Source organism: Mesocricetus auratus, unplaced genomic scaffold (assembly GCF_017639785.1).
Source record: "Mesocricetus auratus isolate SY011 unplaced genomic scaffold, BCM_Maur_2.0 Super-Scaffold_100029, whole genome shotgun sequence".
In the NCBI taxonomy this organism is placed as follows: domain Eukaryota; kingdom Metazoa; phylum Chordata; class Mammalia; order Rodentia; family Cricetidae; genus Mesocricetus; species Mesocricetus auratus.
This window is the reverse complement of record NW_024429210.1, coordinates 9,841,911-9,986,089: the sequence shown is the minus strand read 5'-3', so window position 1 is coordinate 9,986,089 and position 144,179 is coordinate 9,841,911. Positions and strand designations below refer to the sequence as shown.

The 144,179-nt window shown below is 46.1% G+C and overlaps 1 long non-coding RNA gene across 1 annotated transcript; it reads left to right on the top strand.

Annotated features, from left to right (window-relative positions):
• The first annotated feature begins 39,267 nt into the window (after window positions 1-39,267).
• On the top strand, window positions 39,268-115,359 carry LOC121134686. Its single transcript, XR_005871803.1, has 2 exons — window positions 39,268-39,398; window positions 113,277-115,359. It is a non-coding gene; the product is annotated as an uncharacterized LOC121134686 (long non-coding RNA).
• The last annotated feature ends 28,820 nt before the right edge of the window (window positions 115,360-144,179 follow it).

Below are 144,179 nucleotides of genomic sequence, written 5' to 3'. Positions count from 1 at the left end.
CTAATGCACAAACTGAGTTAGTGGAGACCATTCTGTATGGAGAGATACCTTGCTCAGCCTAGACACAGGGGTGTGGGGGTGGAGAGGTGCCTTGGTCCTGCCTAATGAGATGATGGGACAGACTTAGACTTCCTAAGGGAGGCCTTACCCTCTCCGTGGAGCAGACGGGAGGAGGGGAGAGTGGAGGCAGTGGGAGGAGAGGAGGGAGGGGGAACTGGAATTGGAATGCAAAAAATAAATTAATAAAAAAAAAGTGTAAAAAGAAGAAAAAAAACTCACAGGAATTAGGCTTGGGGCTGCAAGCCTGTCATTTAGCTCTTGAAGGCTGAGGTAGGCGGATTGTGGGTTTGAGGCCTGCTCTGGTAACAGCAAGATTCTATCTTTTAAAAAATAAAAAATAAAAAAATAGAAAAAACCGGAAGCATTACAGGTTGTGACATATTTGTACAAGGGAGACTCAGCTTGATTTCAGGTTTAAGATTAATGAGAGATTTTGAAAAATGAATTTTTTTGTCTGGGCCTGGTGATTTCTGGAATCAGAGACCGGGCATGATGCCTTATGCCTATAATCCCAGAGAGAGAAGGAGAGAAGGAGAATGGGACAGGGAGGGGAAGGGGGGAGAGGAGAGAAGAGGATGAGGAGATGGAGAGAGATTCCATTCATTTTTGGGGGGGTGGGTTTCTCTGCATAGCCCTGGCTATCCTGGAACTCTCCGTGTAGACCAGGCTGTTCTCGAACTCACAGAGATCCACCTGCCTCTGCCTCCCAAGCGCTGCAACTAAAGGTGTGTGCCACCATCTCCAGGCAAATCCCAGCACTTTAGAAGCAGAGGCAGGAGGATAGTTGTAAGTTCAGTCTGGTTTGATCTATAATAGTGAGTTCCAGACCAGCCAGGGCTGCACAGCAGAAAGAAACTGTTCCAGTAAGAAAACATTCAAGGCCTGCTTTGTCTACAGAGTAAGTTTAAGGCCAGCCTGGGCAATAAAATGAGAACACACCTCAAAGTAAAATGTCAAGAGGCTCAGGACATAGCTCAGAAGTGGTACTTGCCTGGCACGAATGAGGTGTAGTCCTTGACATTGGAAGAGAAAAAAGGATTCTTGGAATATTTTATTGATTGGGGGGGGTGTCCTTCTGCATATATGCTTCTCTTATTGGTTGATGAATAAAACACTGTTTGGCCAAAAGCTAATAGAGGCAGTAAGACGGGTAGGACTAGGAGATGAGAATTCTGGGAAAGGTAGGCGTAGAGGAACCAAGAAGAGATGCTATGCTGCCCAAGAGGTAGCATGCTAGATTACAGGTAAACCACAGCCTCGTGGCCATACATAGATTTATAGAAATGGGTTAATGATTAGGACAGTGCTAGCCAATAAGAGGCCCTAGCCATCGGCCAACAGTTTCATAATTAATATAAGTCTTTGTGTGCTTATTTGGGGCAGAGTGGCTGTGGGCTGGGTGGGACCAGGCCTCACGGAACAAGAAACCCTCAACAACATATTATTGCTCAGAACAACCACTTCTGCTTGACCCAAGGACTGACTGTGGATGGATTATTTTTTTAGATAAAAATCTTGTTATTTAGACTGTCCTAGAAATCACTGTACTTCTTCCCAGGATGGTCTCAACTTAAATTATCATCCTGCCTCTATCTCCCAAGTGGTAGAATTACAGGCTTGCACCACTCCTGGGAAGAGGCGCTCAGGCTCAGGAGGGCAGGGCCATGCCTATTGGCATCTACTTTATCCCTGGGCTCTAACATGGTGGCTGGCACTTACAAGCAATTCAATAGCACTCCATTGAATGAATTTGGTGTGAGCATATCATATTGATATATAAATGTTGGGAGAAATTTAATATGTAAAATGTGGGGGAGAAATGACCAAAAAGAGACCAGTGATTTATCGTTTGTTTTGTTGTGTGTGTGTGTGTGTGTTTTGTTTGTTTTGTTTTTTTGAGACAGAGTCTCACTATGTAGCACAGGCTGGCCTGGAACTTGTGAAACCCTTTCCTTAGTCACCCAAGTGCTTGGATTAGAGGTGTGCTCTACCCCAGTGGGGATGTCTCTCCATAGCTCCAAAAGTCCTTGTTAGTTTCAAGACTGCATTTGTGTGAGCATGGGGGCCACAAGTGCCACAGCTCTTGTGTGGCGGTCAGAGGTCATTTGCAGGAGTCAGTGATCTCTTTCTACCACGGAAGTCCTAGGGATTGAACTCAGCTCCTCAGGCTTGGCAGCAGGCACCTTTGCCCAATAAGCAGGCTCAGCTCTCACCCCCATAGGGTTGCTTGTGTGAGCATGGGTGGGGCTCACGGGCAACTCACGGGTGGCTGTGTCACTGAAGAGAGTAATAATACTGTCTTCCCTGAGAAAGAAGAGCTACACAACTAACAGTGTGAGAGAGAATACAGTCAGAAGTTTCTAGAGGATGAGTGACCCTTGCACCTACAGAGTCCTCAGTTTGGGTTTTTGTGGAGGCACATATTCATTCCCTTGCTTCCTCTCTCTGTCTCTCTCTCTCTCTCATACTGGAGTATTTCCCTCCATTCTTGGGTTAAACATGCTTACTGAGGAGACTCTACCTAAGAAGGGACAAATGTGAAAATGCACACAATCAGAACAGGGGAACGACAATTTGAGAATTCACTTTCCCTAGACTAAGGAGATACTTCACCAGCCTCTGTTTTGTGTGTTCTGAAATCTGGCACGTTTACATATGAAGCACAGAGAGTCTAGCTAATCGCTAAGTTACTCTAGACAAGGAAAGTGAATTGGAACTAGCATTCAAATAGACAAAAGGTCCCTTCTCCCATGTCCCCAAAATAACAACACAGTAACGAATTTCCTTTTGTATTTGGATGCTGCAAAGCGACTCTTTCTCTTTCGTGTCAGTAAGAAGTGGTGGTTGAAATGTTTATGCCCTTAGTGGGAGTGAGGAAAAGGGTTTGAAATAAAAGTGTTTCATGTGGTAGATCAGAAGCTGGCCAATAAAGTGTTGCAACATTTATAGTGACCAACCCTGTGGTTATTGTTGCAACTGTGTGTAATTATATCTTATTTTAATTTCATTTAGTTTTGAAGAGCTCAGAGATTTTCTTTTGTTGGGGGGGCAGTACAGGGAATGTCACAGATGCTAGAGGGTGGGGAACTGGCCGTAAGGTGGCATTGTTAAGGGGCAGTCACCTGGACAGCTGAGGAAAGGAAGACCCAGTGCAGGAACAAATGCTGTCTGGAAGGTTTTGTTCTGGGATGGGGAATGTGGCTTGGGTGCTAAGTGCCCTCAGCGCGGGTGAGGCCCTGGGTTTAATGCCAGCACCACACTGACTGGGTCATCCTAGCATGGGAAGGAAGAGATAAGAGCATGAGAAAATTAAGGTTATCCTTGAATATGTATGGAGTTCCAGACAACTTGAAACACAGGAGACTCTAAAACACTACAACAACAACAACAACAGGCCAAATCTGAGAAACCCTTGTTATTTCCCTTCTTTTTTTAAAAAATAATTTTGGTTTCCATATTCTTTTTTAAAAATTTTATTTGTTTATTATGTATACAGTTTTCTGCATGCATGCTTGCACACAAGAAGAGGGCACCAGATGTCATTACAGATGGTTGTGAGCCACCATGTGGTTGCTGGGAATTGAACTCAGGTCCTCTGGAAGAGCAGCCAGTGCTCTTAACCTCTGAGCCCCCACTTTCCCTTCTTTTAGCAGTTTTGTTTGCATACTACTTATATACAATAAGAGGCTCTATTGTGATATTTTCACACACGTATTTAGTTTATTTTTTTTCTAGAGGCAGGCCTGGAACTTGCTGTGTAGACCAGGCTGGCCTTGAACTCACAGAGCTCCTCCTGCTTCTGCTTCCCGAGTGTGGTGATTTAAGAGTATGCACCACAGTCAGTTTATATAATGCATTTCAACCATATTCACACCATTCATTACCCTCTTGTGTCCCTTCCCCCGATCCACTTCCTCCTCCCAACTTATCTCCTGTCCACTGCCATGTCTTTTTTTATGCACAGTAATTTTTATAAACCAGAGTATGTAATTCCAGTGAAATCTAGCACAAACACAGAGTGTCCTTTTCTTTGTGCATCGTTTCAAACTCCTTTCCAGTCCACTCTTCTTCATAGAACTGTTGCTCAGTCAAACCTGTTCCTGACCCCAGTTTATTCTCGTCTTTAATGTCAGACTGGGATCGTGTCAAAGTGTGGGTGTTTTGTGTTTGTTTTGCTCTTTTATTGAGGTTTGGACCCAGGGTCCTGTACATACTGGGCAAGTGCTTAGCCTGGAACCTTACCCACCTTTGAGACAAGGCCTCACAGAGTTGCCTAGGCTGGCCTGGATCCTGGGGTCCTCTCACCTCAGCTCCCCACCATTGACCAGTAGCTGGAATCACAGGGTTGCACCACTGGGCTCAGCTTAACACAGTGCTTGACTTTGGAATGAGCTTGGTGAGTGCACAGACAACTTGCCTATCAGTAATTAGGCATGCTTGTAGTCAAATTTCATTACTGGGCAGTACTGGAAATAGGGAAAGCAGGGATAATGTCCCTTGTGCAGACACTATCTACCTTCGCTTTGCTACTTTTGAATTTTGGGGTTGGAACTGGGCTTTGAACATACTATGTCACATGTACTAGGAAAGCGTCAGACCTCTGTGTGATGCCCTCCTGCCCCTTTTCCTTGGGAAGTGGCCTAGGTGGACAGAGAGTTTGTTCTGTAGATCACAGAGGTCTTAAACTTATGATCCCCCTGCCTCAGCCTCTCAAGTAGCTGGGGATTACAGGCCTGTACTATCAGGTCTGGTCCATTCAGTTTTTATGCAGAAATAGAATTTTCACCAGAACATATTGCTACCCAGCTAAACCTCCCAGAGATCAGCCTGCCTGCGGCCAGGAATGGATTCTGACTAACAGGACAGCAGGTGTTGTGAGTGTGCCCTCCAGGGCACGCTTTTAAAGGGTGCAGAATTTATTCTGGACTTCCCCCACCCTGTGCCCTATGACAAGGACAGAGCACGGGTTTGTTAGGTGTGGTGATTTATTAAAGCTTGCCTGGGATTCAGAAAGCAAAGTCAGCCACAAGTCGTAAAAGTCAGGCACACACCTTTAATCCCAGCAGCCAGAAGCTAGGAGGTGGAGTTTCACACCTTTAATCCTAGGACTCAGGATTAAGAGGTAGACGGATCTCTGTGAGTCCAAGGCCACCCAGAAGGGTGATCCAGTCCTAAAGAGAAAACAGCTCACACAAAGATGATCTCAGCCCCTGGGATCACACGCCTTAAATCCCAGCACTAGGAAAGTGTGTAAAACAGGAGCAAGGTCTCAGCATCAGGCATTCATTCTCCAGACACACTGAGGATAGGAAGACATTCAGTCTCAGCATTCTTCAGCTACACTGAGAGGCAGCAGTCTAAGAGTTGGTGAGAGCTTGTGGAGACAGGATCAGCCCATTCAGCCTGAGATAAAGGTAAGCGGCTTGGCTGCTTTGCTTTTTTGATCTTCAAAAGCTTGAACCTCAATATCAATCTCTGGGTCTTTTCTTTTTCGTGCTACAGTTATGAGACATACTAGACTGTGCATAGAAATAGGAAACGGGAAAACACACGTGACACTATAAACCTACTCACCAATGCTCTCAGTTAACCTCTGTTCACTTGTCCCCACACCGCAGCCCATAAAATCCCGCACCTTGTGTTTGGGAGGATGCACACGTAGGTACCTTGTGAAGAAACTCTTGAAAAAAATTGTGTCTTTTCAGTGATGGAAGCTGTGTGCCCTCAGATGGATTAAGAAAATGGGAAAAAGCCTGGGTCTGGGTCTGGGGATGTATGTAGCTTGGTTGGCAGAGTGCTTGCCTAGCATGCACAAAGTCCTGATGTTGATTTCCAGCTGGGTGTGGTGGTGCATGCCTGTAATCCGAGACCTGGGGAGGAAGAAGAAGAGGACCAGAAATTCAGCGTCATCCTCCCCTAGCTATGGGGATGGAGGCCAGCCTGAGATGTATGAGCAAGTAAAGTAACTGCAGGTTAGAGTGTGGCGGAGCATCTGGCATCACTGGATCCAGGCGCTGGCTCATTCTGTTTCTCTTTGTAACTTAATGCGTGTATTATGGAGCTGGCCTCAGGCTCGGGTAAGCATCAGCAGGAAGAGACCGCCAACCCTCTGGCCTTTCCCTGAGGCTCTGAAACCATTTGCTAGATGAAAATTCCCTGTGTGGTCCGGTCTGCCAGAAATTCCCTGAGCCAATGGCCATCCTGTGTTTATTTATTTACTTGTTAGTTTATTTATTAAGACAGAAGTCTGACTTTGTAGACCAGGTTGACTTGGAACTATGGCAATCCTCCTGCCTTAGCATCTCAAATGCTGGGGTTACTGGTGGCTCTGCTTGTTCGTATTTTTAATGAGTGAAGTACTGGATGGTCAAATTTACTTCACACATGCTGTGGGGAGCCAAGGAAGCCTTTAGTGGACATGTAAAGAGTGGATGCAGTCCTGAGTGAGGGTGTACTGAAGACATGGGCACAGTCATGTCAAGACCCCAGAGCCTCAGACCCACGGGAATTTGGCAAAGCCTTCCCTCAGGGTGAGGCTGAGAGTGATGGAAAAACCTCCTTTGGCTTGAATGTTGAAGGTTGACAGTTTTCAAGTGTCTAAAAACAACCCACCAGTATGCACAAGAGCTAGCAACTTCAATTTTTTCTTCATGACTGTCGACACCTACAGACACCTCCTGCCCAGACTAGCTAACTCCTCCTGTGGTGCTGTACGTCACGAGCCTGCTGAGGTTCTGGGTTGTCGAGTTGGCTCCATCAGAGTAGCATGGTCCACCTTTTCTGACCTCAGCTTTTCTGAACATGCTGTTTCTTCATTTCCCCCCGAGGTGCCTAGTCAGAGTTCCGGACCAGGGCTACTCTGGACTCTGAACACACTCCTCAAGTCTCACTGAAGTGTAGGGCACTAGGGTTAACTATGCGTCTTTTTTTCTTCCTCCCACCCCCCTTCTTCTTAAGACTGGATCTTGTGCTGGGTGGAGGCAGCACACGCCTTTAATCCCAGCACTCAGGAGGCAGAGGCAGGTGAATCTCTGAGTCTGAAGTCAGACTGCTCTACATAGTTTCAGGACAGCCAGGGCTACACAGAGAAGCCCTATCAAAACAAACAAATAAACAAAAGGACAGCGTTTTGTTATATAACTGAGGCTGGCCACAAACTCAAGATCTTCCTACCTTAGTCTCCTGAGTACTGGGATTATAACCAACTCTGCCTGTCTGTCTATCAATCATCTATCCTCTCTCTCTCTCTCTCTCTCTCACCCATCTATCATCTATCTTCTATATCTCTCTCTATCTACCATCTATATATTCATCTATCATCTATCTTCTATATCTATCTATCATCTAGCTAGCTTCTCTATCGATCATCTATATCTTTCTATCATCTATCTATCTTTTCTATCTATCTTCTCTGTCGATCATCTATATCTGTCTATCATCTCTTTTCTATCTATCATCTATCTATCTATCTTCTCTATCAGTCATCTATATCTGTCTATCATATATCTATCTTTTCTATCTATCTATCTATCTATCTATCTATCTATCTATCAATCTATCTATCTATCTATCAATCTATTCTATCTATCAATCAATCTATCAATCTATCAATCAATCTATCAATCAATCAATCTATCTATCTATCTATCTATCATCTTCCCACATTCTTGCTAAACATTTTGTCGTGGAGATACATGGCAGCCTATCTCTGTGACTACAGGTGTGAACCACTGAGACCCTCAGTAGTTTTTTTTTTCTTGGGTACTGGAAAGCTCTGTATTTTTAACTTGAAACTATCAGAACAGCTTGGTGCAGGAAGAGCAAGCACTTCCCAGACAGAGCCTTGTCTATACCATCCAAATACTATATTATCTTGAGTTATGATTAATCATCCATTAAGAGCAGACTCAGGGGGAAATTAAGGACCGTTTGTAAAGTATCAGCCAGGGCCTGGTTCGAAAGCATAGGGTGCTTTCTTCAGCATTTTCAGAAGGGGGTATGCTAGAACAGAACCTTGTTTGAAAGTGACATCGCAGCCACTACCTCCTTAGGTTGAGTTTGGGGAGCTTCTGGGTGTGGAGGCAGGCATGGGGGTGAAGGGAGCAAAGTGTGTGTGTGTGTGTGTGTGTGTGTGTGTGTGTGTGTATGTGTGTATGTACGCATGCATGCATGTGCAAAAGTCACTTGCCTGCTGTTTGGTAACTTCAAGGGAAGGAACCCTTTCTCTTGGGCCTATACAATGTCCTGTGATGCTGGAGAATCAGAGTCTTGATGATACATTGGCTCAGCTCTTGTGTGCTTATGTGGGAGGAAGTGGGACCAAGTCAAGGAGCCACAGCTGAGTGGAAGGCGAGGGAGTGAGACTGGGAATGGGAAGGTCTCTGTTCCTAAACACTCCGAAAGCTTCTGCTCTTACACACCAACTTGAGTAACTGGAGCACTCGGGTCTGTGGCTCTCTCTTGGAGCACTCTGGGGTCTGTGGCTCTCTCTTGGAGCACTCTGGGGTCTGTGGCTCTCTCTTGGAGCACTCTGGGGTCTGTGGCTCTCTCTTGGAGCACTCTGGGGTCTGTGGCTCTCTCTTGGAGCACTCTGGGGTCTGTGGCTCTCTCTTGGAGCACTCTGGGGTCTGTGGCTCTCTCTTGGAGCACTCTGGGGTCTGTGGCTCTCTCTTGGAGCACTCTGGGGTCTGTGGCTCTCTCTGGGAGCACTCTGGGGTTTGTGGCTCTCTCTGGGACTTGTGTTCCTTTCCTTTCATCTTCATTTTTTTTAAACATATCCAGTCTGTTCCTATAGAAGCAGTGTCTATGTCTGGCATCAGTTTGAAGATACCTGGAAAGTTCCTTGTAGCCCTATTTGAGTCATTTCCCTGTCTACTAAAATTAAGTACTTATTAATCAAACAGCCAGCTTGATATTCTAAATGTAAAGGATTGGCACCAACACAATGCTGTTCCTGGAGCAGTAGCTGCACCATCCCTGAGAGCTTAGGGCTCACTTCTGTGCATTGGGAAGGATTGTATGGATGCTAAAAACAAGTGTGAATCTCTTCTGAATGGGGGGTGGAGCTCAGTTTGAGGGGCATTGAAAAGAAAGCTGCACAGGCAACTAAGGAATGTTAGGAATGAGAGAAACAGTCCTCCCCAGGGAAGAGTACAGCAGGTGCTCATCCCTGAAAATGTACATACAAGTGATGTTATACAGACTAGACAGGTTATGTTTAGGAATATGTATGTATATATAACAGTTAATGGAAAAGAGGTCATGAATTTGAAAGAAAGCAAGGAGGGTTATATGGGGAGGTTTGGAGGGAGGAAAGGGAACAAGGGGGAATGACTTAATTATATAGTACTCTCAAAATAAAAGGAAACAACAGCTGGGTGGTGGTGGCACATGCCTTTGATCCCAGCATTCGGTAGGCAGAGGCAGATAGATCTCTGTGGGTTCAAGGCCAGCCCGGCCAACAGAGTGAGTTCCAGAATAGCCAAAGCTATACAGGGAAACCATGTCTTGAAAAACAAAATAGACACAGAGCTCAGAAAAAGGGCGAATGCAGCTGAGTGGAGGCGCACAACTATAATCTTAGCTCTCCGGAGGCAAAGGCGGGAGGTCGGAGTTTAAGTGAAACCAGCTTGAGCGACAAGACAAAACCCTGTCACAGCAAACAAGCTGGGAGGAGGGATAGGCAGAGGAATTCTGAGAAAGTTTGAGAGAGCTTCTGTTGACTTTAGAATCAAGCCAGTGCAAGCAAAACATGCCTGAGTTTGTCCTTTGATGCCCTGGTGAGACCCAAAGGGGAAGAAGTGGTCAAAACAGCCGTAGGTAGAAACTGGAGTTGGGGGTCAGGCCTCTGATGGAGTAACGGGGTGGTTTTGACACTTGCAGGAGTCAATTTCCTACTCCAAAACACATGCACGGATAAACAGCCCAAATTCCCCCAGATAACCAGCCTGTAAAGAGCGTTGCTTTGTCGGCCCCAGAGGCTCTGGTTGTCACTGTCTTGACCTGGAGCTTGGGGGCTGTGGGTAAGACAGCATCATGGTGGGAGCCCGGATGGAGTGGAACCGTTTGTGGGACGACGAGACACTCAAGGGAAAGGAGGACGTGAGCTCCACAGTCCCCTTCAAGGGCAGGCTTCAATGACCCCAACTCTCCACTAGGCTCTGCCTCCCAAAGGAGGAGAGAGATCTCCTAAGAGCACTACCTTGGGAGCACTTCCCAAAGGTTCTCTCTCCTATGAGCACTACCTTGGGAGCACCTCCAAAAGGTTTTCTCTCTCTTATGAGCACTACCTTGGGAGCACCTCCCAAAGGTTCTCTCTCCTATGAGCACTACCCTGGGAGCACTACCCTTTGCTACATGAGCCTCTGGGGGCCACTTAAGATTAAACTACAACCCTTAGCTTGGTTTTCGCCCTCTGTTAAGTCAGGTGAATTGAACCAGACTTGAGATAGTTGAGGAAAAGCCTTGTGCTGCGTGACTATGGCTCCTCCCCAGTTCCTGAGTGAAGACTTTTTAACCCACCCAGCAAATGGAGCTTTGTCATGCCACTTGAGCAGACTGAGACACTGTTTCCTCATTCGTCACCAGACAGTGCGCGCACGCCCCCCTTTGTACCCTCAGAGGTAAGGGTGCAAAGACAAAACAAGGCTCTCACTTCCCTGTCACAGTACACAAGACAGGAAAATTACAAAGGAGGCAGCAGCCTTGAAGTCATCCTGGAAATATCAGTAGGGGAAGCAGCCTCAGTCAGGAAGTGCTGCTGTCCCTCCTCTGCAGCTGCTTCCCCTCAACCGTCACCACCTTTGGAGTTTTTCCTCTCCTTTGTCTCCTAGTTCCCCTGGGCAGCAGGGCAGCAGCATCCCGGGCTCTTAGGGGGTGATGCGGCTCATCACAGCCATTGCTTCCTAAGCAGAACCCATAGTCCATGGGGGGGCGGTTCTCCTGGGCTTTTCGAGCTCCCCTGCCTCAGGCCCTCCAGCTAGGGAAGCCCCTGACTTCCGGAAAGCCTGGTCTATGCAGGTTTTGAGCCTTTATAAGAAGAAGGAGTCAAGAACAGAGGCCAAAGGGCCCCCTTTGCTGGGGTAAAGCTGGTGCCAGCCCGAAGTCCCTTTTTGCTCTTGTCACTCACTGCCCATTCCAGAGGGCCTGGGGTGAGTGAGGGTGGGGTTGGCCGTGGGGCTCTGACGGTGACTGCCCTCCCCATTTCTGGTGGCGTTAGTTTCAGCTTTCTCTGCTCTTTGGATCCTGGTGCTTGATTCAAAGGCCAGGTTTATATGGCCGGGAGAATCAAAGCGGCCAGTGACTCACACACTTTCATGTTCCTTGGCCCCAGCCCGTTGGCAGTTTCTGGATCAACTTGTAACCACTTTGCTGGGGCCAGTGTAGGTAAGGGAAAAGAACTTAGCAAACGGGGAAGGGTAGGCAGCCTGCCGCAGCCTGCACCCGGCCTGGGCCTGTGATGTGGTCAGGCCGCTGTGCGCCCGGCTCCGTAGGTCGCACCAGCTCTGCGCAGACAGGCCGGGGCACACACCAGGAGGGACCCGCTGGCGCCTGGAACTGTCCCTTGAAGGGTGGGGCAAGCTGGTTTGTATGTTCCCAGGGCCACCCTCCAGGGGGGGCTCTGTGAGGTGGGGAGGAGCCAGGTGTGTTGGTCAGCCTCCTGTAAATGTGCATTGGGCTCAGTGATTTCCTGGGCACCTTCCTTCTGCAGGGATGGACTTCCCTCAGGCTTTTAGACATCTCCAGGGGAGGGGAGCTGGGCTTCAGGAACCCCCCACTCTCTAATGTGAATCTACAGGCCAGGAAACATAAGCGGGGTCCAAAATCAAGTTAGTGGGTTGCAAACAACACAGAAGGAGAAAGGATTACCCAGTCAACACTGAACGTTAGGTGTAGTCATGGCATTGCAGTTTTATAAGAGACTTTTTTTTTCAAAGACAGGAGGGTCTCCCGGTGTAGCTCAAACTGGCCTGGAACTCACTGTGTAGTGTAGGATGGTCATGAACTAGCAGCGATTTTTCCTGTCTTAGCCTTCCAAGTGCTGGGATTATGGATGTAAACACCATGTATGGTGGGACTACCCCCATTCGTAGGGTGCATGATTAACTATTTTAGTCGCAAGTGTGTAGTCAGTAACCTGTTTTCTCAGCTCAAATACTGTTTCTGCATGCGCATGAGAGTTTATTGATGGCAGTGATGTAGCCTTGGTGATGTGCTAACTGTGTTGGTTACAGTAAGAATGGCCTCCAATAGGGTCATATATTTGAGTGCTCAGTCACCAGGGATCGGAAGGATTAGGAATGTGACCTTGTTGAAGGAAGCGTGTCACTCGGGGTGGGCTTTGAGATTTCGAAAAGCCCATGCCAGGCCCAGCCTCTGCCTCTCTGCCTGCAGATCAGGATGTAGCTCTCAGCTACTTGTTCAGCACTACGCCTGCCCTGCCCGATGCTATGCCCTCTGCCACAATGGTAATGGACTAAATCTCTGAAACTGTAAAGTTAAATGCTTTCCTTTACAAGAGTTGGCTCGGTCATGGAGTCTCTTCACAGCAATAGAACACTGACTAAGACAGTGCCTATCAGCAGGCCTGGGCCCTTGCTTATCAACAGGGGTTGATTTTAATAACCAGAGACACTGGGTCATGTCTGAAGACACCTTTGCTTCTAACAACTTGTATGGCTTGGGGGAGCCAGTGGTGTCTGGGTGGAGGCCAGGGTACTTCTGAGTAGCTTGTCACGTAAAGAATGGTCCTCGGCCAGTGCAGAATGACAAGGTGGCCCTGGCAGGAGAGGGGTATTTGGTATTTCTATAGGTATTTTGTAGGTTTTGAAACTTCCAAGAATAAATAAAAATAAATAAATGAAACAAAGTAGATAGATAAAAGAATTGAAAGTTCCAAAGGTGATCACATTACCATAGTAACAATAATTATTGTTTGGTGATGCTTCTTTTTCTTTCGGTGCCTGTCTGTTCCTAAGCTTTTGTTTTGTTTGTTTGTTTGTTTGTTTTGGTTTGGTTTTTGAGACAGGGTTTCTCTGCATTGTTTTGGAGCCTGTCCTGGAACTCGCTTGGTAGACCAGGCTTGGTCTCGAACTCACAGAGATCCACCTGCTTCTGCCTCCCGAGTGCTGGGATTAAAGGCGTGTGCCACCACCGCCGGCTCCTAGGCTTATTTTTATTTTTACTTGTGTATGTGTATGGGATGTATGTGCATGTATGTCTGGGACTAGAGCCTAGGTGGTTGTGGGAGTTGATACTTGAACTCGGTTCCTCTGTCAGAACAGTATGTTCTCTTAATCATGGAGGCATCTGTCCAGCCCTAAGGTACATATCTGTTTGTTGACACTTGACTGTAATATTAAAATGTTTATTTAGGGGGACTGTTCTCAAACATTGAAAAATATTCTCAATCTGTACCCTGACTCCTCTTGCTGTTGGAGATGCAGAGAACCTGTTTGAGCTCCTCCCACTTCAGCTCATCCATGTGGTGTTATGGTCTTAGCCTTCGTGCTTGCAACGTGCCAGAACTTCAAGGTTTTGTATTTAGTAGACCTCTATCTATCTTTATCTTTCTTGCTGCTAGCTTGGAAAGTTAGATATGATAACTTTAACTCTCACCTGTGTTGAAAAACACACTGTGATGTCACCTGTGATGTAGCACATGCTGTGATGTCACCTATAATGTAGCACATGCAGTGATGTCACCTGTGCTGTAATACACACTGTGATGTAACACACACTGTGATGTAACACACACTGTGATGTCAGCTGTGATGTAGTAATGCTGTGATGTCACCTGTGATGTAACACATGCCGCGATGTCACCTATGATGTAATGCACACTGATCCTCATATACACATTACTTCCATAGTAGCCTTGAGAAAAGGTCGAGTCATCACATGGCTTTGTGAGTAAATGGGGGAAGGCTTGTGGTAGCATTTCTCCCTGATGTTTTCATTGTAAAATTTATATGGCATGAGGACCACTTGTGGTAGCATTTCTCCCTGATGTTTTCATTGCAAAAGTTATATGACATGAGGACCACTTGACTTTAGTTTTGACCATTTAAAAAGTACACACATTAGTGGCATCCCTGTTGCTAAGAAGCCATCGCCACTATTCATTTCTAGCACTTTCCTAATCTTTTGGAGTATAATGGTGGGATAAGGTAGGCCATTTTATAGTGTGTAGCTCTGGGTTTTTGGTTTGCTTAACAATTGTTTACTGTCACCACTAGTTGCATGCATTAGTGACTTTCCTGTTGCTGTGATGAAACCCATGACCAAGAAGACTTACAGAAGAGGAGGTTGTTTGGACTTACTGTTCCAGAAGACAAGGGTCCGTGACCCATTGTGGCGGGAGAGCATGGCAGCAGACAAGCATAGTTGTTGAGGTGAGGTCCCTTGCTGAACCCAGAGGTTCCCATCTCTGCTAACCCAGCTAGTCAGCTTGCTTTGGGGATCCCCTGACTCTGCCTCCTGTGCGCTGGGGTTTTAAGAGGGCCGCCATGCACACTGGACTTTTATGTGGGTTCTGGGAATGCAAACTCTGGTCCTCACAATTGATTTACCGACAGAGCCATCTCTCCAGCCTCATGCAGAAAGGGCTCCAATGCTGTTTCTGGCATTTTCTCCCCAAACCCTTGACACCCACCTGCATGTCTGGATGTTGATGTCCTCCTGGTGATGTCAAGCAGTGGTGACTAGTTGTGATTACCCGTCTATCTGGCAACGGCTGTGTGACACATACCGATTCAGAGACATGAAAAGTGTGGTTCTGGAAGCTGGTGACTGCAGGCGTCACCACCCAGTTGCCCCCAAGCTGGAGCATTTCCGGTGACTCAGTCCTTACTCAGACTCTGGTGGCATCTTTTGAAGCTCTCTGAACTCATAGTGCTTTGAACAGACCCCTACTACAATCCCCATAATTATTTCTTTTCTTTTACTTTTTTTTAAGGGTCAGAGACAGGGTTGCTCTAGATAGCCCAAGCTAGTCTCAAATTCATGATGCTTCTGCCTCGGCTTGTTTCCCCAGTTGTATAAGTATAACCTTTGTTTATGTACTGGCTCCTTCCTTAGACCAGAAGCCCCTACTTAGGGAGCGTGTAGTAACACACTATTCATATATGTGTCCGCTATACCTGGTATTACTATATAAGGAACAAAAGTATTTAATGATTATTGACTCAACAGTGAGCACAGAAACCCCAAACTTCAACAGATGGGGGGCATGCATACATAAAATTTCCTAGCTCTTAATTTCCCACCAGTCCCGTCTACTGGTGAAATGAAAGAGTACCTTTTAGGTGGCTAGGAGTCATTGACTTAAATATAAGCAACACAGTTAACCTGAGCATCTGCGGAAACACAGCCTGCTATGAGGACACGGGGAACGAGAGGCCTGAGTTTGCTAAGGCCGTCAACAGAGAGTGTGCTTTGGTCTAGTTTAGGGGCTCCCAGGCTAGATTGTTCTAGATTCTCATTCAAGGTCCCAGAGCTCATTGCTTGACTGAGTCTTAAGTTCTGGGATCTTGGCAGGTCTCAGGATGACCCTGAAGGGGGGCAAATACAATCCCTAGGACTCAGACTGTCCTGCAACTTGGGCTGCAGTTCACTCCTCCACTAGGAGGAGGTAATGTTGGGGGCTGCAGTCAGCAACACTATTCCCCCGAGGAGCTGGTTTTTTTATTTTGTCGAGTGTCTTGGAATGGGCTCACAGGACCTAGTGTCGCCTGCTGCTTTCTGTCTTAGTTCCCGCCTGTGATGGCCCTGACGAGCTGTGGGTAGTAATTCCTACTGGAGTGGAATCTTGGCCAGGCTGGACTACAGGAGCCACTGGGAGGGACAAGAGCCTTTAGCTCCTTCCACTGATGTGCATACCTGGAGACTGTCTAGTCTGCATGTCCCCCATGTGCAGCCACCTTGCTGACCGGTCTCACATCTCTTTCTCAGCACCTGGCATCTGTCTCGGTGACACCACAGTCCTCACTGAACCTAGGCCACGCCACCAGGAAGCCAGGCTCCCCGGATCCCTCCCCGGTGGAACTCTGGAAGAGCAATGTTGGGCCACACATCCCAGAGTTGTCTTCGCTCTTTGAGGTTTGGTGGCTTGCAAAGCTTGACTGTGGTGAATGGAAGAGGAGGCAATGATGGTCTTAGAGCCCTGGTTTTCTCATTGCTCGACCCAGGATAGTCTGGTAGTAGGAAACCGAGCCCTTAATTTTGGATTGGAAAAGACTACTATTGGTCTCTCAGATCGGATCTGGTCTTCCCCTCCTCATCCTCTCCATCTTCCCCCCTCCTTCCCCTCCCCTTTATTCCTCTCCTCTTATTTCTCCTTTTCCTCCTTTTGGCATGAGGACTGGGTGTGTAGCCCAAGCTAGCCTGAAATTCTTGCTGTGACCTCTCTGCCACCATGCCTGGTACTTCTTGCAGTCTTGGTCCTTGGCCCAGAAGGTCAGTGTGGAGTCTTTATCCAGACAGCCTTGAAACAGCAGGAACACTTACTGTGTGGGACCAGGATGTGGGGACTCCAGTGCAGAGTGGTGTTGCTGTTATCAACATTACATGGAGGGAAATACCAGGAGATCTCTCTGTGGAAACTTGAACAGGACTGGTTTCAGCACAAGATGGAAATGGAGCTAGGAAACTCAATAAATTAGCTTTTTTGTTTTTAAAAATAATATTTTAATAACATTAAAAATAATAAAATAGTATTTTTATTCTTTGAGAATTTCGCACATGCATGCAATGTATTTTAATTATAATCACGACCCAGTTCTTCCTATAATTCATCTTGTACTCATTCCCCACTTCTTATGCCCCCCCTCCCAACTTCATGGTCTTTTCTATTTTTAATACTCCACTAAGTCCAATTTATGTCACCCATACATGCATGGGTGTGAGGACACTTACCAGAGACTGGTCAACCTACCACAGACCACACCCCTAAAGAAAACCGACCCTCTCTCTCTGCTCTATGAGCCATCAATCTCGTAGTTCCTCAGCTAGGAGTGAATGCTTGTGTCCGTGACCCTGGCTCCACATTGGAATGCTGACTGGTTTGATCTTGGGCAGATCTTATGCAGGCAACCGCAGTGGCTGTGAGTTTGTGAGCACATGGATTCTGTCATATCTAGGAGATACTTCTTCACCCTGGTCCTTCCTAGTCTTGGGGTCACTTCTTCTGTGATGTTCCCTGAGCCTTGAGGGTTTGGTGTGTGACATAGATGTCCTGGGTAGGGTGAGCATGCCACAGGCTTAGTGTTTGCCCTTTTGACCAGTTGTGACTTTTGTGTTAATCTCCATCCACTGCACAAAAAATGCAGTCAGTGCTGGGGACTGAGAGTTGCGCTCACTCACGAGTCTTAAGAGGGCACTTTGGTACTATGTCCGTTTAGGAAAATAACAGTAGTAGGATAATCCCTGTGATCAATAGGTTCCCCAGCCCCAGGCTCTTGGTCAGATTTACAGACTAGATGTGTGTTTTATCCAATCAGAAACCAGTTAAGTATCCCACGGCATTAATGCCACTGTCACACTATAGGCCTGTCTTGCCAGGTGGGTAATTACTGTAGTTCTTTGCATGTTTGAGACACTGAGCTCCCATCAGCTGTATAGCTGGCAAAGACTGTTTTTCAGTTTTGTAGACTGCTTCCTCAGTCAGTTAGAATTTTCCTTTAGAATACAGAAACTTGTAAATCTCATGTGATCCCGCTTTCTGATACTGTTTTTTGTGTGGCCCATGTCCGTTCAGAGAGTCCTCACTGGAACATGCTGACCAGTACTCCATACTCTTTTCTTTAGAAGTTTCAGGTCTAAAACCGAAATCTTTGACCCATTTGAAGTTAACTTTTTGTGCAGGGTGAGAGATAAGAGCCCAGTTTCACCCTCTATGTGTTGATATCCAGGGATTTTAGTTTTTGAGGCTATCTTGAATGGGGTTGTTTCCTGGATTTCTTCCTCAGTCTGTTTCTCTTTGATATACAGAAAGGCTACTGGCTTTGAATTGTTAGTTTTATAACCTGCCACTTTCCTGAAAATGTTTATCGGCCCTAGGAGTTTCCTGGTGGGTTTCCTTGGGGTCTCTCATGAATACAGTCAAGTCATCTGCGGGGGGGGGGGGGGGGGGGTAGGGCGGGGTGGGGGTGCTTCAGCTTCTTATCTTGTTTGTACCCTTTTATTCCCTTCTTTGGTCTTACCGCTCTAGCAATAAGGACTTCAGACACTGTGTTGAATGGAGTGGTGAGGGGAGACTGTCCTGCCCTGCTCTAGATCTTAGTGGAAAGGCTTTGAGTTTTCCCCCCTGAACATGGTGGCAGCGGCAGGCTTATCCTATAGCCTTTATTGTGCTGAGAGCATTTTTGTTGGGAGGAAATGCTGCATTTTGTCTATGAACAAATTGATATTATCATGTGATTTCTGTCCTCGAAGCCATTTGTTAGTGAATCATGTTTGTTGATTTATGCATGCCAAGCTACCCTTGTATCCTTGGAGTGAGGCTAACTTGACCACTGTGTCAGATGTTTGGAACGTTGTTGTGGTTTAGATGAGAAATGTCCCCCACAGGCTCATCTATTTCAACACTTGGTCCACGGAAGTGGCACTATTAGCAGGCCAGGCCTTGTAGGGGGAGCTTATGGAACTTTTAGAATGTGGAGCCTTGATGGAGGAGCTACAAGGCCTGGAATGGTATCTCCCTCTGGAACATCACACCGTAATAAAATCTCTCAGGGTGCTTTTTGGTCATGGTGTTTGTCTTAGTCAGTGTTCCATTGCTGTGGAGAGACACCATGACCACAGCAACCCTTATAAAGGAAAACATTCAATTTGGGGCTGGCTTACAGTTCAGAGGTTCAGTTCATTATCATCATTACAAGGAGCCTGGCAGCATGCAGGCAGACATGGTGCTGGAGAAGGATCCGAGAGTTCTACATCTTTATCTGCAGACATCAGGAGGAGAGCCTGTCTATAACACTGGGCCTACCTTGAGCATATAAGACCTCAGAGCCCACACCCACAGTGACACACTTCCTCCAAAAAGGCCACACCTCCTCCATCAAAGCCACAATTCCTAATAGTGCCGCTCTCTATGGGCCAAGCATTCAAACACATGAGTGTATGGGAACCGTACTTACTCAAACCACCACGCTATTTTACCCTACAAACAGAAAAGAACTAATATGGACGTGTTCTTGAATTCTGTTTTTGAGTATTTAACTGAAAATGTCTTTGTCTGTGTTCATCAGGGAGACTGACCTATAATTTTTTTTCCTGTTGGGCCTTTATCTGGATAGCACTGGTTTCATAAAAACACTGGGGTCAGAGGCTGGAGAGATGCATCTGTGCTTAAGAGCCCCGCTTCTCTTCCAGAGGACTCAGGTTTGATTCCTAGACCTGCATGGCAGCTCACAACCATCTGTCACTCCAGTCACAGAGGACCCAAAGCCCTCTTCGGTCCTCCATGGCATTCACACATACAACACAGACATACATGCAAGCAAAACACCTATATACATACGAGGTAGTAAAATTAAATCTAAAAAGTTTAGGAGTATTCCTTTTATGTTTTAGAGAAAAATTTGAGGAATATTGTTATTAACTCTTCCTTGAGGGTTTGGTGGAATCTGCACTGAGCCTATCTGACACTGAACTTGTTTTCACTGAGAGATTTTGGATCCCTGTTTTACTTCACTGGTTCTCATAAATCTGCTCAAACTGTCTACTTCCTCTTGGTTTAACTTTGGTTTGTCATATGCACCTAGAAACCCACAGATTTCTTTTAGATTTTCCAGTATAGTGAATTAAAAATATTTGAAGTATATCTTCGTGATTCTCTGAGTTTTGCACAGTTGATCTATTTAATGGTGAGAGTGGGGTATTGGAGTCACCTACTGTCATTGTGTAAGAGTTAACCTGTGATTTTTAGTCTAGTGGTGTTCATTTTACAAAATTGGATGAACTTCTGCACGCATTTAGAACTATAGGTTTCTCTTCATGGATTATTCTCTTGATCACCATGAAGTTTTCTCTTCTGACAAGATCTGGTTTGAAGTCTGTTTTGTCAGATAGTTTTCTGATCCTATTTGCTTCTATTTTAATTGCTGTTTTTTAAAAAACTCCTTTCACTTTAAGATAGCATTTATTTGGTGATATTTTTCTTGGAGGCAGCAAAAAGGATTCCATTTTCCCTTCCTTCCTTCCTTCCTTCCTTCCTTCCTTCCTTCCTTCCTTCCTCCCTCTCTTCCTTCCTCCCTCTCTCCCTCTCTCCCTCCCTCCCTCCCTCCCTCCCCCTTTCCCTTTCTCCTTCCTTCTTTTTGACAGAGTTTCTATCTGCTTCTGCATCTCCAAAGCTGGATTTAAAGTGTGCGCCATCTCAACCCTGCCAGGATTCTGTTTTCTAATCTAATCTGTCTTTTGATGACGAATTGAGATCATCAATATCCCGGGTTATTGATGAAAGCTATTGCTTCCTGGCATTTTGTTTATTTTGTAATGTTTGGGAAGTTCTTAATCCTCCTGTTTAACTTGTGTCTGATCATCATTTATTTTTTTTCCTTTTATAGTCATTTGAATGGATTTATCTTTTTCTTCAGCCTGAAGTACTCCTTCCAGTATCTTCTCTAGGACGAACTTAGTGCTCACAGATTCTTAGCTTGCCTTCCTCACCGAAAGGCTTGTCTTTCGTTGTCAGTTATACCTTATACCACACTGGCAACTGTGGGCTCTCGCAGTTTGAACCACAGACACCATTGCAAGCCCTTCTTGCTTTCATGGTTGGACTGAAAAGCCAGGAGTTGTTCTGGAGGGTCTGCTTTTACACGTGGCTCGGCCGTTCTCTTTGCAGCTTTCCTGTGCATCTGGTGTCTTAATTATCACATGGAGTGGGAATTTCTTTTCTGGTCTGTTTGCTCAGTCTTTGGTTTCCCGCTTATATCTAGATGGTCTCCTCTCTCTAGATTTGGGAAACTTTCTCCTGGGGTTTTATGAAAAATATTTTCTATGCTTTTTGCATGAAATTATTATTCCTGTATACCTATAATATGTAGGCTTTGTTTTGCATGTCATCTCAGACCTTATTAAATTTTCTGTTTATACATTTTGAACAATTATCATTGACTTTGGCTGAATAATCCAATCCCTCCATTTTGTGTTCATACCTTGATAATTCTGTCTTCTCCTTGGTCCATGCTATTGGTGAGGCTTTCTGCTGAATTTTTTATTTGATTTACTGCGTTTTTATTTTCTGTTTTTTTTTCCAAGACAGGGTTTCTCTGTGTAGCTCTGACTATCCTGGTATGCTCTGTAGACCAGGCTGTCCTTGAACCCAGAGATCTGCCTGTCTTTGCCTCCCAAGTGCTGAGGTCAAAGGCGTGTGTCACCATGGATGTCAGGCCATTTCTAGTTCTTTACTAAGTTCTATTTTCCTATCATGAGCTGACTATTTTATTCAGCTGTCTGTTCGTGTGTTCTCGTAAAAAGTCCTGGAGTCTCTAAGATGTTTGTTTTATAAATTTGTAACCATTCTTTTGAATTCTGTATCTGGAATTCCTTCAAGGTCACTGTGATTGGGATCATTAAAATAGGTTTAGTAAGTGTTTGAAATACACAAGTAATCTTGGTTTGTTTTATGTTATATGTATTTTTGTACTGGTACCTGCCCAGCTAGGGTTTGGTCGTTGGTTAATAGTTGCTGTTGATAGGCATGTTGTTGCTTACGCCTTTAATACCAGAACTCAGGAGGCAGAGGAAGACTGACCTCTGTGAATTCAAGGCCAGCCAAGGCTATACAGTGAGAGCCTGTCTCAGAGAGCCAAAGTAGATTTTGTTTTCGCTGCTCTGTTCCTTTAATTCAGCTTGCTTCTCTTCTTTCAGTGGATGTGTTCTCAGTGTTCAGGAGAGACTAGTTTGGAGTACAGGGTGACCTTTTTTCCTTCCTTCTTCTTCTTCTGTTATGTGCATTATTATATTATATGTGTAATATAATGTGTGCAATATGCTCTCTCTCCTTGTCTATTAGACTAGTTTCTCGGGTACCAGGCTTTCCTTGCATCATGCCAGTGCAGGCTGAGAGCTGTCTGCAGCAGCAGTCCAGTGGTGAACCAACACCCATTTTAAAGGTGACCTCCAGACACATGTTAGGTGCCTGGTGGTTTAGGGAGTAAAAGGCTCTGATAGCACTATGTGGGCTAATGGACTAGTTGACAAGGGTATGGCCTGGAAAGGACAGGAGAGACAAGCCATCACTCTGAGACTAGTTACTAAGAACACATTGTTAGGTGCGTGTTTGTGTGCTAGTGAGAGTGTACGCATGTGCGTGTTTGAGCAAACACACATGTGCGCTCATGAGCATGCTAGTGTGAAAGTGAGGGCACGCACCCTTACATGTGTGCATTGAGTGTCTACAAATGTGCATGGATGCATACGTGCATGTGTGTGTATCGTGTGTTTGTGCATGCATGTTTGTGTGGGTGTGTGCATGCAAAGAATGTGTGCGTGCACGTATACGTGCGAGTGCACGAATGTGCATTCTGCACATGCCTGTGTTTACTCGATGTGAGTGTGTTTGTGCATACATGTGCATGCGTGTGTGCATGAACGTGCATGGGTACGTGCTTGTGCACAAGTGTGCATTGGTGGGCAGGCATGCATGTATTTTGTGAGTGTGTACGGGACTGTGTGTGTATGTGTGTGTGTGTAAGCATGCATTTATGAGTGCAAGTGTGTACATGCATGCCTCTATGTGTACCTGTTCATGTGTGCACCTGTGTGGGCATATTCACATGTGTATGTGTGTTTAGGGGTGTTTATTTGGGTATACAGACTAGATGTGCTGGCTAGTTATTTTTGCCAACTTGACACAACAGGGTCCTTCGGGAAGAGAGAACCTCGCTTGAGAAACTGTCTCCATCAGTTTGGCCTGTAGGAGGCTATGAAACATTTTCTTGATTAATGATTGATGTAGGAGAGTCCAGCCCTCTCTGGGTAGTGCCACCCCTGGACGAGTGTTCCTGGGGTTATAAGAAAGGTAACATATAGGCCCGGGGACCCAGCCAGTGAGTACCACTCCTCTGTGACCTCTGCTCTGGTTTCTGCCTCCAGGTTCCTTCCCTCTTAGTTCCTGCTTTGGCTTCCTTCAGTGACGCACTGTGATCAGGCTGTGAACCCAAGTGACCCCCTTTCTTCCCAGGTTGCTTTGGCTATGGTGTTGATCACGCAATAGAGAGCCTGAGACCCCCAGACTAGTCTGGGACTTTCAGGGCTTGTCCTGTCTCTCCCTACGGAGCGCTGTGCATTTGCCAACCCCGCCATCTAGTCCTGTAGCGGGAATGTGATGGGAAGTCCCTGCCCTGGCAACTACTGCTTGGTGATCCTTCCCGACGGGCAAAGGCCATTGTCATACCACCTCTGCTTCCATTCCCTCAAAGGTGAGCAGGATTGGCAGCCACTTCCTCACCAAGGACTTTGGGATGTGAGTCTGCTCTGCTCATGCAGAGAGCTTGCTTTGGGTGCAGTGGAGGAGCTGGAAGAGTATTCACAGACGCCTGGAAGCTTGAGGCTTTCTCGGAAGTGACTGCATCTCCCAGCCTCGGCGTCCTCACCTGTAAGGTGGACCCAGTGGTCCTGGGTTAGACCCGTGGTTGGCCTGTTGTGGCCACTGGCAAGAGGAGGCAGCTTTGGAGAGTGAGCGAGCCAGGAAGGTGATCCTGCTGTCTTACCCCACTCCAGCAGGTGCAGTGGCTGAGGTCGCGGACGCCAGAAAGGCGAGGGTGGTTAGTGTGGTGGAAAATGTCACCAGTAAGCTTCAAGGACCTGGAAAGGGGCTTCGTGGGTGTTTGCTCACACCGGGGCAGCAGGAGAGGGTTTGTGAGTTTTTACTATCAATTATGGGGGAATGCATTCTTTTTTTAAATTAATTGTTTATTACATACACAGTATTCTTCTTGCATGTATGTCTGCATGCCAGAAGAGGGAACCAGATTTCATTATAGATGGTTGTGAGCCACCATGTGGTTGCTGGAATTTGAACTCAGGACCTTAGGAAGAGCAAGCAGTGCTCTTAACCACTGAGCCATCTCTCCAGCCCCGGGGGAATGCATTCTTAAAAAAGGTTTGCTTTTATTTGTTTATATGGGTGTGTGGTCATCCACGTGCGTGTGTCACAGGTAGGTGTGAACCCGGGTCCTCTAGAAGAGCAGCAAGCCCCTTCTCCAGCCCCAAGAGAAAATGTGGGGCTTGTTGTTTTGTTTGTTTGTTTTTCTGTACCAAAATTCTTCAGCTTTCCCTATCCTCTCAGCAGAATCTGATTTACTCGTGTTAGGGACCGCTGGCGTAGAATAGACTCTTACGACGGGGATCTTTGGCTGTGTTCCTCCTTGGCTTACAAGAGTGTGCAGACCAGGCGGTATGCAGGGGGTACTGCCCAGTTGAGCATGCTTTCAACGGCTTTGCTGGTCTCCGCTGCTGGGAAAAGGTAGTGATGATCTCTGGGGAAGAGTCTTAGGGCTTGGGGGTGCAAGTGATTGCAAGAGTGTGTTTACCCTCCAATCTGCTTACATCCCAGGTACCAGGGGTTTGCACCAGCTTCCCAGGGTGGAGATGCAGCCCAAAGCTTAGGAGCTTTGGCAGCCGAGTGGGTGATCCTTGTGGAACTGGGAAGTAAGCTTTGGTATTGTGAAGACAGAACTCTGCTGAGCAAGGTGACTGCTGTCACCAGCTGAGGGTAAAAGTGACCTGTTCTGAGGAGCCTCGCATCTGGCTCGGCCATAGGTCATAGGCTTTCAGCCAGGGCCACCATTGTGGGCAGCTTTTGCTCCCATCTGGAGCTGAGGTGCTGTAGGTTTATTCAAAATACATTATTCGGGCCCCTCCCAGGTTTATTCAAAATACATCCAGGCCCTGACTTCTCAGAGTACAGACTAGGAAATGGTGTGTGCCCACTACCTGGCTGTTTCTTTGAACATAATGGGTGTTGTCTGAGGGTATGACTTGCCTGAACAGGGTTGCTGATGGGCCTCCATCTTTCAGAACCAGGGATAAGTTTCCTTCGACAGAATCACGCTGCTCTCAACCCCGAAGGACAGTTGGGTCCTCATCACACCGTTGACCGCAAGTGAAAGGTTGCCTCTCCTATCCCCTCTACAGAAGGAACCCCCCCCCCCCCCGCCCCATGCGCCCAGCCCCTGTTCGGCTTCATGCATATTACATTTAGGCTTCTGCAGTGCATGCACGATCCATGGAGGGCTATTTATTTCCAGACCCGCCACATGCTCCCTCAGGCAGCCCCCACACAGATTTTAATTGCTAAACCGGCTTATTCTGACTCAGTGTCTGTTTAGTAAAATGTCTGGAGATACAAGAAAGGGGGGAGACAGGGGCGCTGGGCAGATGCTGCCTCTGACTAACAGGACATCCACCAGAGGGGGCTGAGCGGCTCACTGGCATGTCGTAGGTGGGTGGCTTTCTCGGAGCTCTTAGCTGTGCCCATTGTGCTAAAACTGTAGTTTGTGAATAAGCGTTAGCTGCCGGGCTGAGCTGACTCAGGCAGGGGTGGTGACTGTTTCTGAGGAATGCCTTCAGGTCACGGGCTGCTCCAGCTTGCCACGCTGCTGCAATGGGCTGTCACCCCGCCTTGCCTCACCCTCTTGTGGTAGCAGCCAGTGGGGCTCTGAAAACAGAGCCAGTGGTGGGCGCTAGAGATACCTGATTCAGGGCCAGACTTGAATACTTCCTAAAATCCTCACCTTTTCTTTTTTTGGGGGGGGGGCGTAGGGAGGGACACACACACACACACACACATACACACACACACACCAGGTGGTAGGGGTTGATTTACCTTGTAGCCCAGGTTGGCCTAGGATTTATGATCCTCCTGCCTCAGCTCCTGGAGTACTGGGATTGCAATCCTGCACCATTTCTGGCCCAAACCCTCAGCGTTTTCATTTGGCCTTTGGGTCCCAATCCAAGGGTGGTGCAGGCACCTGTAAGCTCCATGCCTCTGGCAGATGGGGACCCGCAGGCTTGCTGAGCAGAGTGGGTTGTAAAAACCGTTGTCATTCCTTCATGCTGGCCTGTGCTGTCTTTGTAACAGAGGTGTCATAGGATTGCTTCCAAGGGCTCCAGGGACAATGGAGGGACTGTGGAGGTGAGCCACTGTTTTCTGTTAGTAATTGACTTGGAATTCACTCATACTTTGAAAAAAAAGGGGAAGCAGGCCCAGGTTTTAGTCGTACGGCTCTTTGAGAGAGAGAGAATGGGGAAACCTTACAACACAGGGTCTGAGACCCTGTGAGGGGGCCAAGGCTGCCGGATACTGCAGATGCTATAACTTAGCCAACGTCAGTGGGGTGACATGTCCCCCCCCCCGCAACATTTGGTAATGATTGCAGATGGCTTCGTCACAGTCACTGGGCCTTACTATTGTGTGATGGCAGAATGTGGGACACTAGCTCAGGATCCCCTAATGCAGAGGGCAGTGAAGAACCGCGTAGCCCTAACGTGGGCGGGGCCACTCTGGGGACTGCTGGCAGCAGGGCTGCAAAACACAGCAGTCATGCTCACTCGCTCCTTCTGTGGCCGCCTTTGACACGGCCTGTGTCATCCCCACCCACGCCGTTGAGGGCCCCGTGTGTGACAGGCACAGTGTCGCCATGAACAGGCACTCAGGTACACCTGAGGCCAGTCAGGGGGTGTCTGAGGCAGCCATCCTGTCTAGGGCACTTGGTCTCTCCGGTGCCTCTCGGGAGTCTCCCAAGCCGTGTCTGATGGCAACTTTGTCCCCAACAAATGCCAGCATCCCCTGGGGACCAGGAGTCTGAGAAGAGGTGAACTTCCCCATGGGGTCCACACCACGTCCTGTGCTGTGAGGACTGGGACCCACATGCGGTTTCAAAGGCTTGCCGGCTTCTCTGCCTCCCAAGGACAGTCCAGTCGTGTTTCCGGAGAAGGTGACAGACTCATACTGAGAGGATCCAAGGCTTGTGTCCCTTCCCAGCAGTGACTATTGGTGATTGACCTGAAGATTTCTATTGAAAAAATACCCCACCTCCAGCCCTGGGAACGCCTGCTCAGTCGCCCTGTGGGAGGGGAGGTTAGTTGAACAAAGATACTTTGGAGAAGAGAGACTATTCTAGTGCAGTCTTTCTCACTGAGACGGCTGTTCTTGGTTGTCAATGCGACTACACTGGAATTAACTAAAACCCAAGAGGCTGGGTACACTTGGGAGGGGTTTTTGTTTGTTTGTTTTCAAGACAGGGTTTCTCTGTGTATCCCTGGCTGTCCTGGAACTCGCTCTGCAGACCAGGCTGGCCTCGAAGTCACAGAGATCCGCCTGACTCTGCCTGCCTCCCGAGTGCTGGGATTAAAGGCGTGCGCCACTGCCTTCTGGCAGGATTTTTTAAAATTAGGTAATTGAAGTAAGAAACCCACTTTTGAGGTGGGGAGCTCCACCTTTAATGTGGCCACACCTTCTGTTGGCAGCCTGTATAGAGGACACGGAGAAGCCAGAAGGGATAACGTCCACCCAAGGTACCGTCTCAAAAGCTGTCTGTGCCTATCCCAGGCCACCCTGGGCTGTCTAGGGATGTGTCCCTGAGTCTGCTCACCGGAACAGGAATGGATGCAGGCACTTCCGTTGCTGATGGACTAACAGCCTAGAAGTCTCTTTACTGCCACACTTACTTACATTCTTCTGGCGTGATGTGGAAGGGGTCTGAGTGACAAGCCCTGGATTGTAAGTCATGGTGTCTGTTCTATGATTTCATGTATTACTGTAAATAAAAGGTGGACATTGAGGGGCTAGAGATAAGGGTCACTAACTGAGCGTTCACTATTCTCGAAGGAGACTTGAGTCCAATTCCCAGCACCCACACAGGGTATCTCACAACCACCTGCAATTCCAGCTTTGAGGGATCAAATGTCCTCACACACACATGCTCACACACAGACACACACATGCTCACACAGACACACAGATACACACAGACATACATGTGCTCACACATGCTCACACATAGACACAGATACACACAGACATACATGTGCTCACACATGCTCACACACAGACATACATGCTTACACACAGACAAATACATGCTCACATACAGACACACACATGCTCACACACAGACACACACACATGTTCACACATGCTCGCATACATGTTCACACATGCTCACACACAGACACACACATGTTCATACATGCTCATATACAGACACACACATGCTCACACAGACACACACATGTTCACACATGCTCATATACAGACACACACATGCTCACACAGACACACACATGCTCACACAGGCATACATGCTCACACACAGACACAGATGTTCACACATGCTCACACACAGACACACACTCATCCATACAATTAAGAACACATAACAAAAATGCAGAGCCTGATTAGCAATGCCCTCTTCCTCCTGCCCCACGCTCGGTCAGTGTTGAATCAGCCCTGTGCCCAGCCCCAGCTTGCTTGGAGTCTCTTGGACGTCTCTCTTTGGTCAGGAACTCAGTCTCAGTTATTCCTTCACAGTCTTACAAGCCTGTCCTTTATTCCGTCTCTGTCATCAGAGCCCGGCCTTATCGTTCCTCAGCTCACAAATGTCACATTGCCACCCAGTCTTCAAGGCCTAACCCCTGACTGTCTAGCAGCCACCAAGTCAACCTTTCTCCTGCTCTACATAATTTTTCGGTGGAAGAGCCTCAGGGGCTTCCATTCCCCCCATGCCTGCTATCCAACATGCTCCACAGAATGAAATTAAAGCTGCTTTGTGGGCTGGGTGGGGTGGCTCCATGGGTACTTGTCAATCCTGATGGCTAGCATTGTTGGATCCCCGGGATGGTGGAAGGAAGAAACTGACTGGGAATTGTCCTCCGACCTCCTCAGAAGAGCCTTGATGCATGTGTACAGTTGCACGTGCCCCCCCCTAGCATTTTAAAATATATAAGAAAAAAACTATTCTGTACTAGGCATGGCAGCACATGCCTGGAATCCAGGGCTTGGGAGGTACAGGCAAAAGTTCAAGGTTCCCTTTGGTTACATAGACAGTTCAAGGCCAGCCTGGAGATCTTGTTTTGAACAACAGAAAAGTCACACATCTACAAACAACAGTAAAACCCCCCAAACAAACAAAACCTTGTCTCTCAAATATAAAAACGAGAGCCATAATTTTCTATATTCTAATATTAAAAAGCATCTTAAAAACCACGTGTGTGCTCCATTTACATATTATCTAGTAGTTGTCCTGTAGAATTAGTGTTATTTTTCTCATGCTGTTTAGAGTAAAAGGGGCCAATAACACGCACACATACATTCAGCTTGGCCTTGTAGTGTGTGTTTGTTATTCCAGGGCTCAGAGGGTAGAGGCAGGAGGGTCAGTTGTCCTAGGCTCCGCTACATAGTGAGTTCGAGGTCAACACAGGCTTTGAGACCTTACCCTACCTCAAAAACTAAAAACAAAACAGAATAAATCACCACCACGACTGGGGAAAAAAAATAAACCCTCCCCTTCTGTACAGATGGTGTGAAACCAAGATAGCAGAGATCGGAAAGTCTTTTTCACGTTCGCCATTTTGTTCTGTTTGTCACTGTTTTAAAACAAGTTGCCTAAAATCTCGGGGCTCTCCAGACTGAGGTTCACTGGAGCTCTGCGCTCTCTGGGTTTAGTTCAGAGGCTCGGTGTTTTTGGGAGTCCGCCGTCCTGGCGCAAGCGGGAGCGCTGGCTCCCTCTCGTGGCCATCTGGGAGAAGACAGGGAAGCAGGCCTGGGTCTGAGAAGAGCTGTGTTTGGCCGGGGAAGGTAAAAAGGACAATCCACCGGAGGGTGCTTATGAGACGTCAATGACGAGTATTCAGGCCGTGAACAAACAAACGCAGCTACTTCTTCAGATCCACCGCAGTAAACGTTCCTGTGAGGGCAAATTCCAGGCACCAAACCCTCTGGGGGGGGGGGGAGTCTCTCCTTCTGCTATCTCACAGCTGGGCGATGGATGCAGAGGGTGCGGCCAGAGTTGTTCCCCGACCAAGGCTCCCCAGCATAGCCCGGGGCTGTCTGGGCAGGGACACGGGACCCTGTGTCTCTGGTGTTCCCCTGTCAGGTAGCTGAAGACGGTGGTGACCTGACCCTCCTAGGGTTACAGATGCCTGTCACCACCTGGTTCCTGGGCCTTTGTTTCGATGGTAAAGAGGCAGAACCGTTCCTATTCCAGCATGACAACGATGATGGTGGTGGCACTTTTGGGTCCCCAAGACAGCTGCCTTTCTGTCTTCGTGTGGGGGCTCAGGTAATTCTGCCATGGTTCCCCTGACACTTCGTGTCACTTCTAGGAGACGGGGCGTTTGGACACGGCGAACACTAGTTAGATGTGGGCAGGAGGGACCCTGCCTTATGGACGGTGATCCTGTCCTCAGCCTGCTGGTCTTCATGGGTGAGACCGTTGGGGTGGGGTCCTGCGCCTCCCTGCCATGCTTTGGGTAGCCCAGAATGTCTCCTTCCGGGGGCTGTCACCAATGAGCCTTAGCCAGCTTTTCCCTCCCTAACGCCACTGTGCTGCTGGCCTGCCAGCCCCCAGGCAGGGCGGGGGTTGCAGCTTCGGGGTGGATGGGTACCAGCGGTGGGTCCTGTGCACACAGGCTGAGAGGCTCTCAAGTTCAGGACCAATGCAGGAGACAGAGAAGGCGGCCCAAAGTGGGGCGCTCAGCTCTGAGCTCAGGGGCAGGGGCGGCCCAAAGTGGGGCGCTCAGCTCTGAGCTCAGGGGCAGGGAGTGAGGAGGTGGGGGAGCCCTGCTGGGGACTGACAGGCTGCAGCGGAAGGAACCCATTGGTACCCAGAGGCGAACTCAGACACCTCTAACCTCCGGCCACACCTGGCCACACCGGGAGTCACTTTCTGTTTTCCCAGGTTCCCTTGGCTGCCTTGATTCCCTGGGTCTCACTTCCCCTGCTTGGCCCTGGGGCTTCAGGGAAGGCTTCGCGTGTGAGGGGGTGTCTGGGCTGAGGTTCTAGAAGGAGGAAGGACCTTCCAGGAGGATAGAACTTTCTAGAGAGTAGTGATAACTTGAGCCCAGGGTGAGAGGGGACTCTGACATGTCTCACAAGGTTGTTGGGACTAGAGGGAGGGCGGAGAGCAGGCAGGGTGGGGGGGGGAGGCAGGAGAGGGGTCCCTGGGGCGGTGGAGGGGCCACGGTTTCACGATGCCAGTGATGGATGAGGCCAGGGACATGGGCTGGTGGGTGGAGGGGGATGTCCTGGTGGGCGGGGAACTGTGAGCCGGGGCGGGGGGGCGGGGCTTCACGTGTCCATCCCCGTACACGGGGATCTCTTGAGATGCTGGCCGGCGTGACATTCTCCAGAGGGGCTAGACCAAAGGGACCTTGGCCATGGGAGCTGTTAGGGTGTCACAGACAGTGTCCGAGGCAGGAAGACTGATGTCCTAGAGGTGGGAACTGGGAACAGGAAGCAGATCTGTGCTATTTCCTGCCCTGGGAGTGTGGGAAGCAGAGGGTGGGTACGGCAGGGAGCTTGTCTTCCTGGGAACAAGGTCTTCAGAGTGTTCTGGGTGGGAAAAGGACGGGCTGTTAGCGGGTTGGATCCAGCGTGGGGGTGGGGTGTGTGGGGAGCCTGCGGGAAGGTGACAGGGGGTTAGACAGGAGTGGAGGAACGTGGCTGGTGAGACTGGTCTCTCGGCGTCCCTGTCAGGGGCTTATTTTTGTGGGGGAATTGGCTGAAGTCCCAGGCAAGTCGAGGCAGGGTCTGAAGAGAGAAGCTGACCCCTCATGCCTAGGCATGGCCAGGGTCATACCAACAAACCAAGTCTGCGGGCTTGGAAATCCGTCAGCTCTGAAGCTAGGGGCCTGGAGTCGGAAGTCTGCAGTGAAAGGCAGGGTTGGGTCCCCAGGAGACAGGAGACTGTTCTGCTTCCCTTCCTGGGTTGCAGACACCCATCTTCCTCTGTCCCATATCACATTCCTCTTCTGAGGACCTGTCTCCACGTTCTACTTTATAATTACAGTGTGTGCGTGTGTGTGTGTGTGTGTGTGTGTGTGTGTGTGAGTGTGTGTGTGTGTGTGACATACAGTGTGTGTGTATGGAGGTCATAGGACAACTTGAGGAAGTTGGTTTTCTCCTGGGCCCCGGGATGGAACTCAGGTCTTCAGGCTTGGTGGCAAGCCCTTACATGCTAAGCCATTTCCTTGACCCAAACGTCATTTTTTTATTAGGACAATCATCATGTAGGACTAGGACTGACACTGCCAATCTCACCTCTATCTAATTACTTCTGTAAACAAAACAAAACAAAACGAAAAATCTGTTTCTAGGGGCTGGAGAGATGGCTCAGAGGTTAAGAACACAGATTGCTCTTCCAGAGGTCCTGAGTTCAATTCCCAGCAACCACATAATGGCTTGCAACCATCCATAATGAGATCTGGTGCTCTCTTCTGGCGCAGAATGTTGTATTCATAATAAATAAATAAATCTTTAAAAACAAAAACCCTGTTTCTAAATAAGAGTGCTCCCAGAAGCCCAGCTCACATCTGTAATGTCAGCCCTTGGAAGCCTGAGGCAGAAGGATTACCATGAATCCAAGACCAATCCGGGCCACAGAATGAGACTCTGTCTCATTTTCCTTTTAAAAAAGAAAACAAAAAGCAGGGTTAGTGTTACCAAGTTTCCATCCCATGGTTGTGGAACCAATAAACAAACGTAGGAAGGATGATGAGGAGGGCTTATTTTTATCACCCCCCTCCTCCAATTGAATTCTCACATCAGGGTTGCAAGCCTCAGGGGCCAGGGAAGGCATGAAAGAGGTCAGGGTTAGCTACTTAAGGGCTGGGAGAGTTGTGGCTTCTCTGGGAATGGGTGGAGATTCCCCCAGGATTCAACAGCCCTTTGCTCCTTTAATGGTTCTGTCTTACAGACAGTTGTTAACTGTTGCGGCACTGGGGGGACTGTCAGTTAGCATGTCTGGTGTCTGGCTGGCGGGGTTTTAGACCAGACACTTTGGGATACCCTGCCTGAGGTGGAGCTAACTCCCTGCCCACGGTCATCCTGTCCTCAGAGGCGAGCCCACTAAGGACAGAGGAGAACTCAGCCAGGCCACCTCTGAAGTACATTTGGACGTGCTGGGTGTGTCTGTGATCCCAGCACGGCAAGGCTGAGGCAGGAGGATTGCACGTTTAAAGCCAGTCTGGGCTCTGTCATGACCATGCGGTGGGAGTTAGGACACCAGCGTAAGATTTTTGAGGGCACCCAGCTCACCTGTCACTGGGACACAGCTCTTCTGAGCTTCTTGCTGTCGCCTGGTGACCGTACATCCCTCACTGAGCTGTTGTCAGTGGAGGGCACTTGCTGAGTGTTTGTTACAAATTCCCACCCTTCTCCCGCTCTCCTCTCTCCCCATCCCTTGGTCAACTCTCACCTGCCTGAGTGCTTCTGAAGTTGGGCTTTTGGGGGGGATACAAGTGTGGTCCACCCCCATTCCCACACAGCTGGGTTAGCTATAAGGTCTCTCTCTCTCACACACACACACACACACACACACACACACACACACACACACACGCATGCACACGGCTCAGCACGAGCTCAGACAGACCACGTTCTGCCTGTGGTTGCACCAGGGAATGCTGGGATTACTGTCTGTGTGAGCCTAGAGCTTTCAGCTCCCCCATTCTTTCTTTTGTGTCCATTACTTTGGACTGCTTCCCCACCTGGCCCTCAAGGAGACCATGTGCCATCCACCCCCAAACAGGCTTGCTGTGACTCCAGACAGATCATCTTAGAGGCTCCTAGGGGTGACATCGGCTGTGCTGAGAACCCATCTGGCCCCAGAAAACCAAAGACCCATGAAATCCCACTGCAGGTGCCCCGGAGCCCTTCACCAGCTGCTCTTGGGTTGGAGCCCCAGGTTAGCGACACTGACGTAGGCAGGAGCTTGTAGAAATATAGACCCTTGGGCGCCTTCCTGGACTTGAGGCGTCTCCTTCAACACTGAGGGCTTCAACTTGGAGAAGGGGGGGGGCAACTCCATGAAACTCAGGCTGTGGCCTTTGAAAGGTGACAGGCCATTGATGGCTATGATGGCTTCTCCCTGGGGGTAAATCTCTTCTGAAAGAGATTCCCAGCAGCCTTCCTCTCTCTGGCTTACTCATGAGCCCTCTGTCCTCCAGAAGCCAGTGCCAATGAGCTGTAGGTGATGCTGGAGGGACAGCCTTCAGGCAAGGAGTTTAAATGATGGGCTGAACGTTATTGGGTGTCGGATTCTTTCTTTTTTGTTTTTCTTTAAATTTGTTTATTACATACATAGGTTCTGCCTACATATATGCCTGCAGGCCAGAAAGAGGGCATCAGATCTCATTATGGGTGGTTGTGAACCACCATGTGGCTGCTGGGAATTGAACTCAGGACCTCTGGAAGAGTAATCAGTGTGTACTTGTGAAGACAATTAAGCAGAACTCTCCTTCAAGGAACTCATACCCATGCTTTTCGGTGTGACTTACTCTTTCACAGAGTACCCCCCCTTAGCCCCCACATTTAAATTTGTATTAAAAATATTTTCCTCGATGGGCAGTGGATGTGCACACCTTTAATCTCAGCACACAGGAGGCAGAGGCAGGTGGATCTCTGAGTTTGAGGCCAGCCTGGCCTACAGAGTGAGTTCCAGGACAGCCAGGGCTGCTCTGCAGAGAAACCCTGTCTTGAAAAACCAAAAAAGCAAGGAAACAAAAAAGCAGAAAAAATAAATAAAATAGTCGGTCTTCAGCTTCTGCTGTGTGGAGGTTCCCAGGATAGAATTCAGGTCCTGGTTTGGCAGCAAATTACTTTGCCAGTAGAACTAGCTCGTTGGTCTTGTGTGTGTGTGTGTGTGTGTGTGTATGAGTGTGCTCACGTGTGCATATGGACATTCGTGTCTGTGCCCTGTGTGCATGCACCTGTGAGTTTGCCCGTGTGTGTATGCACCTGTGAGTTTGCCCGTGTGTGTATGCACCTGTGAGTTTGCACGTGTGTGTGTGTGTGTGTGTGTGTGTGTAAGAGTGTGAGTACGCTTGGGCAAGTAACACCCCGGTGAATGTGTGAGGTCAGGGGGAGCTCTCTGAGGTCGCTTCTTTGTGACCTTTATGTGTTTCTGGGAATTGAACTTAGATTTCAAGCACTTTACCTGCTCAGCCATCTGGCTGGCACAATGAATTTGAAAAATAAAATGGATTTTTTTCTTGAATCCTAAATCTAGTAGAACTAAGAAACTTTCTTTGTTGACAAAAATTTTTATACAATATATTTTATGTTTCCCCCTCCCAGACCCTCAATAACCTCCCTTACCATCCAATTTTATGTTCTTTCTCTTTCCCTTTCTTTGGAACATACAAACAAACCAAACCAAAAAGAAACAGCAACAAAACCACCAGAACACAGTTCACCTTTAAAACCACACAACAGAAACCAAAATAAACAACCAAAGAGCACTAAGACAAAAAAAAGTTTACAAAAGTATCTCTGAGTTTGTTTTATGCTGGCCAGCTACTCCTGGATGTGAGGCCTGACCTGAAATGTGGAGGGGGGGGCGGAGAGGGGGAGAAGGGGAGAGGAGGAGAGGGAGAGAGACAGACAGACAGATGCACGCAGGCGCACTGGCTCCCACCCCAACCAAGAGTTGAGTTAGAACCTGAGACCCATTTTTCAAAACTTTGGGGACAGCGACACCTGGTGGTCATTCTTTTGTATACAATTTCAGTGGTTCTCCCCAAGGCCTCACATTAGTGTTGTTTGAAGGGAGTAGAGCTTTTTTTTTTTTTTTTTTCTTTATTCTTTTTGGTTTTTCGAGACAGAGTTTCTCTGTGTAATATCCCCGGTTGCCCTTAAATTCATTCTGTAGACCAGGTTGGCCTCCATTTCAAAGAGATCCACCTGCCTCCACCCCTCAAGCCCTGGGATTTAAGATGTGCGTCACCACACCCAGCACTTGTTTTTGCTTTTTTGATGCTCAGGCTTCACCCCAGACAAATGTCAGACTCCCTGAGTGCGGTGCTCCGGCACCATCATAAACAAACAAGCGAAACTTTCTGCATTATTCCGAAACGCAGCCCAGGCTGAGACTCATGGCTCACAGTCAACCCAGATGACTCTGGGTTGTAGCAATGTGATTACATTGGGCCGAGGGAGGGTACAGCGGGGTTGTCCATTTGCTTGTAGTATTTATTTGCTTGTTTTGGTGAGGCAAGGTATGAATTCCCAGTGTTGGGGTTACTGGCACTGGACACTATTCCCAGCTTCTGTTCGCAATTTTAAAAACACGTTGGGGGTTTGTGGGGGTGGGGATGTCTGTGTCCGGGGGCGGGGTCTGGTGCACCAGTTTTCCGGGAGCCTGGCACAGTGCTGGGCAGTGTGAGCTCGCATTCGCTTTTGTGAACTGAATGAGCAAATGGTACTGCTAAATTATAAACATGATCTTCACATGGTTGATACGGCAGCCGCGTTGTAGAGTTCATTCTGTAACAGGGCTAGTTGGAGGTGACATGGTCTGTCACACGACATGCTAATTTGTCTGGCGGGGGCTTTGGTGTCTATCTCTGATCCTAGGAGAGGGATTTTCGGGGTTAACGTCAGCACCCCTCTGAACCTTTCCCCATTTTCTTCACATAGAGGGGTTCTCTATCACAGTATTTCAAAATCAATCAAACATCCACTTGAACAGTTTTCTGGTGTTGAGATTATTCTTTTAAAGTATTCAACGGCAAGCTGAGCAGGATGGCATGAGTCTGTAATCCCGAAGCCGGAGGCTCATGAGTTCCAGGCTATTCTGGGCTACCTAGCTAGACGCTGTCAGAAAACAAACAAAACAACCAAACCAAAGTGAATGGCACAACACGCCTGGGAACCCATTTTCCTGCATGAGCTGTGTGGGCTACAGCTAACGCGATTACCTCCTTTAAGTTCAAGTATCTGTCTCACCCACAGGGCTGTGGGTGCCCCAGCCCTGTCAGTCCACAGGCTCTCCAGCACCAGGATTTTAAAGCTGTCTTTAGATTGTGTATGTATGATGTAGCTATGTACATGTGAGTGCAGGTGCCCCAGGAGGCCAGCAGAGGGCTTCAGATTCCCTGGAACTGGATTATAAGTGGTGAGAGGCCTAATATGAGAACAGGGAATTGAAATTGGCCCTGGGAAGATCAGAACAAGTTTTATTTTTATTTTATTTTGTTTTTCGAGACAGGGTTTGTTTTGTTTTGTATTGTTTTGTAACTCCGCTCTGTAGACCAGGCTGGCCTCGAACTCATAGAGATCTGCCTGCCTCTGCCTCCAGAGTGCTGGAATTAAAGGCATGTGCCACCAATGCCTAACCAGTACAAGTTCTTAATACTGTGCTTTCTTGGTTGTAGATATGTGAGCACGTCTGGAAGTTCATATTGTATGCGTGTGTGTGTGTGTGTGTGTGTGTGTGTTTGTTGAAGAGATGCAATTATCTTGGTTTAAGTCACAAGTTTTCCCTCTAAAGAGGCAGCTCCATGCTCTCTGCCTGAGTGTGGGCCAGACACCAGACTTGTTCTAACGAATATGAAATGTGGAAGAAGTTAACTGTGTCACTGGCCAGGGCTTGTCAGAGGTCCCGACGCCCTCTAGGTGCTCTGGCGGTGACTGGTTGTCAGTGTGAGGCTGCTCACACTGTCATATGATGCTGAGTTTATTGTGAACGTCAGACGCGGGCAGAAGCATCTGCAGCTGGGGAAGGGCCACGATCTTTGCAGGTGAGCTGCTTTTAACAATTTAAATTAGAAACAAGCTTGTTTTACATGTCAAGCCCAGATCCCTCTCCTTCCTCTTCTCCCCTGCCCCCTACCAACCCCATCCCATCCCCTTTCTGCTCCCCAGGGAGGGTGAGGCCTTCCATGGGGATCTTCAAAGTCTGTCACACCATTTGGAGCAGGGTCCCCCGTGTGTCTAGGCTGAGAGAGTATCCCTCTATGTAGAATGGGCTCCCAAATCCGTTGGTGTGCCAGGGATAAATACTGATCCATTACTAGAGGCCGCATAGATTGCCCAGGCCTCCTAACTGACACCCATGTTCAGTGGGTCTGGGTCGGTCCTATGGTGGTTTCCCAGCTGTCTGTCAGTCTGGGGTGGAGGGCAGTCACTAAGCTGTTCCGATGGCTCTCAGCATCCTGTGCACACTGGTGGGCGGGCCTGACTTAGGGGCTGTGCTGATGGTCCGGCCTCTTCTGACATGCTGTGCACGTGGAATGTCTTAAATCCTTTTGGCAGCTCCCTCAAAAGAACTTCCCCTGCAAACTGTTTAAGCAGTAAAGACAACTTACTGGAAGGATACACAGGTGGGCCAGCAGTAGGCACTTCCGGGTCTCTCATATGCCAGGCAGGCTCTCTACCACAGAGTTGTGCCCAACACCTTTTATGGGTTTTTTTCCTTTTTATATTTGAGATTTCTGGGCTGTGCTTGAACTTGTGATTTTCCTGCCGCGGTCTCCACCGACTCTGGGATGCCAGGCATGCACCACTGGGTGTGGCTCCCCAGGGCTTCTTTTTCGGAAGTTGGGACCCTGAGCTTTGGTTAGACTCAGGTTCGTTTTTTTTTCTTTTTCTGAGGATGCTTGCTGAGTGGAGCTGGGTCCCTCCTGTTAGGTCAGAGTGGGCTTTTCACCCACAGCTCCTCTGCGTCTGCCACTCAGCCTCTCCCGTCATCCCGGGAGCCCTTCCTCTGTCATCCCCAAGCTTGGGGGACCGCCTTCTTCTGACGCTGTCCCTCAAGTGGTGTGTGTGTGTGACAGAGAGAGAGATAGAGAGATAGACAGAGACAGAGAGAGACAGAGATAGACAGAGAGACAGAGAGAGAGACAGAGATAGAGAGAGACAGAGAGAGTCTCACTGTACAGCTCCGGCTGGCCTGGAATTCTATGTAGTGTAGACCTGGGTAAATTCCCAGAGGTCTGCCTGGCTCTGGCTCCCAAGCTCTGGGATGAGGGCGTGCGCTTCTGCTTCTACTCAAATGCTCTGCCCATTACGCATTTGCCCTGGTGTTTGGCCTGCGCTGGGCTGGTGTGAAGGGCTCTGCTTTCTCTCATACGTTGGCACCCTGGGACACGACAGACTTCAGTGTGCATGCTCCATGTGTCCATGACACCAGAGGCGCACGGACGCCTCAGCTCCTGCACCTGACTGGCTGGTAGGAGACATTGCCTCCTTCCTCTTGGAAGGCGTGGCATCAGCATGGCGTCAGTCAAGTGGCGCAGCCGCAAAGCTGCCCGCTGGGGAAGGAGGCCCAGCTGTGGTTCTAGCACGGACCTGGGGACACTGTGCTAACTGACAAGCTCATCACAGAGAGGTAAACACTGCGCGATCCAGCTTACACAGGGCTCCCGAAGTATGAAACTCGTAGAAAGTAGGCTGGTGGCCGCCTGGCTGAGGGGAGAAGAAAGGGGGAGTTGAGTGAACAGGTAGGGAAGGGTTTTAGAGGTCCGCGTGTAAGCAGGGCATTAGTTATGCTGTTGGACTGGGCATTTAGAAGTGGTTGAGAGCAAGTCCTCTGTGTTGAGTGTCTTCATACTGTAACTGTGAAAACCATTTGTTGTGTAGTTCTGGGAGAGAAACCCAGGGCTCCGGGCATCCTGGGTAAGCCCTCTGTATAGAGATACATCCCTTGCCCTGTGCTATAAATAGTAATAATAATGATGAAAGAGAAGGAGAAGTCAGAACAGGATTACATATGTGTTATGTCTTGAGAGACAAGGCTGTGCTGGGAGGCGGGGCTGCTTCATCATCTGGTTCTGATTTGTGAGGTCTCACCTGCCCATCAAACTCTGGGCTACCCCCTGGCATCTCCATGCTACCTAACCTCCTGTCCTATGCCAGCCGGCCGTGGTGTGGGCCTTTCTCTGCCACCCAGCGGCCGGGCCATGGCTGGAAGCACAGGTAACGGCCCATTCACCGCCGCTTTGGCTCTCAGCAGTGGGCAGACACTAGGGCAGCCAGGGGCGAGTTCCGCTCAGCGAGAAAGAGTGCAGTGAGACTTCCCTCCCCTCAGCAGAGGCCCCAGAGGCAGCAAGAGGTTCTTACAGAGATCGCCCTGGGCACAGAGGGTGGCCTCACACCCAGCATGCCATCCTCCAGCCTCCTCCTACCTGGCCTTGCCAACTAGTTAGCACTTCTGCTGAGCAGAAGGGGCCTTCTCCTCATTCCCACCCCACAGAGCCTTGCTGTCTTCCCAGGATGCTCGTGGGGGAGGGGAACCATCAGGCTTGCTCTAGTTTCTAGCTGACTGTTCACATCTAGAAACAACAGGGTTGGAAACTGCCCTTCTCCTCAGCCCTTTCTGCCTTTCCCGTTGATTTCCCCAGCGATGGTTCGCATGGCATCCCCACACTTTCTCTCTCTATTTATTCATATTTTATTTATTCTTTGTGTCTTTCACCGCAGGCCTCCTACCCCACCCCCAAAAATAAAATTTAAGAGAAAAGAGGGGAAAAAGGAATAAAGGGGAAACCTCATCTTATCAAAGCTGCAGTGTGAAACACTGAGTAGCACAGTTTTGAAACCCTTTATCTATATATTTTTATATCCAGGCGTTTGATAAAAAGAAGCATTGGTCTGGCTCGAGGCACCATTGACTCTGGGCCCTCACTGGGGCCCTTCCAGTGTCATGGAGATCCTGCAGCCCTGGGTCTGCAGGACTGATAACACATACAGACACAGACACAGACACAGACAGTCTCTCTCTCTCTGTGTCTCTGTCTCTGTCTGTCTGTCTGTCTGTCTGTCTGTCTGTCTGTCTCTCTCTCTCCAGAAGATCACAGTTGGGGTGGATATTGGGGGTGGGGCCAACACATGACCTTGGTCTGGGCCTGGGTGGCTTCAGGGTTGGTCAGCCTGCCAGCTCTCCCTTGTCTTTGCCACCAGGGTGAGCTCTCCAGCGTAGCCCAGGCTGGTTCACCCCTTGCAGCAAGGAGTAAGGGGCAGGGTGGGTCCTCTGGCTCTTACATCCTCAGGGTGGGTTCTGCCATACCTGCATGTCCAGAGGCAGCTCTACAGTACACTTTCCCTTCACTCCTCGTTGCGAATTACTTTTGCAACAAGCGGTAGGCCGTCCTTAAAGAGGTGTTTTCGGGCTTGGAGAAAATTGGAAGGGTTAGGAGTCAGGAATAAGGATAATTAGGAAATAGGGGTGGGGATAAGGGAAAAGAAAGCTAAGAACCTGTAGGAGGCGCTGCCCAGAGCCGTTCTGAGCCCAGCAGTGGGGTAGGGGTTTGGCAGGCAGCACAGGCGAGGGGCGGGACTGAGGCAGAGAGGATGCCACCCTGGAGGTGACTGCTGCCGGGGTTGACCCTCTGTGTGAAATGCCTGACTTCAACACTTTGATAACTGGACCTTGGTAGTCAGCCTCAGGAGGAGGAAGGGGCCAAATAAGGGAATAGACCTTGGTGGCGGCTTTAGGGATGTCATCTATTGGCTTTTTAGCAATGGAGAGGGATGGGGGGAGAAGGGCAAGGTCTGCCGGAGCTATGCTTGCCGTGCCCTAGTCGTCCAGAGTCCTATCAAAGGCCACACAAGAAGTGTGAGGCAGAGTCTGGTGAGCTGGAAAGCACATACCCCACATTTACCGTGAGCCGGATGCCTCAGGTAGAGTTGTCGTCTGGTGCCTGCTAACTCCAGGGGGAAACTGATGTTGTGCACCCCACCGTAGAGAAAAGGTAGCTTCAGAGAGGTCGTTTGCCCAGATGACCCAGCCCCAAAGATCAGGAGCCGAGCACCAGCCCTGAGTGGTCCCTCTTCATAATTAGTGCAGGTTTATTGTTTTAGTGTCTCTGTGTGCCCAGCGACCACGCTTGCCCTGGCTGCTTTGAGGGTGATGTTCGCGGTCTCGCTGTTGAGCCTTGCATGGTACCAGCTGCTTGGTTTCAAGCTGACTGACAACCTTCAGAGTCATTATTTCCTGACTGACGTTTCAGGGGGCAGAAACAGAAATCCCCACTGTGCACCCCCATTCCAAGTCACCACTTGACTGGCCAGCCCTCGTCATTCATGAACCAGTGCCTGAGACACTTCCTCAGAATAGAGAGTAGACGGCTAGCGACTCCATGGAAACCTGAGTCCTGCTAGGAAGGCGGGATAGCAGGAGGTGGCGGGATAGCAGGAGGTGGGTGCTCGCTAGACAGCCCGTGCAAGAAAGCGAGGAATGGGCTGCGGAGCCACTGAGGAGGTGGTGCAGCCACCCGGAGTCCTGACTGGAACTTCACTGCTGAGCTCCAGGGTTTCCCACTCCCCTATTGCGCGCTTCTCTGCCCTTCCGAATCCGGAACCAGCTCTCTCCCTCAGCCCTGCCTTCATGAACTACTCCGTGGCTTCTTAGTCACATTTCACCGACAGCCCTGCCCCACGGAGACATGATACATTCTGTCCCTACTTGCCAGGGCCTTCTGGGGTCCCAGGAAAGCAGAGGCACACAGACAAGGATAGCAGCAATGGCCAGGGAGGGCATCATTAGTACCGAAAAGGGAAAGCTGGAGTTGTAACCCAGTTTGAGTCACAGGAATTGCAAATGGAACCCCCGAATCAGGATCACTCGGGCACCCGGCTGTAGCTGGCACCAGGCTGGGTGGTGACTCCCGACGTGGAGGAAAGGTGGAGACTGTCCTCTCTGCAGCCCACGACTTGAGAGGATGGAGGGAGGAGACAGCAGGGAATTCCTTGGCTATTCTCACATTTACCCTCCTTCCTGGAGATAAAATCGGGGGGGGGGTTGGGGGGGGCTTTAGAAGACATCTCTCTCCAAGGAAAGCAGAGGTGGGAACATATCTGTTGTTGGTTGTTATTTTACTTTTTTTTGTCACTTTGCTCTTTTTTTGGGGGGGTGTCCGCCACCCTGCTGCTCCCAAATAAATAAGTCACACGGAGACTTACGCTTTCTTATAAATGCCTGGCCTTTGCTTGACTTGTTTCTAGCCAGCTTTTCTTAACTTAAATTACCCCATCTATCTTTTGCCTCTGGGCTTTTGTCTGTCTCTGTTCTATATACTTGTCTTCACTTCTTACTCTGTGGCTTCTGTGTAGCTGGGTGGCTGCCCCTCTCCTCCTTTTCTCATTCCTTGATCTTCTCCTCCCAGATTTCTCCTACACTTTTATTCTCTGCCTGCCAGCCCTGCCTGTCTTTTCTCCTTGTTCTTTATTTGACCAAGCAAAGTAACACAGTTTCAGAGTTAACAAATGCAACATAAAAGAATGCACCATCTTTGCATCATTAAATAAATGTTCCACAGCATAAGCAAATGTAACACATCTTCAAATAATATTCCACAATACGTGTCCTCTCTCTATAAAAACTTTTAAAAATAAGACTTCTTTACTTTTATTTTATGTATATTCATGTTTTGCTTCCATGTGTGTCTGTGCACTGCCTTCATGCAGTGCCCACAGAAGCCAGAAGAGGGCACCAGATCCCGTGGTACTGCAGCTAACGATGGTTGCTGACTACCATGTGGGTGCTGGGAACTGAACCCCGATCCTCTGGAAGAGCAGCCAGTGCTCTTAGCTGCTGAGCCAGCTCTCCAGCTTTATGTAGTCTCTATTAACAGAATGGAGCATTTCACAGCTCTCCCTCTCTCATCCATCCATGTAATCTGTTTTAACTATCATTCATCTATGTAATCTTTTGAAAAATGAATTCATTCCACACATTCAGCTTTTCTAACAACACACCATGGGCATTTTTTTTTCTGTATTTATGTGTATATACACTGCCTTCTCTAAGTGGCTGTGTGGTATTCTGATGTTTGATTTATCACAATTTATTAAATCCCTCTTAGCTTTAAATACGGAAGCATTATGCATTTCCCCCACCGTTGTAAGTGCCGTCCATGGCACCACTCAAAATCCTTCTGTGAAAGTGAGATAGTGTTACAAGAGACTATTGGCTCAAGAGATATGGCACATCTAAAATTTTTAGTGGTGTGCATGCCTCTAACCTCAGCACTCAGGAGGCAGAGGCAGGTGGATCTCTGTGAATTCGAGACCAGCCTGGTCTTCAAAGAGAGTTCCAGGACAGGCTCCAAAAATTACAAAGAAACCCTGTCCCAAAAAGACCAAAAAAAATTTTTTTAGTCATCTTTTCAAATTGCCATACAGAAATGTGTGCTAAATTATATTTTTACCACTAGTACATGGGAAAAAATCATTTTTGTCAATGCTGGCTGGGGAGATAGCTCAGCACACGAAGTGTACACACTGTGCAAGCACGAGGACCCAAGTTCAGTTCCCAGGACCCATGTAAATGCCAGTGTGATGACAAACACTTTTATTCTCTGCTCTGGGGAGATGGAGACATCCCTGGGGCTCCAAGACTATCTAGTGTCCTTGGTGAACTCCAGGCCAGTGAGAGACCCTGTCCCCAAAACAAAGTGGAAAGGACTGTAGATTGTCTGTCACATTTGTATGTATTGACTTTAAGGGAATTTAGCCTTCGGAAGAGACACGTTACCATTTAGCATAGTAAAGACTAAGCAAAATCATCATTGCTCACTTGAGAAGAAACACCGCAGAACTTTTTTGCTTTTCCAAGTATTATGGGCAGTCAAAGCAGTGTTCTTATCCTCAAAGTTATTCTGAGGTAGAATGATACAGTTTCCTTTGTGAGACACTTTTTTACACTTTTTTTTTGAGACAGGGTTTCTCTGTATTGCTTTGGAGGCTGTCCCAGAACTTGCTCTGTAGACCAGGCTGGTTTCGAACTCACAGAGATCCGCCTGCCTCTGCCTCCCGAGTGCTGGGATTAAAGGCGTGTGCCACCAATGCCTGGCTTCACTTTTTCTTCAAACAATGCTGTCTTTATGATAAGGGCATGTGTCGCTTGTTCTTGTCTACTGCCATTCTCCAGCTTTACCATGGAATGAATGATTTACTAAGAATCAAGAAAGAAGAAATGCAAAATTGGAATTTTAAAACAGTGTACCTCCAAAATCAAAGTTTTAAGTTATTTTAAAGAAAAGCTTCATATATTGATTACATTGAAAGACACCTAAAAATTAAAACAGTCTTAAATGCAAAACAGACACTAAAATGAAAACAAGGTGGATGGCTCCTGAAGAATGACGCATGAGGATAACCTCCAGCCTCCACTGGCATGTGCACACATGTGTAATGGCACATGCATACACACGCATACACACGCATACACATGCATACACATGCATACACACACATACACATAATACACATGCATACACATGCATACACACGGTTTATGTGATGGGAGAACGTCCTGTTTTAATTTGCACTGCATGGTTAACAAAGTTGGGTACTGTGTGTTCATATGTCTCCCATTTTCTGTCTCTTGTCGATGTTTTTTTTTTTTGACTAAAAAGATCTTCTTTTCCCCTTCTTTTTGGTTTTTGAAACAGGGGTTCCCCGTGTAGTCCTGGCTGTCCTGGAACTCGCTCTGTAGACCAGGCTGGCCTTGAACTCACAGAGATCCTCCTGCCTCTGCCTCCTGACTGTTGAGGTTGAAGGCGTGTGCCACCACCCAGTGACTAAAAAGATCTCTGAGCCTGGTACATACCTGTAGTCCCAGCACCAAGGAAGGCAGGGGCAGGAGGATTGTGAGTTCAAGGCCTGCCTGGGCTGTATAAGAGCTTGTCTAAAAACAGTCTTTGTATATAAAGGACAGCAGCTTGTGTACCCCAATTTCCTCCCCCATTTGTAGTTCAGATTTCTGGTTTTATTGAATTTCTCTGACCCCCCTAAAGTTTCTGCGATCATATTGATCAAGATATTGATAAGAACCTTCTCAGTTGTCGCCCTTGCCAGTGTCTCCATAGGCTCTTTAATGTCTACAAAGAGGGCCTCAGGTGTCCATGAGTTCCAAATGTGGGGCAAAATGCTTTGCCATTTGGAACTTGCCAGTAGCTGAGGTGCGAGCTGTCTCCTCCAGCCTGAAGTTTCCATTGCCTTCCATATTCTCTCCTTGGGGAGTCGTGCGCCTTTTCTCTGTCTAAGGTTCCTCTGCTAGGCTTAGTTTAGGGAACTCCTGGTGAGTGTGGTGACATCTCCCAGTGCTTGGGAGACTGAGGTAGGAGGGTTGCTAAGAGTCTGAGATTAGCCTGGGTTACACGGTGACACTTTGTGTTAGAACAGCACCCTCCTAAACAAACAAGCTGGCAAAACAAACAAACAAACAAACAAACAGCAAGCATAGCTCAGGGATACCTAGCATTGGTAAACTAGAGCCTCAGGAACTGATGGCTGGACGAGGTCATGAGCAGCTCTGGGAGGAGATAGGATGAGATTTCTGCAAGAATGGAGAGCCTGGGAAGCTGAGGGGATGTGCTCTCTATGATGGCAGCATGTGTGTGTGTGTGTGTGTGTGTGTGTGTGTGTGTGTGTGTGTGTGCGTGCGTGCATGCATGCATGCGGCGTGTGTCCATGTACACAAATGGGTGAATATGAGTGTGGCACATGTACCGAGGACCTGCTGTATTACGGTTCTGTTGTTGCTGTAGCAGATGGACACAAACTTAGAGGCTTGAAACAACCCACATTTATCCCCTAAGTTTTGGAGGTGAAGTCGCTGAAATCAAGATGTAAACAGGGCTGTGTTTCTTGGCTAGCTGTCCTTTACCTCACAGCCTGGGGACAGCAGTCATCCTCAGATCTCTCCTCGCTGGCCTCTGCTCCCGTCCTTGAACCTTCCAGCACCTTTCTCGGCGAAGGACAGAACCAGGGCCCTGCACATGGTAGGCTAGTGCTGCCCTGCCTGGATCTCCAGTCCCAGCCCTCCCGTTTCCTCCCCAGTAAGGACTGTGTGACTACACCGGGCTCTTGGGATGATCCAGGACAACCTTTCCATCTCACTATCGATCATGTAATACCTTTTGCCACACAGTTATGTGACCACAGGCTTTGGGGATGATGGTGTTTGCATCTTCAGGGCTATCATCATGTCAGGATGGCTGGTTCAGCGAGAGGTAAGGGTGATGACGTCAGTGTTCATTCTGCGTGGTTCAGATGGTGACGAGCACTTTCAAGAACACATAAGACTTACTTCAAGCCCACTAAGGTAGAGTTGAATGGCAAAGGGACTTTAGATCAATAGCCCTGATATGCCACTTACTAGCCATAGCTGTATGACATGAAGACAATTTACCTATCGTGAAACGTTGTCAGCAATAGGAAGAATCAACTGCATGATGGGTGGGCCAAGAGCCGTGTGGTTCTTGTGGAGAAGTGCTTTCTAGCTCTTCATAGTCTGGGGTGAATTTACAAACTTGTTGAAATTCTTGTTGATTATTATTGTTTCTATGAGGCTGGGGAGTACTGGGATGGACTCTCTGGTACTCAGGTTGATCTTGAACTTGCTGTGTAGCAGAAGATGACTTGGGACTCCTTAAAAGTGATTTATTTTTATTCATGTGTATGTGTGTGTATATCTCTCTGTGTATGTGCCCAGTATGCGGCTGCTGTGGGAGCTACAAGAGTCCTCTTGTTTCCTTCTTGATTGTGTTAAGGGTCCTTCCCTCCTCACTCACTAGTGTGTTATTTCATCTGCACGAGTTTAACATGGAGACATCCATCCTGCCCTGCCCTTGAAGTATGGATGCTTCTGCATCCACCCTCACAGTGCTGGGATTACACTGTGTGCCAATGTCGGGTAGAAGACAAGAACTCAAGGAGAGCTATCCTAACATCTGCAGTTCCTGATGCATCCCTAAAACAAAGAAGCAGCTGGGATGGAAGACACTCAAGGGTAAAAGATGAGTTGGTGGGTGTGAGTGTGAGCTGGAGGAACCCTGGGTTCACCGTGGCTTCCTCCTCAATGCCTGCCCGTCTTGCTGGTGTCTCCCCAAACACACCAAGTTCACATGGGACCCCTGGAAGGTCATCGGGGTCAAGAGGAAGTGGGAGGAGCTGAGCAACGTCCTGAGTGCCTTGAGGAGAGCACACATACACATGAAATCTGAGAGGCGGCAGTACAGTAGGCCAGGCCACCAGAAGAGTGATCACTGGATCCGCGGCACTGCCCGTACCAGGAGTGACCATCTGAGCCTGTATGCTCCTAGAGGAGTGATCACCAGAGGCTCTGCCCTGCCTGAAGGATCATTCGATGGAGTTTCAGCCCCTAACTACACCAACTGGAGGAACAGATGGGTAGACAACACTGGGTGAACACACTCAGCAACACAGAGAGCAATGCAGCACCATCAGAAACTGGCAGTTCTACAATAGCAAGACCCGAACATCCCAAAACAGATGAAGCAGAAAGAAATAACCCTTAAGATAACTTTATGGAGATGACCGAGGCCCTTAAAGACCAAAGGAAGAATTCCTTTACAGAAGCAAAGGAAAAGGCAAACAAAAAATTGGAAGAAGTTGACAAATCCCTTAAAGAAAACCAAGAAAAAGCAATCAGACAGGTGAAAGAATATCCAAATACACAAAATATCCAGGAAATCTGGGATACCATGAAAAGACCAAACCTAAGAGTAAAATAAATAAAAGAAGAAGAAAAATTCCAGCTCAAAGGCATAGAAAATACATTAAACAAAATCATAGATGAAAACTTTCCCAACCTAAAGAAGGATATACCTATGAACATACAAGAAGTTTACAGAACAGCAAATAGACTGGACTAAAAAAGATGTTCTCCTACCACATAATAATTAAAACTCTAAGCGTACAGAATAAAGAAAGAATATTAAGAGCTGCAATGGAAAAAGGCCAAGTAAAATATAAAGGCAGACCCATCAGAATTACACCCAACTTCTCAATGGAAACTCAGAAAGCCAGAAGGTCCTGGTTAGGCATTATGCAAACATTAAGAGACCACGGGTGCCAGTATAGATGACTATAACCAGCAAAGCTTTCAATCACCATAGATGGAAAAAACAAGATATTCCATGACAAAACCAGATTTAAATGATGCCTTCGCACAGACCCAGTTCTACAGAAAGTACTAGAGGAAAAACCTCTAACACAAGGAGCTACACCCACAAAAATACAGGCAATAGATAATACCACAGCAGCAAATCCCAAAGAAGGGAAACACACACACACACACACACACACACACACACACACACACACATTACTACTACTACTACTACTACTACTACTACTACTACTATTACTACTACTACTACCACCATCAACAAAAAAACAAGAACTAGCAATCACTGTCATAAAAATCCCTTAATATCAATGGACTCAATTTGCCTGTAAAAAGACACAGGCTAACAGACTGGATACCAAAACAGAATCTATCCTTCTGCTGCATACAAGAAACACACCTCAACTTCATAGACAGATCTTACCTCAGGGTTGGGAAAAGATTTTCTGATCAAATGGACTTAAGAAACAAGCTGGTGTGGTTATTTTACTATCTAACAAAAATAGAATTCAAACTAAAATTAGTCAAAAGGGATGAAGAAGGACATTTCATATTTGTCACAAGAAAAATCCATCAAGATGTAGTCTCAATTCTGAACATCTATGCCCCAAATACAAGGGACCCTCATTTGCAAAAGAAATCTTACTAAAGCTTAAATCATGAATCAAGTTCCTCACACTAATAGTGGGAGACTTCAACACCTCACTCTCACCACTGGACAGGTCTGCCAGACAGAAACTTAACAGAGAAATAAAGGAATTAACAAATGTTATGACTCAAATGGACTTAACAGACATCTATAGAACACCAAAACACAAAAGAATATACCTTCTTCTTAGCACCTCATAGATCCTCTTCTAAAATCGACCGCTTACTTGGTAACAAAACAAACCTCAACAGATACAAAAAATTGGAATATACCATAATGGCTGAAGAGGATGTGAAATAAGGGAAACATTCCTCCACTGCTGGTGGGAGTGCAAACTTGTACAGTTGATGTGGAAATCAGTATGGTGGTTGCTCAGAAAATTGGGAATCAATATACCTCAAGACCCAGAAATACCACTTTTGGGCATATACCCAAAGGATGCACACTCACACCACAAGGACATTTGCTTAACTATGTTCACAGCAGCATTATTCATAATAGTCAGAGCCTGGAATCGATCTAGATGTCCCTCAACCTAAGAATGGATAAGGAAAATGTGGTTCATTCACACAGTGGAGTACTACTCAGTGGTAAGAAACAATGACATCTTGAAATTCTCAGGCAAATGGACAGAACCAGAAAGAACCATCTGGAGTGAGGTAACCCAGACCCAGAAAGAACATTTAGTATGTCCTCACTCATAAGTGGATATTAGACATAAAGCAAAGGACAACCAGCCCACAGTCCACAACCCCAGAGAATCTAGAGAGATACACATGGATCTGCCTCAGAAGGGGAAAAAGACAAGATCTCCTGAGTGTATTTGGAGCACAGGGGCGGGGGTAGAGGGTACGGTGAATGGGGATGGGAAGGAGGGGAGGGGGGGGGGAATGTATAGCTCAATGAAGTAAAAAAAAGGAGACTGAAGAGTCACAGTGACAGGAGGTAAGAGGAGAAAGCGGATGGATTCTTTTCCTTTTTTCTGGAACACAAGGAGAGCATGCCTTACGGCTGGAGAGACGAGGTTTTAGATGATGGGACTCCACACCTCAGCAAGCCGGCCTGGCCCCAGGCTGGTGTGCAAGTAAAGACAAGAGGTTGCTGTGTTTGTCTGGTTCTCTGTTACAGTGATAGACACCATGGGCAAAAGCAGGGAGGAAAGGGCTTGTTTGACTTACAGGTTACAGTTCATCGTGGAGGGAAGTCACAGCAGGGACCATGGAGGAACTCTGCTTGCTGGCTCCTTTTCTGTGGCTTGCTCAGCCTGATTTCTTACGTACTTCAGGACCACCTGCCAAGGGTGGACTTGTCCATAGTGGGTTGAGCCCTCTCATGTCAATAATTTAGCAAGAAAATTCCACACAGACATACTAACAGCCCAATTTGATGGAGGTGATTCCTCAGTTAGCTGATCCCTCTCCAGAGATGACCCTCGATTGTATCAAGCTGACAAAAAACTAACCAGCCCAGTTGTTCATTCCCATTCTCTGGAACACAGGGGTCCTTTTTTTCCTTAGTTGTCTGACCAGAAAATGGAGGTTTTGAAGGTTCACTGTTTGTGTCTGTCTCAGTCTCCTGATGTGGGACCCTCTGTGGAGAGCTGCATGATGGAACACAGCAAAGTCCCATACATGTGTGGAGAGTCCTTAAGTCTTGGTCACTTTTCTGATCTGCCTCTTACTGTTCACGGCTGTGTTCTGGGAGGATTCTCTGCTGTAACCAGTGGGAAAGCGTCTAGGATGGAATTTCCGCAATGCCGATTGGCATTTGGAGTCCTCACAGGTCCGAGTCAGTGACCTGCTCAGTGTGCATCTGCTTCAGAGGTGTCAGCCACCGCCTTTCCCCCAGTCCCCAACTTCCCTCGGAAAAGCTTTGACACCTCTTGGGCCTGGGTGGGGAACTTTGGGTGACATTCAGTTCTCTGCTGTGATTCTTTCTGGAACACAGGCTGAATGGAGATCTCGAGGTTCTCTTCCCTTGGATTGTTTGCAGCAGCCACTGTCATCGTGTGCACGTGTATGTGCATGTGTGTGTGTGTGTGTGCATATGTGTGTATATGTGTATGTGTGATATATGTGTGTATGTGTATATATGTGTGTGTATGTATATGTGTGTGTATGTGTGTGTGTGTGAACATGTATGTGTGTATATATGTGTATGAGCATGTATGGGTGTATATATGTGTGTGTATATGTGTGCATGTGTGTGTATGTGTATATATGTATAGGTGTGTGTATATACATATATGTATATGTATGTATATATATGTGTGTGTGTGTGTGTGTGTCTGTGTAGTATCTTGAGTTTAATGTCTAGCTCTCTAACACAGTGTCTCCTCAAATCACCTAGGTGTTGGAGATTCTAAAACCTTTATGAAGAGGGTAGTGGAGATTTCTTCTAAAGCCCCTCTGGTTCTGAAGACAGGTGTGCTGGAGTGGCCCGAATGTGGTCCTTTCTGGATAGCTGTGTGCATTGCATTAGGTAGGATTCTGTCTTCCACTTCTGTCTTTGTTTACAAAAAATATTTTAGCTTTCTTCCCCTTGCTCTATTTGTGTGCTGGTTTGAACCTTCCTACAGAATGTGGAGTTTCCATTCCACCGGTGTCTTAGAATCCAGGTGGGCAGACAGATTGGCACATGTCTCTCCCAGGAAGTGGGCCTGCACCGGGAAGTGGGACTGAACCCACTGGGAAGTGGGCCTGCAGCGGGAAGTGAGCCTGCACCGGGAAGTGAGCCTGTACCAGGAAGTAAGCCTGCACCGGGAAGTGGGCCTGCACCGGGAAGTGGGACTGCACCCACTGGGAAGTGGGCCTGCACTGGGAAGTGGGCCTGCACCGGGAAGTGGGCCCACAGCGGTAAGTGGGCCTGCAGCAGGAAGTGAACCTGCACCGGGAAGTGAGCCTGTACCAGGAAGTAAGCCTGCACCGGGAAGTGGGCCTGCACCGGGAAGTGGGCCTGTACTGGGAAGTGGGCCTGCACTGGGAAGTGGGCCTGCACCGGAAAGTGGGCCTGCACCGGGAAGTGGGCCTGCACCGGGAAGTGGGCCTGCACCCACCGGGAAGTGGGCCTGCAGCAGGAAGTGAACCTTCAGGGGGAAGTGGGCCTGCACTGGGAAGTGAACCTGCACCCACCGGGAAGTGGGCCTGCAGCAGGAAGTGAGCCGCTTCCGGCTAGTATCACCCTTCATTCTGAGCACTCACAAACTCTGACGGAGAGAGAAGTGTGGGGACCTCCACAAATTCAGACTCCACAAATTTCAACTCCACCCCAACTTCTGTCTGTTTTCCCTTGAGCAGAGAGGTCTCACTCTGTAGTCCAGGCTGGCCTGAACTCAAGACCATCCTCCTGCTTCAGCCTCTCAAGTGCTGGAATTACAGGCATGAGCCCTCGCACCCAGCTGACTTCCTTCCCTGCTGCACTTTTCTATTAGCTCTGTTGTTAGTTAAGCCCCAGGAGGGCAGGGCAGGTATACACATTCCTAGAACTTCCCTTTCTGTTTTGGAGCCTTCAGCTGGGGGAGGGATCGTTTGTATGCTGGTCACAGGGCCAGGCAGATGGCAATTTTCTGAGGCACCTGTTTTCCAGCTGTTTGTACCTCTTCCCCCATGGAGGACAGAGTGTACATAAATAAATAGAAAAAAAAATCCCACCAACTCTGTTTAGGATGCTAGTAAGTAGGCAAGTAGAATAAATATTAGACAAAAATCAGTGCCTGGGGATATTTGTGTGTATGTCATATTTTGCCCAGTGTGCATGTATTAATCTTGCACTGGGAAGGGTGAATTGGCATTAACTTAATCTGGTGCCATGCTCAGAAGTCCCCAAGCACATTTCCATTTGGAGTGAAATCAAGATGATTATGATGAGAGCCTTATCCTTTTTTCTCCCATACCTTGTGAAAGACAAGCCCCTTGTGCTTTGGGGTGATGTAATTTTCTTCCTGGGAGAGGAGCATGCGATTAGTGCTTGTCTTCCACCTCTGAGTCTGCCTTTTGATTCAATTATCCTGTAGGAGTAATCTTTTAGCAGAGTGTTCTGTCTTAGCTTTAATGCCATTTCTGATTTTGCCTATGTGGACAGGGCCTGAGTCTCCTCCAAGTGTTCAATTAGGATGAGTTACGAGAGCAAAGTGGGGGAAGCCATTTATGCTATCACACAATGATGTCTCTTTTCTAGAAACACATAATTATATTTGGAATTCAAGATAACATTCTCCAGTATTTCAAAATCCAGACCACAAACAGATAAAATATCAGGGGAGGGCAAATGCTTTTGATGTGTCAGAATTCATTTCTTTTCCAAGTCATTGTGCTTTGTCTAACAGTAAGTGAATGAACACTTATCAAACCTAAGAAGGTTGTTGTTCAAATGTTCCACTCTGAACGCTTGCCCAGACTCAGTTTAATAAACTCTGTCAACATGAAGGATGCCGAGAAAGGATAACAAAGAGACTCCAGGAAGAGATTGGAAACCTAAATTAGGCATTGCCCCTAAATATTTTAAAAATGTTTATTTAAGTTATAGAAATAATACATGAACAGTTACTTAGTATAAAAAAGTGCAAGTAATACTTACTTAACCGTATAACATAAAGCAAAAAATTCTGTGAGCAATTTGGGAATCTATCTTTTCATGACTAACACTTATAATTTAGCATTTTGCATAATAAGCTAATTTTGTAGCTGTCCATTAAAGTATGTAATTTATTATCTCAGGTTTTCTTTCTAATATTTTGCATTTTGGTTTGCCTTCTTTAGCAAGGAGATTTACTATGTAATTTTCTAACGTGCAGCACTTACTTTTTTCCCCATTAATGTCTCTATTTTTGTGATTTGCTTTGGTGAACCATTCACTGTGGTTTTTTTTTTTCTACACGTGTCTTAATCACCTACTAAATTGTAAACTCCTTGAATCCGGCAAGTCTGAATCCTGTGTTTTCTTGTTTTATGCTATTGAAAGAACATTGCATACAGTAGTCGTTAAGTGAACACTTTAACTCGACAGACCTGGTAGACGTGCAGATAAACATTGGATTAATGCCAATCGACTGCACTGGGACTCATGTTATTTTCAGGAGATGATGGTGGTGGTACAAATCTTTGCCATTTCCAGCAGCAGTTGTGGTTTGACTTGACCCTATTCTCTCTCTCTCTGGAAGAAGGGTTTGTTTGAACTCATGATTTAAGAAGGGATGTGACAGAGTCATCTGCGCTCTGGCAGCTTTGGGGAGTCCTGCTTCTCCAGTTCTGCTGCCTATAGTGTACATAACTGAGCTCTTGGGACCATCTGCCTTCTATACCTACACCTTTCTTTGGGGGGTGTCCACATGGTCTTGGCATCTCTGACACCTTGGTGTCTCCATTGCAATTTCGGCTTCACTTCCCAGCTTCATGTGATGACCTCCCGGGCACGCATTGCTGGGAATCCATCCTTACCACATACTACCTGCATGAGCAGATCGATGGGCCCCTGATACGGGCCTCCAGGACCTATTCGCTGCTACATTTTGCATATCTGCGGAGCCAACACCATGCTGACAGCACTGCCAAATTCTGTGACCAACTCCCTTCTGTCCCTCTGGCTCAATCAGGGAAAACACTCTTCTAAACAGTGGCACAGGGGACCCCTTCAGCCGCATTCTCAGGTCATGCTTAAATAACTTGGATTTTCACAAATTAGAGCCTCTGATTGCTCTTGCCCTCCATGTCCCAGTGCAAGGCAAGAGGTTTCTTTCTCTTTAATGATGTGAGTCTGTCAATCAATCATAGTTGCTTTCCCAGCATTCTCTGCCTGTGGCTTTAAACCTGCGCTTGTCCCTTACTGTAGACCTGGTTATAGTCATTGCAGTATGTGATGGCCATGCCACATTTGATGCTACATTGTTTTGAAGTTTCCTCTATTGAACAACTTAACCAATTCAATTGCCTTTAATTCAGTCTTACTCAAGTTCTCAGGACGTGGGCAGAACACATGTCAGAATGTAACATGAATGGCATCTAGTCTAGTTTCCAATAGTTTTTGTTCTTCTCTGAAATTTCATGATCCAGGCCTCCTCTGTCTGCCTTTCTTTTTGCATTCTGGCTTTCCAAATTCTTCGCAGAGTGGCCCATTAAACTCTACTTTCTAGAATTTCTCTAACCACTGCTCTACACTCTCCCCCATTCTCCTAACAAACTAGTGTCAAAGGTCTAAGGACCACACAGTCAAGGGTACCACAGCTAGTTATTTTACTTCTTGTTGTGACAAAATATTGGGCAAAGCCAGTAAAAGAGGGCAGGATTTATTTTGGTGAATGGTTTAAGAAGGGTCACAGACCATCATGGTGGGGAAGGCATGATGGCTGTCACACTTCATTCCCAGTTAGAAAGTAGTGATTGTTTAAATTAGAAACAAACTTGTTTTACATGTCTATTCCAGTTTTCTCTCCCTCCCCTCCTCCCCCACCCCCCACAATCTCCTATCCTGTTCCCTTTCTGTTCCCCAGGGAGGGTGAGACCTTCCATGGGGGAACTTCAAAGTCTGTCACATCATTTGGAGCAGGGACTAGCCCCTCCATGTGTCTAGCATGAGAGAGCATCTCTCTATGTGGGGTGGGCTCCCAAAGTCCATTCATGCATTAGAGACAAATATTGATCCACTACCAGAGGCCCCATAGATTAACCAGACCACCGAACTGACAGCCTTGTTCAGGAGGTCTAGAATAGTCCTATGCTGGCTTCCCAGCTATCAGTCTGGGGTCCATGAGTTGCCCCTTGTTCATGTCAGCTGTTTCTGTGGGTTCCTCCAGCTTGGTCTTGACCCTTTGCTTATCACTCCTCCCTCTCTGCAACTGGATTCCAGAGTTCAGGTCAGTATTTAGCTGTGGGTATCTGCGTCTGCTTCCAACAGCTGCTGGATGAAGGCTCTAGGATGGCATATAAGGTAGTCATCAATCTCATTATCAGAGAAGGGCATTTAAGGTAGCTTCTCCACTATTGCTTAGATTGTTAGTTGGTGTCAACCTTGTAGATCTATAGACATTTCCCTAGAGCCAGATTTCTCTTTAGACCTATAATAGCTCCCTCTATTATGATATCTCTTTTCTTGCTCTCCTCTATTCTTCCCCCAACTCAACCTTCCTGCTCCCTCAAGTTCTCCTCTCCCCTCCTCTTCTCCCCTCCTCTTTCTCCTAACTCCCTCTTCCCTCCCCCCCATGCTCCCAATTAGCTCAGGAGGTCTTGTCCCTTTCCCCTTCTCTGGGGACCATGTATGTCTCTTTTAGGGTCCTCCTTGTTTTCTAGCTTCTCTGGCAGTGTGGATTGTAGACTGGTAATCCTTTGCTCTATGTCTAAAATCTATTTATCAGTGAGTACATACAATGTTTGTCTTTTTGTGACTGGGTTACCTCACTCAGGATGGTTTCTTCTAGTTCCATCCATTTGCCTGAGAATTTCAAGATTCCATTGTTTTTTTTCCACTGAGTAGTACTCCATTGTGTAAATGTACCACATTTTCTCCATCCATTCTTCAGTTGAGGAGCATCTGAGTTGCTTCCAGGTTCTGGCTATTACAAATAATGCTGCTATGAACATAGCGGAGCAGATGTCCTTGTTGTATGAATTTGCAGCTTTTGGGTAGATGCCTACGAGTGGAATTGCTGGGTCTTGTAGTAGACTGGTTCCCATTTTCCTGAGGAATCTCCATACTGATTTCCAAAGTGGCTGTACGAGTTTGTACTCCCACCAGCAATGAAGACGTGTTCCCCTTTCTCCACATCCTCTCCAGCATAAACTGTCATTGGTGTTTTTGATTTTAGCTATTCTGACAGGAGTGTGATGGTATCTCAGAGTTGTTTTGATTTGCATTTCTCAGATGGCTAAGGATGTTGAGCACTTTCTTATGTGTCTTTCAACCATTTTAAATTCCACTATTGAGAATTCTCTCTTTAGTTCTGTACCCACTTTTTAATTGGATTATGTGATGTTTTGGTGACTACCTTCTTGAGTTCTTTGTATATTTTGGAAATCAGTCTTCTGTCAGATGTGGGGTTGGTGAAGATCTTCTCCCATTCTGTGGGCTGCTGTTTTGTTTTGTTGACTGTGTCCTTTGCCTTAAAGAAGCTTCTCAGTTTCAGGAGGACCCATTTATTAATTGTCAATCTCAGTGTCTGTGCTACTGGTGTTATGTTCAGGAAGTTGTCTCCTGTACCAATTCGTTCGAGGGTACCACCTACTTTCTCTTCTAAGAGGTTCAGTGTGGCTGGATTGATATTGAGGTCTTTGAACCATTTGGACTTAAGTTTTGTGCATGGCGATAGACATGGATCTATCTGAAGTCTTCTACTCACCAGCATTCAGTTATGCCAGCACCATTTGTTGAAGATGCTTGCTTTTTTCTTTGTCAAAATTCAGGTATTTGTAGGTGTGTGGATACATATCAGGGTTTTCAGTTTGATTTCATTGGTCTACCTGTCTATTTTTGTGCCAGTACCAAGCTGGTTTCAGTACTATAGCTCTGTAACAGAGCTTGAAGTCAGGTATGGTGATGCCTCTGGATGTTCCTTTATTGTATAGGGTTGTTTTGGCTATCCTGGGTCTTTTGTTTTTCCATATAAAGTTGAGAATTGCTCTTCCAAGGTCTGTGAAGAATTGTGCTGGGATTTTAATGGGGATTGCATTAAATTTCCATTTTTACTACTTTGATCCTACCTATCCAAGAGCATGGAAGATCTTTCCATTTTGTGGTATCTTCTTTAATTTCTTTTTTTAAAGACTCAAAGTTCTTGCTATACAGGTCTTTCACTTGTTTGATTAATGTTACCACAAGATATTTTATATTGTTAGTGGCTATTGTAAAAGGTGATGTTTCTCTGATTTCTTTCTCAGCCTATTTATATTCTGTATAAAGTAGGGCTACTGATTTTTTTAGTTAATCTTGTACCCTGCCACTTTGTTGTATATTTTATCAGCTGCAGGAGTTCCCTGGTAGAGTTTTTGGGATCACTTATGTAAACTATCATATCATCTGCAAATAATGAAAATTTGACTTCTTCTTTTCTAATTTGTATCCCCTTGATATCCTTTTGTTGTCTTATTGCTGTAGCTAGAACTTCAAGTACAATATTGAAGAGATATGGAGAGAGTGGACAGCCTTGTCTTGTTCCTGATTTTAGAGGAATCACATTCTCTCTATTTAGTTTGATGTTGGCTGTTGGTTTGCTGCATATTGCTTTTATTATGTTTAGGTATGTTTCTGTTATCCCTGATCTCTCCAGGACTTTTATCATGAAGGGATGTTGGATTTTGTCCAAGGCTTTTTCAGCATCTAGTGAGATGATCATGTGATTTTGTTTATATTGTGTATTACATTAATGGATTTTTCATATGTTGAATCATCCCTGCATCCCTGGGATGAAGCCTACTTGATCATGGAGGATGACTTCTCTGATGTGTTCTTGGATTCCATTTGCCAGTATTTTATTGAGTATTTTTGCATCAGTGTTCATGAGGGATATTGGTCTATAGATATTTCTTAGTCGTGTCATTGTGTGACTTGGGTTCCAAGGTTATTGAAGCCTCGTAAAAAGAGTTTGGCAATGACCCTTCTGCTTCTATTGTGTGGAATACTTTGAGAAGAGTTGGTATTAGCTGTTCTTTGAATTTCTGGTAGAATTCTGCACTGAAGCCATCTGGTCCTGGGCTTTTTTTGGTTGGGAGACTTCTGATGACTGCTTCTACTTCATTAGGGGTTATAGGTCTATTTAAATTGCTTATCTGTTCTTGATTTAACTTTGGTAAGTGATATCTATCCAGAAATGTCCATTTCCTTTAGGTTTTTGAATTTTGCGAAGCACAGGTTTTCAGAGTATGATCTGATGATTCTCTGGATTTCCTCAGTGTCCATTGTCATATCCCCCTTTTCATTTCTGATTATGTTAATTTTCATGTTCACTCTCTGCCTTTTTGTAAGTTTGGATAATGATTTGTCTATCTTGTTGATTTTCTCGAAGAACCAACACTTTGTTATATTGATTCTTTGTATTGTGTTCCTCGTTTTTACTTTATTGATTTCAGCCCTCAATTTGATTATTTCTTGGCATCTACTCCTCTGTGTGAGTTTGCTTCTTTTTGTTCTAAAGTTTTCAGTTGTGCTGTTAATTCTCTAGTGTGACTATTGTCCAATTTCTTCATGTGGGCACTTAGTGCTATGAACTTTCCTCTTAGCATGGCTTTCAAAATGTCCCATATGTTTGGATATGTTGTGTCTTCATTCTCACTGAATTCTAGAAAGTCTTTAATTTTTTTTTGTTTCTTCATTTACCTAGGAATGGTGCGATTGTGCATTGTTCAATTTCCATGAGTTTGTAGGTTTTCTGCAATTGTTTTGTTGTTGAATTCTAACTTTAAAGCATGGTGGTATCATAAGATGCATGGTGTTATTCCAATTTTTTTGTACCTGTTGAGGTTTGCTATGTTGCCATGTATGTTGTCAATTTTAGAGAAGGTTCCATGTGGTGCTGAGAAGAAGGTATATTCTTTGTGCTTGTGTTATAGATGTCTGTTAAACCCACTTGGGTTATAACTTCTATTAGTTCCTTTGTTTCTTTGTTAAGTTTCTGTCTGGTAGTCCTGTCTAGTGGTGAGAGTGGGGTGTTGAAGTCTCCCACTATAAGTGTGTGAGGTTTTGTGTGTGATTTGAGTTTTAGTAATATTTCTTTTACAAATGTGAATACCTTTGTATTTGGGACACAGATGTTCAGAATTGAGACTTCATCTTGATGGATTTTTTCCTGTGATGAATATGAAATGACCTCCTTCATCTCTTTTGATTCATTTTGGTTTACAATCTAATTTGTTAGATATTAGGATTGCTACATCTGCTTGTTTCTTGGGTCCATTTGATTGGAGAATCTTTTCCCAACCCTTAACTCTGAGGTACTGTCTGTCTTTGAAGTTGAGGTGTGTTTCTTGTATTCAGCACAAGGATGGATTCTGTCTTCTTATCCATCTGTTAGCCTTTATGGGCAAGTTAAGACCATCAATATTGAGGGATATTAATGACCATTGATTGTTCATTCTTGTTTGCTTTGGATTTGGTGGTGGTGGTGGAATTGTGTTTGGATTTACACCCCCTTTTTTCTTATGGTTGGTAAAGTGGGATTATCTATTGCCTGTGTTTTTTGTTAACTTCCTTGGGTTGGAATTTTCCTTCCAGAACTTTCTGTAAAACTAGATTAGTGGATATGTATTGTTTAAATCTGGTTCTGTCATGGAGTATCTTGTTTTCTCCATCTATAGTGACTGAAAGCTTTGCCGGGTAGAGTAGTCTGGGCTGGCATCCATGGTCTCCTAGTGTTGGTAGAATATCTATCCAGGACCTTCTGGGTTTCAGAGTTTTCATGGAGAAGTCAGGTGTAATTCTGGTAGGTTTGCCTTTATATGTTACTTGGCCTTTTTCCTTAGAAATATTCTTTCTTTATTCTGTATGTTTGGAGTTTTGATTATTATGTGGCGAGGGGGCTTTTTTTGTGGTGCACTCTATTTGGTGTTCTGTAGGCTTCTCATACTTTCATTGGCATGTCTTTCTTTAGGTTGGGAAAGTTTTCTTCTATGATTTTGTTGAATATGTTTTCTGCACCTTTGAGATAGGTTTCTTCACCTTCTTGTATACCTATTATTCTTAGGTTTGGTCTTTTCATAGTGTCCCATATTCCTGGATATTTTGTGTTAGGGATTTGTTGTACTTAAGATTTTCTTTGGTCTATGAATCTATTTCTCCTAGTGTATCTTCAACATCTGTGATTCTCTCTTCTATCTCTTGTATTCTGTTGGTTATGCCTACATCTGTAGTTCCTGATAATTTACCTAGCTTTTCTATTTCCAGCATTCCCTCAGTTTATGTTTTCTTTATTGTCTCTATTTCAGTTTCATGTCTCAAACTGTTTGAATTGTTTCCTTCATCTGTTTGACTGTTTTTTCTTGACTTTCCTTACTTTCCTTAAGAGATTTTTGATTTCTTGTATTTGTTGGTTTGTTTTTTCTTCCATTTCTCTAAGGGATTTTCTTCTATCCTCTTTGAGGCCCTCTATCATTTTCATGAAGTTGTTTTTAAGGTCATTCTCTTCTGCTTCATCTGCATTGGGATGTTCAGGTTTTGCTGGTATAGAGTCCCTAGACTCTGGTGGTGTCATATTGGTTTTTCCCTTCTAGTGGGTACAAGCAGTTCAAATAATCTGATGGCTGTCTTCTTCCCATGGATGGAGGTGGGTCTAGTATGGGGCCTTGGCATTCTCTGTGTGGGCTGGACCACCAGGATGGGTTCCCCTGTACGCAGTCTCCAGGCCTCAGACAGCTCTGAACAGGACACTGGAAGGTGGGCTGGAAACAGGCCCAAGCTTATCTCGTCCTGTGGGCAGAGAAAGGGACTAGGATTCTAGCAGGCTCTGGGTGGGCTGGACCACCGGGATGGGATTCCCAGTGCACAGCCCTCAGGCCTCAGGTGGCTCCGAGCAGGACACTGGAAGGCACGTGATTGTTTCTTAACAAAAGGATGAGCTAGATGTGGTGGCACATGTCTGCAATCTCAGCATGTAAAAGGCGGAGGCGGAAACACTGTTGCAAGCACCAGAGACTTGGTTTCAAAACAAACAAACAGACAAAGAATGTGCTGATCTGTTGAGTTTCATCTTACAAAGATTTTGGAAAAAGGGAAATTAAATCAAACATTTAGGTTTGAAAGTGGGGTAGAGGCCAGGTGCTTCTTTTCTATGATTCTTTCCTTACCTCCCCACTCTCCTCATATGCATGCCGTCCCCAAGCTCTGGAGTTTCAGCGGGGACAAGATGAACATACCCTTCTCTGTAGAGAGGACTGCGGAGTCTGAAAGTCTGCTGGGGTCAGAGGGAAACTGGGTTTTCAGACTGATTCTACAGAGTAATTTTGTCAGTGGTGGCGAGGACACAACTTTGTGTCAGTCACCCACAGCAGTCTCAGCAGTCTCTTAATCTTTTAGAGACCTCAACTTAGGGAAAACCAGACCCTTGGCTTTGATGCAGAAAGGAACTTCAAGTTGAGCCAGTATGAAGCAGAGTTGGGATTTATTAAGAGATTGCAGTAATAGAGCCTCACAATGAGGTTTGGGAGGAAGAGAGGCACCTGGGAAGAAGGTAATATGACATAGGAAGCATGGAATCGGGCTTCACTGAGAGTCACTCTTTACACTATAGCCGCTGTCTTTGCAGTAGCTGTATGCCAGATTTGTTATTTTTAATGCCACCATCTTTGAAAGGTTGTAAAGGAATTTATATGAGATCACAGGATGGGTCTGGAGTTGTACCTGGCAGGATTATGATTGGCAAAGTAAAAGTCAAAACCACAGGGATGCAGGTGGTACAGCCTCATTGTAAACAAAGCTAAAAGTCTTGTTTGAGATTCTCAGAAAATGTGTGGGAGGGAAATGAGGACCTACCCAAGGTCATATGATTTCAGACCATAAGCCTGGCTCATTGCTGCTCAACACAAAATATCTGTCTATGAAAAGAATGTGCACTCCTTGTCAGAAACCTGAACAGCAGAAACTGTGTGGAAATTCTTGCTTGTTCTCTGATAAAAGTTCTGGTGAAAAACTCTAAAGTAAGAGGCTCTTGCTCTCTCCTACTGTGATGTAATTTCCTGCCTATCTGCCTCATTTCAGTTGTTATGCTATTCATTTTATTCATATAGGTTTAAGTTAGATTATATAAGTGATTATAAAGTCAAATTGGGGGGCTGGAGAGATGGCTCAGAGTTTAAGAGCACTGGCTGTTCTTCCAAAGGTCCTGAGTTCAATTCCCAGCACCCACATGGTGGCTCACAACTATGTGTAGTGGGACCTGGTGACCTCTTCTGGCCTGCAGGCATACATGCAGACAGAACACTGTATACATAAATAAATAAATCTTAAAAAATAAAGTCGAATTGGTTTCCCATCCTAAGGATAAAAATGCCTTAATGTTATTAAGAATAGGTTCTAGGGACTGGAGAGATGACTCAGTGGTTAAGAGTGCTTGCTGTTTTTTCCTGAGGAACTGGGTTCAATTCCCATCACCCTCACCAGGTGGCTCACAACTGCCTGTAACTCCAGCCCCAGGGGACATGACCAACACTGTCTTCTGGCTTCTGTGGGCACCTGCAGACTCACGATGTGTGCATGTGCAGTTGTTCACACACACATAAATGAAAGATTCTAATACATATAGACAATTACATGTAAATGAGACACCCCATATGAGAGAGTCTCTTTTGGAGAATCACAGTCCACCATAAGTGTTAAGTAACCTACAAAAGCCATATTTTTTTTTTTTACAATATAAGTTGTTCTGGCTAGTTTTATGTCAACTTACCACAAACTAGAGTTATCTGAACCCCAGTTGAGAAAATGCTGATATGATCCAGCTATAAGGATTTTCTCAATTAGTGACCGATGGGGAGGGCCCTTCCCAATGTGGGTGGGGCCATCCCTGGGCTGGTGGTCCTGGGTTCTATAAAAAACCAGGCTGAGTAAGGCTATGGAGCAAGCCAGTAAGCAGCTCCCCTCCATGACCGCTGCGCCAGCTGTAGCTCCAGGTTCCTGCCCTGATGTCCTTTGATGATGAGCAGTGCTGAGGAAGTGTGAGCCAAATAAACCCTTTGCTTCAGAAGTTGCTTCGGTCACAGTGTTTGGGTGCAGCGACAGAAACCCTAAGACCTAAGTTGGCGATGTGACCGGGCACTCTGTGGAAGGAAGGAATTAAATAGGCATGGTGGCAAGGGCAGAGCAGGGGCAATGTGAGTTACAGGCCAGCCTCAGCGATAGTAGAGTAAGACTGTAAAAGACAAACAAAATAAATATCAGAAGCAAGAGAACAAACCAACAGCAAGCCCACAAAACCCAAAACAACAATGGCAAAACCTCCATAAAGTAATAAAAGAAAATGTAACCACGATTTCAAGGAAAATCCAATAAAGCTTGGCAGCGACTCGGATGGCTCCCTTGTTGCATTTTTTTGGATAACAGGGATGAAGAAAACAATGAAGATGAGATTCCAGGAAATAACCCAATCAGGTGTTGCTTAATGGGGTCTCCTGCCATTAAAACCCAATGCGATTCATTTGGAGAGTGAAACACCACAAGTGCGGCTTCACCGGAATGGCTCTTGGAAGATGGGATTTGTATGCGTTGGGTTAATTCCTCGATCACCAATTTAAATAAAAATTGATAAAACATGAAGAGGTTGGCAGGCACGAATGCCTGGGACGACAGCGGCAACACCAGAAGGTGCCTTTCCTGCCAAAGGGAGTTGGCAGAGGATGCAACTTCAGAGCCCACATCCTGGAAAAAACGCAAGCTGTGGAGATAGAAGACAGATCACCTGTGGCCAGCTGTGGCGCAGGAGGCCCGCAGGCCCGTGCAGCTCACAGGGACCCGCCCCTCTGACCTGCACATGTGGCTTTGTGGGCAGAAATGTGGGCTTCTTTCTTTGTAGAGAGCTGCGCTTCCTGCTGGCTGGTGAGCACCTTAAGGGCGTATCATAAACAGGTTATGCTTTTGGAAAACACGACACTGACAGAGTCTCTTTGGCACAAGCGACTCTGTCTCAAGCAGAGTCCCCCCTCAATGCAGCAGTTAGGGAGCGGCTCAGGGACCCAGGTCTTTACACAAAAGTGGGTCCCTGGAGGTCTGAAACAGTTAGGAGTCTCTGCAGGGGCCTGCTGGACTTGTCACAGACTGGGCTGGGGATATTGGGGGAGGGGGGATCCTGTTAGGAAACCAGTTATGAAGACTTGGACTTATTTTGACAACTGGCAATAACAAGCAGGAATTGGGATATTTGTTTCTGCATGGCAAACTCTAGAAGGATACTGTAGGCAAAGTGAGATTTCAAAGGTATGTTTATAGTGTTCTTGACAAGCTTTTAATTACTTCACATACCATAAATGGTTGGCATAGTATTTAGGACTTCAATGCTTTCAGTAACAGGACCCGATGAGAATCCCCACCAGATTTGCTTGAGTTGCCTGTATATGGAGTAGGATGCTTTGAGAGTCCAGATAAGAATGATATAAGCAAGGCTGACAATCTTTTATCGTGAGTAAATAGAACCCCAGCCTAGGGAAACTTTTAAGACACCAGCCTAGGGAAACTTTTAAGGATTGACACAAAATTTATACCTTGAAATCATCCTGCAGTCTCTGTCTGTGCAGCCCCTCATCTTGGACTCAATGAGTGTGGTGCCTTCTCCCTCGCGTTTGAACATTAAAATAGATATGAGTGTGCTAAGCAGGAGAGAATTTTGCCTGTTGCCTTTTATTTTCAAGGAAACATTTTTCTCGAAATTCCTCTGTCTACTTCCTGTTTGTCTAATTGTTCAGGGCTGGTTTATCGTACCTTCCCTAAGTCAGCTGTAATGCTGGTATGCTTTCACAGAGAGCTGTCTGTCAGCTTTGGAGCTGAGCACCAGTCAGGATGCATCCCTGGGTCAGGAATGAGAGAGGCAGGTGTCTTATCCGAATTCTGCACATGTGTATGGATGTTCGTCTAGAGATAGCTCCAACTCCTCCAGGAGCAGCTGCAGAGACAAAGTTAGGGCTACAAAATGTCAACAGGGTGTTCACTTTCTTCGAAGAGAAGGGGGAAAGAAAACAGATTGGCCAGAGAAAGAAGCTGAACTGTATACAGCATGCCTAACAATACCTTCAAGAAGGTGGAACATTCTGGGATGAGTGCTAAATGTCTACACTCTGCACTGTGTTGCAACAGCAAGGATTTTATATCTATGAGAGTGTTGGGTCCTGGGCAAGTCAGCTGTCTGCTGCTGGGGAAACCAGGAAGGTGTATTCTCTATGGCTAGGCAGAAGGCCTAAGGATCTTGGTACTGTACCAGTGTCTATCAGCCCAGTGCACATAATTAAAACTCTCCAAAATGCATTTATGTGAAGGGATTCAGTGGTCTCTTGGGCCATGAATACACTATGGCTCTCTTTCTTTATTCCCCTTCTCAGGTGTTATGGAGCAGCTTAACTGTATGATCAGTGAAATAAACTGTTATAAAAGGCAAATTCTGCAGCTGCGTCTGTACCTGTGATCCCAGCACTTGGGAGGCTAAGAAAGGAGGACTTCCAGTTTGAGAGCAGTCTAGACCAAGTAATGAGCCCGTCTCAGAAGCAACTAACACATCAACCAATCAAATAACCAAAGATAACAGTAACATGACACGATGGGCATGGAGAGACAGCTCAGATGTCAAGAGCACTTACTGCAGATGAGAAGGTCAGGAGCATGGATCCCAGCACCCTCACAAGTTGGTTACTGGCATGCCTGAAACCCAAGCACCGGTGGGATGGGGTTGAGAAAGGGTCATTGGGACTTGCTGGCTTCCACCCTAGTCAACAAAAGAAGACAGGACAAGATAAAACAAAACAAAACAAATCACAAGCTCCAGGCTCAGGGAGAGACCCTTCTTCGTGGGAAGAAGACAGAGGACAGAGGAAAGAGGGAGATACTGGTGACGCCCCTTAGCTTCTGTGCACACACAGGCATGTACCTGCTGATGTGTGTGTGTGTGTGTGTGTGTGTGTGTGTGTGTGTGTGTGTGCATGTTTACACCAACCCAACCCAACCAACCCTCTCTCTATGCTGTACTTCCTTAATAAGATGTCTAAAGTAGTCTCCAACCCACCATCCTATCTTGCACCTCCTTAGTAAGCTATCTAGCTAAAGTGGCCACATTTACGGAGACAAAGTAGAAGTTGGTTGCCAAGATCTGGGGAACGGGTAGAGAAGAACTGTTACTTAAAGGGTAGAGTGTTTGTCCCACAGGATGAAGTGGTTCTGGAAGCCTCTCTCATAACAATGTGAGTGTACTTAGCACAGCTGAAGTGTAATGTAAAAAAATGGTTGTCATCTAAAATTATTATTTTCTTTCTTTCTTTTTGAGATTGTAATATAATTACATTTCCCCCTTCCTCCCTCCCCACAAACTCTCCTATCTAGCACTCCTTGCTGTCATGGCCCCTTTCCAGTACCTGTTGCTGGATCACCAGGCACTTCTCCCAGCTCCTTGTTCTGCCTTGAACAGCTGGTGAGGAGACAGGAGCTGCAGTTTGAGTCTGGAATCCCTTCTTGTTCCTGCTTTTGCTCTGCTGTGGTCTTGTCCCTGGTCCTGAGGGTGGGTGGGGTGGGTGGGGTGGGTGAGCAGGCAAATAGGAAGGGCTCGAGGAGATCAAGCCCTGGGTCTGTGGTGTTGTATCCTTCCTTCCTTCCTTCCTTCCTTCCTTCCTTCCTTCCTACCTTCCTTCCTTCCTTCCTTCCTTCTACTACCCCTCTCCCTCCCCTCCTCCCACACCCCCCATCCCCCCCATCCTCCCACCCTATTGCCAATTCCCTCCGCATAGGGGATATCTAGAGTCTATCATTTCATTCACAGGGGCCAGGCACTTCCCTAAGAGTCCAGGCAGAGAGAGCAACCCTCTTTGTGTTATGGACACACGATGTCTGTTAGTATTCGAGGGATAAACACTGATCCACTGCTCAGGACCCCATAGGTATCCCAGGCCTCCACATTGACTCTCACATTCAGGGGGTCTGGATCGGTCCCATGCTGGCCTCCCAGCTGTCGGTCTGGGGTCCAAGAGCTCTCCCCTGTTCAGATCAGCTGTCTCTGCTGGTTTTGCCAGCCCATTCTTTGCCAATTCGCTCTTCGCTCCTCTCTCTCTGTCGCTGGGTTCCTTGGGTTTTGTTCAGTATTTAACTGTGGGTGTTTGCCTCTGCTTCCATCAGTCACTGGATGAAGGCTCCAGGATGGTTATAGACATCAAGTTCACTATTAGGAATAGGCATTCGAGGTGGTCTCTCCACTATTGCTTAGCTTGCCAGTTGGTGTCATCCGTTTAGATCACTAGAGGTCACAATGGTGCCTGCTCTGTCTTCTAACCTATGATTTCCTCTTCCCCCTATCCTACCTCCCCCCCAGTCGACCTTCCTGTTCCCCCATGACCTACTCTCACTTCCTCTTCTCCCCCTCTCTATTTCCCAGGTCCCCCTTCCCCCACACCCCTCGCCGTGCTCCCCATCTGTTCAGAGGATCTTGCCTCATTTCTCTTCTCTTGGGTACCTTGTGTATCTTTTAGGTTCTTTCCTGTTTCCCAGACTCTCTGTCAGTGGAAGTGCAGACTGGCACTCTCCTGATCCATGTTTAAAATCCATATATGAGTGAGTACATACCATGTTTGTCTTTTTGTGACTGGATTACCTCTCTCAGGATGGTTTCCTCCAGTGCTATCCATTTACCTACGAATTTCAAGATTCCATTGCTTTTTTCTGCTGAGTAATACTCCATTATGTAAATGTACCACATTTTCTCTATCCACTGTTCAGTTGAGGGGCATCTAGGTTGCTTCCAGGTTCTGGCTATTACAAATAATGCTGCTATGAACATAGTGGAGCAGATGCCCTTGTATGAATTTGCCTTCTTTGGATATATGCCTAAGAGTAGAATTGCTGGGTCTTGTGGTAGATTGATTCCCATTTTCCTGAGGAATCTCCATACTGCTTTCCAAAGTGGCTGTATGAGTTGGCACTCCCACCAGCAGTGGAGGAGTGTTCCCCTCTCTCCACATCCTCTCCAGCATAAATTGTCTTCGGTGTTTTTGATTTTAGCCATTCTGACAGGAATAAGATGGTATCTCAGAGTTGTTTTGAAACGCATTTCCCTGATGGCTAAGGATGTTGAGCACTTTCTTAAGTGTCTCTTGGCCATTTTAGCCTCCTCTATTGAGAATTCTCTGTTTAGTTCTGTACCCCACCTTTTGATTGGATCCTTTGGTGTTTTGGAGACTTGCTTCTTAAGTTCTTTGTGAATTTTGGAGATTAGCCCTCTGTCAGATGTGGGGTCAGTGAATATCTTTTCCCATTCTGTGGCCTGCCTTTCTGTCTTGTTGACTGTGTCCTTTGCCTTACAGAAGCTTTTTAGTTTCAGGAGGTCCCGTTTGTTAATTGTCGATCTCAGTGTCTGTGGTGTGCTTCTATTCTTAAAACTGAGTTCTTTTGAACAACCCCATGTCCCACTTTTTTTCCCAGATAGGGTTTCTCTGTAGAACTCTATCTGTAGACCAGGCTGGTCTTGAACTCACAGAGATCCGCCTGCCTCTGCCTCCCAAGTGCTGCCTTTTTTTTTTTTTTACACTTTTTCAATTCCAGATTTCATACCAAACCGCTTTTAAAAAACTATTGCTTTTCTTCCATTCCTATTTGTGAGTAATTATAGGCAGTGGAGGGGGAGACATCACCCCAAGGGGAGAGGAGGTCCCTGGGTCGCCTCCCCCCCTTCTCACTCAAAGGTACTCTTCCCACCCTCTTTCTGCCATCCGAAAACCGATCGGGGCTGGCTCATCCTTGGAAGTTCTCACAGGCACATGTTGTCCCTTTGTGGTCTCTTCTTGCCTCTCTTTTCTTGTCTGTCCTGAAACTGCTGGGGTAGCAAGGGTGACATGCAGGCTAGTCGGCGAGTGGGGCCTGTCCTGGGCGTGCGAGATGGTGCCCAGGGGAGTTATATGGCCACAACAGAAAGAGAACCAAATAGTGTTTTGAGGTTTCTTGTGGGCACACGGAGGTTTGCACACCTGCTCTGGGCCCACGGTATGCTCTACAGCATGAACAATCAGCGCTTGTGAGCATCTTCTGGTCCCCTGGGATTTCAATGTTAATAGTTTCTACAAGAAATTAAGGTTAAAATACTACCACTGCTTTACCTTGCCAGGGGTGGCGCATCTATCTTAACAGCTGTGTGTCCCCATTACTCAGCTTCCCTCTGCATCCAGGCTGGTACCCAGGCTTCATCAGGGGGCTCCAGTATCATGCCTGTTCCTTCTGCCCCGAGGAGGCAGTAACAAGTGGCTGGCTGGGTTGATCTGGGGAAGGCCAGCTTGATCTCGCTGTGGGCACTTTACACCCCAGATTCCCCTGTGGGGTCCTGTGGGAGAGAGCATGACTCAGGTCACACATGGGCTTGGCTTTTCCCCTGGGGTACACTTCTCTTCTCGTTTCTCCTGGGAACACTTGACTTCAATGGTTCTGGAAAGTCAACTGCGGCCCCCAGGCCTGACTCTAGGGGAGCACGGCTAGAGACCCGGAGCAGAAGTGGATGGTGACAGTGAGAAGTTGTATGTCATCGGTGACCCCAGTCATGGCTGACTTAGAGCTGAACCGGCTTTTGACTACGGGCACATGGCCGGTATTACAGGTGCCAGAGGCTGGAGTGTCTGCCCCCCAGCAAGGCCGTGCAACGGGCAGTGTGTGACTAGAGCTGGCACAGTCTGCAGAGGAGTGCTCAGGGTGGAGGCTAGAAGTCTGGGTGGCAAAAATCAATTTGAGTAGCTTAGGTCAAAGAACCCCCGGGTGATAGAGGGTTGGCATGTGGAGTTCTGCAGTTCCTAAGGCTAGAGCCTGGCACTGTCCCTAAGTTAGGATGCTTTCTGTACCAGAGATCCCTCACATGGCCCTGTCCCTGAAATGCATTTCCTGGTGCCATGTGAAAGTGCTCACTCTTGGACAGGACATTTTCTGTGCCTTTGTGGAAAACCCACACTCGGGCTCCTTTACCGTGGTAAGTGCACGAATTCCTTCTGAGCCAACGAATAGAAAACCAGTCTCACATTACTTCTTTCCAGGAATTCTGAATGTATATGGCCACTTGGTCAGCTGCGGCCACGCAGACTCCCTTCCTTCCTTCCTTCCTTCCTTCCTTCCTTCCTTCCTTCTACTACCTTCTTGGTTTTTTTCTTTTATCACTAGCACATGAGTCAGAATGGGTGTATCACTTTTAATTATGGGTGATTACCATTCATGTTGGAAGAGCTACCTTGTAATGCCATCTCCTATCAGGAAATAAATGCCGACTTAGTGACCTGCGGGAGAGAGCTGGCGACCCTTCTCACTGGGGAGACGGCAGCCAGCCGCCTGGCGCTTGGTGAATTAAGAAGTGTGACGACAGTAATTAGCAGCCACTATCCGGCACCGGCTAGAGTAGATTCTGGGCGAGCACAGTTGCCATGCACGCTGACCTCAGTTCGGAAGAAAGGAGGGATTTGGGATTGGGGCCTAGAGGGCTGGGGCAGGGGTCACAAGAAAGAAAGTCAATAGCAGAAACCAATTTGATGTCTTTGAGCTTGTAATAGGGTTTACTGCGGGCTTGTGGACCTTGGAGGTGTCACCAGTGTACAAGCTTGTTGACAATTCTGCAGCCTTGGAGGTGTACTTGGGACCAGAAGAGTTAAGTCTTGACTGCTTTGCCTGAATTATGTGCTTAATGGAACACAAACAAAAAGCAGGAGACGTGGTGTTAAAATAGAAGTGGGCCACAGATGGGAATGATACGTGATTACTAGCAGTTGTACAATTAATGGGAACATGTGCACACAGATCTTTCAGGAAGTGTAAATAAAACAGATGCATTTATGGGGGTGGGTTATGTTTAACTCACCCAGCTCCCATATCAACAAACGCTGCCCTTAAGGTAAATGAAAAACAAAAAACAAAAAACAAACAAACAAACAAACAAAAAAAACCCCAAACTTCTGAGCTTGTATTAGTCACACCCATTTATTTTTGGCAAATTTGTGTGCTATTTGGAAGCTGGCAGGAACAAGAATGTTAGGGCCAACATTTGGTCTTGCTTCAGGAGTTTCGATGAACATGAATGCCTGGAGTTTACATAGGCTTATGCTGTCTCCATAGCAACATGTGTTTGCTGTGAAAATATAGCCTTTTAAAGTCAAAAGTCCGTATGTTAGCTTCTAATTCAACATGCTATCTAATTCTGGTGTTTTAAAACATTTTTAGGACTGTTCTGCTTTCAACATTGAACTGGGACAGAGGGTGAGCTGATGGGTGTCCTCGGAATCTCTGCATTGGGAACCCCTTGTTTATAGGAACTAACCTCATTTTTATTTTTTCAAATAGAGCTGTAAGGTAAGGACTGTAGATCACAGAGGAGCAGGGAGAGGTCTGAGAGGTGACGCATTGAAGAGAAAGGGTTATAGAAGATTGTGTCCCCCCCAGGGTGTTGGCAACTTGGGGGAGACCTTGGCAGGCAGCTATGCTCATTACTATACCACCAATGTGGCACCTTGCAGGGACCTCAGGGTTATCATCTGGCTGCTTTGTTCTCCCATAACCTGGAGAACAGAGGGGGGCTTCAGGGGTGCCAGCAAAAGAGAGGCACGTCCGGCTTGATGCCCATATGGCTTCCTGTGTGGGGGGCATTTTTGGCTATTGCGGGGTTCTTAGTGGAATTCTGGAGTGGGTGGGACCATGAAGGGCTAACTTTTTGTAACGCTATGGCATCCTTTCCGTCTACACTCCCTGGGTTTGACGTCCTGTGTCCTTTGGCAATTTGTTCTCTTATCCTTAGCACTTCCTGGATCCTCCTATTCACCCCTCCAAAAATTACTGTCAGAGCGGCCGTAAGAGAGGAGTGCTTAAAGGGCAATGGAACAGCGTTGGGTGCCACATTGCTCTCTGGGACCTGCTTCTAAAAGGAATACTTGATCAAATGAGATAGATTTGTTAGACTGTCAGCTACTACTCAAATGTAAGTTTATAATTGCTGTCACTCTAATGAAAGATGGCAAATGATCTTCTGTGTGTGTCCCAGATTTCCTCATTGGGCAGTAGCTGCTTAGAGTGCTGTGCCAAAGACTCTTATCATCTCATGAGGCAGAATTGCTGAGATTGATTAGTTATGTCTGCCACTGTCTCAGGGACAGTAGAGGATGTAAGCCAAAGTGTAAAGTGTTGGCGTTTCTAGTTCATTTGCTTCTAGCAGAGACAGAGAATATGAAAGAAGAAAACTTGAGGTGTCAGCATACGCATAAAGCTTTGCTTGGAGATGATGTTCACAGTCCGTAGTGTATGTGGCTCTTACTCTGTGTATGGAAAACACTGCTGGAATTGCTCCCCAAGGCACTTTCCCTGCTGTCCTGGTCAGGGAGCTCCTAACCAGACTGCCATTTTGTCTTCCCTTCCGGTTGCTTTTCTTTTCTACACTTTGTCATTTGATAAGGTTCAATTCAGCCCTGGGCTCGTCACTGTCCTCTCTGTATCTAGATGCCAGAGCCCGTCCTTAACTTTTGGTGTTGGGCTGAAACCAGGGCCTTGAATATGCAAAGCATGTGCCCTCCCCTTGAGACCGGTCCCCGAGCCCTGCATCTGCTGGAACTTGGCGCACACAGATCTCTAGTCGTGCAGATAACTCAGCTGCACCTCCAGTCACCTATGGAACTAAACAGGGGAAAGGATTCTATCTCCTTGGATCCTCATCTAATACAGGACATACAATGATTTTCTAAGTAAACTTCAAATTGATTGTTATTGTATTCATTTTAAAACTGAAGTATTTGAATAGAGGTTGAAGAAGACAGATCATCCAAGACTTTAAGGTTGACCTGGTCTACATAATGAGTTCCAGGTCAGCCAGGGCTACATAGCAAGACCCACACTCCAAGAATAAAACAAACAAGAACACTAACATGCCGGGCATTGATGGCGCATGCCTTTAATCCTAGCACCCGGGAGGCAGAGGCAGGCATATCTCTGTGAGTTCGAGACCAGCCTGGTCTACAAGAGCTAGTTCCAGGACTGTCTCCAAAGCTACACAGAGAAAACCTGTCTTGAAAAACCAAAAAAAAAAAAAACCCAAAAAAAACCCACTAATAAAACAACATCTTTAAGGACTCAGAGAAGTAATTATAACCTAACATACAAGGAAAACCTAAAGTTAGATGTGATGGTGCAAGAACGGAGGCAGGAGAATAATAAGTTCACCATCCTTAGCTGTCAGTTTAAAGCTATGTGAAGTTCCATTTCATAAAACAAAAAACAAAAAAAAGAAAGCTAAGATCATACAATTATGTTGAAAGTGTTGTCGGTATCATTTAAAAAATACATTTAAGTATTTATACAGAAATAAATGTTGACAAGAAAGACAGTAAAATGATAATCATAATTATTACTTCTAGAACTAATGTTATGACTAGTTGGTAATTATTATTCATGGAGGGCAAATTTTGAAAGGCATCTTTCTGCTTTTGGTGGTGGCAGTATTGCCTGTAAGTAGCTAAGTTTCCCTCTCACTAGCATGCACACATACACACACACACACACACACACACAGACAAAACACACACACATACAAAACATATACATACACACACAGACAAAACACACACATATACAAGCACACACACGTACAAAAAACATATACATACACATACAGACAACATACACACATATACAAACATACACAGACAAAACACACACACATATACAAGCACACACATACACAAAACACACACACACACACACACACACACACACACTGGACATTCATGCTGCTGTCTGTAACTTGGGATTGGCTTTGAAGGTTTGAAAATCGATGGTCAACAGATGCAGAGACCCACAGGCAAATATTAGATGGATAATATCCCCATTTCATCCCCTCTCTTGGAGCTTGGGGAATCCTGTGGAAGAGGGGAGGAAGAATTGTGGGAGAACACAGCCTGCAGAATCAACTAAGCAGGGCTCTTAGGGGCTCACAGGGACTGAGTGACAATCAGGGACCCTCAGTGGGTCTGACATAGGTCTTTTGCATAAGAGTGGTTAGATTGGTGTTTCTGTGGAATTCCCAACAGTGGGAGTGGTGGTGTCTCTGACTCTTTTGCATGCTCTTGGGTCTCTTTTCTTGCTACTGGGTTGCCTTGCTCCACACTGATATGAGAGCTTGTGCCTAGTCTTATTGTAACTTGTTAGGCCATGTCTGGTTGATATCCCTGGGGATCCTGCTCTTTTCTGAAGGGAAATGGAGGAGGAATGGATCTGGGGGAGAGGAGAGGTGGATGGGGGGACTGGGTGGAGTGGAGTATGTGGAAACGTGGTAGGGATGTATTGTATGAAAGAAGAATAAATTAAAAACATTTTCTAGTTATGGCTGTCATTTGGACTTCCCAGGTTTAGGGCTAGGAAGTGTTTATGTGTAACATGAAAACGATAAGCTTATAAGAAAACCTGACACACACCCTTTAGGTTATTCCCCCTTTGCTCACCCTGACAGCCTTGAGCATGGGAATTGATGCCCGTGGTTCTCTTTGCTTCTGAGAACCCCCTATGCTTCAGACTCCCCTTCCCTTGGGAGGTTTTGGAGGGTGGTCTGTGCTTCACAGAGTTCCTTCCAGGGTGAGTTTGTTAGGCTTCTAGGATTCTTCCACCGAGGAGGTGTCACCACAGTGTGCCACAAGGGCTTGCCAGGGGCTCTTGATAAGTCTATTGTGCTTGCTTGTGTCAATCGACATTTACATGCCCCCCAATCTTTATATAGCAATGGGATAATAGCCTTTAAGGCTATAGTTACTATTTTGGGTCAGGCTCACTTGTAAAATGGGATCTTTTTTATTGGGAAGCTGTTTTCAGTTAGAGGAGTATATAAAACCCTTTGAAAGACAGAATTTCAATTTGTGGTTGCTTTCTTATATAGTTTAAATGGTAAAATCATTGCACTTAAATATATTACATACATATATCTCACACACACACACACATGCACACACGCACGCACATGCACACATATGTTTAGAACAGGTTAAAATCATGCTCTGAAGCCTGACTTCTTTTATTTTAAATTATTTTATTACTTATTGTGTATGGGTGTTTCGTCTTTATGCATGCCTGTGCATTGTGGGTGCCTAGTTTCTGTAGAGGCCAGAAGTGGGCATCACATTCCCTGGAACTGGAGTTATAGATAGTGCGAGTTGCCATGCTGGGAACTGAACTGAGGTCCTCTGGAAGAGCTGCCAGTACTCTCAACTTTTGAGGCTACTGTCCAGCCTCTGAAGCCAGACTTATTAGTGGAGAACAACAGTGGAACAGAATTTGACCTAGTGTACAACTTTTCTTTGACCAGTAGTAACTTTAACTTTTGACAGGCAGGCTCCCTAGGGATTGTGTGTTTCCAAGGAAGATCAGGGTACTGTGTCTAGTTAGTGTTGGGTACAAGTATAGAGGACACAGTTTTCATTGGTTACAAAGAGAAGTAAAAATATACTAGTGTGTATTGAAATGGGTTTCAGAGCACCAAGCTTAGAAATTTCTGTTCTTAGAGACAGAATGCCAAGTTGGCATAGTAGGAGGTCCCCACATAGTAGGAGATCCCCAGGTCCCAGAACTGACTGTCTTATTTTGCTGTCTTGGATCAAGCAAAGTGAGTGGATGGTGGGTAGCTACTCTGATAGAGCTGGATATGGGGTGGTAGCTGGAGTCAGCTGACTAGAGTTGCATGATGTCCAACAGCTTTCTGCCTAGGAGAGATATCAGGAAGGTCCCATAGATTGTAAGTTACTTTATCAGAAACAGCTGCTCCTGTAATAACTGAGAACATAGTGTTCCTTGTGTGTAGAAAACCTGCTTCCTGGGTCCCCATCTTGTGGCTTCCATAGTTGCTAAAAGAGGTGTTGGATGGTGTGATGTTGGAATGTGAAATATCCACCACAGGTTCATGTCTTTGGATGGCTGGTTCCCAGCTGTGGAGGCTGTGGGAGGTTGTGGAGACTTTAGAACATGGAACCTAGCGGGGGAAAGTAGATCACTAGGGATGAGTCTTTGAATGTTGTATCTACTTCTGGTTCTGGCTTGTATCTTTGCCTCCTAGTTATGATTTTGCTATTATAGAACTGCCTGCATGCTGTGATTGGCTGAAATTCCTCTGAAACTGTGATCCCAAATAAACCTAACTAATGGAGATACACAGAGGCTGTGTCCTTTACAATGGGGTTACATTTCAATAGACCCCATTGTAAGGCAAAATACCATAACTCAAACATTCATAACCTGATGAACATTACAACTTAGGAACACGGGGATTGGTGGTTGTTGTCTTGCTCTTGTCTAACCTTGTGACAGCATTGTGTTGCCTAGGGAAAGAATACAATTCAAAATTCAAAGTTTGGTTTCTCCTGAATGAGTCACTTTTATGTATCACTGTGAAATATTGTAAGTAGAACCACTGTGAGGTCAGGATTCTCCATACCCAAGAGATGAGTGTCAAGAGGGAAGTCAGCTATGGCTCACTCATTCACTCAAGGCAAGAAAGGATGCTGTTTCTCATAGGAGGGAGCAGGTAGATGGTCATTGTGTCAACTGAGAGGTCAACCGAGGGTGTGCCTAGCAGCATGGGCACTTGGTGGACTTAGGCTTGGGGAAGTCATAAGTCAGGAGGAAGTGAGACTGGAAGATGAGGGAGAGGAGGGCAAGTGTAGGCAGTCCTGAGGTGTTTGTGGAGGATGGCATGGGGAATGGAAGTAGCTGAAGGGAAGCATGGGTGTGAAGGTTAGACAGGGAGGATAGTGTAGGAAAGATGAGACTAATCATGTAGGGCATGAAGAAGGTAACTAATAATGGAACGTTCTAGAAAGGGCAAGAAGAGATGGGGACTGGTTGTCCAAGGCTGGATTGACCCTTGCATAGTTTGTAGAGCAATCTCCGTAGGAATGTTAGTGTAGGTGGACTAGAATATGTGGACGTTGAAAGGTCTGTCAGTTTGGTTCTAGACGACTGGAGGAATTCCTTTCTTGTGAATTCTGCTGACTCTCTGAAATAAGAGCAAGATTGTCTGTGGAGAGAGTAAGGGATAAGCCAGCAGCAGATGAAGTCTGGAGACATCTGCAGAGTGAATTGAGTTATCCATCTGGCACTTCATAATTTGTACATTGCCTCTATGCACCTCATCTTATATCATCTTATCCAGCCATACACTATATTATATTTTTAATACTTACGATGAGAAAAAGATCTAAGTTAGGTTTAAGTTATTCTGGGACCCATGCTTTCTCATTTGGTGCCTGGAGAGTCTGGTAGGCTCCTCACCTTGGCCAGGTTGGTGGGTTCCTCTTTTTGGGTCTGCAGTACAGGTTGGTGGGTTCCTCTTTTTGGGTCTGCAGTACATGAGAACCCTTTGCAAGTTCTTCTAGGTCATTCTCCTAGGCATCATTTAGGCTGTGTTATCTGAGGAGAACAAGAATCCTTTGGGAAATCTAACGAAGTAAGAGGGCATTTCATTCACATGGCAGGTGTCTTGTTTTGCATTTTTTGAGACAGGGTTTTACTATATAACTATATAACCAGGCTGGTCTTGAACTCCCTATGTGGTTTAGACTGGCCTCAAACTCATAATATCCTGCCTCAGGGATTATAGGCACTTACTGTTACACTTGGCACATGACAAGTTTTTTTTTTTTTCAAGTGAGTGGAGGAATTTGAATGGAGACCCCTCCCCCCATTTGTATGAAGCTTTGGAGAAAATCAAGAAGCAGTTTTAAGCTACTGTGCTGATTTTGCTGTCTGAGGGCCATGGGTGCCCGGTAGTTCTTACACATGGCGTTAGCGTCTAGTCAGAGTGGCATCTGTTTTCCACTGATAGCAGCCACAAAAGCTCAGTCAGGCTGGTGGAGGTCTGGCTGTAGACCAGTTGGTGACGTTTGCCAGAGGTGCAGGGATTGGAGTCGGGGAGGTCACTGGCTTTGATCTACCTGGAGTCAGAGCTCTTTCCACGCAGTTAGACTGCTGAGTTCTCCTTTGGCCAACAAAACCGCGTGTGAGCGCGATGGGCAGCCTGAACACTTTTCAGTTTCCATTTACTAGCTCCTGTGAAGTTGCCGGTGTCTGTGAGAGACCTGACAACACTGTCCACCGACTTCCGTGTAATTCATCTACACAGCATTCTTTTCTTCCTGGGAAGTTTATGGCTCAGCAATTACAGCTCGGTCAACGTGCCAAGGGGAGCTGACAAGGCAGTGAAGCATGCGCAGTAAGCTAATGATGTCATTGCTTGACTGTGGACTGTTCCTCATAGCACCTCCCACCCCGCACATCCCTCCCTCCCTCCCTCCCTCCCTCCCTCCCTCCCTCCCTCCCTCCCTCCCTCCCTCCCTCCCTCCCTCCCTCCCTCCCTCCCTCCCTCCCTCCCTCCCTCCCTCCCTCCCTCCCTCCATTCCTCCATTTATTTGTTTGTGCTCATCCATGTGTGTGGAGGCCGGAGGTTGATGTCAGGTATTCCTCTTTCTTTTTTCCCTCTTCCTTTTTTTTTTTTTTAATTTAAGTTAGAAACAAGCTTGTTTCACATGTCAATCCTAGCTCCCTCTCCCTCCCCTCCTCCCCCGCCCTCCCTGCCAGGTCCCCCAGTTCCCCACCCAATCTCCAGTTCGATCCCCAGGGAGGGTGAAGCCCCCCATGGTGAATCTCCAGAGTCTGTCATGTCATCCAGGGCAGGGCCTAGGCCCTCTTCAAAAGTCCCAGCTGAGAGAGCATCCCTCATTGTGGAATGGGCGCTCAAAGTCTATTTGTATGCCAGGGATAAATACTACCCAAGGCCCCATAGAGTATCTAGGCCTCCTCACTGACACCCACATTCAGGGGGGTCTGGGTCAGTCCCATGCTTACCAGGGTGGGGAACTGGAAGAAGGATGGCTGGATTTGATTACTACATGTTGTGTGTGTGTGTTTGGAAATATGCCAAACCTAATTAATATGTGCAATCAATACATGAATAAAGCAAGCACCTTGTGCGCACACACTAGTTTTATACGTGCATTTATCTGCATATACTCGTTAATGATAGTCAAAGGCATACATAAAGGCATATATAAACATAAAGGGATGTCAATTATAGGGAAAGACATTGGGTTGTGGATGAGAAGAGAGGAGATTTTCAAGACAGAACAAAAGGGTGTATAGACACCAGTCAGTGATGTTTTGTGAACTGAGATATTTGTTGAGATCAGTGCTTGGTGCTGCAACAAGCACCTCCTCTCCACCGACTTAAGGCTCTCCACAGCTGTGTCCATCGTGCTTAGTTTCTGAAAATGCTTTCACCCTCTGGGGAGTGTCAGGGTCTCAGGATGGAGGAGAGTGTCCCTTGATCAGTCACTGTTTGTTCTGTATGCCTGCCTGTGGAGGAGGCTTGAGGAAGGCGGGATGTACTTCCAGTCCTCAGGAGTCTGTACCTGGATGGAAAGGAAATACGCCCAGGCGGCCTCAGCATCCAGCGGGATGGCAGCTGGTAGCGATGGCGGGCTGGGGTGCCCTCAGTGGCTGGTGCTTTCTTGTGTGTGCAAAAGTTGTAAGTTTGAATGTGGGCACCCTTCCCAAAAAGTGCTAATGGGGTGTGCGCATCCATGTCTGTGTCTTTCTAGGTTCCTGCATTTAGTTACATACAAAGAGTTATAACGGGGTTTCCCAGCTCTAAGGGCCTATGGGCTAAATTAATTTTGTGGTCTATTTTAGTCCAGGAGACAAGACTGGCTTTTATGTTTTTTATTTTTATTTTTGGTATGTATTATGTGTGTGTACATGCATGCGGGAGTGTGTGTGAGTGTGAGTCTATATGTATGTGAATGTGTATGCATGCGATTGTGTGTATGTATGTGAGTGTGTGTATGTGTGCATATGAGTGTGTATGTGAGCATGTGTGTATGTGTGCGTGTGTGGATATGAGCCATTGTATGGAGGCCAGAGGAGGCTGGCTTGGGTCCTGTTCTATCGTTCTGCCTTGCTGCCTTGAGACAAGATCGCTCACTGATCCTGGAGCTAGGCCAGTGGTTGGCAAGCTGTTTCCTATTTCCAGCCTCACTCCCCACAGCTCAGGGATCACAATCACATGCACTACCGTGTTTCACTTTTTTTTTAATGTGGCTTCTGGAGATTTGAACCCAAGTCCTCGTCCACGGTCTCTCTTATTCTCATCCCTCCAGCCTTGGTTTATGCTTTTAAAGACCAAAGGAGAAAACAACAAAAACAAAACAAAACTATGGTTATGTGTCAGACTGTATTGGGCCATCAGACTATAAAATATTTGTTATCTAACCCCTGGGATTCTATCAGAAGACACTGAAAGACGGGGGTGGGGGTTGGGGGGGTGGGGGTGGGGGAGGGGAGAGGGGGCTCTGGCAGTGTGAGGCCATTAGTCCCCGCTGACACCAGCTGACAGCTAGCTATTGGGCCAGCCCCCCCTAGAAGCTCCTACATTTTAGATCATTTGATTCTCCCCTAAAAGCTACAAGAGTGGTGTTAGCATTAATCCCATGTTACAGATAAAGAAACTGAGGCACAAGACCTGATTTCGCTAAGGCTAGACCTTTTTTTTTTTTTCTGATGAGCCCGGGGAATCTGGCCTGCTCGGTGGGTAGGGCCCGAGAGACACCCCACCCCCTTGCTGAGGATGATTAGCTAGCTTAGTGCCTACACCCAGAGAGCCTGTTTCCTGGGACTCTTGCCTCGGTGCTGCCAAAGTCACGTGGATAAAAGCCTTCACAGCTGCAGTGGCACGGAAAACATCCTTCATGGAACTGGGCAACTGTGACTGGAAGAGATGTGCTTCCTAGGGCACACCCATGATGGAGCAGGGGCAGATGGAGACTCAGTGCATATGTAAAAGTGCTGCTGTGACTTGAATGGAGGAGAGAACGATGATGTAGGAAGTGTGTGTGTGTGTGTGTGTGTGTGAGAGACAGAGACAGAGACAGAGACAGAGAGACAGAGAGACAGAGAGACAGAGACCAGGCACATATATAGATATGTGGGCATGGGGCAGAGTGGGAAAGGAAAATATGAGAGACGATATGCATGTTCCATATCACAACTCTAAAGCTTTGGTAACATAGTGAGGTGATGGAGGGGATTTGTTGGAAATATTTCTTTTCTTTGAGTCAGAAAGAATCATACTATTTTTTTTTAAAGATTTGTTTGTTATGCACACAGTGCTCTGTCTGCATGTCTGCCTGCATGCCAGAAGAGGGCACCAGATCTCATTATAGATGGTTATGAGCCATCATGTAGTTGCTAAGAATTGAACTCAGGACCTCTGGAAGAACACTCAGTGCTTTTAATCTCTGAGCCATCTCTCCAGCCCTGGAAATTTCTTGTTGAAACATTTACATAAAAATTTAAAGAATATTCCAAGACTATTGATGCTTTTCAAAACTTCTGGGGATGTGATCGTCTTTGACTGTATCTTCATGTTGAGATCTGACCACCAATATTTACATGAACTTAAGATTGAGCAGTCACAGGATGTAGTATTGGCCTCTCTACCCATGATCCTATATACTGTTTATATAGGTTCAGGAAACTGGCAAGAACATTTGAACATTTTCCCAGAAACGTACTGTTTGACATAAATGGCTAGAGTTACTCCTAGACTTGTCCCACATGTCAAAGTGTTGGGGACCTTTTAAAGTCTCTGAGTCATACCTACCCAGTGGTTTGGGGGGGAGGCAATTTGTCCACAGTGTAGGAACCAGCTGGCTGTGTACAGGTATTCTCACATCTGTCATTAAGAGACATCACTTTAGTAGCTTAAAATTGGCCATGATGCAGGTGTTCATATTATGGAATTTAGCAGCTACCAGTCATCAGAGTTTCTCCAGTGCTTCTGATCTGGGGTTAAACACTGAGCAGCACACTGCTGACATCACATTTACCCCCCATTAGCAGCCCCCAAATCCTAAGATTATAAGGGCCATGCTAAGAAGGGCAGCAACAATGGAGAGGAAATTTCTTTCACTGGTGAAAATTGTAATAGGGTGAATATTAGAATATCAGTTCTTAGTTTTGATGAGTTTTTTCCCATGCAATTAATCAAATTTTGCCTTGTTTTGACATGCATTATAGGGACATAAAGTGGATGTAAAATGATTGGGTTTTTATGATTAAATGGTGTGTGTGAGAGAGTGGGGGGAGAGAGGGGGAAGGACACAGGATATTTGTGGTGTGTTAAGAATTTTGAACAGGAAAGAGCTGATATATGGTTGTAGTTATTAAAATATAGTTTGCACAATTATTCCTCCATGTTTCAGTTAAGTTTGTTTCTTAGTCTTTGTTTTTCTTCCTTTTCATTGTGTGTTGACCTGCTGTCTCCCCATGAGGGCATTGCAGGGAGAGCAATGGATTTTTAAAACTGTGTGTCTTAAGATGAGGTCATCTCCTAGGAGAATTAAAGGCTACGGAGTGTCCACGCAATGCTGAACAATATCTTGAGACTTTTTGTTTTTTTCAACAATAGCTAATTTTCAATGAAGAGATTATCTTGTAAAATGGAAGTGAATTTGGAAAAGAGTCAATTAAAGTTTCACACATGGATGCTGCAGAAGTTGGCTATTATCAGTGATTAACTCTAATTAACACAAGAACGTGATTCCAGAAAGGGTGTATGCTGTCTTTTCTTGTGACTCCTACCTTGTGGAGAAACCAACTCCTGTGGAAAATGGAGTCCCTGCAGCCACTGGTATACAATTATGTGGGTTTTGTTTGTTTTTATAGAACAGATGCAAGACAAAGAGCATAGTATGAGGTATTGGAATGCAATTTCCAAACATATGTTTCCAAAATTATGGAAACGTTCTGGATGATAAATAAACCCTCTCAGCCTCAGAGGGCGCAGGCTGCAAGGGGGGGCGGTGTTGGATGGGGAAAACGTGGTTTAAGTAACAGGATGAATAGTAAGTACATCAAAGCCATTAGAGCATAAACCCCCAGATTTAAAAACGTGAGAGGCGAAAGATTATGCAGCAGGGTCTGGCGGCTTTATAGAGCCCGTTTCAAACGAGGGATAGATCAGAAGAATGCACGACTGAAGCTCTTGAAGAGATTTATTTCAGGAGAGGAGGCAAACATTTCACTCTGATACCAATTAGCTAGGAAGAAGTACCACGTCATAAATGCTAATATTAAAAATGTAAAACCCCACGCCCAAGGGTGCACTGAAGACAGGTCACAGTGCTTTGAAGACGGGATGCATAAAGAGGCACCAGGAAGAGAGCTCCCACCTGCTCAGCCTACCCGCTTCCGTGTCAGGGTGGGGGTGGGGGGTAGGGCATCGCTATGAAGACATTCACCCTCACCTGCAGGAACTTGGTTATTCAATCCACTGTGTGGATTTGGAAGTCGTTTGAGAGAGTTCATTCTGGGAACTAACTCCGAAAGATCCAGTTTACCAGCAACAGCTCAGGGGTGCTCCAGGGTTTTCCTGTATTACTTTTGATAGCACAGTTTGTACCAGGGGTGTTTATGGATATTTGCAAAATGCAGAGTGAACACCAGCAAGTGCGCTGAGGGTATTTTCATGCTTTTTAAGGCATAGTTGCATCCATTGCTGTATGTAAAAGGAGGGATAGACAGAGCCACGGCCTTCAAAGCTAAGGATGAAATGGGGGTGACACAACCCAGCTCTTCCCAAGTGGAAAAGAGGCCCAGATGGGGGGGCAGGGCTGAGAGATTTTCTATCCATTTGTCTTTCTGGGGGAAACTGAGCAAGGAGAGAGCTGAGCTTTCACTTGGCACCAGCATTGCGTGCTGGACCTTGACATTTCTCATTAACACTAAGGCACCATTCTTCTGAAAGGGAAACCCTCTGGAATGTCAAACAAAAAGTGTTGTCTGGAACAGAGACGTCTGTTGCTATGAAAATATTCAACTCCCGTCACTGAACTGGGGTAATAAATCGCTTTACCTTTTGTATTTTGGCGCATTGAAACATTATCTTTTATGATCATAGGTGTTGCTTCATTATTTAAAGCATACTTGTTATTGCAGGGAAGACAAGCTCACATTTGATTTATAATAGGACAATTGTGCTTTGAGTTAAATGAAAGTTCAAAGGAAAATGAATTCTAAATAAGAATAATTGAAGAGATTCAAGGTTCATTTGAGTTTATATTCATCAAGGCAATTGTCTCCAGAAGTCCTCTTATTTAAGGCAACAGGACAGATCATAACTTATAAACTTCTCCTTCCTAACACCACTTAATTCTATATATCATAATCAGAAACGTTAAGCCTCAGCAGTAATTTATACAAAACGTATTGTTACAGAGTTATAAATGTCATTAAGTGGTAGACTTATGCCTCAGTGTCATGCAAGTTGAAGCTTGGATTTAAAAGAATTACCCATAATGCAAGATTTCTATAAAAACATTCTTGATACTTTCTCTTCCAGGGTGGCCTCATATTAAAGTTTAGTTTCATTTTACACCTGTCCTATGCTCTGGGAAGTGCAACCTTTATTTCTCCCTCCTGTTTTTAAAGTCACCTTCTTAATTCTGGTAGAACATAACTCAAACAACTGAAAAACGTTAGGAATGGATTTACAGTCCCTCTGGCTGCTCTCTATCTGGGACGGGAAGGAGAGTGAAGCTGGAGGTAACTTTTCCTGCCATCAAGGGACATCATCTAGAGAGAAAAGGCAATTAATTGTAATGTGCCAACTAGTTTTGATTATTCTGGGGCCTGGTATGGAATCTGTGGGTTATTCAGGTTCCTGGTTTGCTAATTTGATATTTGACCATTCAGTGGCACCTGTGGTGGCCAGTGAGGTCAGCGATGATGAGGGGGGGTAGCAGAGGAACAGCCTTGCTACCTTTGCAGGCCACCTTCGAATACAGAGAAGAGTACGTATTTATATGTGTATCATCTTTATCTATACTTACATCAATATAATCTATATGTCTATACATTATGTCTATCTACACCATTTACAGAATATATGTGTCCATTCCTATATCTACCCCCACCAATATCTGTATTATACCTCTTTGATCTCTACAACAAGCCTAGGAGGAAAAGTATTATGTTAATGTGTTAAAAAATAAAAGACAAAAGCTTGGTTCAGTGAATGAATCTCTCAGAACTTTGTTGGGTGTACCCTGAGCGTCCATCCCTGAGATTCGGTGGGGGGATTTAGAGTTGTGTTGTGGTCCCAGCCCTTGCTGAGCTTGTTGTGTGGAGACTTACACCATAGACAGAGCATAAAATTATAAAAGGTATATATATATATATGTATATATATGTGTGTGTTCTGAACAAAAGTTGTAAGGGATTATGATGTTCAAGATTCATAAACAAGGGACGTGCTCTTTTTGTGGGGTCAGCGCGAGGTGGTATCTCCAAGGTCTGACCTCTGAGCAGGCAGTTAAAGGGCAGATGCTGTAGAAGGTTTTACCGATGATCAGGCAGAACTGAGATTCAAATGCAGGCCTGCTGAAGGCAGGCTCTACTCCAGCTGCCCCACTGCGCACATCGGAAGCTCTGACCTTGACTCTCGCCACTGGTCACACTCTCCATCTGGGGCAGTGGACCTGAGTGTGGGTGTGACTTGGTGGTGCTGAGCCCCGTGGCTTCTCTGCAGGGACACTCTATTGCGAAGTCACCTGTCTGCACATTCCTCTCAGTTTCTGCACGGTTTTGTCTAGATTGCACTGTTCGGCTGTGTGGTGTCCATCGGTTCTCCTAACTGAGGGAGAAACCAATTCCAAACACCTGGAAGAGACTAAGTAACAGGATGTCGAGGCCAGAGCTCAGAAGCCTCCCCAGAGCCTCTGCACAGCCCCTTGCCCGCCCTGTCCAGCCTCCTCCCCACTGCTTCAGCTCTGCGATGTGTGCCCCAGGTTAAGGTTGTCTTGGAGACTGGCAGCCTGCCCTCAGAACTCCCTGACCTATGTAGGAACTGCAGCGAGGAGTCCTGTTGGCAGCCCTGGGAGGGAGGTTGGAGTACGACCAGAACATTCCTCGTGTGTTTCCAACTAGAGGTTGTGTACCGGATAAGCTGCCCTGCTGGACATGGTGGCCACCCAGAGCTGAACCTTCATCCAGGCACAGGTGGGGATGGCTCAGTATAGAAGCAAGCGATTTGCTGTTTTCCCGCTCTGTCTGCTATAAAGCAGGGATTTATTTACTAACGCTACAGAGCATTGATGGCTCTTTAAAGACACACCTCTAATCACTGCAAAACCAAGCCCCAACCCGAGCATGAAGGAAACGCCTTTCTTTTGCCTGAAATTCTGCCATCCGTCATTCACTGTGTGCATCAAGGGGTGTTGCCTCTGCCCCAATGGTCTTTTTAAAATGCAAGTGTCCTGGGGAGAAGGCGGGCTTCAGGTGCTGGCCACCTCGGCGGGAAAGAGTTATTGTGCCTCTTTTCTGAGAGCTATGGGCATCTTGGGGACCAGATTGTTGAAGTAGAGGAAATGCAGGGGTAGCCGCTTGGTTCCTCCAGCATCCTCTTCGCAAAAAGCAGCAGTATGTTATCGACACTAGGGGGCGGAAGTAGGCCAGCAATGGCGCCAGTTACTTGTTAACAGCTCTGAGAAGCAAAGTTAACAGTACCAAGGTTTTTTCTTCTTCTTCTTCTTCTTCTTCTTCTTCTTCTTCTTCTTCTTCTTCTTCTTCTTCTTCTTCTTCTTCTTCTTCTTCTTCTTCTTCTTCTTCTTCTTCTTCTTCTTCTTCTTCTTCTTCTTCTTCTTCTTCTTCTTCTTCTTCTTCTTCTTCTTCTTCTTCTTCTTCAGAATTCTCAGCCAGGTGTTGATGGCACACGCCTTTAATCCCAGCACTTGGGAGGCAGAGGCAGGCGGATCTCTGCGAGTTCGAGGCCTGCTTGGTCTACAGAGCCCGTTCCAGGACAGCCTCCAAAACAATACAGAGAAACTCTGAAACCCTGTCTCGAAAAACCAAAAAAAAAAAGATCGGAATTCTCTGAGATAGTATGAGTGTGAGCACTGGCTGCTACGGTGCAATGAAGAGATATTCAGAAGGTAACATGGAAAGCGGATTCCCAAAGAGACCCCATTAACGGACCTCCACACGTCTCTCTACTACTGGTTTTTGTTACAACAGTTTGTTAAACGTTTCTGCGAGCTAAAGTTCAAATGAGAACGGTGGGAAGGAACTGGCCTCTCTTCCCAAATGCCTAGCAGGCCCTGGTTTCACCAAAGCTGGCATTCCAACGACACATTTTCTCATTACAGAGAATAAAGCCACTCGAGGGAAGGAGAAAAAGAAAAGACTCCCTCACAGTCAAACACGTATCGTACTGTTCCGGGTGGTTGTTCTTACTGAATAAATCTTACTTAGCACCCTTCCACCAGAGTAAATAATAAATCACTCCCCAAAGCTCCAGGCATCGTGTTCTATCTGGGCAGTAAAACGCTGCGAATGTCTTGACAGCATTTTGTAAAATCATAATTGCTTAGGGAAAGTGATTCTGGTTGTCTTAAAATGTACAGAATGAAAGTGAGGCTGTTCCTCTGAGGAAAATTATCCTAATGTAATGTGCGTTATTCTTTCTAGGAACTCTAGATTATAATTTACAGATCCCCGTCATTTTTGTGAGAAGTGTGCTACCAATGCATCATGCCTGGGTTTTATGGTCAGTCTTGTGACCATCAGGGCGAAGGTGCTTAGTTGTTTGTATAGTTAGTTGGAAGTGCGTTTATTTGTCAGAGTATTCTAGAGAGCCCTACCTCAAAATATGGTACCTAGGTATACGTAAAGAAGGCTGAGCTGTGTCCCCCAGGTCATATGTTACAATCTTAACATTTCCTGGCTGTTCCCAGTGTTTCTGTATGTGGAGGTAAGGTCTTCAGAGACATGCAATAGGGTAATAATATCTTAGTTATGTTTCTGTTGGTGCGGTAAAACACCACGACCAAAATCAACTCGAGGAGGAAAGAGTTTACTTCAAGCTTACAGTTAGTTCCACAGCACAGTTGTCATTGAAGGAGGTCGGGCAGGAACTCAGAGCAGAAAACCTGGGGTAAGAACAGAAGCAGAAGCCACGGAGAAACACTGCCTTGCTCCCATGACTTGCTCAGCCTGCTTTCTTACTGCACCTGAGAGCACCAGGAATGGTCCCACCCTCAGTGGACTGGGCCCTCTCCATCAATCACTAACAAAGAAAATTCACTGCAGGCTTGCTTACGGCCGATCTTATGGAGGCATTTTCTCAGTTGAGAGTCCGTCTTCCCAAATGACTCTAGCTTGGGTCAAGCTGACATAACACTAACCAGCACAGATCATTAGGATGGCCCTGGGCCCAGTGGGGACTGGTGTCCTTGTAAAAGGGAAATACCAGACAGCCATAGTGAGAAGACCCAGTGAGGACACAGGGAGAGGTAGCTAGTATCTGTTATGCAGAGAGAGGCCTCAAAAAGGGACCTTAATGACACCATAGACTTTCCCAGAACTGTTAGTTGGGAAATTGTTTCTATATCTAATGTGAAATTGTATTCAAAGCAACAAATAAGACATTATTTTTAAAAAGTCCCTTGTAAATACTATGCTTCTACACATTGAAACAGAGCTCAGAATTTGGATTTTTTTTTTAACATTAGTAATTATTAAGTGCAATGAAATCGTTATAAAAACTCCCACTATTGGGCCATTACTCCTATTTGCATTGCACATAAGCTTAGCGCCTGCCCCCAGATTTAAGGCAGTGACTTGTCTGCATCAGTTTCCCCTTCTTAGAAAGTGGGACCGAGCACTTGGGTGTGCTCCTTTCTATTCCTGCCCCGTTATCGTAGGCATTTACCTCCAAGTCTTTCGGAGTTAAGTGGAGCCTGTTTCTTTGTCTTGTTTTACCCAGCCAAACAAGGAGGCCTTGTTCCCCAGCTCAGTGATGGGGGGAACCATCACTGCCGCCTTACCTGCAGTGCTGGAGAAGGGCCAGCAGCATCTTATCAAATTCCCCCGGGGTGGGTGTGTAGCTGAGTGGTTACCCACATGAAAGCATGAGCCTCAGCTCTAGTGTGGGGAGTTTTTTCATGTAGCTTTTAATCTCTCTGCCTTCTATGAGGTTTAATCACTCGATAAGAACTTGGATGAGAAATCAGAGCCTGTGGTCAGGCCCAGCTTGAGTCATGGTCATCTTCTGGAATCTTAGCTCCTTCCTGTAAGGGGTAGGTGACCCTGTGGTCTTTACAGTGCTCACATCCTCTGCGGTAATATTTCAGGCCAGTGGGCAAGGGCTAGGCTTGAATGACTCCTGGTGAAACATTCTTGTTTTGGCCCAGCAGCCTGGTGTCTGGTGATTCCTTATCAAGGCTTTTAAGAAAAGTGTGTGTGAATATGTAAGTCTGTATGCAAGTGTGTGTATGTATGTATGTATATAAGTATGAATGTATGTGTATGTATGTATGTGTCAGTGCATGCATGCATGTGTGTTTGTGTGTATATTCACATGTGGGTATGCATGCCTATGTACACACAGAACCAGAACAGGGTGTTGAATCCCTCTGAGCTGGAGTTACAGGTGTTAGTGGCGGTTACCTAGCTTCTTACGCAGGTGCTGGGATCTGAGTTCTGGTTTTCACGATTGTGCTGCAAACGCTCATAACTGCTGAACTCCAGTCCTCCAAAGCCCTAAAAAAAATCCACTTTAGGGTATCATAGGCCCATCTTCTGGTGGTGTCTTTTCTGTCTCAGATTCCCGGATGGGAGTCATTTACAAAACTGAAAATTCCTGGCGAGGCTACTTCATCGGCTGTCTTTCCACTGCCATGACAAGGCACCTGGAGTTGGGAAGGCAGGGTTGTTTTGGCTCACTGTTTGAGGGTACATCGCACACAGTGACAGCTGGCCCATTATGTCCCGTCAGGAGGCAGAAAAAGCAGACTGCCATGCCCAGTGGGCTTCCACTTCCTGTTTTTCTTATTTCGTCCAAGTGATGGGCACTGCTCACATTCAGTCAGGATCTCCCCCTCAGTAAACCCCAGAGGTGCGTTTGCATGGTGATTCATGATCTCCTCAAGATGACAGTGATCAACCTCACAGTTACCACAACAAAGGTGTTTAAGCCACATTCCAGACCTCAGGTACAGAACTCTTCTGATAGCAGATTCCAGACAGCAGGGGGGGGGCAGGGGAAGAGGGGGGGAATCTCTATGCTCCACACTTGGAAGACAGTTCTCTTTCTTGTTGGGGGAAAGAAATAAGGGTGGGTACAAGAGGTAGGTGACATAGTTGCTCTGACCTTGTGAACAGACAGTGTTTTTGACCAGGATTAGGAGATTGTGTCAGCAAATTTTCCCATCTTTATTCTTTCATGGGCAGATTAGAAAGAATTGCATACTTTAATGTATGCTCGATAACGTTGTACTCTGTAATTCTGGCAGCTTGAGGCTTGTAGGCAGATGCTTGGATGGGACTTGAGTAGTAGACCATGGCATGTACACATGAAAAGATCTGTAGAACACTTTGCGTGTACAAACTGGGCGGGTGCGTAAATCCTCCCAGCTTAGGACTTCCCCTGTGGTCTCTCCGGCTAAGGATGAGGTACCGCTTTTGTGACACCAACACTGCTACCCCACTCTGTACCACATTTGCAACTCCAGGTATTGCATCGAATTGTACAGCATACAACACACGCACATGCATGTCACTCATGCCCGAGCTAGAAAACACGCACAGAATGAGCAGAAGTCCTAGTAATTCCTCCTACTCCACAGTGGACCAAAGCCCGCACCTCTGGGAGCCAGGGGGCACTGTCACAGAGGGCCTGTGCTTTGTGCCGTGGCTTTACACTTCACCTTGGCCACAATGTGTCATAGCGGGAGATGAGGTGAGTCCGGAATTCAGAGAAAGGCATTTTCCCTGACTGTCTTGTGGTGGGTGGTCTGCTTGCTCTGGATTATTCCAGATGTGATTTAAGATTCTCTTTCCTACTTTTCCACAAAGGGATCAAGGCAAAGGTTGTTTGGAAGCCTAGATTTTTAGCATAGAACACACCGTGAAGAGCTGGAGGAGACCGAAGAAATGTGGAAGCCTGCCGTTGGTCACCAGGCTACCTGGGGTTAACATTTTAGGGGGGGTTCAAAGATTCCAAAAGGCCCCAGGGATGGGCGCGCGGGGATATCAGGCCCCTTGATAGCGTCTGTTTGTATATCTAAGGAGAGCGCTCAGCATCCCTTTATCTTTCTTAGACAGTCCTTGCAGACACAGCACAGGTGCGCTTCTGAAAGATGAGCTCCGCTATGAAAAGCAAAAGGAAATATGAAAAGGCATTCAAGAGCATCAGGCCCTCTGGGACTAAGTGCAAAGAGAAGAAAGCAGACACTGCACTACACAGATCAATGGGCCTGGGGCAGTGTGGAGAGGATTTTCCAGCGAGGCCTGCAGGACTGACTAGGAAACACAGCCAGGAGGAGAGGGCACTCCGGGAGAGCCGAACTCGGGACAGAGGTGGTGCTGAGCCTGCGTGGTGGGGTGCGACCCTGCGGGGGGGGGGCGGGGGTGTCGCCGATGGCCTTCAGTTCTGTTTTCTTGAGATAAGGTCTTGCTCTGTTGTCCTCTAGGCTGCTTGAACACCTGAGCTCAAGGGGTTCCTTTGCCTCAGTGTCACTGCACCTGGCTCCCTGTTGGTTTTTTGTGAGGATCCAGTAAAGAGAAAGAATGAACGAGGCAGAGACTCGCTGTGAGCAGCAGACCCGACCCTCATTTTTGACTTCTTTTCCAGAGTATCCTCCTGTTTGTTTCTTATGCTTTTGGCTGAAAACCGTGTCTGAACACGTTGCTCCCTGCTAAAAGTGTTGATGGTCCCACTGTCTTCTCACCAAAGTCTGAGCACCACAGTCAGACACACGGGTCCTGTGCACCCTTGTCCTGGTCCTCTCCAACCTTACTGTTCACTTCCTGTTTTAGCCAACCCCAGGACAATCCATGCCCCACTTTGTAGCCTGGCTTCATCACCTTGGGCGATTCCTGCTTCTTCTTCAAGACTCAGCTCAGGCATTAGGTTCTCGAAGATGAGACTGACACTTATGCCCAAGAAATGCCCCCCTTATAGGACTGCCCTGAAGGCCTTTGGACTATGAACGTGAACTATTCTCCCCAAGCAGCCTCTCAGGTAGCCATTTCCCTTCTGGTCAAAGGTCCACTTTTGAAGACTCTTAAATCTGGCTTGAAGTGAGGGTTAAGGGACCACGTGACATGGGGCATCACCCCTGAGTCCTAGGTCTCTGAAAAGAAGCGGGTGGTCACCCAGTCCCTGCACTGGGTTTCTCTCTTTTGTCTGGGAGAGGGAGGTGGGTAATCTCATGCCTAAATTTCAGTGGGGAGAGACCCCTCTTTAGCAGGGATCCCTAGGAGGCGAGTTCATAGCTCAGCTGTAAGATTTCAGCACACTGTCTACGAGGAGGAGGGGCCCTTCAGGCCAGGCTCTAACCTCAGAAAGATCCCTTTCTCCGCTACAGAACAGTTTCGACTCCCCTCTTTCCCGTCGGTCTACCCTGTATTTTCTCTTTTATAATACGTGGACTTGGAACAGTATACTGTCTCTGTGATGGAAGGACGACCTCAAATTGCGAAGGGCTTCACTCTTCCATGTGCTCTCCCGCGAGGGGGCACGATGGTTTCCTGGAGTCCACTTGAGACATGTGGGGGTGGGGCGAAGGAAGGGGAAGAGACCCCCTTCAGGACCACACAGTTAACGGGACAGCTGAGCTGGGTCCTTACGTCTGACTCCGGGCCCAGAACTCTTTGCAGTCTGCTTTGTGTACGTGTGCCCTGCTTGCGGATGCGAGGCACTCTCTTTAATTCTCACTCTTCAGAAGAAGGTGCACACTCTGCCTTCCCCATCCAAGGCTGGGAGTCAAGTTGGACCCCTCCGTCTCGGTGGTCAGCCCCAGCTCAAACCTGGACCCTAGTCTCCTCTTCTCTACGACCCAGCCTGACTGTCCTTCTCTTTTGGCCTTCCCAGCGGCCATGGTTGTCTCCCTCCTTCTGTCCTTTTGAACCTGTTTGTCTCTGTAACCACCCATATTGGGTGATTTGAATATGCCTTTTTTTTTTTTTACAGATAACAATATTCTTTCTTCTTCTGAAATTCCATCTCAAGTTTTGTTTCCTTGGGTTTCTCTGGAGTAAAGAAAAGTACATTATACATCAGGGCACACTTGACAGATCTAAGTGATTATACTAATAGTGGTCTTATTTCCCTATGTGTCTAATATATTCAGGCTTATTCAAATGAGTTGAACCTTAGATTCATTCCTAAAAATGAAATGAGCTCTTTAAGTTTTTTCCTACCTACTTGTTTCTTTTTTTAAAAAAGTCTTAAAGATTTCCTTTCTAAAAATGTAATATGATGAGACTTGCTGTCGCCTGTAATTTAATTTAAACCATCTTGTTACAGACAAGCTACATAAGCTCACCCGTACATACTTTTGTGTGGGTGTTCGCACCAATTCATACTCAGGTGTAAGCTATTTTGCGTGGATCTGTTTTGACCTTTGTGCCATGGACAGTAAGTTATCTTCAAAGGGAATGTGTACTTTTGACTAGATACCTAGTATTTGGAAAGCTTCTACTCAGTATTCTATTCTCCAGAGGTAAGACTCCGGGTCAGGTTTTCTCTAACAAACTCAAGATAGTGTCATTTTTCATAGTCAAAAAGAGTGGCATTTAAATCCATCGATTGGCCAGAAATATTGTAGAGCAGCAATTCTCAACTTGTGGGTTGTGACCTCTTTGGGAGGTTGAATGACCCTGTCACAGGATTGGATATCAAATATCCTGCTTATAAGATATTTGCATAACAATTCACAACAGTATCAAAATCACAGTTATGAAGTGGCGATGAAAATAATGTTGTGGTTGGGGATCACCACAGCATGAGAACTGTATTAAAGGGCTGCTGCATTAGGAAGTTGAGAACCATTGCTCCACTGTTGTAGAGACTGTCTATATGCCCTAGATTTTCTTTCCTTCCTTCCTTTTCTTCCTCCTTCCCTCCCTCCCTCCTTCCTTCCTTTCTTCCTTCCTTCCTTCCTTCCTTTCCTCCTCCTCCTCCTTCTCTCCTCTTCCTCTTCCTCTTAACCAACTTGACACAAATTAGAATTGTCTGGGAAGAGGAACATCACTTGAGAAAATGCCTCCATCAGATTGTAGGCAAGTCTGTGGGGTTGGTTAATGGTTGATGTGGAAGAGCCTAGCTCATTGGGGGTGGTGCCACCCCCGGGAAGGTGGTCCTGAGTTTTTAAGAAAGCAGGCTGAACCAGCCATGAGTGGCAGGTCAGTAAGCAAGCAGAGTTAGTTCCTCCATGGTCTCTGCTTTAGTTCTTACCTCCAGGTTCCTGTTCTGAGTCCCTACATTGGCGTCCCCTGATGATGGACTGTAACCTATAAGCCAAATAAGCCCTTCCTTCCCTACATGCTTTTGGTTATGGTCCTTTATCACAGCAATAGAAACCTAATGAGACACTACCCTTGTGCAGATGAGGCATAGGCACAGAAATCTATTCTAATAAGCCTGTATTTTAGAGTGAAACCCAGGGCTTCATTCTGAAATCATCAGAGAACGGTCACATCATTATCTGCCACTAGGTCATTGGTCATGTTTACCTTTGATTGGCACTACTTCCAGCTTGCAGATGAGGTTGTATGACTGCTTAGGGGTCTACTTGCTAAAAGAATGGATGTGAAACAATCTGCATTGTGACTTGATAACATCGTGAATCTCTAAGCTCTCCCTACGTCTAACGGTTGGATGCTACACATGTTTATTGGAAAGAACATAGCCATTGCTTAATAGCTAGATTGACTTAGGTAAGGCTGTGAGAGGGGAAGTTCCGTTTCACAGAGTGGCCTGTGCCTACTCTAATGGATGTGATTTCTATTTTTCATGATACTCAATAATCAGCTTTCTCAGTTTTTCAGAGGAATCTAATATAGCATCCTCCAAACAAACAACAGCAAGAGCTACATCCTTTAATGATGTCTTAGATTGGACTCATTATCTGCTAAAGCCAGTGTTAGAAAGTACAGTGGGTGAAGGAACAAATGGATGTCCACTTGACATCTTTAGTATGTTCCGAGAGTCTGGACCACAGGATGGTTTGCAAGAGGTGGTACTGTTGTCAGGATCTCCAGGGAGAGTCTGCAACTTCTTCAGTGCTTCTTGTCATATGGGATGTGTTAGGATAGTGGGAAGGAATGTTGATACCTTCTGACAACTTATGGACTTACAATTCCATTTTGTCATTGTTGTATAGGCTATTCAAGGAGGCTTATGGAGGAAGGAACATGCATTGCTATCCCAGGACTCAGACAGAGACAGGGTCATCAGCATAACATAGGTAGACTAGGCTGGCAGGCCAGTGAGTCACAGAGATCTACCTGATTCAGTCTCCCGTCTTCCCCAGCACTGCAATTACAAGTGTGTGCTACCATGCCTAATTTGCTCGCTCCATCTATCTATCTATCTATCTATCTATCTATCTATCTATCTATCATCTATCTATCAATCATCTATCATATGGATACTGGGCTTGAACTCAGGTCTTTGTGCTTGCAAGGCAAGCATTTTACAGACCGAGCCATCTCTCCAGCTCTGGGCTCAGTTTTCTTTAATATTCTTTTTTTTTTTTACACTTTATAAATTTTTATTTAAATTAGAAACAATCTTATTTTACATATCAATCCCAATTCCCTCTCCCTCCCATCCTCCCATCCTTCCATGCTCCCCATCCCACTCCCCCATCCACTCCCCAGGGAGGGTGAGGCCTTCCATGGGCGATCATCAAAGTCTGTCACATCATCATTTGGGGCAGGAGCCAGGCCCTCCCCTGTGTGTGTCTAGGCTGAGAGAGTATCCCTCCATAGGGAACGGGCTCCCAAAGTCCATTTGTGCACTAGAGATGAACACTGGTCCACTGCCCCCGGCTCAGTTTTATCCCCGTTGCTCCTTAGTGAGGCAGCACCAATACTGACTTCCAGAGGCAGTCGTAGAAGGCGGCTTTTATGTCAGTAAAGGATACAGCTGTGAGTCTAGAAATTCGTTTGTCCATGTGCTAGGTGAAGGGAGAAATTGTATGTATGTTTCTTTGGTCACTGGTAAAGTACATGGAGAAATTGTATGTATGTTTCTTTGGTCACTGGTAAAGTACATGGAGAAATTGTATGCATATTTCTTTGGTTGTTGGTAAAGTACATGCTTTCTGGCCATGCTTACTTGCAAATTCTTACTTGTCCTCTCATGGACTCAGCTCCTATCAGTATTGGGTGTGATGGACATTGAATTTTAATTCCTGGGTTGTCTTTTGCAGCGGTTGGAGTGAACCCAGGGCCTTGTCCAGGTCATGTAAGTGCTCTATCACTGAGCTACACAAATGAGTTTCGAATGAAATTACAGTCACAAGGGAGAGAGATGAAAACGGAAACAAAGCATAGAGTCTTGACTGGTCTCTGTCTTGTTCTTCCTTTGTTGTTCATACAGGAAGAAAAAATAAAAACAACAACCGCACCCCAAGTCTGATCTGCCATTCCTCCTTTACTAGCTGCATGCGGATTCCGGAGCAGCTCGCGGTGCAGCCTGTGATGCCTCCAGTGCCGACTCCCCTCCCTCCCAGACTCACTTCTGCTCCTTTAAGCAGGGTGCCAAGCGCCAATCACGCCGACCTTTAGTTTCCAGGGAGCAGCCGCGGCTCTCCTTGGGCACTGTGGGGCTGTCTCCTCTTTCTGCGTGGTATTCTCTTTGGTCCTTCTTTCTGGTAACTAGTACTGACAACCTGGGTTGAGACTGGACCCAGATTCCTTCCTGCCGGAGTTCACGCTTGGGGATGACCTTTGTGGAGACCTCTGGGCGGTGCACAGTGGGACTTACTCTACCGCGGTCTAGAGAGTGGGGACCAAGGACAGGTCTAAGATCCCTCACTTTGCAGGACAGCCTCCACCGCACAGAGTTATACAGTTCCAGCGTCAGTATTGCTGGCCTGGGGAAATTCTGCTTGAGATCCTTATTCCCATCCCCGCCACCCTTCTAATCCACTTGGGACTCCTTCCTGGCTCCTTCGGGCCTCTCTGTGTCCTACGTTAACAACCTTACAGTGCTGTGTCTAGAAGCTTACTGATAGAAAGAACATGTGTTGCCATGTTAGGACTCAGACAGGGGCGGGGAGGACAGGGGATATGGTTCCTACCATAGCATAGTATGGGGGGGGGGGAGTGGCAGCAGTGTCTGGATTTGAGTCCCAGACTCTTGCTGTTTGAGGTTGTCTACCATGAGCCAGTTGCTATTTTCTCTGTGCCTTGGTTTCCTTTTCTATAAAATGAAGATTCTAAAGCATTCACCATGCAGAGATCCTGGGAAGAATAGTTGTCAGTTATATTAAAGCTAAATCGAAAGAGGAAGTAGAAAGAGCGTAAAAGGCCTAGGGTGGGGAGGGATGGTGGGACCTGGTGGGGCACTGGAAAGTCACAGCATCGGTGCTCACCTGCCCGCGACCTGAATAGGAAGGGCCATTCAGCATCCGATTATGGAGCAGGGAGGGTTTGGAATGCCAGCCACATCCACTTCTAAAGACCCATGGGCAGTTAGTGGGTACTAGGGGATAGCAAATGCTTTTCTCTAGAGGTGTAGTTGCTCTGGTAAATAACCCCACTCCTACTCAGCAAGCTACCCTAATTAAACTCAGTGGTTCAGAAAAAGAAAAAAAAAAAGACAAGACTAGGAGGAAGACTTGCTGGGAAGAAAGGGGGACTCAGCAGGAGTGGGAGGGGCCTGAGGAAGTAATGGGGGTGTGTACGTATGTGAAATGATCAATTACTAAAAAGTTACACTGAGGAACAGAAATAAGAATACATGCCAGTGTGCTTTTGTGGTCATAGGGATTAAACCTATGGCCTTCCATGCATACAGTCTACAACTGAGCTATAGCTCCAGCCTTCTTTTTATTTTGCTATTTTGAGACAGGGTCTTACTAAGTTGTGTAGGCTGGTCTTGGACTCTGCCTGCAGCGCAAGCAGGTCTTGAACTTGTGACTCCAAGCTTCCTGAGTGGCTGGGATTTCAGGGCTGTACCACCAAGCCTGCTAAATATTTGTTGATGAAGGAAAGGTGTGTGCTGCATTGGCTATTTCTCTCACTCTTATCCTCCTGTCTTAGCATGTGATTGTTTCCCCCAGTAACTTAACACGGTTTCTGGTTTTGTAGCTTAACCTCCTACTATATCTTTAATCTCTGGAAAAACTGTGTGTTATGTTTTAGGGAAAATGACAGGGGGCAAACAATATCCAAAAACATATCTCAGGGACACTTTAATTTCTAATCTTACATGTGGGGTATGACACACATACGCGTGCGCGCACACACACACACACACACACACACACACACACACACACACGAGTGTATTTAAATTGAGAGGTATTTGAGGTCTGGGGCACACAGTCTGTAGCATACTGAGTATCACAGCCAAACAGTGTCTGCTATGGCATAGTTGAGGTTAATTTGACATTGAGGTAAACAAATCAAAGAGTGTTTACAGAACAATTAGGCTCTATTCTCAATGCTGTGGCTAAGAAGTTTTGTCACAATTATCGAACGGTGGTTTTCTTTGTTTTGTTTTTGAAGTTCCATAGCAACACACCAAAATAAAGCTGTTGTTATTGCATGAGTACTGGCATAGTCTCAGAATTGGAGAGCAAGTGTGTCAGAGGATGAAGCCAACACATTGCTGGTCAAATCTCAGTGTGGCTCCAAGAGTGTGACCTGTGTGAATCTTTGGGAACTGATAGAGAGAGGGGCTTTTGTAAGCAGAGTTCAGTTGCCAAAATGGCTTTCAAATGGTTTCCCTAGTTGGTGCTTCACACGTAAGCAAGTTCATCTGCCCATGCACTGGCCTCGTCTCCCCGACACTGAGGAGAGCCGTTCAAGTTGTGAAATGAATGCTTCCTCCCCATCTGCAACAGGAAACTTGATATTCTTGAGAAAACAAAGTAAGGGAGTGCCACACGGCATAGTTTCTTTTGTTTGTTTTCTTAAACAATCACATTTTCCAGGAAAGTCCATTAACTTCTCTCAAGTATTGCTCGTCACCTAGAGCCCAGACGGTTGTACCCCAGAGCGGGGTCTTCTGGGAGCTGAACTACCGTAGGTGTTGCAGTGCAGAGGCAAATGCCCCGAGTCGTGCTCTGAAGGCTGACCTGAGATGCCTCACTGGACGCATCTCCAGTTTCTTAAGCCTCAAGACGCTGTGTCTTTGCCATAGAGTGCCAGTTTGTCTCGGGTGCTTGTTCCCTCTCCTTGCTTATTTGAAGACCTTGGGTGATAGTGGGCGCTGTGTGGCTGTCAAATCTGGGTTCTGCTAAGTGTTATTTTAATTTATCTTCATCTAAATTCCTCCTAGAGCTGCTTTTGAGACACAAGACTGTCTTGTTAAGAGTACTTACTGTAAAGTAGAATGAGTTCTACCTTTGATGAAGGCAGAAGAGGCCAAGTTTGATGGGTTGAAAATCTCTAGACAAAGAGAGTAATTAATGGCTTAATTGCCTCTTCACCCTTTCCTTTGTAAGTAAAAAAAAGTTTTTCTCCATTTCTTTAAAAACTGTCTGGCTAAAAATTGAAATTCCCCACTGGTATTTTATAGTTAAGTTAAAAAAAAAGATAAAGAATAAACCAGAGCCCAACTTCTCTATTACATTTTTCTTTCTTTCTGAAACATCTTCCTCACTTGGTAGACTCGGCTGTGGGTTCTACCATTAGTGGCGTTGGAAGTTGTAGCCCTCTGTGGAGAGTTCAGTGCCATGTTGGGATTTCCTTGTGTTACTTAAAATGCTGATAAGATACGTGGCCAATTAATGAAATAAAAACTGCTTTGTCAATAAACAGAAGCAAAGCCACTTTCAACATTTGTCCAACACTCATTGCTTTTCAGGCCTAGACAAAATTAGGGGGCAGGATTAAAGAATAGATTCGTCTTTTATCCCATGTTCGAATACTTGATCATAGAGGCATGTTTAATCCAAACATCAATAGCACCTCGTCAATTCCACAGAGACAGCTGTCAGAGTGGACTTGGGGTTTGTTAGCGGTTTGCGTTTTATCCTTTTTAAGGTCACGGAGTATTTTCTTTGATTTTTGATGCTGAAATCTTTCTTAATCGTCTAAACTTGAGAAACATCTGTTAAGATTTAATGGGGGTGGCTTTTGTCTTAAGGTTGGAGGCTGTCTTGCAAATCTCTCCACCTTCTTTTCTTCCCAAGCCCCAATTAGGAAAACTGGGAGTAGGGGCCCAGGCGACTCAGCACAGGTCACCGATGAGCAGAAATCTCTCAGCTGGCCAGAGAACAGCTGGGCAATTGCTGCTCAGAGTGTACCGGGCGGGGCGAGAGGCTCTCAAATGCCCACCGCCGTGAAACTAGTGTTCCATTTTGGTTTGTTTCTCAGCAACTTCTTTGTAGGATGTCACTTAGTCTGGATCAGAGTGACAGATTTATGGGTCTCGCTGAGTAGCTATGAGACAAAAAGGATGTAAGGAAGGGAAACAGCTGGAAACAGGAATTTTAACCTTTCCCCTACGCCTACCTATTACTAGTTGCACGATGTCAACAAAGCACAGCACATAAAATAGCTGGAGGTACAGTGACGGCATCTAAAACTACACAGCTCCAAATCTGCACAGGCAGCTGTCCCGACTGTCTGCAGAGGATATTAATGGTTATCCTCACCCAGACACAGAATCATCGCAGTTTTCCTGATGGAGGCGTTTACATAAAATGCTGGCGATTTGAAGTGTTCTCCCGATCAAGCCCTCACCACTGGAGTCAGGCTCTTTCTGTTCAGGGGGTCAGAGGACGGTTTTGCTGGGTAGGTTCTCCATGCCTTTATGGGGGCTCTGGGATCAGACTCAGGTCACAAGTCTTGGGTGGCAAGCTCTTTGCCCTCTGAGCTATCCCTGCAGGCCCTGCTTCAGGCTTTTTTTTTTTTTTTTTTTTTTTTTTTAAATCTGATGCAGGTCAGGCTGAGACTGAGTTCTTCATAAGATCGTACAAGTGCTTCTGCCCACTACTGGAGGGAGAGGTTTTGTGGTTTCTTTTTTCTTTTTCTCCTTCCTTCCTTCCTTCCTTCCTGCCTTCCTTCCTTCCTTCCTTCCTTCCTTCCTTCCTTCCTTCCTTTCTTTTTTTCTGGGACAGGGTTTCTCTGTATTGTTTTGGAGGCTGTCCTGGAACTCACTCTGTAGACCAGGCTGGCCTGGAACTCACAGAGATCCGCCTGTCTCTGCCTCCCGAGTGCCGGGATTAAAGGCGTGTGCCACCAACGCCTGGCTTCTTTTTGGTTTTTCAAGACAGGATTTGTCTGTGTAACAGTCTTGGCTGTCCTGGAACTCGATTTGTAGACCAGGCTGACCTTGAACTAAAAGAGATCCGCCTGCTGGAGTTAATGGGCGGCAGGGTGCGCAGGGAAGCATGGGGGGAGTTTCTTTTTTTTTTTTAATGAGAATTTTTTAAGGTTTATTTTATGTGCATTGGTGTTTTGCCTACATGTGTGCTGGTGTGAGGGAATACAGACAGTTATGAGTTGCCATGTGGGTGCTAGGTGTTGAACCCGGGTCCTTTAGAAAAGCAGTCAGTGCTCTTAACCACAGAGCCATCTCTCCAGTCCCCTGTCTCTTTTCTAATTGGAGACTCCCCTCATCTGGCACCAGATTTATGTTCATAGTAGGGCTAGACAGACAGACAGTCTTCTCTTCTTGGGCATTCTCTAACTAGGCAAGGGGAGAATTCTCATTGTGACAAATAAATGTTAATGGTTAATTAACGCTGCTGCATCCGACATTGTCTGAAATGGTTATTTGTGTATACTCACTGTTAATCTTTGCCATGACCCTATCCAGTAGATGCGATTCTTATCCCTGTATTATAAGGGGAGAGGCTAAGACTCAGGTTGAATTGCTCACCAGGACCACTGTTGAGGGGTGCAGGGCCAGCCCTTGACCCAGGCAGCATGTTTCTAGAAGCAGTAGATACTCCATGTTCACTCAGCAAGTGAGCTCTGGGTTGGGCAGGTGTTTTGAGGTCCGCCGCTACATCTATGTGCTTTTGGGGTTTGCAGGGTGCTGTCTCAGAGACTTAGCCTGCGTCTGGACCCCTGGGGTCCAGGCTGCCTCATCTGCTGTGCATAACATGAGGGATGGATTATGGCAAGAGTTGGTGTTCTCCTTTTGGACAATTCCTGCTGTTTCTGACAAGGTGTTAATCAACAATACGTAGAGGTCCATGCCCCTTCATGTAACAGGCATAACAGGCTTCCCGAGGAGGGGAGCCGTGAAATAAAGGCCCCTTGAGTGAAAAACAGAAAGGTACCCTGGGGGACAACAGAGAGTAAGCAGTACTGGTCATATGGGGCCAGGGGTCATTTAGGAAGTGGCTCACACAGAAATGAAAGGGGAGACGTCATTGCTTGTTGCTTGTCACAACAGCGTGTGTGGCCACTGGGCTGCAGGCCATTGGGTCTCTCCATTGGCCTCTGGTTTCTGGAGGAACAGTGTATAGATACTGGAGTGTGTGTGACTGCTCAGGCCAATTCCCTTCTGGAAGGAGGACGAATCTCCCAGATCCCTCAGGTCCCTCCCCAAGGAAGGCCTCGGTCATGCTTAGGCATAGTGTGGTCCTGTTTTCATCCTGTGGGCATGCTCCTGACTTGCTGGGGGAGGTAGCCTGCCTGTGTATCTGTTGCTCAGCGCATACACACTTCACCCGGAAGCTGCGTTTTCTTTTGATCTGTCAAAGCAGGGTCACTGTTTTGCAGATGGAAGGGCTTTCCAACACAGATAGTATATATTTGCCATCTCCTTCCAACCCTGAGTTCAGAGTCTACCTGAAACAGGGCTCCCAGGATTGGATAACTGAAGAAGGTGATGGATCAAAGCGACATCAGCCTGTTTTATGTGGCTATAACAAAATACCAGGGGCTAGGAAACTTACAGAGTAAAAATGTTTATCTCTGTCACAACTTGGGTGGTTGGAGGATTCATATGGCCTAGTGCTGGCATCCTCACAGGGGCTCCGTGTTGCGTCGTAATGTGGCAGAGAAAAGGAACGGGGACATGTTTTGTGTTGAATGGACCAAAGTCACAGGGATGCCCCACCTGACGCGAAATTTTGTAGAACTGGCGTTGACCCCCCTCGTAGGTGGATCTTCCATGGCCCACGTGCTACCTACTCTGCCCTGACTCCTGACGGTTCTGTCGTCTTCCGGCCACACTGGGGACTGAGCGTCTAGCACATCTGAGTCATGGTGAAGCCACAGTCTGCGTTTGAAAACAGGGACAATGAGAAATCTTTTAACCAGATGACGAGTGGCCTTTAAGTCCCCCGTCCATGGTTTATGTCCTTTCCCTATGGCCCAGTTTGCTGTTGAAGAGAAGAGACCAGTGTGGGTTACCCGCTCTTTTGAGGGGAGGACCAGACTTTGGATGGACCGGAGAGAAGATGTGTGGAGCACAAGCCTTCCTCTGGGCCCTGCAGGCCTCTGGGTAGCAGCTGTGACAGGTTGTGAGCGTTCAGGCCCCTGCCCTGTCTTGTTAGTCAGAGGAGACAGTGAAGGTGGAAGGCTGTGAGTCATGTGGTATCTGACGTCATCCCCAGAGTTCTCTGCCCAGCCTTAGTTTCTTCTGTTTCCTTTCTTCCCCCACCCAACGAACACCTCTTCTTCCCAGTCAACTTCTTGCTGAGGGCTGTCTGAGTAACCGGTTCTCCACAGGACAGACTTGAGTCATCCGCATGGGATGGGTAGCCATGAGAAAGGGCGTGTTGAGACAGGCTGTGGGAAACTTGGCTGCCGGAAGTTTCGGAGAGAGCAAGACTCAGTTCCGAGTATGTCCCTCGGTGCTGGGCAGTGCCTTGGTAGGGGACAGAAGGGGACACGCAGGAAGAAGAGAGAGTGAGACCCGCTTTGTAGTGAAGAGTGGCCTGAATCTCCAGAAGGTTCTGGGAGACACGGTTTTAACTTGTAAACTAGCCCTCTGGGCTGAGAGCACAGCTCAGTGGTGGAGCGCTTGCTGCTTGCAAGCCTGTGCAAGGATCTGACCTCCAGCCCCTCAGAACAGAATCAAAGAAGCCTGCCTGTATGGCATGGACTGTCCCTCCCCCTCAGCTGGCATCCTGACGCTGACCAGACGGAGGGACGTGATGGACATTTAAGAGAGGCTGAGGGTCCCCGGCTATTGGATACTCTTGCTACTGTGAACCCCACACATAAAAGGCTAAGTGCCATTTCCCTCTGAATTCTTGAGGAAATTGCTCTCATATACAGCACCAACCTTTGGCTGGGTGACAGAGATGGAGTGTCGTTTGCATGCCATTACCAGGCTGTGAAGTCTGGTCTGAGCTGCCTTTTTGGAGTTTCCAATCTTTTGGGATCCTTGGAGGGTCGGCCTGCAGGTCAGGTTTGTTTAGTCTGGTCCACGGTGGTGTAAAGTGGCCTTGGCTGCAGAACCTACCTAAATAATACTCTATCTGTGTGATTCTCCAACCATGCCTTGGAGTTGTGTATGTGTTTCATTTTCTATGAGGCAAGGCCGAATTGGATTTCATTGTTAATAGATGGTAAATTGTTTCTAAAAACAACCTCATCCTTGCTTTGAAAGTCAGGCAGAGTTCAGAGGGCCCTGGCTTTAAGGGCGATTGTCATCTCCCTGGGAAAAATCCCACCACACTTCTGTGTCTTACATGCATATTACATGCTTTTGCATTTCTGTTGGGAGACTCATTTGAACACTGGCTATTTTAAAAACTTGTAACTGAAGGTTAACACACAGGGAAAGTAGCCCCCCCCATTGGACATGCGTGGTGAGTTTAATAAACACATAATAGCGCAGCAACAAGAAACAGCCCCTCCTCGTCCTCCATTAGAGGGCAGACAACTTGAAATTTCTTGTGTTTATAGTTTATTCGAGTGTTTTATGTGTTGGAGCCTATCCCTTTTTGTCCACCATCTGACTCACCCCATACAGTTGGAGAGGGAGAAATTTGTCTGATCTTTGGATAATAAACAGTGCGTGTAAAGTCCCGAGTGTGACCCTTGTCGTGTCCAGTGCCAGCTCTGCAGTCACTAGGCTCACTTTAACATGGGGCTCATTTGTATACGCCTTCTGCTAAAAGCTCAAACCACATTCTTTTACATATTTCTTGCAATAAAACCCTCACGGGCGGGAGAACTGGCTCAGCAGTTAAAACACCATCAACTCTTCCAAAGGGACCCTTTGGATTCCTAGCAACCATGTGGTGGCTCACGATTGTCTGTAACTCTAGTTCCAGGGAATCTGATGCCTTCTTCTGGCCTCTGTGGACATCAGGCAGAAGAGTGATGCACAGATCATGATGTACATGCCCGTGAAACACCCATATGCATAAATGAAATAGTTAAAAAAAATCTGCTTTTAGAACGTAAGCCTGCGTGACGTGAGTCTGTCTAGCTCATACTCTAGTTTGTGACCAGTGTGGAGGCTACTTTATGAATGTGTGTGCCTGTGTACGGGCACACCCATGCCTGGGTGTGCATGCAGAAGCCAGAGGACAGCTTCTCAGAGTCATTTCTCTCCGTCTACCGTGTGGTTCCCAGGGATCACACTCGGGTCACCAGGCTCGGTTGCGAGCACCTTTACCAGATGACTCATTTCACTGACCCCTTACTGCAAAATTTCGGCTCAGAGGTGTTCAGGAGTAAATGGGTCCTCCTTCCTGGCCCTCCTCTATTTCAAAAGGAATCTGCCCTAAGCCCTATATCCACAGGCTTTTCCCTCCTTTCAGAAACAGTTCAATTTCTTTCTTCACAAGCCCTTCATCTCCCAGAACAGCTTTCATTACAGCAACATAAATAAAAAGTGACATAAAATTATATAGCCTTGTGTAAAGTAGTTTAAGGAAAATGTCTTTTATGGCAGCTTTTATGATTTCACCAATTAGTTATTAGACTTTCTCCATTTTGAATTTGCTATCTTCCAAGTGCATTCTCAACGTTCCCCCATCTCTCCTCTGGGTAATGATGCTGGGGCTGATGGGTTCCAGTTTAGGCTGGCTTTCTTGTTTCATGGGGGCACTCCATTACAGCCTGTTGCTAGATATGGGCAAAGCAAGACCTGGGGCGGGGGAGGGGAACTGGCACCAAGTTATTTTTGAGTGAGGAGTTGTGCTCTTGTGTTAGCTCTGTCTGTCCTAGGCGGCCACTGAAGATAGAGTCAGATAGACCACAGGGTTGCATGGCAGTGACTGGACCATAAGCTGATAACTCCTGAGTTTTTAATGACTTTCCAAACATTCCCGGGAAGCGTGAATAGCAGAGATTTACTCCTGCCAAAATTTAATCATGTAGAAAAAGTAAAATTTAGATCAGTGTATAGATTATTTTTAATGTGATTGCTGGACAGAGAAGGACAGGGAAGCCAGAAGTGGACTACTTAGCACAGGCGAGTCTAGACCGTTGCAATTTGATTCATTTAGGGGAATTGTGTTGGGTTTGAGGCTTTGGCTTGGGCGAGGCTGTTCTTTCTGGGAGTGCATGATGTCATTGTGTCAAGCGTGTCACAGCCAAGGCATTCTGCTATTTATGTTGGCCTCAGATCTGGCTCAGAGTCCATGGCAGCCTCAATTTATTGCTACTTTAACTTTGTTTAGTCATGGAGAGGTTTTATTTATGTTGGTAAATTTCAAACAGTGGCCGACAGTGACCACACAATGGAAGGGCCTGCGAGCTTCAGCATCGATAAATCACCTTGTTGCCAAGTTTCTTTAATTAAGGAAAGACTCCGTCTGTTGATCTCTGTGGTTGCTGGAAGGAAAGTGGGGTGTGGAGTGCTTTGATTAATCCATCTATCAGCCCAGCCTTGGAAAGTGAGTCTCCTGTTTCTGATTGTAGCTGGGAAAAGACCTAAATAAAAATTTATCTTGTCAAAACCTATGGGCTAACCGAAAGCAAATAAAAAAGTTTTATGACATCCACATAAAGTTAAATAAATAGCGGGAGTGCAGCCCATCCTACGGACAGTTCTCAGCAAAGCCTGCGGCTGTTCATGGGGGTGTCCAGCAACCTGAAGAAATCACCTTTAATGGCCCACTTGTTATTGTCATCATCGAATACTCTCCTTGCCTAATGCACCAGGCTTTAATCCCTGATTAAAACCAAGGACTGGGGCTTGGGACTGGATGCTGCTTGAGCTACTCAGGATAGAAGGCACAGCAAATGTGGCTTCAAAAACCAAAAACCAGATTCTTCAGGAATTTTATAAACGTATAGCATGTATTTAGACAATAGTCAACCCTCAACTCATTCAAGTGTGCTTCTAAAGGGAAATGTGGGCTTTGCAAACTTTTTTATTGATCTCTGCCAGGGGGCCAACCTTCCTGTGGTTGTCACAGGAGGGGTGCAGTAGAAAAGTTTTGCGTCTGACAGGACCGGGAACTTCATGTCTGTTCAGACTCACCCTCCAGGCGTTATCTTTCTCCTGCTGTAATGGTCTAGAAGAACATATTGGGGCAGAAGGCTTTTCCATCAAGCGTAGGCTTCTTTTTGGGCATGAATTCACAGTGGAGTACATTGTATTTGTAGTTAAAAATGTCTTTGAGTCAAATGAAAGACGGCCGTTGGTGCCGAAGAAGGCAGATGCTGTTACAGGAGTGCTCCTCGGACAAGCAGTGCTCCTAGGGTGAGATGGGCCTAGGATGAGATGCTTTCCTTTTTAGGTTATGGAGAAGCTGCTTTCCTGGTCCAGGCTTCAGGAGCCATTCCCAGCAAAGGTCTATCTCTTGGCACTGGATGCATTTGGCAACCAATCCCTGTGTGTAACAGAATTGTACAGTTAAGTATGGGCTCGGGGGAGTCAGATACTTCCAGGGCTATCTCTTTGGGACATGTGTTGATAGAATAAAGCTGCGTGTGAATGTTAGCTGGTGGGTTGTGGCGTTTTTGGTTCCTGCATCCTGCTTTTATAGGTAAAGTATGGTTTTCATGACTCAGGCCGGTAGTCATGGTGTTTGTGTGTGAGTGGGAGTCTAGTTAGGAGAGCTGTTGGGGAGAGCATTTGGGGGTGGGGTGGGGAGAGGCACACTCACTTAATTACCTGAGTCATGGTCACTGAGCTGGAAGGCTTTGAGTTTCCTCAGATGCCAACGTACCCTGGATCTACAGAGCAAGTTCTGGCCAGCCTTCCTTTAGGCTGGGGCACAAACGTTTGCTCAAATGTGTAACAATTTCAATGGAGGTTTTATAATTTGAACCACGGAATTTGGTATTAGATGGATTAAAAATTTTCCTATGTCTTAATGAACTTTTTCTCCCCTTTATTTGTTCCAAGATGTCATTCAATGTACACTCTGGAGCCACTTTAGTGTACGTAGGGAAGCCCTGTACATTAGGAAGCACTCCAGTTTAGTCCAGCATTGAGGTCACAGATTAACATCAGGGCACTTCTCAGGGTCTAGCGGGTACAGACATCAAGGATATCCCATCTTGTTCTGAGGAGGATTCTCAACTTTTTAAAGATTTATTTTATCAAAAAAGTGTGTGTGTGTACGTGTATGTGTGTGTGTGTGTGAGAGAGAGAGAGAGAGAGAGAGAGAGAGAGGAAGGGAGGCAAGATGGAGGGAGGGACTTGGAAGAGAGGAGGGAGGGGAAACTGCTGTAAGGATGTAATATATGAGAGAAAAATAAAAATGCGTGTGTGAGAGTGTGTGTGCACGTGTGTATGTGTGCATGCGTGCACATGCATGCGTAAGTGTGTGTGTGTGCACATGTGTATGTGTGCATGCGTGCACATGCATGGTTGTGTGCATGCATGAGTGTGTGTGTGTGTGTATACAGGTGTTTGAGGGGGCCAGAAGAAGGCATTGGGTTCCCTGGAGCTAGATTATGGGTGATAGGCTGTGAGCCACCCTACATGGGTACTGGGAACTGAACTCATGTCACCTCAGTGTGCCCTAAACCACTGAACCGTCTCTCCAGCCCCCATGAGGAATTCTGATTTCCTCAGAAGATGCAGGGTTTGATGCAGTGCAAGGACTTGCCCCTCCAGGGTGCCACGGTGAATACTGTCCCCCTTTCTTCCCTCCTGACTGTCAGCGATGCCATCCTTTCTTCTTTCCCTGGGGGAGGTAGAAAGTTCTGTCACATTGCTAGTCACTCCACGATCTTTTGTTTGCAAAAATGTTCTTAGCTCAATATTACCACCATGGTTCTTATCCCAGGATGCCCTTCAAAATCTCCTGGGCAGCTTTAAAAATATTGATGCCCAGGTTGCCCCTAGACCAATGAAATAAGAATCTTTGGGGACAATACCTAGACATCAGTAATTTTAAAAGCTCCCCGGGTGATCCTAATGGGCAGCCAGGGTTGAGAGTATAGATATGAAATATGCAGTTCTGGATAAATAATGAAAACTTCAGGTTCAATTTCAAATTACAGCTTCTCTTTTCTTTCTGTAGCCTGCAGCGCTGAGCTGGAGTGGAGGGCAGGGGACAACCGTGCTTCCTGCTCACTGTCCTGTGGTTGGAGGTAGGGTGGGGGAGGGAGGGCAGGAACAGCATGGAGAGTCTAAGTTGACTGGCACTGATGCCACCTTGGAGGGTAGCCTTTTTTGCCTATGGCAGACTTAGGAACATTATTTTGTGACTGACAAATAGTAATTGTGTGTGTTTTGGATGTGTAACGTGCCGTTTTGGTTTATGTATACGTCACAGAAAGATTCAATCAATTTACTTGACTATCCGCCATGTCACCAACCCGTTTCTTATTTCGAGAACACTGGAAATCTGTCCTTGCATCAATTTCAAAACACACATTATTATTAAGTTGCGTCTTCTAGTGCAACGGATCACAGAAATGCATTACTCCTCTAGTCCAGCCACCTTTCCACTCGGGGTTCCTCTAAGACAGACTCAATGCAGTTGAGAGAATACAGTGTATGCTCTCTGTGCCTGGCTTATTTTGCTCAATGTTATGTTATCTAGGACCATCAGTGCTTTGAGGATGACAGGACTTCGTGTATGACACGGTAGAGGCCATACGGGCGTGCATTACCGTGCGCGCGCATCCCATCCTACTTAACTATTCGCCTCTTGAGGGACGTTTGGTGGCTTCCGTCTTGGCTGTTGTGGGTCATGCTTTGATGACTAGGAGAGAGCAGACATCTCTTCAGCACACGGATCCTGTTCCTTTGAATTTGTACCCAGCAGACGGCGACTCTTTCCCAAAGTGGCTGTAATAATTCACTTTGGCAGATGTTTGAAGCCAGCTCATTTTAGGGTGGGACCTAGCATTTGTGGGTTCACCAGAGATGCCTCCCTTGCCCGGGACTTTCCTCTCTGCAGCTGCCTCTGGGTTCTAACATGGTGACTTGCCCTGAGAAGCTTGGTAGGTGTCCCGGTGGCTCTCCAGGTAGCTTTCTCAGTGAAAGCCCTTTAAGGTGGTGCCAGGCTGGTCTTCAGAACTGAAGTTCACAGTTTCCCCTGAGGCTTGCCATACGGCATTGTGCACCAGGCTTTGGTGCTCTACAGATTTTAGGGGGTGTTGTGGGAAAACCTGTCTTTTTTTTTCATCAAATGACTATGGCACATGGGCGTGTTTCCAGCCCACTCCTCAGCCAGCCTTCCCTGTGTATGTGCCGTGTCACCCCATTCTCCAGATACCAAAACAGGTACCTGAAAGCCACCTTGCCTCTTAAAACTAGCTAACTGGGAGTCAGTGAGGAGCAGCCAATGCTCACCCTGCTTCAGGGATAGCAGATGGGGATCACTTCAGCTGGGTGGCCTCGCTGTCCTGCTTTGGATTGCTAAGCACCTTCTGTGCAGGAGGACAATTGTCGCGCTGAGATCTCTTATCTGAGTAGTGCTTTCTTGATTTGTGACCTGATCCTGTCCTCTGCGCTGTCTCACCCATGCGGGCCATCTCTGCCATCAGAACTGGAATCCATATTTTACCCTTAGAACTGTGCACACCTCATTACGCCACCAGTCTCTTGTACTCTATAGATTTTAGGGGACACCGAGCAGGTTCTGGTTGATCTTGAAGATCCCCCACCAGATTTGTGGCGAGGGAACTACTACCTAAGCATCAGCTGTTCCCTAACATTTGCCCCGTTTTTCAACAGTAATGGAGTGAGTTTTAGCCATAAATGTGGATAATTTCCCAGAGCAAAGACTAGTCTTACCTCCCTTGCAGCTAGGCTGTGTAACTAAATTCATGAGTCAGTGGCCTGTTGAGTGTGGATGACGTTCTAGGAAACCGTCTCTGAAGGATGAAAGCACAGTCTTCTCATTACCCTTTTTGGTTGGATGGATGCAGTAGGCTTGGATTGGAAGAGCCATCTTGGTCCCAGAGTTGGAAGCAACACGCTGAGGAGGTCCAGCGGTGAGTTGCTGGCAGCTGGGGCCTCTGAAGAGTCATACGCAGAGTGGCACTGAAAGACTCGCACGAGAGAGAAATAAACGTTCATCTTTTAAACTCCGTTGTGTACCGTAGCCTTTCTGACACTCATGACTAAGTTTCATGCTTACCCTCGCAGAGCTTCGTGCTGAGCTGCATGTGAAGCAGGAACGTCAGGGGGTTATAGGCTGCAAGAACACAGGTGCCACACACTAGAAAGATGGCGACCCTTGCTAGGTAGCAAGAATGTGACCAGATTACATCTTGGAAGACAGAACAGATGTCTGTGGAAATGCTCTTTGTTTTTTTTTTTTTTTTAAGTCAGCATGCTGGTGGTGTTAGCTACTTCCTGTTGCAAGTAGCAAAATCCCACCAGAGAGCTGACTTTAGCCAAGAGTCAACAGGTCTGTGAGTAGTTGTGGAAGGCAGTGTTAAGGGACAGGCCCTCCTGCAGCATAAACTCTCATTTGTCAGTGTCTAGCCAGAGAGCTGAGGTCTTTGCAATGTTGACGAAAGCTGTGCCTGTACTTACAATGGAAGCCGTTCTAAGAAGTGACTGACAAATGGCAGCCTAGCATCTTCCTATCTGGGTTTTCTGCCCTGGAGCTGGGGAACTGGTTCAGGACCCCCAGAACCCACATAACAGGAAGACAGGACAGTTCTCACAAGTTGTCCTTTAAACTCCACAGGTGTACTCTGGCACCCACATCCACAAAGCTAACACATCTGGAGCGCAGACCCGAGAGAAGGAGAAAGCTGGGCCTTTGGTGGTGCTGGATTAGAAACCATGGTTTCTAGACACCCTTGTCTTACATACTTCCTGCTTGGGCCATTCAGCTTGCTGTCTGTTGCCTGCCTGGCACGCCAGAGCTACGCACCATGTTCACAAACAGCGCCCGGCAGGACCTGCCCATCCTGAGCCCACCTGGTCAGAGCACTTCCTGCTGTTGAGTTCTCTGCAATCCTGACACTAACCTCCTGGGAGATGGTTTAGCCTTGACCATGCACTGCTTCATGGTAAGTAGGAGTCAGTCCCTCCAGGAGTTTAAAAGATGAATGTTTATTTCTCTCTCTCAACCCGTAAGTCCTCAGTTCAGCAGAGACTGAGATATACCTTTGAATACGACTTCCCAGAAGGCTTGTAGCTCATGGAGTGAAGAATGCGTAGCCTGTGGGTGCAGCTGTGGCACAGACCCATCTCCAGAGCGTCTTAGCAGGCCGGCACCCCCATCATCTCCAGAGCGTCTTAGCAGGCCGGCACCCCGTCTTGCTCTCCTGACTCACTCAGCTTGACTGGCTCTTGTCATCATGCTTTCGGAGGAGTAGAAAGACTTCCTGGCATCAGTCCCCGGACGGCTGCAAAGCGTGGTTCAAGGATTAACTGGGAAACTGTTAGAAATGCAGACTCTCAGGCCTGCCTCACCACCCGCCGAATTCTAAGCTGTGTTTGACTGTCTAGGCAAACTGTAAGACAAGGAAAGCTTAACAAGCCATTTTGGCTTATAACAAGTCATGCTTGCCTTTTGAGTTGTCTGTTGTGGTTTGGAAAATTATTTAAAAATGTGTTCCTTAAAGGCTCACCTCTCAGACTGTAAGCAAAGTGCAGTGACGCATTTTGACGAAAGTGTCACAACGAAACCCCTTACTTTTGTATACTAACTAAAATAAGTCTTAACAGAAAGTCCCTGGCCCCACAGTGCTGGCATCAGCAGGTATCTCGGAACGATAAAGAAATGGGGTCCATGGGAAGGTCCTAAGGTCGACTAAGCCCATCCCTCGGGAGGAGCCATGCCACGGGGTCTCTCTCTGGCTCCTGTTTTGTAATGTGTTGCTGTGATGTCATTAGGCTCTCCCTAGAGGCCACACCAGAGAGGCTACTAGAGGCTGTGCACTAAGTAGGTATCTTTATGAGGTTAGCTTGCCCCAAGCATTTCATTATAGTAACGGGTACCTCAGTAGTTACACCCTCGTTTCCTATTCCAGGTCTGAACTCTCTCTGTGATGACTGACAATGGGAACACTAGCTATTCAGTGGCTTGTGGTACGGGAAACTCCACCCCCACAGTGATGTGGCCCCACCCCCACAGTGATGTGGCCCCACCCCCACAGCGATGTGGCCCCACCCCCACAGCGATGTGGCCCCACCCCCACAGTGATGTGGCCCCACCCCCACAGCGATGTGGCTCCACCCCCACAGTGATGTGGCTCCACCCCCACAGTGATGCGGTCCCACCCCCACAGCGATGTGGCCCCACCCCCACAGCGATGCGGTCCCAAGCGCTGAAGAAGACAGTCCCCAGCATCTACCAGACTGGCCATTTAAAGGAAAAGCCCTAACTGGGCAGCACTGACACCTTACCCAGGGAGAACCTGGTCCTGCTCCCACTCCTTTTATCAGTCCATCTTCTTTTATTAGGAAAGTAATATTAAAATATTAGCATTTAAGACAAAAATGAATTTTATATAGGTTGACATTACCTCTCATCCTTGTCTACATACATATTCAATTTTTACATATTTGATTCAATATTTTATGATTCATTTTTATATCCTGCACTTTCATCGACTGTGACGTTGAGATGCACTTTCGTCCTCCCAGCCCCTCCCCTTTCTCCCGTGTCTTCCTGTCCTTTGTCTCTGGAGGCAGCTAACATTAGAGACTTAATTTCCATGGTGCGACCCTTTCTCTGTTCTCCCATAAACAACCATGAAATGTATAAATAAACAACATTCCATGTTGGGGTCAGGTTTTCTTTTCTGTCTTGACACGAATCAGGTTGTATGAAGCATTTATTTAGCTTGTTGCCTTTCCCCCTTTTGCTATCACGGAGCTCTCTCCGGGAGAGCAGGCATGGAGATGTCCTACAGTAGACACTCATTTCTCTGTGGTACCCATGCTCCCTGGTTGTCCCACTTCATCCCTGTGACGGGTCCTCAGGCCACTTCAGGTCTTTCCAGCTGTTTCCTGACCCACAGAATCTTATGCAATGTTAGTTTTATGCTTATGAGGGATGCTAGCAGGTCAAAGGATATATAGACTATAGCAATAGCAAGGTAGATGCTGTACAAATAGCTCCACACGCAAATAATGCTTCAGATAAACAAGACGAAGCAGTCCAAGTGACCGTCAAGTTCTCAGGGGTCCCTGCTCCACAGAGTCATTTAGGCGTTCAGGCTGCCTGGTGTCCGCTCCCATTAACAGGTGATTCTGGTATCATACCTGAATGAAGGCATCTGGGAACTATAGTTTAGGTGTGTCTGAATAAGGAGAACCAGTGTTTGCGAGTGATCCAGTTTTGCTACAAAAGCATTGATGAGGGTTTATGCACATGTTAGCAGGCTGCTTCTTTTGTTTTATTTACAATTTTTTTTTATTTTTCATTTTACATACCAACCCCAGCTCCCTCTCCCTCCCCCTCTCCTGCCTCTCCCTCATCCCCCCTTCCCACTTCTCAGAGGGGGCGGGGCCTTCCCTGGGGAGTCACAAAGTCTGGCACAACCACGCTGAGGCAGGACAAACCCCTCCCTATATCAAGGCTGAGCAAGGTATCCCAGCATGGGGAATGGGCTCCAAAAAGCCAGTTCATTCACCCGGCATAGATCTCGGTGGCAGGCTACTTCTGAAATGATGGCAGCAACTGGCGTTGCCTCCAGTAGAGCAGGGAAGCACCAGTGATGAAAGATGCCAGATGCATCAGTCCTTTCATTAATAAATAATGGCATTACTTCCATTTTAATTGTTCTGAATAGCAGTGCTTAAGTGTTTCCCCCTTAAGTTTAATAGTCATCTGGTTAATTCATTTCTTTTCTCTTTGCTTTACTTAATTTGTCTTTCTGGCTTTTTCCTCTGGATGAATTCATTTTTATTATCCTATTTATCTCCCCCTTCAGTTTAACTTTACTGTGTGTTTTACTTCTCTTTTTTGAGGTCAGTCTAGAATTTGAATGTTTATTTTATGCTATGAATGTTTTGCCGGAGTGTTACCTGTGTGCCGCATGTAGTAAGTGCTTTTGGGGGACAGGAGAGGGGATCTGATCCCCTGAACCTGGAGTTACCGGTAGATATGAGCCACTGGGAAGTAAACCCAGGTCCTCTGCAAGAGCAGCCACATTCTTTTTTTGTATTATTGTTATTTTTAATTCACCTATTTATTTTACATCCTGGCCACAGCTTCCTCCCCATCATCCCTTCCTATTCCCTGTCCCCCATTCTCCCCTCACCCTTCAAATCCCTTTCTCTTCTGTCTCCATCTAGGAAAGGTCAGGTCTCCTATGAGGATCTATACAACTTGGCATATTAAGTTGTAGTAAGACTGAGGGCCTCCCCATGTATTAAGACTCAGCAAGGTGACTCATTATGATGAGTAGGGCCCCAAAAGCCCAGTCAGAGTCAACCCCTGCTCCTGCTGTTAGGAGTCCCACAAGAGGACCAAGCTACACAACTGTTACACACATGAAGAGGGCCTAGGTCAGTCCCAGGCATGCTCCCTGGTTGTCTGTTCAGTCTCTGTGAGCCCCTGTGAGCCCAGGAGAGTTGATTGTGTGAGCCTTGCCATGGTGTCCTTGAGCCCTGTGGCTCCTACACTCCTTTCTCCTCCTGCTCCACAGGATCCTGAATGTCCCCCGATGTTTGGCTGGGGGTTTCTGCATTTGCCTCCATCAGTTGCGGGCCATACTCTTAATCATGGAGCTGTCTCTCCAGCCCCAGAGATTACCCTAGAATCGAAAAAACTCCAAGATGAAATAAGCGTGTAATGACTTTGCAATAATTCAGGATGAGGGAGTGGGTCTACATAAAACAAAATAAGTAAGTAGCGTTATACCTGGAGTATCTGGTTAAGGAGAACCAGCCTAAATTTATGATTATTTTGTGAGCTCGAAGTGTTTCCCTATCCCAAAGAAAAGTAGTCCCTCAGAAACACCGCAGAGAGAATCTCCGACAACTCATTGTGTGATTCCGAACCCTGTCCATTCCACTTTGCATAATGGCCCCCAAATGAGGCCTCTAGCATAAGGGGACTTCCACATTAGAAGAACATGGCGCATACTGTGGGGTGGCCTTTGAGCCTGCCGTCTCTGAGACTTAGTGCTTACAAGGACATTAGGACGTTCTGTTTTCTTTCTTTGTGCCTAAACCTTCAGGATCTTTGAAATGAGTTTTACCACAAGACCACCCTCTTGCTTTCTAGTCTTGGTCCTGAGTATTCCACCAAAGAATGAGAGGGCAAGATGGGGTCTCACAGGAACCCCCCTCCCAATAAAGATAATATTAACTGGATTAACACTAGATAAGGGACTTTAAGTCCACACAGTATTTCATGGAATTCTCTTAATGACCCTATGGGAAGGTATAATCATTATGCTGTGTTCTCAGAACAAGAGAATGGATGCTTGGAAAGTTGGCATATTTCCACAAGGTCACACAACACAAGTAATAACTAAGGCACAGGCCTAGACCAGGCTTGATCCCTGTGTCCATTGACTCTGAAATGTGAACTCCATTGTGAATGTCCTATGCTACTTGAATTTATACAGATTGAGTTAACTTCAGGTCCTTTAACTTCAGGAAGGAAGTCAGGACAGGAACTCATATACACACACACATACATACAGGGTTGGGGATATGATCAGTTGGCAGACTGCTTGCAGGAAGCTCACTTCCGTTTCTAGCGCTCAGTCAACTGGGTGTGGTGGCCACAAACACACTTCCAGGACTCAGGAGGTAGAGGCAAGAGAGCATCAAGATTGTCCTCAGCTATAAGTCAAGTTTGAGGCCAGCCCACACCACACACAGGAAAGAATGTCTCTACCACATCCAGCATGGCTTCCAGGGACTCGGGCTTGATGGTGGGGAGCGAGGGGAATGAGGAAACCGCAGACATGGACAGATACACAGACAGAAATCTGGGATCAGGTGGTCTGAATTCTCTTCTGGAGAAACTGTAGTGCCCTGGAAGCCCGGCGTGCTTGTTATGTACAGTTGAACAGAGAGGTAGAGTTTAGCATACAGCTGAACAGGAAGGCAGGGTTTATGTATGGTATACAGCTGGATCCAGGAGACAGGCTTGGCTAACCTCAGCAGCAATACTCTTTGTGGGGGGGTCATCTTCAGGCCAGAAATATTTGGGGGTGGGAGAGATAGCTATGGTGGATGTTTTCTGCACACACTGTCAACATTTACACTCTGTCCCCTGAGGAAGGCTGTACCATCCCTTTGAGTATGAGGCTACGAGGTCCTTGACATGACCTTGCCTATATCAACAGCATACATTTCTTCAGCGCTTCAGTCGCCCAAGGCATTCTCTGCCCTTCCATGTCTCAAAAACCCAAAGATCAAACTCTAAACAGTGACAGCACCCCAAATTAACAAACACACAAACAAAAACAAACAAACACTGAGTTTCAAAGACAAATTTCGCCTTGTTAAGAAAGGCTGTGATGCTGGGCCAAGCAAAGAGACTGCGGCGGTGGAGATGGCCGTCTGCAGAGGCCTGGGGAGTCGTCCCCTGATTACCTAACGACTGCATGTGACACATCTTTATTTTTTTTCCTTGGCCATGGAAGAAAGGGAAGAGACGGGATTTCTTGAGTCACAATGTTTGACTGCCAAGGCGATGACCTTGTTTTCCACGAATGTGGTTCCACTGCTGTTGGCAGAACATCAGCAGATGCTCACCTCCTGAACACACCACTCCTCTGGCACTGGGTGGAGCCCAGATGTTTCTCAAAGGGAAACAGACCAGGGCTCCAGTGTCTGATGAATTATAGTTTCATTTCCCATCAGGTTGGGTCTACATAAGTCCTGGCAAAGATATAAGCCCACCATGACGAAGGTGAAGGAAAACTTGGAAAGTAGGATCCAAGAATTGTTGAAATATAACCTATCCTAGAAGCTCCTAGAGGCCTAAATTGGAGAGCTTCGAGTTCGATCGTCATTTCAAGGGACTCAATAGACAAGAGAAGCCTCTGGATGTGACATGTCTATAGACTGTGGCTTTGGTTCTTCCACTGTGATGACAGTGAGTGGGAAGAGCCCAACTTGATGCCACTGGGAGAGGAGACAGGATAGACTTAGAAGGAATCACCTGCTCCAAAGATCAAGATAACGTGGAATCTTTGTGGCACAGCATTCCAGGTATGTGGACTGTCTTTGGATTTTCTGGTTGGAGTCAAACACCAGGGATGAGGAGAAGTATAGTATAATGGATTGTGCATTATTTAAAATTGGGGAGGGGGAGAAATGAGAGGATAGGGAAAACTAGGAGGTGGTGTCTTAGTTAGGGTTACTATTGCTGTGATAAAAACACCATAACCAAAGCAATTTGTGGAGCAAAGGCTTTATTTGGCTTACACTTCAATAGCACTATTTATTAGGAAGGAACTCAGGGCAGGAACCTGGAGGCAGGAGCTGATGCAGAGGTACTGACTTCCCATGGCTTCCTCAGTCTGCTTTGTTATAGAACCCAGGACCACCAGCCCAGGGATGGCACCACCTGCAATGGGCTGGGCCCTCCCCCATCAATCACTAATTAAGAAAATGTCCTACAGGCTTGTCTATTTCCTATTTTATGGAAGCATTTTCTAAATCAAGGCCTCCTCCTTTCTGGTGATTCTAGCTTGTGTTAAACTGACATAAAAGCAGTACAGGTGGGGAGGGAGGTTAAGATTTACAAGGAAGGGCTCATGTGAGCACATATGGCAGCACAATTAAAAATGTAACTGGAGGGAAAACAGAATACCTTTGATATGAAAGGAATGGGGGGAGATGTGGGGGTTAAATATTAAGCAGGGATAAGGGAGGGAGGATAGGGAGGATCAAAAGTGAATTAACTAAAACTAAGGATTTATGAAAAGTCCTATGGACACACCCTTGTTAGTAGACTGTTTTCAAAATATAATAATAAATAGAGGAGTTCCAACAGAGGTGCCCTACATAGGTAGGTAATGCTGCTCCAGAAGACATGGGTTATTAAATTGATATCACAGTGCAAGGCATGGGATAATAGAATGTATCCATCTCCACTCCCTTCACCACTCAGGAAAATCTAAGTAGAGGAGGCAGGAAAAAAATGTAAGAGCCAGAAGGTGGGGAGGAGATCTTTGAAATGCTGTTCTCTGCACGTGACATGGCTTTGCTCTCATGAACTCACAGCAGCTGTGGTTACCTGCCCAAGATCTGCACGAGATCAAGCCAGACAGAATTCCAGAGTAGTGTAACAGGCCCCAGACCTTAGTAGGGTTGACTCCGTGATGGAAGTGCCATTCAGTCTGTAAAACTCAGCACGCAGACAGCGCCATCCGCCAAAATGAAAACAAAGACGGAGTCCATCAAAGTCATCAGCTCTGGGATAATCAGTGAATGTATTAATCTTTCCGTTTGGGTTCTGCAGTCCCACTTCTGGCTAACTGTTCTTGCTAACTGAAGTGTGCCAACCCAGAGCATGGTGTTTTGTGCTTAAACACTCACCCTGAGCAAAGCTTGGTGTTATGCCAGGATCCTGAACACCCAGTGTAGTCACTGGCCAGCTAGTAAAGACTTTCTATTGGCTTAAACCCGTGTCCTAAGCAGTCTTCTCTGATAGGTATCCCACAACATATACGTGGTTCTTCTTCCAGGATGCAGTCTCTGGTAGGTTACTCATGTTCTACTGGATGGTCCCATATCCATGCATATATGAGTGATACTAGTTGGACTTAATGGGTTTGAAAAATAAGGACAGGACATGAACATAGGAGCGAAACACATTACAAAGGGTCCAGGAAGATTTGGGAGGGGAGAATGGGGAGTGGATATGATCATATTTCATTGTATATATGTATACATGTGCTCTCAAAGAATAAATAAAAAGCAACACATTAAAAGAACAAAGCATGAGCAGCACACAGTGTGTTTAAGGGGTAAACGTTTAAGGTTGCTTCTGAGGAGTTTCCTGACTAATACCCATCAGCAATGGAATTGTACTACCTCATCGCATACCCGTGAAGGTCTCACATTAAAAAAAAATGACTAGCTGTTTATTAGCAAAGACTTTGTCACCAGTGGTTGGGACTAAAGGCTCAAAAGTGTTGTCAGTCCTGCTAGGCTCTGCTATTCAGCTGCTGACAAGGCATCTGTACACAGGAAGCCTGGTAACTGAGTCTCCCCAGCAAGCCAGCTTAGGAGGACAGTGAGATCCGTCCTCAGACACAGAGGGGACAGGCCAGGTGGGTGGGATTCGATGTTCCTGGAGACTCTGTTAAGGTTGTGTCTTATTGGTACGTGGAATCAAAACAAGCTCTTCTGAGGGAGGTTTAGGGTGGAGAGGTAGTTGCCAGAGGCTGCTGAGAAGAAGGGGAGGATGGAGAACAGTCACTCAAGGTTGCAGAGCTGTGTGGAGAACAGTCCCTCAAGGTTGCAGAGCTGTGTGGAGAACAGTCACTCAAGGTTGCAGAGCTGTGTGGAGAACAGTCCCTCAAGGTTGCAGAGCTGTGTGGAGAACAGTCACTCAAGGTTGCAGAGCTGTGTGGAGAACAGTCACTCAAGGTTGCAGAGCTGTGTTTAGATGGGAGCAGGAGTGTTGCTTCACAGCAGGGCTGCCACAGAGAGTATCATACTGTACATTTTCAAAAGCAAGAAGGTCCAGGCTCAGTGGGACCCACAGGATGATGAAGAGATCAAGGCCAGCCAAACCTGGTGAGATGTTTCAAGAAGCCACAGAAAAAAAGGAAAAAATGAAAAAAAGAAGAAAAGATTTAAGGTCCCCTGGGTCCCTTCCCCCAACACTACACCATCCCACCCTCTCCCTGTCCCCACTGATGGGCCCTTCCCCTAACCGCAGCGGACTTCTGCCACTCTGGAGCAGGCCACAGTAGCCAGAAACAGTATAAATCACACAAGTCAGAATTCGCACAAGCCACAGTAGCTTAAACAGACTCCAGCTACTCTGGCTCAAACCATAGCAGTCAGAAGAACAGAGACCCCTGCTGCACCAAAGGCCAAGCTAAGCCCAGAAAGTCCACTTCCAGTGTGGACAGAGACTCCTAATTAGAACAGAGGTCACACCAGCTGCCAGAAATCCAAGCCACAAAGACAAGAAAACCAAAGAGGAAACAGAAACCAAGGAACAAAAGACCTGTCCAACAAAAAAACCCCTCAGAAATCAGGGACTAGAGCTAATCACCACAACTAATCACCCAGATGTCTAAATGCTAGTGAAAAAATGCAATCCACAACAGCCAGGGCAATATGGCACCACCAGAGACCAGTTATCCTAAAATTGTTGGACTATCCTAAATATTCCAGCATAGTCTATGGACAAGAAAAGGACATTAAAACCAACTTTTTGAAGATATCAGAGGTTCAGAAAAGGAAACAAAACACTCTCTTAAGGAAATTCAGGAAAAGATATCCAAAACAATAGAGGAAATCAACAAATCCCTTAAAGAATGTTAAGATAAGTCTAGGGGGAAAAACCCTAAATAAACAGGTGAAGGGAACTATTAACAACATGAAAGTTGAAACAGATACAATAAAGAAAACACAAACTGAGGGAATTCAGGAAGTGGAAAATCTGGGTAAATGAGTAGGAACTACAGACTACAACAGAATACAAGAGATGGAAGACAGAATATCAGGCATTGAAGATATGATAGAGGAAATAGATTCATTGGTCAAACAAAGTGTTGAATCTAAAAAAAAAATCCTAACACAAAACGTCTAGGAGATCTGGGATACCATGAAAAGAGCAAACCTAAAGATAATAGGAATAGAAAAAGGAGAAAATCTCAGTACAAAACCCAGAAAATATATTTAGCAAAACCATAAAGGAAAATTTCCTAACCTAAAGAAGGAGGTGCCTACAAAAGTACCAGAATCTTACAGAACATCAAATAGATTGGATCAGAAAAGAAGGTCTCTGAGCCACATAATAATCAAAACACTAAATATACAGAACAAAGAAAGAATATTAAAAACTGCAGGGAAAAAGGCTAAGTCACATATAAAGTCAGACCTATTAGAATTACCCACAACTTCTCAACAGAGACTCTAAAAGTCAGAAGGGTCTGGACAGATGTGCTGCAGACTCTAAGAGACCACGGATACCAATTAAGACTAATATACTCAGCAAAACTTTCAATTACTGTAGATGAAAAAAACAAGACATTACATGACAAAGTCTAATTTAAACAATATCTATCCACAAATCCAACCCTACAGAAGGTACTAGAAGGAAAACTCCAACCCAATGAAGTTAATTACACCCACAAAACCCAGGCAATAGATAATTACACACAAGCAAAACCCAGAGGGAAACACATACACACACACACACACACACACACACACTCTCTCTCTCTCTCATTTACACAAACACACTCTACCACTACTACCACCACCGACATAACAGGAATTAACAATCTGTGGTCATTTATGTCTCTCAATATCGATAGACTCAATTCACCAATTAAGACACAGACTAACAGAATGGATACGAAAACAGGATCCTTCATTCTGTGGCATGCAAGAAATACATCTCAACATCAAAGATAGACATTACTTCAGAGTTAATGGTTAGAAAAAATTTTTCCAATCAAATGGACCTAGGAAGCAAGCTGGTATAGCCATCCTAATATCTAACAAATTAGATTTCAAACCAAAATGAATCAAAAGAGATGGAGAAGGACACTGCATACACAATAAAGGAAAAATCCACCATTATGACATCTCAATTTTGTATATATATTACCCAAATGCAAAGACACCTATATTTGTAAAAGAAATATTACTAAGGCTTAAGTCTGCATTGAACCCCACACATTAATAGTGGGAGACTTCAACACCCTACTCTCACCAATGGACAGGTGTCCAGACAGAGACTAAACAGATAAATAATGGTACTAATATGTTATGACTCAAATGAATCTAACAGACATCTACAGAACATTTCATCCAAACACAAAAGAATACACCCTTTTCTCAGCACCTCGTGGAACCTTTTTCCAAAACTGACCATCTACTAGCTGCAAAGCAATACAAGAAAATAGAAATAACGCCCTGTATCCTTTCAGACTACCATGGATTAAAACTGGATTTCAACAACAACAGAAACAATAAAAATCCTACAAACTAATAGAAACGCTCTACTGAATTACCGGTGTGACAAGGAAGAAATAAAGAAATTAAAGACTTCCTACAATTCAGTGGAAATGGATATAAAACACACCCAAACTTATGGAACACAAGAAAGGGGGCTGCCATCCTAGAGTCTCCATCCAGTAGCTGATGGAAGCAGAAGCAGACACCCACAGCTAAACACTGAACTGAACTCCTGGAACCCAGTTGCAGAGAGGGAGGAGTGATGAGCAAAGGGGTCAATACAGGGTTGGTGAAACCCACAGAAAATGCTGACCTGAACAAGGGCGGAGCTCATGGACCCCAAGACTGGTGGCTGGGAGGCCAGCATGGTACTGATCCAGACCCCTTGAATGTGGGTGTCAGTGAGGAGGCCTGGGCAATCTATGGGGCCTTGGGAATTAGATTGGTATTTATTCCTGACTTACAAATGGACTTTGACAGCCCATTCCACATGGAGGGATGTTCTCTCAGCCTAGGTCCTGCTTTGGATGATATGACAGATTTTGGGGATCCCCCTCCCTCACCCTCCCTGGGGAGTGGAGGGGAATGGTGTGGGAGCCTGGGGGACTGGTAGGGGGCAGGGAATGAGGGGAGGGAGAGGGAGCTGGGATTGGCATGTGAAGTAAGCTTGTTTCTAATTTAAATAAAAATACACGTTCTTATTTAAAAAAGTAGTGCTACAAGGAAAGTTCATAGAACTAACTGCCTGCATGAGAACCTAGAGAATTCTTACCAGTGAGTTAACAGCACTCTTGAAAGCTCTAGAACAAAAAGAAGCAGACATAGTCAAGAGGAGTAGATGTCAGGAAATAATCAAACTCAGGGCTGAACTTAAAAATAAAGAGACAAAGAATCAATGAAAGAGTTGGTTCTTTGAAAAAAAATCAACAATATAGACAAATCCTCATCCAAACTAACTAAAAGGTCGAAAGTGACTAACCAAATTAACAAAATCAGAAACAAATAAAAGGGGACATAACAACAGACACTGAGGAAATCCAGAGCATCATTAGGTTGTACTTCAAAAACTGGTACTTGACAAAATTGGAAAACCTGAAAGAGATGGGCAATTTTCATAATAGATCACTTACCAAAGTTAAATCAAGATCAGCAAAGCAATTTAAATAGACTTATAACCCCAAAGAAATACAAACAGCCATTAAAAGTCTCCCAACCAAAAACAAACAAACAAACAAATAAATGAATGAAGTCCAGGGCTTGGTGGTTTTAATGCAGAATTCTATCAGACTTTCAAAGAAGAGGTAATACTAATACTCTTTAAATTATTCCACAAAATGGAAACAGAAAGAACATTACCAATTTTTTTCTATGAGACCACAGTCACCCTGATAACCCAAACTACACAAAGATGCAACAAGGAAAGAGAATTTCAGACCAATTTTCCTCATGAACATTGAAGCAAAAATACTTGATAAAATATTCTCAAAGCTGAATCCAAGAATACATAAAAAGATCATCTACCATGGCTAATTAATTAGGCTTCATCCCAGAGATTCAGGGATGGTTCAACATATGAAAAATCTGTCCATGTAATCCACCATATAAACAAACTGAAAGAAAAAAATCACATGATCATCTCACTAGATGCTGAAAAAGCCTTTCACAAAATCTAGCATCTCTTCATGATAAAAGTTTTCAAAAGATTAGGGATACAAGGGAGATACCTAAACATAATAAAAGCAATATAAGCAAGCTCATAGCCAATATGGAATTTAATGCAGAGAAACTTAAAGTGATTCCACTAAAATCATGGACAAGACGAGGCTGTCCACTCTTTCCATATTTTATTCAACAGAGTACTCAAAGTTCTAGCTGAGGCAATAAGACAACAAAAGAAGATCAAAGGGATACAATTAGAAAGGTAGAAGTCATAGTATCGCTATTTTCAGATGATATGAGAGTATACATAAGTGACCCCAAAGATTCTACCAGGGAACTCCTACAGCTGATAAACACCTTCAGCAAAGTAGATGGATACAAAATTAACTTAAAAAATCAGTAGCCCTCCTATATACAAATGATAAATGGGCTAAAAAAGAAATTAGTGAAACAATATCCCTCACAATAGCCACAAATAATATAAAATATCTTGGAGTAATTCTAACCAAGCAAGTGAAAGATCTCTATGACAAGAACTTCAAGTCTTTGAAGAAAGAAATTGGAGAAGATCTCAGAAAGTGGAAAGATCTCCCATGCTCATGGATTGACAGGATCAACATAATAAAAATTGCCATCTTACCAAAAGCAATCTACAGATTCAATGAAATTCCCATTAAAATCTGAACACAATCCTTCAGAGACCTGGAAAAACAAAAAACTCAGGATAGCTAAAACAATCCTGTACAGTAAAAGAATTTCTGGAGGTATTATCAACCCTGTACTACTGAGCAATAGTAATAAAACTGCATGGTATTGGCATAAAAAGAGACAGGTTGATCAATGGATTAAAATCCAAGGTGCAGACATAACTCTGCATACTTATAGACACTTGATTTTTGACAAAGAAGCAAAAATATACAAGGGAAAACAGAATCATTTTCAACAAGTGGTGGTGGCCTAACTGGATGATGGCCTGCAGAAGAATGCAAAAAGATCAATATCTATCACCCTGCACAAAACTCAAGTCTAAGTGGATAAAATATCTCAACATAAAACCTGATATATTGAACCTAATAGAAGAGAATGTGGGGAATAATAACCTTGAACACATTGACACAGGAGACAACTTTCTGAACAGAACACTGATAGAGAAGGCACTAAGATCAACAATTAATAAATGGGATCCCATGAAATTAAAAAGCTTCTGTAAGGCAAAGGATACCATCAATGTGACAAAACAGCAGTTGACAGAATAGGAAATTATCTTCATCAACCCCAAATTTGACAGAGGGCTAATATCCAAATTACATAAAGAACTCAAGAAACTAGACACCAATAAACTAAATAATCCAATTTAAAAAATGGAGTACAACTCTAAACAGAATTCTCAGCAGAGCATTCAAATGGCCCAGTGTCCTAGCTGGTTTTGTGTGTCACCTTGACACAAGCTAGAGTCATCTAGAGACAACTGAGGAAGGAGCCTCAGTTGAGGAAATCCTTTTGTAAGACATTTTCTCATTTAGTGATTAATGGGGGAGGGCCTATCCATGGTGGGTGGTGCCACCCTTGGGCAGGTAGTCCTGGGTTCTATAAGACTTTCCTTCAGTGATGAATGTCAATGCTGACATGTAAGCCAAATAAACCCTTTCCTCCCCAACTTGCTTTTTGGCTATAGTGTTTCATTGCAGCAATAGAAACCCTAACAAAGACACAAGAAACACTTAAAGAAATCTTCAACATCCTTAGCCATCAGGGAAATGCAATACATGACACTGAGATGCCATCATACATTTGTCAGAATGGCCAAGATCAAAAACACAAGTGACAAGATCAAAAACACAAGTGACAGCTCATGCTTGAGAGGATGCGGAGTAAGGGGAACACTTTCTCCACTACTTGTGGAGGTGAAAACTTGTACAGCTACTTTGGAAATCAATGTGGCAGTTTCTCAGAAATAAGGAAAATTGATCTACCTTAAGACACAACTATACTACTCATGGGCATATACTCAAAAGATGCTCAATCATACCACATGGGCATCTGCTGAACTATGTTCACAGCTCCTTTATTTGTGATAGCCAGAACCTGGAAACAACCAAGATGTCCCTCCACTGAAGAATGGATAAAGAAAATGTGGTACATTTACATAATGGGGTTTTATTTACCTGAAAAAATAATGACACCAGGAAATTTTCAGGCAAATGGATGGAACTAGATAAGATCATCCTGAGTGAAGTAATCCAGACCCAGAAAGACAAACATGGTATATAATCATTATGAATGATAAAGCAAAGGTGGGCCATGCTACAACCCGTGGACCCAGAGAAGCTCAGTAATAAGGAGGGCTCAAGGTTGGGGCCATGCATGAAGCTCACCATGACAGGAAATAGAATGGGACATTGACAGTGGATGAGGAGGAGGACCTGGAAAGGGGGATGGGGATTGTAACAGGAGAGATCAGGTAGGGGGAGGATGGAGGGAGAGACAACTGGAATCAGGGGCATCTCTGGGATGAGCTAGAAACCTAGAGCAATGGAAACTCCCAGGAACCTATGAAGGTGATCCTAGATAAGACTCCTAGCAATAGGGGATATGGGGCCTGACCCAGCCATCTCTGTAACCAGGCAAGTCTTCCAGTGGAGGGTCTGGGACACCAATGCAGCCACAAACCCTGTCAATTTGTCCTGCTTGCAAGATATGCTGGTGGTAAAGGCAGCACAGAATTTGTGGGAGTGACGAACTGATTGATGGCTGGTGTAGTTGGAGACCCGTACCCTGAGAGGGAACTCCTCACTGGGGGCCAGGACCCAGAAGCAGGATAGCCCCAGAGGCCTAGGATAGAACCAAACACGAATGGGAAAGTGAAGTCAATGAATTGACTCTTACTGATATTCTGCTATACCCATAGATCGTTGCCTAGCCCAACTGCCATCATAGAGGCTTTACCTCACAACTGACGGTAACAGATGCAGAGACCCACAGCCAAACATTAGACAGATCTCGGGGAATTCTGCAGAAGAGAAGGAGGAAGGATTGTGGGACCCAATGATGTCAAGGACAACACAAGAAAACCCACACAACCAGCTAACCTGGCTCATAGGAGCTCACAGAAACTGACCCGTCAACCGAGGGGCTTACGTGGGACCGACCTAGGCCTTCTGCATATATATGACAGGTGTGCAACTTGGTCTTTGTGTAGGACTCCTAGCAGTGAGAGAAGAGGATGTCTCTGACTCTGCTGCCTGATTTTTGGGACCCATTCCTACTACATCCTTGGTGGAAGAGGGGGTGCCTGGTCTCACCGCAGCTTGATAAATCACGGTGCGGTGATATCCGTGGGACGCCTGCCTGTATCTGAAGAGAAAGAAAGGAGGAAGAGTGGATAGGGGAGGGGAGGAGAGAAGAGGGGAAGGAAGGGAAGCGTTGGTTAGGATGCAAAAACAAGAAAATAATAAAAAGCTAAAAAAAGAAGAAAGAATTTAGAATGTGTTTTTTTGTGGAAAGTAGATGTCATGGCTAAGGAGATAAACATCACCATTTAAACATTACACAATGTTTTCGTGCATCAAGACACATGACACCCCCTAAGTGCTTACTTTTTGTTTGAATTTCTAGCCCTTAAAAGTAAGTTTAAACCAGAAAAAATAAACTCGAGAGCCTATCTTTTAAACTAAGAATAAAAAAAATTGTTTTAGCAAAAAAAAAAAAAGGCACTAGAGCTGAAAGTGAAATGCAAAACGAATAAAAGAATGAAGGAAAATTAGAAATATGCTAAAATACCTAACAGTTGTGCGGTGTGGAGCAGATGTAGAAAATGAGACTGTTTCCAGAATTAGCGGGGGGGGTGGAGACAAAGACTAAGGAGAAAGGAGAGAGAGGGAGGCCTGAGGCCGGGAAGAGAAAAGGGGGCGTTGCTGAGGATGAGCCCACACTCCAAACTGCACAGAAGCTGTTATCAGAGACGGAACAGGAAGAGAAAGAGCCCCAGAGGTAAAGCCTTGACTGAGGATGGGCGACCCTCTCGGATTCTGGTGGAGACAGAGACCTCTACGGAGAGGTCGTCTCTGGGATCCCATCTGTACCGTAGCGTTTGGTTAACTAGGCTGTAGAAAGATCCTTCGGCATCCAGGTTCAAAATTATAGTCCGTAAAGGAAGGAAACCCAGCTCTCCCTAGTGAGGTGCAAGCCAGGAAGCTGATTGGCTGCTCCTGATCCCTGGGAACCGCTGTGAAGACCACACTGAAGATCCTGCAGCATCCCGAGGTGCGGACAGCAAGAACAGTTATTCAGAATTGTACTTTAGTCAACTGAGGCGGAAAGAGTCTGGGAATAAGGAAGTCATGGTAAGAAATAATTTATAAATACCTTAAGTGGGGTTTAGATTCCACAATCAGGAATTTAATTGCATCAGTTATTTTCACATGAGTTTGTAATTTGAGGGTAACAGGAGGACCTGCAAGGTTTCCACGAATTGCTATTCTTAGTTTGGCTGATATATACATATATATTATGTGTCTGGGCATTTTGCCTATATATATGTCTATGCACCATGTGTATGCAATGCCCTTGGAGGCCAGCAGAAGGCATAGGATACCCCTGGACCTGGAATTACAGATTGTTGTGAGTCATGCTGGGAATCGAACCTGTGTCCTCTGACAGAGCAGCCAGTGCTCTTAACTACTGAGCCATCTCTCCAGCTCCTAGCCTGGCTGTTTTTCAATGTCAGGGAATGATTTGATAATGCAGTAGGCCCTTCAAAACCACATATGTGGATTCGGCTAACAATCTGTCAAGAATATTAAAATTAAAAAAAAAACCGTGCAAAGATTGCCATCATTGTCTCAAAACAGCACAGTCTATCTGATGCTTCTACAGTACTTTCACTCTCTTAGGTACTCCAAGTACAGTAGAGCTCATTTAACAGATAGGCTTTATGCAAATCTGCACCGTTTTATATTAGGGCCTTGGGCATCCACGGGCTTTATGTTTCTGAGGGTCTGGGAACAAATACCCCAAGGAGACCAACACCTGCCCGCTTACCTGGCGGTTTAGCTGCAATCTCCTGCCTCTTCACACACCCAAACCCACTACTTTTCTGTTTAAAACCAGCCCTTCAGCAAGCCCGTGCCAGGGACGTTGTGTCTGTAGAAGTATAGAACCTGGAAAGTGTTTTCTTCATCCCTCCACTGAAAGAGATTTTTTTTTTACTCGGTGCTCTAAAAGCCTTGCGTTGACAAAGAACTTGAGTAATAATTTTATGCTTCTCAGAGCTCATTTTGAATGACCTGAGTGTATAGCTTTTTTTGTAATTATGAAAAATGAATAAAACGCCAGTGGCACATAGGATCTGTGATTAAGATCCTCTTTATAACATCTCCCAACTAGGACTTGTGAATAACTCTTCTTGGGTTAATTGTACTTAAAATCAGAATATGCAGTACAATCTTAACTGTGTTAAATTATGCATAGAAAAAGGATGTTAAAGAAATAACATAGTAAATTAGAATAGCTGTGTGGTGAGGTTCTGGGGAATTTTCATTTTCTTTATGCATTTGTATATTTAAGCAAATTTGTGCAATAATACACTGCATTCTTTATTTCCAGAAAAATGAGTACCATTATTAAAATAAATATATGTAATTTTTATGTCATATGGTACAAATTACGAAAATATATAGGAGGATAAGATTGAGAGGGGTAGGGCATTGTGTTAAACGAATAGTTTTCCATGCTCAGATGCCAAAATGATAATGAGTCCTTTCTCTTTCTTCTTCTCCCTTTGATTGATTTATCTATCTACCTATATCTATCATCTATCTATCTATCTATCTATCTATCTATCTATCTATCTATCTATCATTGGAGACGGATCTAAGTAGCCCCAGCTGTCCTGGAACTCGCTCTTTAGACCTGACTGTCCTCAAACTCATAGAGATCCGCCTACCTCTGCCTCCTAAGTGCTGGGATTAAAGGCATGCACCACCACAGCCGGAGAGGAGTTTTTGGAGTGACTTCAAATCCAACTTCCTTGTTGCACAGATGAGGAAGCAGTGGTAAGACGGGAAGACGAGTTTCACATTTGTTTGTGGCACAGGGTGCTCTGATTTTCTGCGCAGAGATTTCCTGAGTACCATGCCCCGTTGAAGAGTCCTTGGGACAGGTCATGCGGGAGCCTGCTGGAGTCTAGAAACAAAGAAGGGCACAGGCAAAGTAGACATTTTCCCACCCTCATATGCCAGATGAAGTATGAGCTGCCTCTTGTTTTCACACTATTTGAAGCACCTTTGGTTCCTGCGGCACAGCCTCATCCACGGCCACCAGCTGCACGGGGACCGTTTGAGGGGAAGCCCACAATCCCCCCTGCTCCCCTTGCTCAGACTCTGTGTAGAATAGCGAGGGGGGAATGTCAGTTTGCTGAAACGGGAGTAGCTTCCAGGGTTGAGTTGGCAGCACACACTTTTTTTTTTTGAACGATGTTTTAGATTTAAAAGCTTCAGAATTTGTTTAAAAAATACCACCAGCCTTGCAAAAAAATAACATTAGCTTTCCCATCTCTGGCTTGGAAGTCTAGCTGATAAGAGGGAAGACGCTGAGGGCATGAGCATGTGGTGCCTGCCCACTCTTTCATTCCCAGGTCGGCTTTTCCTGAGGTACAGGGCAAATCTTGTTTTCTGGAACCTGTTCTTGTTTTATGAAGGCACTGAGGCGATTCTCTCCTGAGATTCGTTTGATATTAGACACGCAACACAATGCCACAGTGTCGGGCATGAGACTGCCTTTAATGTGCAAGTGGCCTATTTTACCTTTTCCACTAGATGGCATTAGCAACTTCTGAAGCCAGAAGCTAATTACTAGCCACCTTTGTTAGGTTGTCAATTACACCTGTGTGTCTTAAGACGGAATTGGTAATCGACTATCTAGTGTGTTTTAACTCTGATGCCAGGAACACAGATACGACGGTGGTATCAGCTCTCTCCCAGGACATAAATAGCTTCTGGGAGTCAAAGTGGCATGCTGTATAATCTCGTATTTCAGGCAAAGGCCTTTGAAAGCAACAAAGCACCCCATGATAAATTTAAACTAAGTATTGCTAGCCCTCCCTACCCTAGCTAGGCAGCAAGCACGTTGGGTAGATAGGGAAATGAGTTTTGGTTTTCGTGTGTGTGTGTGTGTGTGTGTGTGTGTGTGTGTGTAGTTGTTGTTTCTTTAGAACTGGATGGTTCATGCAGGAGCAGAACACACCCAGATGTGAAGATAGGTCATCTGTCTTCTTGTCATTGTCGTGAGGAAACTGAGTTTTAAAAATATAAATGAAAATCTCCAGTGCCTAGAATGGATACTGTTCAAATGCTTCGGAAGTGCTTTTTCCTTCAGAGTCTCCATGGCACTTGCTTAAGATGCAGTGTGTGTGTGGGGGGGTGTGGAGTGGCCACTCGTCTTTCCTGTGTTGGCAGTGGGGGGAGGCTTCTGTGGCTGCCTCTGCGGCTGCCACCATCGCTGCCTGCTCCTAGCCTGCTTTCATCATTTCTTCCTGTTGATTGGTGTCACCTCGCATGCTTAGGATGTCTGCCTGTCTGCTCGGAGTGTGAACACATTCCTCAGAATGCTGATCTACTCGTTTCTCACCAGTGTCAAAATGACTTATTAAATTCTGCACCTCCTGATACTCAGTGGCTGATGTGTTTCTGTCCAAACAGTAAATGACAATAAGCATATGCAGCTGGTGGCCTAGCAAACTCATTTAATTTGATAAAAATGTCACTGCAGCATGCTTTAAATCGCTGTCCTTTTCATCATCGCTAATTGCTAGCTATAGACCTTTTTCCTATGCTTAATACAAGTGTTAGAATACCGCTCCTTCCAGCCTGATTAAGAATTAAAAAAAATGTAGAATTCCTTTTCAGTGGCAGCATTATTTCATCAAGAGATGGATTTTGCTCTTAATTAGCCAACATGCCACAAGGGATGCTTCAGAGTCACGGGTGTGAAACAGCCTGGAGCAGGAGATCAATCTAAAGGAAGAAAATGGTGGCTGGGGAATAATTGGCAGCCCCGGTGAACGTGGGCTGGTTGTAACAGGGACAATATGTTCCCGTGAATATCACAAACCTCTCCCCCTATCGCCAGCTTGGCACATTTCAAACTCAACAAAAGATGAACAACATTTCCTGTGGTTATTTGTCTATTGTTACAGACTTTTTCTTGCAGCTTCATTGAGGTTTGCTCATGTGTTGGTCTGACGATCTGGATACTTCTGACCAGATTAGGGGATTAAGAAGTATGTAAGTTAACAAAAAAAAAATAACAACCTTCCAGGAGTCCAAAGCTCAAAAGCAGCACTGGATCTGGCCCATACACTAGAAACAAGCAACCCTGCTAATTTGCTAACCCTGAATGCCTATTTGAGAAAACAGCACACTTCTGTGAATCCCTGACAAACTGAACTCAAACTTAACAAAACAAAACAAAAAAGAGCTAGGTTGAATAACAATTGCCTCCACTTATTTGGTTATGTCATCAGAATGGTGGAAAATTACAGCATGAGCCCTCACCCTCCACAATGAGCTGGTATTTAATTTGATCTGCTATTTGCTATTCTTTTTTTTCTCCTTCTCCTGAGACAGGGTTTCTCTGTGTAGCTTCGGAGCCTATCCTGGCACTCACTTTGTAGACCAGACTGGCCTTGAACTCACAGAGATCCACCTGCCTCTGCCTCCTCAGTGCTGGGATTTAAGGCATGAGCCAGCAATGCCCGGTGGCTATTCTTTTAAAGTAAACTTTGTATGTAAAATCTGAAAGCTGAGACATGCCACACCCACCCTGCCTTATAAGAGGTTATCTTTTGGGTTTGATGTGTGTAAAATGGGCTGATCATAGAGACAGCATCTGCCTCACTGGGTTCTCTTCACTGATGATGAAATGTTAGCCCTGGACCACTTTCTATTTGATTTGTGGGATTGGGAATATATTTCTTCAAGTGGTCATGGAAGAAGACATCAGAGTCATTTCATTGTAAATTCCAAATGATCTCCCAGCTGTCTACCTGTAGAATTGCTTTGACTGGCCAACTATCAGTGGAAGACACAGGTGACCTACTTTTAGACAAACTTTGCACCCCCCCCTCTCTCTCTCAGTTTCAGTGGTATGTTTCAGTCACTGGACAGTCTCAGGGTGTCACAGGTCATTTTCTTTTCTCTTCTCTTTGTATGAGAGTAGTATCCCTGATGAACAGAAGAAGAAAATATCTTCATGGTGCTTCAGGAAAGCCCAGGGAAACTCTTCCTGCCTGGATTGAGCAGTGTAGGCAAACAACCAAAACGAATGAGGAACATGTCTTAGTTATGCCCTGAACTCTTCGAGACCAACATTTTGGCTGCTTTGAGTGTGTGCCATCTTTGCTGTTAGCAACCTAGCAAGCAGTTGGTGCTGATGGGGCCCATGTCCCACATGAGATGACACATGGTTGATAGCAAGGTCACATCCTCTCTGGCTGATGTGCAGGGCAGAAGGAATCCATCTAGGCTTTCAACCAGTGTAGGTCTCCTGTAGTTACAGCTGAGACTGCATTTTACAGCGTGCTATTTTCCAATGTGTTTTAGGCCCAGCTCTGTAAGGCAACTTAGACTTGTACCATTTTGCATAAGAACCCTGGACTCTCCAGGTTTGGGTCTGATTGTAGCATCGGCTTTTGTTTACTAGCAGACATAGACTTTTCTAGAATGATATTATTTCCTGAAACAAGCTAGGCACTAGCTTTTTTAAAATTGATTTTATGCATACATGTGCCTGAGTGTATTATTTGCACCAAGTGTGTGAAGAAGCAAGTGGAGGCTAGAAGAGGCCTTGGGAGTGGAGTTACAGCTGGTTGTGGGTCCCCATGTGAGTTCTTGGAACTGAACCCAGATCTTCTGCAAGAGTAGTACTTGAGTTCTTAGCTGATGAGCCTTCTCTTCATCCTGATGATAGTTTTTACTGGTTACAAAAATGTGTTTCTTTTCTCCTGTATAAGCAATATATAAACATGTATTCTTTTCTAATGTTAAAGCGACAAATCCCCATTGGCTTGCTTGGCCCAGAGGCTGGTTGCTTCTGAGTAAGACACCCTCTTGTTCTTCAGAGCTGTTTGGGGGCTGTCAAAACTGTCTGGTGCTATTCGGGTGTTGTTTTGTTTTTGAAAATCTAAATGTATATGGTAGGTGTTGCCTATGTTTTATTTCTCAATGAAAATGCACCACCCTATTGGTGTCATCTCGGCACCCTTTGCTGCTTTGACTGAACATCTGGGAACTGGTGCCTCTGTCTACAGAGGCCCAAGGAACCCTGTGAATACCCATAGCATAAGAGCAGGGCTTTGATAAGAATTTTTGACTCTCTGGTTGTGGGTTTCTCCGGAGATGCAATAAGCCAGATCAAGGATTAATCTGAGCAAAAGCAACTCCTGGTGATTCTCAGGGAAAGGAGGCAGGAGAGAAAACATGCCGAGGGTCTAGGGACTGGGTCTTAAATACCCTGTAGGAGAGGTCTTGAGTTGCTCAGAAGAGGAGTCGACCCTACCTGCTCTTGGTGGGCTTTCTGAGAGGGCGGGGTTTAGAATGGGAGGAGTAGGGTCCCAGCCAAACATCTGGGTGGGGTTTGGAATGCTCCCCCCCCCAGGCTGGAGATTCCCAAGAGTGTTCTTTGGTAGTTTCTTTTCACTCCAGAAGGGAGAAAAAGGAGGACCAGGGAGGTTAAATGACTCGTTTAAGGTCTTCCAGTTAGGAACTACTGGATTGCGAGCAAAGACAGGCTGGGTTGTCCCCAGCAAGACATCTCCTGCAGACCTTCAGCTTCTGCCTCTTGCTCCACCATCCCGTTTTGGTAGCTTCGCACTTGAAGTCACATCAGATTTCATGACACACTCACAAGTGTCCTAATTCCAGGGCCCAGGTCTGACCTGACTCAGAAAGTACTTCAGGATTCACAACTATTTTATGCTGCCTGCGCTTAAAATACTTGATGCCCACACAGGATGTGTCCCCACACTTGAGGGCTTGGTTTTTATTTTGCCAGCAAAGTGGTTTTGTAGTCGCTTGAGCTGCTCAAACCCAACGGGTCTTTGAGTGTTCCCCAGCGGGTTCTGCTCCCCACATTCAATAGGATTGTGTAGGAGGGGATGTGAGTAGCAGTTCTTGGGGGATACATCGCTCTTCTAAGTGTGGAGAAGGGGGGTACTATGAGCCAGTGGGGACTGCTAGTTTTGAAATGGCTCCAGTATCAGAAGCGGGAGATGGGCTTCATGCCTTGGCTGCCTTACAAGTCAAAAGGTTTCTTCTCCTTTTTAAAGGCGGGGTCTCACTATGCAGTGACATTGGCTTTGAACTTGTCCTCCCATCTCTACTTCCCCAGACTGGGATCCCCACACCCGACTATGACAAGGAGGGTTTCCTCCCCAAGCACTGCTATTGGCTATTCTAACAAGGATGTGTTCTGAAAAGCAGTGTAGCTAACAGCGGTTTGAGAAGCTACTAGTGAGTCTTGGTGTGGACTAGCTCAGAAAAAGCTATTGTTATTGTTAAGAGGCTTTTTTTTTTTTAACATCTTGCTTATCCATGGAATGAACTAATCTTTACATCTTAGTACCAAGATGTGGAACTTCACATGGATGTATTTGGACATAAAAATTTAAAGCCGTTGTTGCCCCAGCTACGTGCCGCAGACACCCCACACCGCCACCCCCGACCACCTGGTTAGTTTTCTGAGCTTTTCTCTGGAAAGGTTTACAATGACTGGCTCTTGGTTTGATGTCACATCGATAAATTATAGTGCTTTAAACAGATGCGATCTCGCTGCGTGGAATTCTTCAGGGTAAAGCTTGTGAAAGGTTTTTCCTCCTTCTTGGTTTCATTGTAGTTTTGCTGTTTGGAGGTTTTATGTTGTTCATTTAGTTCCCTGGCTATTGGGGTTTTATAGTCATATTTCCTTTGTTTAATATAATTTCTTTTTTTCTTTTAGCTATTTTTGTTAGCGTGCCCAGAGGCTTCAGTTATGAGTGGCTGTAAAGTAAAATATATTATGATTATTACAATGATAAAGTATAAGCCTTTAAGAGTCTGCTTATATTGACCCATATTTTCTCTTTCTCCATCTCTCCAAGATACACACAGAGGCACATTGGAAATGCAATAGAAAACAGCTGCCAATTTCCAACCAGACGTTGAAAAAGCAAACCCGAATGTATGACAAGAGAGCTCTGGGCTGGACCAGCCCCTAGCAGAATTGTGACTGGAAACCTAGCATCCTGTGGCCTACTCTCCTCAGTGATGGAGCCGAAGACGGGCAGGGCTGTCAGGACTGGAGCCTGGTCTTGGCCATCACTGTTTATTTCTCAACTGTTTCCAAACCACCTGGCTCCCCGGACTTCAGTTATCCTGTGTATGAGGGAGTGGAATCACCAAGCAGGTTCCCAGGGACAGGGCCGGGGCTCAGTGTGTGTGAGGAGGCAGGCCCCACTCTGTCTCTGTCCCCTCAGCACTGGCTCTCTGGCTCTGGCCACCCTAGTTACTGCAGGTGCTGAAGTGATGTCCGCGCCTGTCTTACTTATGTCACCACCTTTGATGCTTCCTTCCTTACAGTCACAAATTTCCAGTCACACCTCCGTCTCCTCAGTCCTGCTAGATGTCTAGCTGTAAGAGGGGCTGACGGCCCCTCAGCTTTGCGGTGGTGGTGACTCATGACTGTCATTTCTACAGATGGAGTCTGGACTAGTAAAGTTTTCGTTTTTATTCTGTAGGGCAGTGAAGGCATCGAAAGCTACAGGGACATCTCTCTAACTGTGCAATATAGGTACCATAGCCCATTTCTTTTTAACCGGGAGAGAACCCGAGACCTTCCGAGCCCTATCCTAAAGTTAGCTTGTGAATCTCTCCACCCATCCCGATCTCTTCTTGTGCTGGCATGGGATAGTGTCCTGAACAGCTCTGGGTCTATGTGAAACCTGAGAACACGACGCCGGTCTGCAGGGACCTAACCAAGCGTGATGAGGTCGTACTGGGTTACGGTAGGCTCTAGCTCCGGTGTGCTGATGACCGGGTAAGAAGAGGCCATGTGGAGGACAAATGGCGGTGGCGCCATGTGCAAGCTAAAGGATGACAGGGTACTGGCAACCACCAGGTGCGGCACCATGGTCCTCTCTGGGAGCCCTCAGGGGCGGGGCCCCTCAACACCTGGACTCAGCTCTCTAGAATTTGGAGAGAAGAGGCCCCTCTGTTGGTGGAACTTTGGTAGATGCCCAGGGCGGGCCCAGCAACAAGAACGAGGCATGGAGGCTGTGCCTTTAGTTGGAGGGAGGATGTGTGTAGTCGGCTCTGGAGGGGAAAGTATCAGTTATTTCTAAGAGCAAATTAAATGCTGAGTGACAAATTACCTGGGACCCACAGCAATATGCCTCATTTTCACTATTGCTAACTCTCTCCTGATCCCGTCTGAGGGAAGGTGAGATCGGAATGGGTCACTGGTCTTTCAAGGAACTATCAATTCTCTTATACAGAAAACCTACCCTGTCCTACATTGGTATGCTTTACTTGTAGATTGTGATAGGAACCGGAGCCCGAGGAACTCTTGGGGACAAAGGGAGGCAACTTTCACTCATTTCCTACAGGGAAGAAAAGAATTATGTAGTTCTTCTAATTCAAGGATCTGAGAACAAACTCTTTAAGCACTTGATAATTTATTTCCCAATGTTAAGGAGTAGAATTCAGCAAAAGAGGCTATTTTGTGTCCAAATAGAGGCAGCCCTTACTCGATCATTTGAAATAGCAGAGAATAGCCATGCTGTTGAACCAGTCAGTGAGCAAACATCCCCTGAGGGCCTGTTACAAGGGAGACACTCCTGATGAGCACCCGAGGAGGAAAAATAAAAGACTGATTGCTGGTTTTAGGACTGGTGGGGCCAGAGACAGGCTTGCAAATGTGTAATAATAGAAATGTCTACAGAATACCACTTGGCCCCGTGTGATGGGCAGTCATTTACTGCCCCATGTAGCTTCTGAGGCTTGTACCACTTTATAGGTGAGGACAGTAAAGCCTGGAAGAGACTCGTGTGCCTTGTCCGATGTCCTTCAAGTACTTAAGTAATGAGGTAGAGATTCATTGCTGAGTGGGGCCACCAAAGACTCCACAGCTGGGAATGAAATCAAAGGTATGAATTTCCGGCCACTAATCTAGTCCTAGCTGCTAATTGGGCTGCCGAGTGTATTATCGCAGAGGCGGTATGTATCTGCAGAGGCGGCAAATGACAGCACCCGCTTCATGGAGTTGCTCTGCGAATGACATGGTCTAAGTCGAGCAAAACTCCAACAGAAAAGGGCGGTCTCCCTCACTCTACTTGGCTGGGGGTTACCATGACCAGAGGGCGGCAGGGAGGCCGCCAGAGTCTCTTGTCCTGCTTCAGGCACTGGCCGCTTGTGAGGTTGGCAGGGATATGAGTGTGCGAAAGCTTTGAAACTGTGGAAAAAGGAGCAGACATCAGTGGACTGACCTTCGCGTAGTCCCGGCCTAAGAGCGACTTCGGGTTTCAGTGAGTCTGCCAAAGCGTTGCTCCCCCTTAGCATGTGGTAGACAGGCTTCACTTCATAGGGCAGGGGTAAAGGTGTGTGGGACATTGACCTCAGCAGAAGGACCTACAGCCCAGGTGGTCAAAGGAGTGACAACTCTTTTCTAACGCCGGTGCTGTTTTGTATCTGCCAAAGTTGGAAACACTTGACCTCAGATAACTTAAGCACACAAATGCTGGCAAAGCTGAGTTTTAAGAGAGAAAAAAAAAATCAGTTTCCATGACAGGCAACTTTGCCTGGTGCTAGAAATGGTCTAGAGCTACTTGGACTAGAGATGCTTTGAAATGCAGCACCACGAGCTTCAAGCCAGTGCTTGGCTAATGTCTCGGTAACCTTTAAACTTTGGTTCCAATATCACCTCCTCCAGGAAGCCTTGGATCTCTTGGGGTCCCTCCTCCCCACTTCCCAGTACACTTGATTTAGTGCCCAGTGTTTTGATCTCCTTAAGGACTGCCCCCTTGTTACCCTCATGTCCACCCTGTTCCTAGCACCACAGGCCCACCCTTGAGTGCAGGCATTACCAGGTGACGGGGAGCGGGGACAGGAAGGGGAGTGAAGATTGCCGCCAATAGTCCTGTTTCATGACTTTGCATCAAGCAGACCTGCTAGATGTATTTCAATTCAAAACTTAATTTTACTGCCAACGTGGGCCCTCTGTGTAACAACAGTTTCACACAAAATAACTTCCTTTCTCCATTCACAGCTAGGAAAACCACGTAACTCAGGTGGCGCGCTTGATTCTCTTGGCGGTAGGGAGTGAAAGCCAGTGTGGCTGGTCTGGGTATGGGACAGCAAGGGTCCCTGGCCCACTTACTCTCCAGGAAAAGTGAGTGACCAGTGAATCTTAGGCTGGCCCCTGATGCCGAGGCTAGACTGGGAGAGGCTCTCGGCAGTGCCGACAGTTCTCAGCAGTGATGAAAGCGGCCTTCTAAAGCTCTGGGCAGCTGTGAGATAATTCCAGAGTCGAGCAAAGATGCTGAGGGTAGAAAATGACCTTCTTTTGTTTCCTTCAAAGCTTTCTGTTGGTTTGGAAGATACAGCATTCCAAATCAGAGCAGACAGCCTGTGAAGTTCTAGATTTTGTTTGACATTCCTGCTCCGTGCGGAACAGCACCCTTGCTCTGTGTCGGCCCTTTCCTTAATTCAAGCCAAGGCACAGCCATGGCCTGGGCTGGCAGGCACAAGGAGGGGTAGGCAAACATAGTTTCTGGTTAGCAGGAGGCTTCAAAGCCCACAACTTGTCCTAACAGCTAAATGCTCGGCTTACATAGGACGGTGGTGTAAACCTGTACTGTGAGAGCATTCTTTGCCTTGTAGGTGGCTTCTTGTCTGATTGGTCAGCTATTGCCTGATTCCCAGAGGGAGACTGAACAGACAAAGCCTGAAGGAAAGGGGGGGGCCTTGAAACCCCCAGAGCCTGAACCACTGCAGGGGAGATCTATAAGGACTGAGGGGCGGGACAATGGAAGGAGAGGCTCTTCCCTGGTTCATGGGTGAAGCCAGCACAGGAAGTTGCGGGGTGGGGGTGGGGTGGGGGGGGTGGGCGGAGGACGAGACACACACTTGGGTTAAACAATCCCAGCTTTGCCACTTACCAGCTGGGCGACATAAACCCTCTCATAGCCACCTTTCAAACTGTTTATTTTCCTATAGCAATAAGTAATACTTCACTGCTCGAAGCGTTAAAAGGTCTACGATCTGTGTTGCTTGGAGCCGTCTGTCCTCTCTCACCTCCCACTCTGCCCTGCTCCACTCTCGTAGCTGGCTCTAGATTCATGTTGTCCTTTGTGTGTCCATGCTACTGTGTACACAGAACATACACCGTTACCTCCCGTCTTTCATTACCCAAAAGGCATCACATGATACCCACTGCCCTGCCTCTTCCGGTTCATAATATCAGACATAAAAAATCTTATTTTTTACGGCTGCATATTATGCCACTGCATGATACAATTTATTCAGCCAGCACCGTACTGCATTGTTCTAGTTGCTTGCTATGAAAATAAGACTATGATGGGTGGGAGACATAGCCCAGGGATAAAACACTTGGCTGGTATGCGCAAAGACCTTGTGTTAATCCCTAACACACACACACACACACACGCACACACACACACACACACACACATGAGACAGAGAGAGAACTCACAATGAAAACCGTAATATTTATGTTTGATGTGTACAGGTATGCCTATAGGGATACCTTTCCTGGGCCTGGGGAGAACAGCATCTGTCATTTTCATATAGCCGGAACTGTGTGCTGCTTAAAGACTGCTTAAGGAATTTGCTTTGATGGAACAGTAAAATAGTTTAAGAAGGAGAATCTGACTCTCGATATTGAACTTACTATTAGTAGATCACAGTCACTGAGAGCAAAGACTCAAGTTCGCCGGTCTCCCCTAAAATTCAGCTCTGTCTCATTTCCCTCTTTGAGCCTCACTTGCTATCCCCCATAAAATGCCCACCTTGTCAAGCGGTTGTGAGGATAAACTGAGGCAGTGGACGTGGACTGTTCCTCACAGGGCGAATATGCATAGGAAGGGACGCTCACTGCCGTTAAAGAGAAATCTTGCAGCCCGATTATGCTTTTGTCTCCTGGCCCTTGGAAGCAGAGCTGTCTGGTAGTGGGTAAGCAGCCACTGGCTGAATGCTGTGTTTCAGATGCTCTATTTCCTGTCTTCGCCATGAGGTTCTCTGGCCGCTTCTCATGGGCCTGTGACTGCGATTCTAAATAAGAGGTTTGATTCTGTTTATGGACACTGCGGATCATGCAATGGATTGTGTTTCTTTAAACCTCTGTGCTAAAAGGCTCAGAGCCAAACTTTTGCAACACTTTTCTGACCGGTGTCCAGACCTTGGCAAACAACAACTAGCAATGAATCACTTTCTTGCAAACATGGCTGTGCTGTCACAAAGCCTGGGACACTTACAGCAATCCCGGCAACCCCGGAGCTGATGGCCAGCATGTGGGGATGGGACCCAGACACCAGGATGCAGAATCCTGTCTTCTCAACCCAACCTATCCTTAGCCAATCATGATCTTCTTGTCTGTAGTTTTTCAAGTCAGTGCATGTTATCTTTCTCGTGTTTTCCCTGTCACCTTCCATGTAGAAAAGAACATATGGCTTCTTAGGAGCCTGCAACATCAGGGTGCTTGAAGACAAAGAAAACACGGGAGCAGGCAAGGGAAAAAGGACTCTTTTTAGGGAAAGAAAAGCATTTCTCCATGCATTGTTCATTTGTAGTCAACAAATATTCATGAAGTG